The sequence below is a fragment of the Tamandua tetradactyla genome, chromosome 2, assembly GCF_023851605.1.
Source record: "Tamandua tetradactyla isolate mTamTet1 chromosome 2, mTamTet1.pri, whole genome shotgun sequence".
NCBI classification, from domain to species: Eukaryota; Metazoa; Chordata; class Mammalia; order Pilosa; family Myrmecophagidae; genus Tamandua; species Tamandua tetradactyla.
In genome coordinates, this window is record NC_135328.1 from 214,353,239 (window position 1) to 214,470,809 (window position 117,571).

Consider the following 117,571-nt stretch of genomic DNA (forward strand, 5'->3'; position numbering starts at 1 on the left):
ATTTGCCCTTTTGAGTCATGATCTGTTGACTTTCCACTAGGGAAAGATGAAGAATTAGCTCGTTCCTTTTCTGCTCACAGCACACTCTAAACAATTGAATTACAATCTTGATTAGCTCAGTAGTCAGCGTTAACTTTATTACAACTACACAGATGCACCCATAGCTGAGACCTGAGGTAAAAGGTAACTTTTTATCTCCTGCACAACTTCTTGTTTTCCCTGGAGTTTTTTTGTTGTTGTCTTCTTGGTTTTCAATAAATTTCTCATCAATTCAGCCCCCGGTTTTTTTTACTAGTATAAAGCTCTTCCAAAGATCTTTGGACTCGACAGATGTCCCATCATTTTCATCTCTCTGAATCAGAGTCCTCCCAGAGCTACCTGGCCACCCCAGATGGACTGGGTCCCCTCCAGGGCTCGGATCCCTTCACCTTCACCCCACGGTTGGCTTTGCGTCTCCTACTGGAACACTTGTCTCCCATGTCTTCCTATTTCTTGGCTTCCTCCTCCCTGGTTTGGGTGGACACATCCTACAGTAGCTTTGATACTGGACAAAAGCCAGGAATGCACTTACCAGCCCATCCACGACAGCAGGGTCTCAAAGACAGAAAGAGTTTAGCACTAGATGCGAAGCACAAGATCAGATGGCCTATTGGCCCAAAAGTCTGTCTCCCTGACTCTTAAGGAGTGCAGGGTTTTTATGGATTCAAGGAAGGGAAGATGGGGTCATTACCACTAGAACAGAAAATACAAACAGGAAATAAACCAGCCTAGAATGACCATTACACAACAGTATAAGCAAGGGATAGGCTCCTTGAGTTTCAGTAATTTCAGGTATTTGCTTCTGCCTATTCACCAACAGAATAAGAAAAACATCTATATAATATTTCAGTAATCATTGTTTAATTGTTAATTTCTCAGTTACAGCTTTCTGAGAAAGGGGACATAGGAGGTACTTTTTTTTCTTTTAATCTTACATGTAAGAAAACATCTTTATTCCACTTTCTTGCTTGATTGATCGTTTGGGTTAGTATAGAATATATGTTGGCTATAATTTCCCTTCAGCTTGTTGACATTTGTTCTAGTCCATTTTTACTAATTACCTAAGGATGCATGAAAATTTAACCCAGAACTTAGCCAATTGAAACAGCACAATAAGCATTTATTATTTGAGGATTGTGGGGGCAGCTTAGCTGGTGGCTCAGGTTGGAACTGTTTGCAAGTTGTGGAAAAGCTGTTGGGTGGGGGGATCTGCTTTCAGAGTGGCTCATTCACACAGCTAGCAAATTACACGGGTGCTTGTTAGGAGATCTCAGTTTTTCCCCCAGGCAGAGCCTCCACAGGGACAGCTGAGCTTCCCCCCAACATGACGTTCAGCTTCCCTCAGAGCAAGTTAACCAAGAGTCAGCTGAAAGCCGCGAAGCCACAAGAGCCACATAGTGTCACTTCAGCAAAATCCTACTTGTAAGCTCGATTCATCTACGCAAAGGCCTGAATGCCCCCCAGTGGGACTCAGAGGCCCTCTTCGAGCCTGACTATCATACCCTTCTGGTTTCCAATATGTCTGATGAATGGCCCTGGCTTCCCTCTGCCACCCCCACACTCAGATGCTCCTGGTCCCTCCATTTTACTCCACAAATCAGTCTCAAGTATCTGCTCGGGCTGGGACTAGAGGACAGGAAATAGGAGTTGTCTGGCTTCTACACACTTCCAGCAGAACTTGGTGCCAACAATTCCAGAGCCTTTGGGCAAGTCATGTTGTTTCCTGGTTTTACTCACTGCCAAGTTTAGGATTGCTTTCTGGAGAGTTATTTCCACCTGTCCATCTGTTTTTCCAGCTTCCAAAATGTTGATGCTGCTGCCTCCTCTCCCATATCCTCCATCCTCATGGGCTCAGTGGGGTTTCAGGAGGGAGCAAAAGTAGATGCATGCATTCAAGCCACCAATTCTACTGAGAAGCAATCTTGTGGATCTTCAGGGGGGCCCTCAGAGACCCCAGCCTCCTTGGGATCACACACCGAGGAGCAAACACAGAGGCTAAGGGTGAGAGCAGAGCAGGACGTGTTCCCAGGCCCGTCTGGTGGCTTGTCCAGCTCCCGGAACTCTAGGTAGGCAGGAGTCACGGGGTCGATTCCCGGAATCCCAGGGTCAGGGAGGTGGGGGGGGCGGGGCGCAGGACCAGGCGGTTGGGCAAACAGATCAAAGGTGAGCGCAGTGTGAGCTCCAGACCAGGCCCGGCCAGCTGGACCCAGGCGCCATGAGGTGGGTGGGAGCCTCCCAAGCCTCCCTGGTGGGGGGCGAGGGGTGAGAACAGCCCCCCCAGGCCCTCACCCACCGCCTGTCCTGCCCTCAGGCTGCTGATTGTCCTAGGCCTGCTGGGGGCCGTGGCCACAGTGACCCCCTGGGGGCTTGAGCCCATGTTCGGGCGCCTGGTATCCCCTGGCTTCCCTGGGGTGTACCCCAACGACCAGGAGCGGCGCTGGACCCTGACGGCGCCCCCCGGCTACCGCCTGCGCCTCTACTTCACCCACTTCGACCTGGAGCTCTCCCACCTCTGCGAATACGACTATGTCAAGGTGCTCGGTTGTGGGGGGCGGGGGCGGGGGACCCCAGGGGCCGTCCCCAGTTAACGGGGCGGGGGGAAGGGCTGGCCTTGGGTCTGGCCACCCCTCCCTCCCCGTGACCCCCACCCCACAGCTGAGCTCGGGGCCCAAGGTGCTGGCCACGCTGTGCGGCCGGGAGAGCACGGACACCGAGCGGGCTCCCAGCAACGACACCTTCCGCTCACCGGGCCCCAGCCTGGACATCACCTTCCGTTCCGACTACTCCAACGAGGAGCCCTTCACGGGCTTCGAGGCCTTCTACGCGGCGGAGGGTGAGCTGGGCTGGCCACGGGACCCCACGAGGCCGACCACAGAGGTGGGGGGGACCTCTGGCATCGACCAGGAGGGGCCGTGGGCGCCCAACCCCCACCCTCCTGACCATACCCCCCTCCCCCTGCCCCAGACATCGACGAGTGCCAGGTGCCCCCTGGGGATGAGCCCACCTGTGACCACCACTGTCACAACCACCTGGGCGGCTTCTACTGCTCCTGCCGCCACGGCTACGTCCTTCACCGGGACAAGCGCACCTGCTCAGGTGAGCCCCCAGTCTGGGGCAGCTTCCTGTGCCCCTGGCCCACCCCCACCCCGCCCCGGCGGCTGTCACTGGGACTCCTGGGGTCTGGGGACCTAGGCCTGGCCCCGTGACCCTCCTCAGTGCACCAGGGATCCCCCCTGCCCAGAACTTCAAGGCGGGCTCAAAGCTACCCACTGCCCAGACCCCAATAGGCCAAGCCCTGTGGTCTCCACAGCCTGGACCCCCGACCCCCTCCTCATGCTGCCAGGCCCCTGGACATGGGGAGTGGGCGGCCCTGACCCCAGGGTGCTGACCCCCTCCTCCCGGTGTCTCTCCCTCCACCTCTGATCTCTTCTAGAGCAGAGCCTCTAGCCCCCTTGAGCTCTGGCCTGCCCAGTGGGTCAGAAGCCGGAGCGAGCCCCCGCCTGTGGCCCCGTCCACCCCCACCCACGGAACTCTCAATAAACCTGGCTCCATCTCCAGCTGCTGCTGCATGTCTCTGGGGTCGACGGGTGCGGGGCAGGCTGCACGGAAGGGGGCACAGACACAGGCGCAGGGCCCCCTCCGGACCGCAGCCTCTCCCTTCCCTTCAGCATGGCCTAGATGCCCCCCAGTCTGGTGGGAGCCCCCTCCAGGGATCCACTCTTGCTAGAGGAGTCTCCAGTTTGCAGATGGGGCCTGCAGCCCACAGAGGGCCAGGGCTTGCCTGAGTTCACCCACCGAGTGGGGTGGGGGGCAGGGGGAGCCGCTCTACTCCCCTGCGCTGGAGCATCCTCGGGCCACCAGCTATTCAGAGGGCAACCCGGGGCCTGTGTGTGCTGGGCTGGAGTGGGGAGGGGCACCCAGGGAGAGATGCACCGAGGGGCCAACCCAGGCCCAAACCCACAGGCATCTCCTGCCCATAAGGAGCGGCCACTTGAAGAAGGAAATCAGGGTTGGGAAACCCCCTCCAGCAGCCTCCGCCGTCCGGCCGGGGCAGGGTAGGAGGTAGACGCCTCCCGGGGGTGATGGGACCCCAAGGCTCCTTGAACAAGACAATCCGCTGTTCCTGTAAGGAAAAGGACACCTTCTATGGTCACGGTCGGCTTGGGCGTCCCTACACGGCCGCCCAGGGAGAGCCTGCCTGGGGGAAGGGGGGTAGAGGGCCTCCAGCCCAGGGGAGGCCCAACAGCCACTAGCTACCTGGTGGGTGAGCTTGGGAATGGCTGGGTCAGGGTGGGGTGGGGAAGGAGCCCCCTGCTCCAGGGGACTCACCTCCTTCCTGTCCCTGGGAGTCGTGGGGACAAGGAGAGGCCCCCGCCTTGCCTCCTTCCCCTCAGCAGAGCTGACCTCCCTCACTCTCTTCATCCCAAGACACCCCACCCCCACCCCACCGCTCCCTGGGGGCGTGAGTGTGGGACCCCGGCCAACTCCCACCCTGAGCCCCACGGGTTTCAGCTAAAGCCTCCCCAGTTTGTCCCTGCAGTGGGGGGTTGGGTTTCTGAGCTGCCTCTGAGTCTGGCCACGGGAAGGGCCCGGGACCAGGTCTAGGGACCCAGATGGCCCAGCCCCATCCCTGCCCTCGGGCCCGGCTGGGTGCAAAAGGACTGAAGCCGTGCCATCTGCCGCCTGCTCACCCGCCTCTGTCCTCTTGCCTCTTCCCAGCTCTGTGCTCGGGCCACGTCTTCACCGAGCGGTCTGGGGAGCTCAGCAGCCCCGAATACCCGCTGCCGTACCCCAAGCTCTCCAGCTGCACCTACAGCATCCGCCTGGAGAAGGGGTTCAGTGTCATCCTGGACTTTGTGGAGTCCTTCGACGTGGAGTATCACCTTGAAACTCAGTGCCCCTATGACTCCCTCAAGGTCCACTTCCGGGGACCCCACCTCACCTCAGATCCTCCCCCTTGGCCCAGCTGCCCCCGTTTCCTGTCCCGCTCTGCCCTCCACACAGCATGAAGCGTAGGTTTTGGAAGTGGTTGCTGCCCCCGGCCAGCAGCAGGTGTGGCCCCCTCTGGCCGAGCCCCCTGGAGGAGAGGGGTCCTCCCCCACCCCAGATGCCGCAGGGGCCCTAGCCAGCCTCTGCCCTTCAAAGGGAGGGAGGGAAAGCGGTGGAGGGAGACCCCAGGCCCCAGGCCCACCTCGCCAGCCTCCCTGGCGCCGTCGGGGCGTCCTTTTGACTCCCCTCTAACCCAGGCAGGACGTGGGCAGCAGGTGCTGAGGTTCCCTGCCCTCTCCTCTCTCAGATCCAAACAGACAAAGAGAAATATGGACCGTTTTGTGGGGGGACGTTGCCCCCCAGAATTGAAACGAAAAGCAACACTGTGACTGTCACCTTTATCACCGATCAGTCCGGGGACCATACAGGCTGGAAGATCCGATACACGAGCACCGGTGAGAGAGGGGGGCTCAGGGAACCGGGGGGCCGCAGGGCGGGTGGGCAAGAGGGAGGCTGGCGGGAATAGTGAACTTTCCGAGCCAGGCCTGGGGAGGCAGGTGAGGTTTGAGTGAGGTGAACTATGTGTCGGAGGTCCTTTAAGAGCCCATCGTTCCATCCACCCACTCAGCCAGCCCTCCCTCCTTCGCTCCTTTCTTCCATCCCTCCCTGCATCCATTCATGCTACGGATGTGCAGCAGGCCTCGTGGGGGGGTACACAGTGCAGGAGTCAGCCCCCACAGCCTCTGCCTTGGGTCCACTGGGGCAGGACACGAGGCAGGGGACAGGGCCCTGTGGTGAGCTAAGCACCAGGCATGGGGAGATGAGAATCCAGAGGAGGAACCTGGTCCAGGCTGAGGCTGGGTACTAGGGACAGTTTTCTGGAACAGGAAACACCCGAGATAGACTTAAAAGAATAAGTAGGTGTTGGGGGCAGCCGGAAGCTGTCTCCAGTGGAGGAAAGGATATGCCCCCAAGCCCAGAGGCTCCCTGTTCAAGCCATGGAGAGGAGGGAGGGTGTGAGCTGGGGACGGGAGCACGAGCGAGCGTGAGGCTGGGCAGATGGGGGCTGCCAGCAGAGGGGGAGTGGCTTGGAAGTCCTGCGGGGGGGGGGGGGGGGTGCAGCCCGGGTCTACAAACTCTGCCTCTCCAGCGGCCCCACCCCACTCCAACCCTGGTCCTGCCCTGCACCTGCCACTACCTCTTCCTCATGGCAGACCTTCGAGCACCTGAAGGTAGTTCTCTCTCACACAGTCCCATCCGCATTCCCTCCTTCGTCCCACTTCCGAGCACCTCATCTTCCCGTCACTGGCCTCTGGACATAGTGGTCTTCTCCTGCCTCGGCCAGCAGGTCTTTTACGGTGTCACTGAAAGAAAAGAGCCGGGGAGGCAGGAACTGGTCTTAGTTCCAAAGCACACACACACAAAGCTCCATGCCATGCCCAGAGCTGTTTGGGCAGACTGCCTCCTGGCCATGTGACATTGAACCTACCATGCAACCTTTCTGAGTCCTGGTTTTATATTACCAGGTGAAGGATAACAACCTCTCCTTCTAAGGTGGTAATCAGTGAGCAAACGCAGGGAGGGCACTGGGAGCAGTGTGTGGTTGAAGGAAGTGATCATTATATTACAGGAGTGAATTTTTTAAATGAGAAAATCTGATCAGAAAAGCCCATCCCTTGGGTCACCTCTGATGGAAGGACGAGGAAGGGCTGAGACTGGTCAGGGCAGGAGGGGGACCAGCACTTTGAAAACATTGCATCTATCCTATGTTCATTTTTTAGTCTTTTGTAATAAAAGTCTAGGTTTGAGTAATAAACTCATAGAACTCTTAAAACATAAGTGCTGGTTTCAGAGGCAGCCAGGCCGGGAGAAATCAGGCTTTGCCAGGTTCCAAGCGAAATGGTGGGTAAGAGGCCCAGTCAGAAAGGGCATGGGGGGAAGGAAAGGTGCAGGGGGTGACCTGGGCTTCCCACAGGCCAACAAGCCTGCCCCTGGAGATTGGTTCCCTGAGGGGCGGTTTTGGGGTTGATAGGGGGTCACCCTGGGTGCAGGCCAGGTGAGATGAACCCAGCCACTCCAGGAACTTAGCAGACTCCTCAGACCACTGAGAACCAGCAGCTGCAGGGAGAGGGGACTCAGCATGTAGCCAGCACGTTTAGGGGTAGCCAGGAGATGGGTTTGAGCTTTGGGGTAGAGTGGGCCTGGGTTTGGGGCGCCAAAGTGGAAGATGGTGTCCCTGGTGTCCCAAGCATTGTGGGTGAGTCCTCACGAGGGCTGCCGAGTCAGTGGGGACTCAATTTCCCACCCATGCAGCTTGGGGGCTCTGAACCCGTTTTCTCCTCCGACAGGATGGCTCTCCTGTACGGCTGTCATGAGGCTTCAGGGTAACTAACACTTACCGAGGTCTTCGCCAGCACTGGCAAATGAGGACCTATCATCTCCTGTATCTCACAGATGAGGGAACTGAGGTCCAAAGAGGCTAAAAATAACCACTGGGAAATGGAGAGCTGGGATTAAACCCATACAAACTCAATCTTTTCCTCGAAATTACACTATCTCTTGATTTTAGCGTGTGTCTGTAAGGTTCCTGGAAGGGCACAGACACTCTATCCACAGCGACTGCTCTCCTACTTCCCACTCTTTCCTACTTACCTTTGGCTGAATCCCAGGCAAGGCAACAAATTCTAACTCATACACTAAGCAACTTAATCTTAAACCATTAAGAACTCTATACCCTTTGTGGCAAGCTCCTTTTATATGTTAAGTGTTTCATTTGTAAACCAAGGACTTTAAATTGCTATATTCAGACTTGGCTGGTGCAGACCTCATCAAACCAACTGCCTTTCCTTGCGCAGCTCAACCTTGCCCCTACCCAATGGCGCCACCTAATGGCCATATTTCACCTATGCAAGAGGAATACGTCCTGAAAGACCAGGTCTCTGTCTTTTGCAAGACTGGCTATGAGCTTCTGCAAGTAAGTTATTACAAAACTGCAAGTGCACCATTCACGATAGTTTTAAATGTGCACATATCTATATGGGCAAATATGTGAAAGGAAAATGAAAAACTTTGGTCAGCGAAATGACTTCTTTTGTCTAAAATAAAAGAAATAAAAATACTAAGAAGGAGAATTTTTTTATTCTTAGGAAGTCTGCCTTTTTAAAGCTACTTTGGTAGGCTGGTGATTAAAATGGGCAGCTTTTCTCTCTTCTCTTTTTTTTTTCCCTGCATGATTACTGCAGCTTTTCATAAAGTGACTGCACAACAGAAAGTTGAATTTGCTTTCCTTGTTTTATTCTGTGACAACACTTTGTATTAATTTCTCCACCGGTCAGATGACCTTTCCATGAAACAACTAGGCCTACAAAAAAACTAGATGGCCTTTGGAAATAGTACATTCTGCAAAGTTATAAATAGTGATCACTGTTAAGGGAGATGAAGTATAATTTTAAAAAATGCTTAGATGTTGCTTTAGGGGCACAGGTAAGAGATTAACATGTCCTCTTTATGTTCTTCAAAACTGTCACCAAATCCCAATGGTAAAAAGTAATAACATTGAAATGATAGCTAACTATGCAATCCACAGACCTGTGGCGCGCCCAAAAAAGAAAAAGAAAAAAGTGAGACACACTTTCTGACCTTGCAAAACTTTTTGGGCAGGTTTCTTTCCCCCTAGCTCCAGACTGTAAGGGTCTATTTAAAACAAAAAATCCTGATACCCTTTGAAGCATAAAGCTTTTTTCCCAAAGCCATCTTCCTTCATTTTAACATTTTAGAAAAACATTTCAAATGTCAAGTGTTTCTCTTTAGATACTTGCAAAGAAAGCTGATTGAGAACACACATGCAAAGCTTATGGAATATTTTTAATAGCCTTTCTCCAGGTTATCGGCCATGGGCTAGAAAAATACCTAGACACCTACATGCATGACCAGGCTGGCTTCTTCCAAGCTTTTAGACCACAAACACTTAGGCACTTTCAATCCCTTATATTCCAGCGGTAATTATATTGATTTTATATTGATCGAACAATAGAACTCATGAGATCTGATGTTGGAATAAAGTGAAAGCCAAAAACTATCAATTGCTGCCAAGGTGAGCATTTGATTCATAAAATGCCAATGCATGTTGAAAGATGCGATCCATAGCATAAGGGGCATAAACCAGCACAGGGATTGGTAACACATATGCACACACCCACGCAGTTTGGCCGCGCCCAGTGCCAGGCAACCCACACGTCATTACGTACTAAAACCAGCCATGTGAGACTGTCATTTCCTTTGAAGTATTTCCCAAAGTTACTAACTAGTAGGAACTATCCTATCAGCTTTGGTGAGTGACTTTATGATGTAAATAAGGAAATGGACGTTTTCTGAATTCCTCTTTAGGGATCTTTACCCTTGAAATCATATGCTGCAGTCTGCCAGAAAGATGGAGCCTGGGACCGGCCGATGCCAGAATGCAGCAGTAAGCTCATGTGGTGACTACAGCCCCCAGAACTGCTGCAGCTGCTAACTGCTTCTACTGCCTGATGATTCTATCAGAGCTTGAATTCCAAATATGCTTATCACCCCTACTCTCCCAGTGCACTCTTATAGGTTAAAACTAGGAAAAGGATTTTCTCTAGAAAACGTGCTCTTTATATTTCTCTAAGAATAAAAATATTTATCGTAGAAAATGAGGAAATGCGGACAACTACAAACATCTTAATACTCCTAAACCCATCATGGGATTTCTAACTCACTGTTACTGCTTCGGTGTGTAGCTCTCCATTCCACACAGCAGCGCTCCCGGTGGTGGGCTAACTGTGTGCTCTTGTATATGCGCATGTACAGCAACTGGGGTACACGTGTTATGACCATCAGCATCTTGTCGACTAAGATCTGGTTTTAAAATATACTTTAACTTTTTATTAAAACATTTAGAAAAATGAAATCTTTGAACATTTTTGGAAAAAAAACTTATAAAAACTCACCCAAATTACTAAGAATTAATAGCCTTTCTCCAGGTTATCGGCCATGGACTAAAAAAATACCTAGACACTTACATGCATTTACTAAGAATTTGGGTCCATTCTCTCATTCTTTATCTTCCATGCTATATATACTTCATCTTTATGGATTTTTACCAAAATAGGTTTATATAGACTGCAATTTCCTTTCTCCCCCCTAATACTGGTATCTTTTCACATCAAATATTGTTAAAGCCACTCATTCTTTTAATGGCTGCATAGTATCCACTGCCAGATAAATCCTGATTTTAGCCTGATTTCTCTTGTTTGGTATTTTACCATCACACACTCAGCTGGAATTCACCAGGTGTGTTTTTGCACATTTTGTGAGATTTTCTACAAACTAAATCCCTAGGAGAATAAACTTTCACTTTATAAATTTACATCCCCACCCATGACACCAATTCTTTGAATTCAAAAAGCAAGCAAAAGGAGCTGGCACAAAGGGCAGTTGTGGGTGCCAGAGGTCTGGTTTTGAACCATGACTTTCTTTTTCTGAGTAACTGTGGCACACCTCTCCACCTGTCTCCTCAGCAGAAGGCATTTGGCAGAGAGCCAGGTACACAGTAGACACATCTATTAAATCACTTTAAACGATGAGTGTAACCTTTCAATATGCACAATAGAAATACACCAAATTTTTGGTGGTCTATCATGTAGAGGACTTTTTCAATAAATTAACTTCGTCTTATGAATTTGTTAGTTCATATTAGTAATGTCCTAATGACTGAATTCTAATCCAAATTCAAGGTATTAAGAATCAGCCAGCATCCCCAAATTTTTATCACTTCTAGGTCTTCTAAAAAGTTCAATTATGAAAAGAACCATCTAATAGCTTTAATAAGAACAAACCAAGTCCTTTCAGTCTTCTTTGTACCATTCTTTTTCTACCTTTTAAGACTATCCATTAATTTAACATGAGCACATTTCCATGAACCAGAGCATAGGCTGTGCCGTTTTCTTTCTCAGTGCTATGTGAAGTGAGAACACTAAGGAACTCTGGGTAAGTTCTAATTCCCTTCCTTTAGGAGAGGTGCCATACCACTTCTTACCCAGGGACAACCAACTCCACCTCAGTCTAGCCATTCACTTAAGAACAGGGAAGGGTGATGCTTTAAAAATCACATTAAAGAGATTAGATTCCTCTCTATTTTCAGAGATGAAATTAAAGATGCCACCCTACAGAGAAAATGAGTATGGCTTCATGCTCTATGGCAGCACACAGCACTATACCTGTCTAGAGTAGACCCTTTTCATGTCAGTATTTAAAGTATAAACTGACCCCCCCCCCATTTTCTTTATTAGTTGTTGACTGTGGCCCTCCTGATGATGTACCCAATGGCCAAGTGGAATATATTACAGGTCCTGAAGTGACCACTTACAAAGCTGTGATTCAGTACAGCTGCAAGACCTTCTACACAATGAAAACAAATTATGATGGTAAGCAAAATTTTCAAAGGCTATTTGGAACTTAAGCCCTCATGGTCTGAAAATTAACTATAACTAACATTTTTGGCTAAGGCTAGACAAAAGATTAAAAGGCACTTCTCCCACTACTAAGTGAAATATTATAGCTGAAGTGACTTCAATGTCAATTTGCAAGAATCTGAAAACAGATCTTATCTAGTAAATGACTACTACAAACACACAATATATTCCAAATGGTTTAATTTAACAAGTCAAAAACCTTATCATTAAGCACTTGAGATCTTGATACATATTCACGTTACACATCTAAAAGGTTTCCACTTTGCAAGCAAACATGGTAATGCAGAGACCGCCTATTTATGAAATCATGTAAAATGGTTATTCAGACACCTCTATTTCCCACTGATGCTCAAGAATCAACATTTTTCAAGGGGGTATTCAAGCAAATGACAACCACCTTATACATGCAGTTAAACATTTTTGCTTTTCCAATGATTTGCAGGTAAATATGTGTGTGAGGCTGATGCATTCTGGACGAGCTCCAAAGGAGAAAAATCACTCCCAGTCTGTGAGCCTGGTAATGGATACATTTATACAAGAGATTCATAATTGATGGAAGGTAGAACTGGGCAGTAGACAGTAAGGAGAGCTTTAGCTGTGGTAGGCAGAAATGGAACTTCAGCATTTGGCTCTTAGACCAAGTTATTATTCCCAAATAATATGTTCTCATTATCCCCTTTCCGTATGGGGAGGTTGTTAGATGCTGACTACATCAGTCATTTGATTAGTTTTGACCTTATAACTAGGCAAGCATAAAAAATTAAATGAATTTTTAAATTATCTTAACCCGTTTGTACATTTATAAACATGAGTTCTTCTGTTGAGTTACTTTTCTTCTCTGTAAAAATGCTATTAAAACCCAAAGCTAATAACTTGATTATTTCCCTAAGCAATTGTTTTCAATGACATCTAGTTTTTAAACATTAATGCAATTTGCCTTTTAATAGTACTTTAAAATTTTTACCAGAATTGGCTCTGATGATTTGAGTAGAGTGATTTAAAAAGGAAAAAAACCAACAAACAAAAAACTACCAACCACCAGAAAGGTAATATACATATTCATTACCCCTGTGTTCTTTGGTTTAAATTAGTTCTTTCTTTAAACTCTGTATCTTAGCTCACACAACATTTTAAAGTTTTAATACAAGTATTCTGGCACAACAGGAAACATATATGCTCTATTAAATAAACACATTTAGTTAACAATAAAGATACAGGAAAATTCAGTGCTGGAAAGAATGAACCAGACCAAAAAGAATTTCAGAACCTAAAGGGCCCTGGCTGCAAATGCAACATCCTCATTTTTAAAAATATTAAAATGTTCAAAGGTGACAGGAACTAGGCAAATCCTATGACCCTAGTGCCTGCTTTACCAGAATTACATGGTAAACACTCCATCTTACAAATAGGAAAACAGAAGCAACAAAAGACAATTTCCATTTACTTTCTATGCATACCACACAGTGTAATCGGCTCAGACAATTCCTGTTTGCCCTACTAGTTTTCACGATCTGGCAGATCAAATTATTTTAGCAAAACAAAACCGCTTCTAAAAGTTGTCACTCATCTCATTTTCTGAGGAGCTACAAAATGAAAGGTTTTATCATTTCTCTGAAACTGTGCTATTTTAAAACAGCACCATTTGCCTGTATATGTGGACACCCAGTAATTCACATTATCTAACTTTTCACCAACATTATATACTATTTTAAAGTGAGTTGAGACAAACACCACTGGATTCTATAAAAGCTAAGTATCTGCTTCTTTCTTCACAGTTTGTGGCATATCAAACCGTACTACAACAGGTCGAATATATGGAGGGCAAAATGCAAAGCCTGGTGATTTTCCTTGGCAAGTTATGTTATTAGGTGGAACTACAGCAGCAGGTGCACTTATATATGACAACTGGATTCTAACAGCTGCTCACGCTGTATATGGCCAAAAAGACGATGCATCCTCCTTGGATATTAGAATGGGTGCCCTGAAGAGACTATCACCTCATTCTACTCGAGCCTGGGCAGAGGCTGTTTTTATACACGAAGGGTACACTCACGAGGCTGATTTTAACAACGACATAGCACTGATTAAATTGAAGAACAGAGTTGAAATCAATAGCAACATCAGGCCTATTTGTTTGCCAAGAAGAGAAGCTGACTCCTTCATGAGGACAAATGACATTGGAACTGTATCTGGATGGGGATTAACCGAAAGGGGTTTTCTTGCCAGAAATCTAATGTTTGTCGATCTACCAATTGTTGACCACCAAAAATGTACTGCAGTTTATGAAAAGCAGCCATACTCGGGGGCAACAGTAACCGAAAACATGCTATGTGCTGGTTTAGAAACTGGGGGCAAGGACAGCTGTAAAGGTGACAGTGGAGGGGCATTCGTGTTTCTACACAATGAAACACAGAGGTGGTTCGTGGGAGGCATAGTATCCTGGGGGTCCATTAATTGTGGGGAAGCCCATCAGTAATGGAGTCTACACAAAAGTCATTAACTACATTTCCTGGATCAAGAACATAATAAATAATTTTTAATCTAATATCTTCAACTGGTAAGTGGTTCCCTATTTAAAAAAATACCTGAAAAAGATTTTAGCAGCAGCAGCTGTCACTCCACCCACAAAAAATAAACAAAACTACAGGTGAGGTTGCTATTACACACACTTCTCAGCTCGCCAGTTTAACTCCACCTTTCCTTTGGTTAAAGGGAAATATAAGCCATTATGGTGATATCCATTTTTGCCACCCCAAAATAAACACATTGCTTGAATTTCCATTTAAATTACTCACAAAGTTGAGTATCTCTTCATATTGGCTGTTTGGATTTCTATGGATTGCCTATTCATATTTTTTCTGCATTTCTCTTTCGGGTGCATGGGCCAGGAATCGAACCTGGATCTCCTGTGTGGTAGGTGAGCACTCTACCAGTGAACCACCTGTGCACACTTCTACTATTGTTTTTGGACTACTTTTTGATCTATGAGAGCACTTTATATGCTACAGCATATATAACCTTGAATCACTTTAAAGAAATAAACTGGAAATATTAATACCTTAGCCCAGGTATTTACTGATTTCCATGTTAAAAACCAGTACCACACACACAAAATAATTTTTCAGTTATCAAATTGGCAGGAAAAAAAAGAACATGGAATACTATTTTACATTGTCAGAAACGATATGTATTTTCCAAAGGGCAATGTAGCAATACATTTCAAAAGCCTTAAGAACAAGAGTTTTTGATCTAGCAATTCCAATGTTATGAATTTAACTTAGCTCAAAGGCTCTTCAGAACAATTGGAAATAACCTGAATGATGTTCAAATTCAGAAAACTGGTTGAATCAATGTGGCATAGCCTTAAGATGACATGCAGCATTAGAAGTAAATGGTGGTATAACAGATAAACCCATACTTTGCCTTTTTCCCCTTTTCAGTGAGCAAAAACTATCTGGGTACACTCAAGCCAACCAAATCATACAACAGTAGAGTAAAGAACTCTAACAAGTAAGAGCTACTCTCTTGGTAATCAACAAAATAAAATTATTCCAATTATTACAGCTTCTAAATTAAAATTAATGAGTTGGTAACTTCCTATTTTTTCCTACTAGGGACAATACATAAGCTGGCTTAGCCTTAATAATCTACTTTCATTTTAGTCATCCATTCCTCCCTAAAAAGTTTTAATAGTTAACATTTAATGACATTTTTCAGTCTTGCTAAATAGTTAGCCCGATAATGGCCTAATTTCTCCTGTACCTATTTAAGTGCAACTTTTTGAGAGTCACTTTTTAAAGGTAACTTTCCAGCATTCTTATAACATACAAAAAAGAAATTGTGTTTTTCCAGTAAGACTCCAGACACTAAACTGTGGTGGCAACAAAAATTTTTATTCAACTGGTTCAAAAAAAATTTTAGAATGAATGCATTTAGATGACCAAATAAGACTTAAAACAATTCTGTGCCAAATAGTTTAAGTACTTCTAAACTTCAATCTTTTTAAGGGCAGAATACCCACAGCCATTTAGTACCATAAACATGTTAATAAAAGGCTACTCAACATTGGGAGCCACCTATGACTGGAAATCAGGTTTACATAAATGTAAATAAGGGATTAAAACCATGCTATTGACAAGTTAACTTACCCCTGGGTTCCTTGAAGGCTTGTCAGTTTAGTCTTTGGAGGTCCCCGAATACCATTATAAGTGTTACCATGTTACTGCTGCTGAGTAATAGTGCAAGTGCTAAAATGCAAAATTCAGATGGTACAGGGTTTGGATATCATGCAGATTTAAAATGCAGAAAAAAAAATTAAAACAACTCAAGATCCTTTTACAGAGGAAACTGAATAATGAAACAATGTGGCGATCACAAGTCTAAGGATGACTTCATTTATAATAAATGTTCAAAACATGTAATTTGCAAAACGGCAACTCTATTTATCATAATCTAATAAGAATGTTAGGTAAACTACCAACACAAAAATCGTAACATTCTTCCAATGAATAAGAAAACGAATTCTTTGACTCTCACAGAATTAGTAGTTACATAAAAAGTACATTAGAGAATTGATATATTATTGCTTTTACATATTTAACAATGCATGGTGAGAGTCTAGTCCAAGTTTTGTAAACGGCTTTATTCAACAGTACTATATTCCCCCACCTTTGGAGGACAAAGCCCATTTCACTTAACATTTCCACCAACAGACAACCCACCATACTAGTTCTTAAAGCTGTTAGGCATCTTAATGGATTTCAGGCACAAGTTAATTTGTGGTTTCTTCTACTTTACCCCTATTGCAATTAATTCCACTTTTTGAATCCCAAACTAGAAAGGTGCTGACATACCCTTTTGCTTTGCTATAAAGCATTTAAAAATAAATGACACTATTTTTGCCGAATTCCCCAAATATTTTTTAAAGGCATGATTTCCCAGAGTGAGGTTTACTCAGGCCATGTAAAATAGAACATCACCCAAATGCAGAGGCACTAAGGAAAAACTGGAGGGTACTGCTTACCATTTTAGGTGTGGTCACCCAGACTTATTAAAAACTAGATTTAAAAAGGAAAAACAAAAACAAAAACAACTTTCACTTTGGGCAATGCAAGAACAAATAGCAATTAAGTCTGGGTATCAGGTGTCAATGCATGACAGGTGATGAATCCATTTGACTTGAGACAACTTTTCAAATAAGTTTATTTGAAGCAAAATAAACTATTGCCAAGGAATTTTATGAAAGTTCCATCTCAAAAGGGTCAAAAAAAGGGGAATTAACTGCTATGAATTCTTTGCATTCAGGGCTGCAAAACAAAGACACATATTATTTAAATCAGTTTTATTTAAGAATTTCCAACATTGACAACTCTTATAAAAAGCATCCAAGCACAGGACACAGAACTGCAGCAAACAGCATTCTTATGGGTATCTAACAGACATTAGAACTTCCACCCTTCTTTGAGACACCCTGAGCTCACTGGTGAACTCTGCTTCCAAGTACTCCTGCAAAGCACACCACAGGCTCAGTCCATGTTCTCAACCCATCAGCTTCAGTTCACATTGCCACACTTACATGTCAGTAACAGAAGAGAGCACACACCATACAGCATTCACGGCAGTTGACGAAGGGATAGGGGAAATACAAATATCGTTTCACTTAACACATTCAACTAACGGGGGTTACCTAAGAACAAAACTCACTTAAAGTTTTCCAACAGATGTGGCTGTCCTTTGAATGCAAAAAACATTCGTACATTATTTGCTATCATTGCTCTCTGCACACTCTCTCACCAAAGCCACAGGATTGAGAGACACATCTCGCCAAGTTAAAAAATATCCATTATCCACCACCAAGTCTCTGCACGCGCTCTCTCCTTTTTCTCGCTCATACTAGCCTTTCAACCCTCGGCAACACCATCAATCCCACACAAGGTTTCAAAAGTTCAAACAGCCTTCTGGTTCCATATCACAGCCTTGCGTTCATAGCGTTGATACGACTCCATGAAATAAAGAGTAGCGGATAAAAATGGAACACCCACCGTCAAAGACGCAGCCTGTGCAGCGTGATGACAGATTCTTGAATGAGAAAGCATGTAGACAGAAGTATTCCTATGGCAGAATATTTACAGCACTACTTTCAGTGAAGTGCTTCTTCCATAAACATTTGAAATGAGATGAACTGCAGAGATTAAATGAAGGCTTCATATCGTACTTTTGTATATGAGGGGAGACAAGTGTTAAAAACAAAAACAAAAGGACTAAACATTTCAACACCATGATCTCCAAAACGGAGATTTTCCTAAGGAAAAATCCATATGGTGGGGTTCAAATTAAAACAAGGAGAAAATAATGTAGTTCTAATCAATGGTTTCCATTTGGAACATGCAAAGAATTCACTTGAAAAGTCCAGAGATAAAATATTACAGAAGAAACCTTTTGATATCAATTGTAGTGTTGGTTTATCAAACAGGCAAACAGCAGTTCACTTTCAACCACTCAATATTTCAACCCTTCATGTAACAAAACATAAAATTCCTTTAGCTCTTCCTTTTTCTAAAGAAAAATGTCAAAAATACTGCTGAATATACTTCACACTGAACAAACCAATTTTGAAAAATTTTAGTACCTATGTATTTTACAATATACTTACCATGAGTTTAGAAAAAATTTAATTCCCACCAGTCTATACCAATCAATCACAACCCATGCCTACATTCCCCAGCCAGAAGATTTGGAATCCATGCTCGAGCCAAAGCCTCCATTAAAACCACTGCCTGACCCAGCATTTGATGCTGACCCCCAACCAATTGCTGCACCAGAATTAGAGCCACTATAAGAGTTATTTCCAGAACCAAAGGCTTGATTTGGCTCCCTCTGCATGTTGCCTTGGCTTTGGTTATTACCTGATGGGCCTGACTGGTTCTGCTGACTGGCTAACATCCCCATCATACCCCAGCTGCTCTGCAGTGCTGCCTGGGCTGCAGCCATCATTGCTGGATTAATGCTGAAAGCACCAAAGTTCATCCCTCCACCCATATTACTACCTTGATTGTTCCCCAACCCAGCTCCTCCCCCTCTGTTGTTACCAAATCCACCCTGATTTCCAAAGCCACCTGGATTACCACCAAATCTTCCACTTCTTTCTAACTGTCTATTGCTATTGTGCTTAGGTTCAGCATTGGATATATGTACGCTGATTCCTTTAATGATCAAGTCCTCTCCACAAAGAGACTGGGCAACCTATAAGAAATAGGGGTGTAAATAAAGGCAATTAAACTATTGACTCACACACAGAAGTACCAATAAAATCTAGATTCAAGCCATTATCTAAGCTGGGGAAAAATTAGCAATTATTGCTGAATTTATATAACCCCCCAAATGGCCTTTAGCCTTAGTTAATGGCAGCAGGGATTTTTTTCCAGTTTACTTTCAAATGGTATATAACCCCCCACAGAAATGCCATATACTTAAAGATATCAAGGGCCATATACCTCACACTGTACAAGGTCAGAATGCTTAGATGAGCTTGGCAATTAGCTGGATGGAAAAATTCAAGAGAATACCTAATTAGCTGGGAAAAAAAATTATTAAAGAGAAAAATACCTGATCATCTGCAAATGTAACAAAGGCAAAAGCCCTGAATGGTTTGGGGATGAAGACATCTACCACTTCTCCATACTGGCAAAAGAACTGCTGCAACTCATCAGCAGTCATGTCCTCTGTACAACGCCCAACGAATACCTTCCTGCTCCTCAAAGGCTCATCTGGGCTTTGCTGGTGCAATCAAAAGGGTGGAAAAACATCAGAAACATTTCATGAGCAATGAAAAGAGCATTACAGCAAAGGATGTTAAAGAATCTATCTGCTATGTTTATTAGATGATGTTCCAAATGAGCAAGTCTAAAGTGGAGTTAAGCATTTGTAACAAGATTAATGTATTCTGATTGTTTTTGTTTCAACATATAACTATATAAGCAATCGTTAACTCAACAGAAATAAGCATTTGTAACAAGATTAATGTATTCTGATTGTTTTTGTTTCAACATATAACTATATAAGCAATCGTTAACAGAAATAACAAGAGGAAAAATAAAACTAACATTTTAGTTTGAAGGGATAATACACTAAATATTTCAAACAAACATATCAGATATATTATGGTTCTAAGGCTTCAAGAAGCAAAAATTTATTTCAAGAACATATTCCCCCATCACTACTCTTCCAAGTGAATTTAATGTTGCCTTCTAAGGCAGTTTTGTCAGAGAAAATAACCTAAGTACAGAGGAAGAAAGAGCAAAGTACCTTAGAATTAGGAAGTTTACAGTCACACAACCGTCCATCTATCATATGTCGCTGGGACATTACTTTCACCTGGGTTTCATATTCCGTAAAACGAACAAAGCCAAACCCTTTTGAATGACCAGTTTTAATATCCTTCTTGACCTAGAAAAGATTAGATTCTACAAAAACTGCACACAAATCATATGTGAAAGCAAATCACAGATTTCCCTGATGAATGATTTCCAATTGAATGGCATCAACTGGATGGATGCAGCTTAATTAAAACTTACATCAGGTTATTCATGAGGTAAAAAGCAACAGGAGGGTTAATGTTCAATCAGGATCATGTAAACAGTACAGTTAAACTCATTTACATATCACAATTTTAACAGAAATGTTTCAGAATAAACGCAAAGCTACACTACATTTGTCTACAAATTCCTACTAATTAAATGGGGAAAAGCAGAAAACAATGCTTTTTAATCTCTAATCAATAGAATTTATAAAAAAAAAAATGAATGTAACCTACTTTCCTTTATCTTTATGCAATAGAATTTTACAAAACCAAAGGCAAAAATACACGGTATATGCATAAAGGAAAACAGCGCATGCCACATCCTTTTTAGCAGGCCCTTATGCATATATACAAGAAATACTATTATCTGCTGAAAATGAAACAGTGCCACTAAAATAAGAGAAATGCTCACTCATCAATAAAGAAGATGATAAATCAAATCGAAGTTTACCTGCACCATTAGAACTTCTCCAAAGGTACTAAAATATTCTTTTAGATCTTGTTCAGTTGTTTTCCATGGAAGGCCCAATACTATTAAATCAGATGTTTTCTGGACTGCTCTTTTCACTTTCACTGCTGATGAAGCATCAGTTTCATCCATCTTTCTTTTGTTATCTGAATAAAACAGAAATCTCTCAGAAAACTTCATTTAACATGTCTTAAAACATACCACCTCTATGTCTAGAAATGAAATGCAAAAGGAAAAATCCAAGAAGAGTAAGACATTGAAAAATTTTGTCAAGAAATGATGTTAGCTCTCAAGGACAAAATAAGACCTAGAATAAGTGCCTGAGATACTTTCCTGGTGTAAATTCAGGGATTCCCAACTCACAAGACTATAACTGCATATTCTCCTACTGGAAAAGTGTATCAAAACAAAATTACCTCACTTTGACTTAAAAATAACATTAAACTCAGGAAAAAGAAAAGGTTAAAAACCAGTATACTATCTTTGTGCTTACACAGTAAACATATTTGCCAAATTATCTAAATATCTTTTATAACCTAAAGAACATATACCAAAAAAATAGGAACTCTTATCTCCAAGTCGTGGATTTAAGGATAATTTTAAGTTTTTTGTCTTTCCTAATCTTTCCACAATGCAAACATATTAATTCTGTAATTAAAAAAATCTCATTTTTTTTTTAAAAAAAGTAATCTTTAGGATATGAGTAACATCTTAAATTTGGACAAATATTAATCTATAGCCAATGGTTTAAAAATCGTACCTAAGAAAACCTGAACTGCACTTCTAAAAATTTTCTAGATGTCCTCCATCTTGAAGAAGTCTGATGGGCTAATCTTGTTGCAATATCAAGTTATAAATAAAAGTTACCATGTAGATATGTGCATTCCTGCTGCTAAAATGCACCTATAGCTTTCTTAATGTTCATTTTTACTTTTCTTAAATTTAGAACATCACTGAGAAGAGGCAGCAAGAAGAAATAAGACCAGGACCAACACTGATTGAGTCAAGATTTGAGGTACTGCAATTGATGCTCACTTAACGGAAAATAAAAGATGTCAGATTAGGCGAATGAAGGATGTGACTGTATGAGCAATGACCAACCAAATCCAAATCTGGGGGCACTTTGGAAGACTGTATTGTTTTTAATAGTTTCTTAAATTTGTCACCAGTCTGGTTTACACTTGTTCTGATTAAAAAAATACAGTATTTTTTCTCTAGAAATGCCCCACAATTCTCAATTTTTACTAATCTAGGCTAGTTGTCACTCAAAGCAGTCTAATAAAGTTTGAGGAACAACTAACATTATAGGAGATGTTTCACCATAAACGGAGGCCATGATGGATGACTCAGAATGAGAAACAACCTCACCATACTTCAGCATAATTGTAAAACCAAGTGGTAACAAACCTTTGGGATAGTTGACAACGTAGACAAGATTTCCCCAGCCTGCATCAGGTGCATGCAGAACTCCTTCTACTAGCCGGACACCTCTCATACATTGAGACACTGGATTCCTGTAGCGCAGACCACATGCTCCTGGAAACTGGGCCGTAACTGTGGACAGCAGCACTGTCCCATCATCTTCTGATGGTATTTCAATAGGCTCGTCATTCTCATCTTCGGTTACCCGAATATATTCAGACATCTTTTCTTATTTTTCTTAAAGTGAAAAGAGAGATGAATGACCAACACTCACATGAAGAACACTTTTCTTACAATCAGGTGAAAACTCCTATCACCAGGTTATGGTTCTACAACTTCCACAAAAATTCTTGCTGCTCTGATTCTTACACCTATCGGTTATCACTAAGAGATGAGGCAAGCACAAGGAAAGCAATTTCCTATTAAAATACGATACCGTCCTAGGTTCACTCATTCAGTAAGTAACTACTTTGCATCAGGTGCTGCAACTTTAGGACTATGAAAGCAGTCGATCCCAAGTGGCATGCTTGGTTACAAAGGGGTAGGAATAATCAGCAGAAATACAGTTAACATGTAATTTTGTTGCAATCGAGACATACATATGCTACCGGGAAAAAAAAGTAAATAACTCTGAGAAAGCCGGGGAGAATCAAAGCTGGTTGAGGCGTGTGCATATGTATGCCAAAGAGCACGCATGCCACAATAGGTTTCCTTAAGAAAGTGATGTATAATGCTCAAACTTGAAGACTGAACGAAAAGAAATGAGCTAGGTGAAGAGAGAAAAGTTCCCTTCCCTTCGGTCCCTCGTTTTAGGGCTTCCGTGGACTCTCCAAACTTGTGCCTTAGGAACAGCTACGACCAGTCCTTCGGATCCGCGCTGCCACCTCCCAGAAGCCAGCGCGTGACCGCCGAGGGAGGAGTTTTTAAGCGCGTCCCGGGGTGGAGCCGCAGGGGTACTAGGCCTGGGCTGACAGTGTCCCCCCGAGTGCCAAGTGCCTAAGGGATAAAGCACTGGCCGGGCCAGGAGAAAGGCCAACTCACGGTCCCTACACCCACTCCGCCTCATACTGGATGGCCCCGTGGGCCCAGCATCCCAACACTGGCGCCTGCTGCCGGCCCGCGGCTCCCCCCAACGCCGCTCCCGCGCGAGCCTACTCGGGCAGGACGAGGGAGGCCTGGCCTCATGGCTCCCTTCCCCAGGCGGACTCTGACGCCTCTGCATCTGCCTAGGCCACCCCAATAGGAAAGCAGCGCCATCCAGGGCGTCCTCAGTGGGAAGCGTCCGCAACTCACCCTCCAGGAAGCTGCTAGGAAGCCCGACAGGTAAACCAAAACACCGACGGGCCCGAGAGCAGGCCAGCCACCGCTTCGCTCTCACAAAATGGCGCTAGGGCCGCCTCCTTCCCCCGCCCGTCGCCATCCTCTCCCACCGGATCCCCGCCAACAGGGGGGAGGACCCCGCACAGAAACACAATAACCTCTCTCCGGCTAGTCAGCTTCCCTCTTTGGAGTCTGCGCGTGCTAATAGTACTTTTCGTCTAAAATAACATCACCAGTTGGACTTGAAAAGCTAAAAACTGAAAAAACGTGGGCGCGTAGGCTTTTACCTTCCTCCCACGTAGCGTAGAGGATGGTTTCGCCCAACTAACCGCCAACCCTGGGTCTCGGCTGGAGCTCGCGCAATTTGAAAGAGCGCGAGACTAGCTTAGGGGCAGGGCCAGGAAGAGCGGGGCGGGGCCGGCCCCCGTAGGGCGGGGCCGAGTGGGGGCGGAGGCTGGGGTCGCAGGTTCTCCTTACCTGGGCGACTTGGGAGGTGGGAGAGGACAGGGCCTCCTTTGTTTAAAAAGCCAACTCGGTGCTTACTGTCCTCCCTACTCTAGCCAAACTTCGAACCTGGAAAGAAGAACTTTGTTTCTAAGTAATAAGCCAGATAGTGTCTACTTAGGCCGGGCACTTTCTAAGTACTTACATATTTAACTCACCGAACATTCTTGGCGAATGAGGAAACTGGGGCACAGAGAGGTTAGGTAGTTTGCATAAAGTTACCCGGGTGCCTAAGGCATAGAATGCTGACACTAGCTCTAGCCCACTAATCACAGCTATACTATGTTCCATCTATTTTGGAACACATTTGTTTCACATTTCTGAAATCAGTATAAATTTTAGATGCAGTTACAATTAATAACACGTCATAATGTTTGTGATAGCTCTATTGCTATTATTTAGAAACAAAAGTTCTTTCTAGGTTTGGAGGTTGGCTGAGGGAGGAAGGGGAGGTTAAGCTCAACTGACAACACTTAATTTCTTAGTGTTACATAAAATAAGATCATGTATCAGATTCAGTGCAATGCAGTAATAGCAAAGGTTTACACAGACCATGGTTTAAATGCTTTATGTATTAATTTGTATAATCCTCTCAACAGCCCTTATAAGGAAGGTGCTAATATTATCATTCCTGCTTTGCAGATGAGGAAACCTAGGTACAGAGATTCAATAATTCTGCCCACGTTCATGCTGGTGGGAAATGTTGGGGCCCAGATTTGAACCCAGATAGCAAAGCTCTGAAGTGGGTGCACTCTGCAGCTTCTTGCATCTTACAGTTTCCTAGGGGACAAACAGTAAATCTTACAATTCCATCTCTGATGCCTGCTTTTCATATCAACCAGAGTATTCCTGAACCAATTTGGAAAGACCAGGGAGGGAAAAGAAACAGGAATGGGGTGTAATGAATGACCTTCACTCACCTCCAAGGGACAGAAGTCCCTTTGTAACTGGTACCTGGTTCGCAATGGTGCCACCTGAGCCCCCTTCCAGGTCCCACAGCTAAAAGAATTTAGAGAAGGCAGTAAGAATAAATAGTAAATTTATTAAACAGAAGGAGAGAGTACATATTAGAGAGGTTAATGCAGCCATGCCCAGGGGAGGGGCACTGAGTGGGTGGGGTTTAGCTTGCTTTATAGGATGTCTTGTTGGTAGCAGGTTTCCGTAGTAACCTGTGAGCACCAGGTGTCTTCTTTGTGCAGATTCCCACGGTGGCCTTTGGGCAGGAGGCCTCTTCTCTGTTCTAGGAGGAGAATTCATGGTTTGTTGTCACATACCTAAAATTTATCTTTGAGCATATGGTTAACAATCTTTATGGCCCTGTGCTTCCTATCATTAACTAAGAATTTGCTTTGGGTCCAGGATTTTACAAGCTTTTATGGTTTGGGGAGGTTTCAATGGTTTGAGGAGGTTTCAGGGCTTTAGGGGAATTTCTTGTCCTAGGAAGTTTGCAGCTCTGTATTAACTCTTTTGAAGCTGAATAGAAGACCAGGGACCACAGCCTTGATGGCCTATTCCATCCTGCCTTACCCTGATGGTCACTCACATGTGAAGCCTCCTTAGGAGGTAGCACTACATCCTCACTTAGTCCATCCTGCCACTTGGGGTGAAATTGCTGTCCCAGGATTGTCACACTAAAGCCTGCTCTGTCCACCTCCCCGGGGTACTTTCAGTGACGAGATCGAGACTTAGTGTAAGTAGTGCCTCTTGGGGGCTGCTGCCAGTTGGCAGAACTTGGTGTTCGGGGGCTGGGGAAAGGTCACACAGTGGCAAAACTGATGAAGGCCACCCTTTCCCTACAGAAGTTTTCAAGGGACTTGAGAGGATCAGCACATGTAAAGACCCCCTTCAGGAAGGCCAGGAGAGAGCTGGGCCACAGCATGGTCCCACCCCTGAGTACAACATGGGTTTCAGCTTTACAGCACCCATGTCAAAAGTTCTACTCATTCAAAATGGAGCATTTTGTGAATTCTCTTGGTTTGTTGGCTTGTGTGTTCATACCTCTTCTAAAATTAATACGCATTAAGCCTGTTGATAGTTAGAGGACTTATCAGTCGGGGTTCTCTTGGGAAACAGAACGAACAGGAGATATCTGTGAATATTGTGAGATTTTATAACAGTGTCTCATGCAACTGTAGGGATGCACAGGTGCAAATTCTGTAGGGCAGGCAGCAAGCTGGCCACTCCAGTGAGGGTATTTGATGAACTCCCCTCAGGAAAAGCTGGTTGGCTGAAGTGGAGATGAAAGTTCTTTTTTCTGACTACTGAAGTCATCACTTCTCCTTTTAAAGCCTTCGACTGATTGTATGAAACATCTCTCATTGCCAAAGACACTCTCCTTAGTTGATTGTAGTTGTAATCAGCCATGCAAGCACAATCAACTTACTGATGATTTAAGTCCACAAAATGTCACAGTTAGGCCAGTGCTTGCTTGACCAGATAAGTGGACAACATCTCCCGGTCAAGTTGACACATGAACCTGACCATCACAAGGACCAAAAAAAAATTGTTCATACCCATCTCCTATCCTCTGAGCTTTCATTAAAAGCTTTCTGAAATAGTGGATCAGGAAAGACTTACAGAGCTCCTTCTGTATACCTAACACTGGGCTACACCACTGTGCTGGTTTGACAAGATTTATGTACCTAAAAAAGCTATGTTTTAATCCTAATCCAATTTTGTGGGAACAACCATTTCTCTTGGACCCTATTCAGCACTGTATGCTGGAAACTTGATTAGATTATCTCTGCCCAATAGCTGTGGCTCGCCCAATTGTGGGTGTTAACTTTTGAACAGAGGGGGATGACTCTACCCATTCCAGGTGGGTCTGGATAAGTTTACCGGAATCCTTTAAAAGAAGAAGCATTTTGGAGACAGTCCCTTTTTTGATTCCAAGAGAGCAGTGAAGTGCAGAGTCCACCAGCCAGCTACCTTTGGAGATGAAGAAGGAGAACACCCCTAGGGGACTTGCATGAAGCGAGAAGCCTGGAGAGGAAGCTAGCAGACGCCTCTGTGTTCACCATGTGCCTTTCCAGTTGAGAGAGAGACCCTGAACTTCATCAGCTTTTTTTGAGTGAAGGTAACATCTTGTTGGTGCCCTAGTTTGGACATTTTAATAAACTTGCTTTAACTGGGACATTTTCTTGGTCTTAGCACTGTAGACTAACAATTTATTAAATTCCCCTTTTTAAAAGCCATTCTAATTCTGGCACATTGCATTCCAGCAGCTAGCAAACTAGAACAACCACCCTGGAAAGATACACAGGGAAGATGAAAATCGGCCACCCCTGGAGTGATGTCTGATGCAGGTAGGGGTGGGGACAGGTAGGAAGCCCAATAGAAGAACAGCTGGAAAACAGTCCCAGGAGGCAAAAAGCACGAGGAGGCCAGAGCTAGACAGACGCTCCAAGTCCAAGGAGCTCCTGACAGCTACCTGGGGAGCCGGCTTCCAGCACAGGACCAGGAAAGAGGTTCACTTGGGAAGAAAGCACACTGGACAGCAAGTCAGAGTCCGGGAACGTCATTCAGCCACACCTCCTTGTCTTCCATTGCCTCCCTCAGGTCTAGAAGGCGAGCAGGAGGGGAGCTGTGCAAGCATTTTTGAAAATGAAATGAAATATCAAGGCAAAATAACATTATTTCCCCAAGATTTAATTTCCTCTTAACTCCCATACCTTCAAATCCTACTCAGATTAGGAGCTGTGTCCCCGACTGGTCTAAGTCTAACTTAGATTTTTCTAAAAATGTTTCACTCTGGAATAATTTGAAACTTAAGAGTAAAGTTCCAAGAAAATGCAAAGAACTCCTTTGTGCCCTTCATCCAGATTCACCAGCTGTTCGTGTTTTGTCACATTTGCTTTATCACTCTTTCTCTCTGTAGGCACGCACTCACACATATGCAGACATACACATTTGAACTCATCAATTTAAAGGTAGTCACAGATATCAATTAAATACTTTAGCTTGTATTTCCTAAGGACAAAGAGATTCTCTTACACAACCACAATACATTGATCAAATTCAGGAGTTTTGGGGGGCAGTGGTGGCTCAGGGGCAGAATTCTTGCCTGCCATGCAGGACACCCAGGTTCGATTCCCAGAGCCCTCCCATGCCCAAAAAAAAGAAGAAAAAACTCAGATTTGCTAACAATGATACAATTTTATTTTTTAATGTATAGACTGTGGTGATTTGGAGTTGTGTACCCCAGAAATACATGCACTTAATCTTAATCCATAATTGTGGGTGTAAACCCACTGCAAATAGGATCTGTTGATGAGGTTATCTCAGCTGGTGCGGCCCCGCTGAATCAGGACGGGTGTTAATCTGATTACTGGCGTCCTTATAGAGGAGGATACGGAGAGAAGTCACAGGGAGCAGCCAGGAGCTGGAAGTCAATGGGACCCAGAAAAGAAAGAAGACACCACCATATGCACTGTCATAGGATGGAAAAGCCAAGGAAGCCTGAAGTCTGCGGGACGGCCAAAGATACCGATTCTGCGAGGTATTTCTCATAGCAGCCCTGGAAAACTAAGACAGTTGGTGTTTGCCAGCTTTCTCCACAGAACAAGCGTGACCTTTTGCAAATTGCAAAGAATCTCTTGATGATACTGTGGCTCAAGGTCAACGATCTTGTTTCCTACAGCCTTTCCCTAAGGATTTTAGCATCCACTGATGTTCCTTGTCTGATTCATGATTTCACTGAGAGCGGTAAAATGGTGATTTTTGTTTTAATACTATCATTTTACATGCTTAAACTGGCATTCTTTGGTTAAAGAAAAACTTTCCTCCATCAACTGGGGATGAACTACAACTCCTCCTAAAAACACAGATTGAATGTTTATCTCTCTCTCTCTCTCTTTTTTTTTTTAGCATTTCAAACTAAATTTATTTTAACATTTGTTCCCCCTATTATTTATTTTTATTCCATATGTTCTACTCGTTTGTTGACAAGGTAGATAAAAGGAGCATCAGACACAAGGTTTTCACAATCACACAGTCACATTGTGAAAGCTATGTCATTATTCAGTCATCATTAAGAAACATGGCTACTGGAACACAGCTCTACCTTTTCAGGCAGTTCCCTCCAGCCTCTCCATTACATCTTGAATAACAAGGTGATATCTATTTGATGTGTAAGAATAACCTCCAGAATAACTCTCGACTCTGTTTGGAATCTCTCAGCCATTGACGCTTTGTCTCATTTCACTCTTCCCCCTTTTGGTCGAGAAGATTTTCTCAATCCCTTGATGCTGAGTTTCAGCTCATTCTAGGGTTTTTCTCAATCCCTTGATGCTGAATCTCAGCTCATTCTAGGATTTCTGTCCCACGTTGCCAGGAAGGTCCACACCCCTGGGAGTCATGTCCCACGTAGACAGGGGGAGGGTGGTGAGGTTGCTTGTTGTGTTGGCTGGAAAGAAAATGTTTATGTCTTTATTTATAAATTTTTAGAATAGGTTGGTGTGCTGGTTTGAAAGGATGTGTGTACCCTAGAAAAGCCATGTTTTAGTCCTAATCCCATTTTGTAATGGCAGCCATTTCTTCTAATCCCTATTCAATACTGTATGTTTGAAACTTTAACTAGATTATCTCCCTGGAGGTGTGACTCAAGTTGTTAAACTGGATTAGGTGGAGATGTGACTCCACTCATTCCAGGTGGGTCTTGGTTACTTTGCTGGAATCCTATAAAAGAGGAAACATTTTGGAGAAAGCTTGAGTACTGGACAGAGCAGAAAATGCCACAGCACCACGAAGCAGAGAGTCCACCAGCCAGTGACTTTTGGAGATGAAGGAAAGTGCCTCCTGGGGAGCTGAGAGGAAGCTAGTAAATGAAGCTGTGTTCACCATGTGCCCTTCCAGCTGAGATAGAAACCCTGACCATGTTCACCCTGTGCCTTCTCACTTGAGAGAGAAACCCTGAACTTCATCAGCCTTCTTGAAACCGAGGTATCTTTCCCTGGATGCCTTAGATTGGACATTTCTGTAGACTTGCTTTAATTGGGACATTTCCATGGCCTAAAACCTGTTAACTTGCAACTTGTTAAATTCTCCTTTTAAAAGCCATTCGTTTCTGGTATATTTGCATTCTGCAACTAGCAAACCAAAACAGTTGGCATAGTAGTCACCTCCAATGGTGACAAATTCATTTTTAGTACAATCTTTTCTTTAAAATTTTTATTAATAAAACCAAGCAACATACAATATGAACAATATTTTTTATCACATAGTTGTATATTCATTATCATGATCATTTCTTGGAACATTTGCATTAATTCAGAAAAAGAAATAAAAAGAAAACAGAAAAAAATTCATACATACCATACCCCTTACCTCTCCCTTTCATTGATCACTAGCATTTCAATCTACTGAATTTATTTTAACATTTTCCCCCATTTTTTATTTGTTTTTAATCCATATGTTTTACTCATTTGTCCATAAGGTAGATAAAAGAAGCATCAGACAAAAGATTTTCACAATCACACAGTCACATTGTGAAAGTATATCATTATACAATCATCTTCAAGAAACATGGCTACTGGAACACAGCTCTACATTTTCAGGCAGTTCCCTCCAGCCTCTCTGTTATGCCTTAACTAAAAAGGTGATATCTATCTAATGGATAAGAATAACCTCCAGGATAACCTCTCAACTCTGTTTGGAATCTCTCAGCCATTGACACTTTATTTTGTCTCATTTCACTCTTCCCCCTTTTGGTTGAGAAGGTTATCTCAATCCCCTGATGCTGAGTCTCAGCTCATTCTAGGATTTCTGTCCCACGTTGTCAGGAAGGTCCAAACCTTCTTAAAATGTTAATGTAAGTTAAAACAACAGTGAAATCACTTTGGTCTTTGGCAAAGATCAAAAAGCTTGATAAGGCATTGTGTTGAAGAAGGCACAGGAAAATCAGTATTCTTATTCCCTGCTGATAGAAATATAGTGTTACACAGATAACTTACCAATAATTATTAAAAATTTCAAAACGTACATACCCCTTAAACCAGCACTTCCATCTCTAAGTACTGTACAGATAGAATCCTATATAGTGAAATGGTGTTCTATAGAAAGGCATCTGTTGCAATATTTATATCTGTCAAAATTGGAGGGGGGGAATCCCATAGATAACAGATTAAATTAATTACAGTACATCCTTGTAATGGAATATGATACAGCTGTTAAAAAGAATAAGCCAGCCAGGTCAAGATGGCAGCTTAACAATGTGCTCATTTTAGTTAGTCCCCCAGAATAACTACTAAATAACCAGAAACAGTACAGAACAGCTCCCAGAGCCATACCAGTGACTGGACACACAGTGCACCCCAGTCTGGACCAGCTGGGCTGGCTGCAAGCCCCCACAGAACCATGACTTCCCAAAGCTGCAGTGGCCGGTGCCCCTCCCCCACAGGCTGCTTCTCAGAGGGGAAAGGAAAGAGACTTGACCAGCAGCAGGGACTGAGCATAATCAAATGCCAATTGTGGAATTAATTAACAAATTCTGACTACTAAAAATAGGCCCCCAGCTTAGGTGAACCTGATCAAAGTGGAGGTTGCTCATTTTTGCCCCGGCACCAAGGGGCAGGGCTGATGGAAAAAAGGGGGGGAAAAAAGGAGGAAACAGAGGTTTTTGTGGCTGTGTTTCTACAAAGGCTTGACTGCCTTTGGATATAGTGACAGGACTTCTCAGGCTGCAACTGCCCCAGGCATAGGCAGAAGTGAGCGCTTTTGGGGGCTTGTCTGGAGCCTGTGCCTTCCCCAGGGGAGGGGTGAAGCCCAACTCAGGTGGAATCCCTCCCTCAAGGAAGTCAGACACCAGGCCTTGGTAATTTGAAGCCATTAAAACCAGCCTACAACCTCTCCTCTGTCTCCACCACGCCCCCAGCAGGGAGAGTCTGCCAAAGTTAAAGGTGCCGCATCATCTTATGCTGGTGGGACCCACAGGCAGACAAGCACCACATACTGGGCAGGATAAGAAAAACAGAGTCCAGAGACGTCACAGGAAGGTCTTTCAAGCTGCTGGGTCTCACCCTCAGGGAAAACAGACACAGGTGACTCTTTCCTCCTGATTGGAGGCCAGTTTGGTCTGGGAAAATCCGGCTGGGGTCTATAATACCTAAGTAGACCCTCCTAAGTGTGTGTGTGTGTGTGGGGGGAAGGCACCATACAAGCAGGGCAAGAAACAAGAACTGAAAAATTCTCCTCTGTTAAATAAAACTTAAGCTAGAGGTCCAGATAAAGCTGAACTGAATGTCAAAGAACAGGTACACAACAAATTCATCCAGCAAGAAAACTAGGCGGAATGTCAAAGAACAGATAGACAACAAATACATCCAGCAAGAAAACCCTAGATAAAAGAAGTGAAAGCAATCTCCAGAATAAACTAATTAAGGTAATTAAATGCCTAGATGCCAACAAATCACACTAGGAAAATTGAAGATATGGCCCAGTCAAAGGAACAAACCAACAATCCAAATGACATACAGGAGCTGAAACAATTAATTCAGAATATACAAACAGACATGGAAAACCTCATCAAAAACCAAATCAATGAATTGAGGGAGGATATAAAGAAGGCAAGGAATGAACAAAAAGAAGAAACTGAAAGTCTGAAAAAACAAATCACAGAACATATGGGAATGAAAGGCAAGGTAGAAGAGATGAAAAAAAATGGAAACCTACAATGGTAGATTTTGAAAGACAGAACGTAGGATTAGTGAATTGGAGGATGGAACATCTGAAATCCGGCAAGGAAAAGAAAATATAGGGAAAAAAATAGAAAAATATGAGCAGGGGCTCAGGGAATTGAAAGATAATATGAAGTGCACGAATATACATGTTGTAGGTGTCCCAGAAGGAGAAGAGAAGAGAAGAGGAGGAGAAAAACTAACGGAGGAAATTATCACTGAAAATTTCCCAACTCTTATGAAAGACTTAACATTACAGATCCAAGAAGTGCAGCGTACCCCAAAGAGAATAGATCCAAATAGACATACTCCAAGACATTTACTAATCAGAATATCAGAGATCAAAGAGAAAGAGAGAATCTTAAAAGCAGCAAGAGAAAAGCAGTCCATCACATACAGATACGAAGACAGAAGAGAGAGGTGTGGAGAAGAGTGTAGAAAGGAAGACTATGAGTAAAGATAAAAAGAAGGAAAATTAGATATGACATCTAAAATCCAGAAGGCAAAATAGTAGAAGAAAGTACTACCCATGCAGTAATAACACTGAATGTTAATGGATTAAACTCTCCAATCAAAAGACATAGTCTGGCAGAATGGATTAAAAAACAGGACCCACCTATATGCTGTCTCTACTCAAAGGACATGAGGGCAAGGACACAAATGGACATTTACACACCAATGTTTATAGCAGCATTATTTACAATTACCAAGGGAAGGAAACAGTCAAAATGTCCATCAATAGATGGGTGGCTAAACAAACTGTGGTATTTACATAAGATGGAATATTATGCAGCTGTAAGACAGAATAAAGTTATGAAGTATGTAACAACATGAATGGACCTTAAGGACATTATGCTGAGTGTGATTAGCCAGAAACAAAAGGACAAATATTGTATGGTCTCACTGATACGAACTGACATTAGTGAATAAACTTGGAATATTTCGTTGGTAACAGAGACCATCAGGAGGTAGAAATAGGGTAAGATATTGGGTAATTGGAGCTGAAGGGATACAGATTGTGCAACAGGACTGAATATAAAAACTCAGAAATGGACAGCACAATATTACCTAACTGTAATACAATTATGTTAAAATATTGAATGAAGCTGCATATGAGAATGATAGAGGGAGGAGGGCTGGGGCATAAATGAAATCACAAAGAAAGATAGAGGATAAAAATTGAGATGGTATAATCTAGGAAGGCCTAGAGTGTATAATGATAGTGACTAAATGTACAAATTAAAAAAATATTTTTGCATGAGGAAGAGCAAAAGAATGTCATTACTGCAGTGTGCTGAAAATAGATGGTAATTAATATTTTACAATTTCAACTTATGTGTGAGACTAAAGTAAAAAATGTTTATTTGGTACAAATTTATACTTTGACCAGTGCATCTCCTAATATAACTTATGTAGATAGTTGATTGAACACCTTAAGTACATGGAACTTTGTATAGGACATGAGATTTTGTTGGTTTGTTCAGGTGATGCCCCGATGAATCCCAGAGTGATTTGATCAGTGAGTGGAAAAGTATTTGCAAAGTCCCCTTCAGGGAATGGTGAGAATGGGGGAAAACTCAACTTCCCCAAGTTGAATTCTTGATATTCTCACAAGCAGTGAGCCCCCAGTCTTGGGGTTTGTTCATATGAAACTTAACCCCACGAAGGATATGTCAAGCCTACTTAAAATTAGGCCTAAGAGTCACCCCCAAGAGAACCTCTTTTGTTGCTCAGATGTGGTCTCTCTCTCCAGCCAACACAACAGGCAAACTCACCACCCTCCCCCTGTCTACGTGGGACATGACTCCCAGGGGTGTGGATCTTCCTGGCAGCGTGGAACAGAAATCCCAGAATGAGCTGAGACTCAGCATCAAGGGATTGAGAAAACCTTGTCGACCAAAAGGGGGAAGTGACATGAGACAAAGTGTCAATGACTGAGAGATTCCAAACAGAGTCCAGAGGTTATCCTGGAGGTTATTCTTACACATCAAATAGATGTCACCTTGTTATCCGAGATGTAATGGAGAGGCTGGAGGGAACTGCCTGAAAATGTAGAGCTGTGTTCCAGTAGCCATGTTTCTTGATGATGATTGTATAATGATATAGCTTTCACAGTGTGACTGTGTGATTGTGAAAACCTTGTGTCTGATGCTCCTTTTGTCTACCTTGTCAACAGACGAGTAGAACATATGGAATAAAAATCAATAATAGGGGGAACAAATGTTAAAATAAATTTAGTTTGAAATGCTAGTGATCAATGAAAGAAAGGGGTAAGGGATATGGTATGTAAAATTTTTTTTCTGTTTTCATTTTATTTTTCTGTTGTCTTTTTATTTCTTTTTCTGAATTGATGCAAGTGTTCTGGGAAATGATCATGATGATGAATATGCAACTATGTGATGATATTGTGAATTGCTGAGTGTATGTGTTGGGAATGTTTGTGTTTCTTTCTTGTAATTTTTTTTTAATTAATAAAAAATTTTTTTTAAAAATCATAAAATTCTGAGAATGCAGCAGAGAAAAAAAAAATCATTGTGACCTGGGGTTAGACAAAGACTTCTTAGATCTGATACTAAAACACAACCCATAAAAGAAAAACATTGATAAATTGGACTTCATCAAAATTAAAAACTTTCCTGTTCAAGCCCCCAGTCTTATGGTTTGTTCATAAGAAACTTAACCGCACAAAGAATAGGTCAAGCCTACTTAAAATTAGGCCTAAGAGTCACCCCCAAGAGAACCTCTTTTGTTGCCCAATGTGGCCTCTCTCTCCAGCCAACACAACAAGCAAACTCATCACCCTCCCCCTGTCTACGTGGGACATGACTCAAGGGGTGTGGGTCTTCCTGGCAATGTGGGACAGAAATCCCAGAATGAGCTGAGATTCAGCATCAAGGGATTGAGGAAAACCCTAGAATGAACTGAGACCCAGTATCAAGGGATTGAGAAAACTTTGTCGACCAAAAGGGGGAAGAGTGAAATGAGACAGAGTATTAGTGGCTGAGAGATTCCAAACAGAATCGAGAGGTTATCCTGGAGGTTATTCTTACTCATTAAGTAGATATCACCTTGTTATCCAAGATGTAATGGAGAAGCTGGAGGGAACTGCCTGAAAATGTAGAGCTGTGTTCCAGTAGCCATGTTTCTTGATGATGATTGTATAATGATATAGCTTTCACAATGTGACTGTGTGATTGCGAAAACCTTGTATCTGACGCTCCTTTTAGCTACATTTTCAACAGATGAGTAGAACATATGGAATAAAAATAAATAATAGGGGAAACAAATGTTAAAATAAATTTAGTTTGAAATGCTAGTGATCAGTAAGGGGTACGGTATGTAAAATTTTTTTTTTCTGTTTTCGTTTTTTTTTCTGTTTTCTGTTGTCTTTTTATTTCTTTTTCTGAACGGATGCAAATGTTCTGGGAAATGATCATGATGATGAATATGCAACTATGTGATGATATTGTGAATTACTGATTATATATGTAGAACGGAATGAGCATATATTAAGAATGTTTGTGTTTCTTTCTTGTAATTTTTTTGAAATTAACAAAAAAAAATTTTAAAAAAAGAATAAGCCATGGTGATAGAAGCACAATATTGTGAATGTAATTAATACTACTAAAATGTACATGTGAAAGTGGCTAAAGTGGGAAATTTTGAGCTGTATACATGATAATACACTAAAAAGTTTTTTTAATTAAAGAAACTAAAAAATATATATTATGTTAACTACAATCCATAGATTGCAATAGGTACATTTCCCCCATCTACCTTTCTATTATTAAGTTCTTGTAATAGTGTCATACGTTTGCTCTAATTCATGAAATAACTTTTTAATATTTGTACACTTTATCATGGACATTGTCTACCACAAGGTTCTGTGTTATGCAGCCTATGTTTTAACCTCTAACTATCCTTCTGGTGACATACATGGCTCTAAACTTCCCCATTGCACCACACACACCCCATTCAGCACTATATAACAGTAATATGTATTTTTTAGTTTCTTTAATTAAAAAAACTTTTTAGTGTATTATCATGTATACAGCTCAAAATTTCCCACTTTAGCCACTCTCACATGTACATTTTAGTTAATTATTCTCACAATAACATGTCACTGTCACCTCTGTCCACTTCCAAATGCTTAAGGTAAATATTCTGCACACAACAAGCAGCTGCTCCCCATTCTTCAGCCTCATTCTATATTCTATATTCTACGTTTATGAGTTTATATATTATAATTAGTTCATATCAGTGAGATCATACATTTGTCCTTTTGTGTCTGACTTATTTCACTTAACATAATGTCCTCGAGATTCATCCATGTTGTCACATGCTTCAGGATTTCATTCCTTCTTACTGCTGAATAATATTTCCTCTTATGTATATGTCACAGTTTGTTTATCCATTCATTTGTTGATTAGTGCTTGAGTTCTTTCCATCTTTGGGCAATTGTGAATCATGCCGCTATGAACATTGGTGTGCAAATGTCTGTTTGTGTCCCTGCTTTCATTTAGATCTTCTGGGTATATCCCAAGTGGCCTGATTGCTGGGTCATAAGGCAACTCTGTACGTAGCTTCCTGAGGAACTGCCGAACTATGTTCCACAGCTGCTGGACCATTTTATATTCCCACCAGCAGTGAATAAGTGTTCCAATTTATCCACATCCTCTCCAACACTTGTAGTTTCCTGTTTGCTTCATAGTAGGAATTCTAGTAGATATGAGATATCTCATTGTGTTTTTTGGGAGGTGGGGTGGGGGAGTACATTGTCCAGGAATCGAACCTGTGTCTCCCGCGTGTCAGGTGAGAATTCTACCACTGAATTACCCTTGCGCTGCCCCTTATTGTGGTTTTGATTTGCATTCCCTAATAGCTAGTGAAGCTGAGCATCTTTTCATGTGCCTTTTAGCCATCTGCATCTTCTCTGTGGAAAAATGCCTATTCATGCCTTTTGCCCATTTTTTAATTGAGTTGTTTGTCTTTTTACTGTTGAGTTGTAGGATTTCTTTAAATGTACTGGATATCAAACCCTTATCAGATATGTGGCTGTTTGAAGAGGTTAATGCACCCTAGAAAAGCCAAGTTTTAATCCTAATCAACCTTGTGGGAGCAGTGATTTCTTCTAATCCCTATTCAGTACTGTATGTTGGAAACTTTAATTAGCTTATCTCCATGGAGATGTGACTCAATCAAGTGTGGGGTATTAAACATGATTAGGTGGAGACGTGTCTCCACCCATTCCAGGTGGGTCTTGATTGTTTTTAATGGAATCCTCTAAAAGAAGAAGCACTTTGGAGAAAGCTAGAGAACAACAAGAGAGAAAGCCATGAGATGCTGAGAGAGCAGAGAACGCTACAGAACCACAAAGCAGAGAGTCCACCAGTTGCAACCTTTTGAGAACGAGGAGAGACCTGCAGAACTACGACAGGATAAGAGAAAACAGAGTCCTCCAACCAGCGACTTTGAGAGCTGAAAAAGGAAAACACCTCCAGGGGAGCTGGAGAGGAAGCTAGCACACGACACCGTGTTTGCCATGTGCAGTTCTACTTGAGAGAGAAACCCTGAACTTCATTAGTCCCCTTGAATCAAGGTATCTTTCCCTGGATGCCTTAAATTGAACATTTCTATAGACTTGCTTTAATTGGGACATTTTCATGGCCTTAGAACTGTAAACTTGTAACTTATTAAATTCCCCTTTTTAAAAAGCCGTTCCATTTCTGGTATATTGCATTCCGGCAGCTAGCGAACTAGAATATGTGGTTTCCAAATATTTTTTCCCATTGAGCTAGTTGCCTCTTCACCATTTTGACAAAGTGCTTTGAAGCACTGAAATATTTGATTTTGAGGAGTTACCATCTATTTATTTTTCTTCATTGCTTGTGCTTTGGGTGTAAAGTCTAAGAAACTACAGCCTATTTCTAAATCTTGAAGATGTTTCCCTATATTTTCTTTTAGGAGTTTTATGGTATTGGTTCCTATATTTAGATCTTCGATCCACTTTGAGTTAATTTTTGAATAGGGTGTGAAATAGGAGTCCTCTTTCATTCTTTTGGTTATGGATACCCAGTTGTCCCAACACCAACTATTGAAGTGACTTTTCTGTCCAAGTTGAATGGGCTTGGGAGCCTTATCAAAAATCAATGGACTATAGATCTGAGGGTCTATTTCTAAGCTCTCAATTTCATTCCATTGATCTTTATGTTTATCTTTATGGTAATACCATGCTGTTTTGACTACTGTGGCTTTATAATATACTTTAAAGTCAGGAACAACAATACCTCTCACTTCGTTCTTCTTTTTCAAGATATTTTGGCTATTCAAGGCCCCTTTTCCTTCCAAGTGAAATTGATAGACTAGTCTGTTGGAACTTTGACTGGTATTGCATTGAATCTGTAGATCAATTTGGATAGAATTGACATCTCAATGACATTTAGTTTTCTAACCCATGAACACAGAATGTCTTTTCATTTGTTCAGGTCTTTAATTTCTTTTAACAGTGTTTTGTACAAGTCCTTTACATCCTTGGTTAGGTTTATTTCTAGATGTTTAATTATTTAGATATTATTTTAAATGGAATTTTTTTCTTGATTGCCTCCTCGGATAGCTCATTGGTGTATAGAAACATCATTTATTTTTGCATGTTGATCTTGTATCCTGCCACTTTGCAGAACTCACTTATTAGCTTAAGTAGCTTTACTGTCATTGTTTCTGGATTTTCAAAAGGATCATGTCATCTGAAAATAGTGACAGTTTTACTTCTTCCTTTCCAATTTGGATGGCTTTTATTTCTTTTTCTTGCTTAATTGCTCTACTTAGAACTTTTTAAAAAAAACTTTATTTTTAACTTGTTATTTGTATAATACAGCATATGTACAAAACAAAGAAAGAAAAAGCAATAATTTTCAAAGCACTCTTCAACAAGTAGTTACAGGAAAGATCCCAGAGTTCGTCATAGGTTACCATACCATCATCTCAGATTTTTTCCTTTTAGCTGTTACAGGAAATTGGAGGCTAGAAGAAATATATATTTTTTCATCATCACAATTGACTTTTTTTTCTTTTTGTGAAAAATAACATAAATACAAAAAACCAATAAATTTCAAAGCACAATGCAACTATTAGTTGTAGAACAGATCTCAGAGTTTGATATGGATTACAGTTCCACAATTTCTACTTAGAACTTTTAGCACAATGTTGAATAGGCATAGTGACATTGAGCATCCTTATCTTGTTCCCAACCATAGAGGGGACACTTTCAGCCTCTCACCATTGAGTATGATGTTAGCTGTGGATTTTTCATATATGCACATTATCATGTTGAGAAGACTTACTTTGATTCATACCTTTCAAAGTGTTTTTATCACAAAAAAGATGCTGAATTTTGCCTTTTGTTTTAAATTTGTTTGTTCCACTTTGAGTTAATTTTTGTATAAGGTATAAGATAAGGGTCATCTTTCATTCTTTTGGCTATTGATATCCAGATCTCCCATGCCCATTTATTGAAAAAACTATTTTGTCCCAGTTCGTTGGATTTGGAGAACTTGCTAAAAATCAGTTGATCATGGATTTTGAGAAGATATTTTATATATTGATAAACTGGTATTTTAGAGATAAGAATGAAGCTGATCAGGTTGGGATTAAGGTAATTCAGAGCACAGGGGTAAGGAAGACCTTGTCTGTATTTTAGAACTGCACCTACTCTTTGAGACCAAAGGAAGAAAGGTTTATTTTGTCCGGAACCTAAATTTTCTGTAGCGCGTGATCTAACTCAACCTGTCTGGATAGCTCATTTGAACAATCGAAACACAGGGAGCCCAGAATAAGAATGAGAGGCTTTCATCCTGTACAGTTTAGTGTCGTGCCCAGATACATCCTAGAATATCTTAAGCAGATAATCAAAAAGTATTGGCAAGGACCCTTGAGGAATGAGAGAAAAAATATCAAACTATTAAACTTTACCATTAGGAAATCCCCCAATACTGTGTCAAACATTAGGGACACCCAAATCAATATGCCATGCCCTTGATCCTGAGACTTATTCTTGTGAAGCTTTTGTAGGTAGCAGAGAAGCTTAGCCTACCTGTAGGTGTGCCTAAAATTTACTTCAGGAGGACCTTTTTTATTGCTCAGATGTGGCCTCATACTCTCTTTGCCCAACTCTGTAAGTGAAATCATTGCCCTCCCTCCTATGTGGGACATGACATACAAAGGTGAAAGACTCCCTGGTGGCGTGGGAGAGGACTCCCGGGGATGAATCCAGCTCTGGCATCATGGGATCAACAATTCCATCCTGACCAAAAGGGGGAAATGAAATGTAACTAATAAAGCATCAGTGGCAGAGAGAGTTCAAATAGAGTTGAGAGGCTAATCTGGAGGTTGCTCTTAAAGCTTCAGTTAGACCTTGCTACGTATCATAATTGCCAAACCCCATTCCAGCCAATCCTAAAGAACACCTAGGGCAATATATAAGATTCTACAAAGTTTCCATGCACAAGGGTAACTTTCCAGAAACCTATAACCTCCAGATTGGTCCCTGTACCAGATAAATCCTGAAAACATAGAGGGCCCAGTCTCTCCAGAACATCAACTAGTTTCATCCCCTTACCCCATATTATTGACAGCCCCTTCCAACATGAAAAAGTCAGAATGGCCCTAATGCAAATACCCCTAAAGAGCGGGAGAAAGAACAAAGGTGATGGTGGAGTTATATAGTTATATAATACTAAGTGAAGATATTTTTATTATCTTTTTTTTTGTATGGGCAGGTACCAGGGATTGGACCCAGGTTTCCAGTATGGCCAGCGAGAACTCTGCCTGTTGAGCTACCGTGGCCTGACTTAAGTCAAGATATTTTAATATTACCATAATTTATTTTTCTTTTAATTTAGGTATCTTAGAACCCACTGAAATGAAAATTTGGCTCCACTGTTTGGCCTATGTGTCAGAATTTTTAAAATATTTTTATAAAACGTCAACTAATGCCAAATATTAAAAAAAATCTAGTAGTGAAAAAAAACACCACTCACACGAAAAACTGCATTCCCTTGTTTTCTCCAACCTCTTTTAGAGGTAGCCATTCTTTAGCTGTTTCTTATGGCTTCATCTACCTGTTTTTGAAGAATAATCTATTATTCTGTAATCTTTTGATTCATCCATTTTAGAGATTGTGTATTGATTTCTTATAGTGATAAATGAAGATGTTTAGCTTATACTCCTTTATCTTTTCCTTCATCCTCTGAATATACTTATAATTTTTTATTAAATCTACATTTAGTGTTTCCATTATTATGACTATGTAAATATTGTTCATTGCCGAATCAAGAAGTGTCTTTTCTCGCACGACTTTTTAGTTTTCATGGAGTTAATAATTGCCTTGTTTTTTCATTTGCTTTGTCTTCTTTGAATATTTAAGTCTCCTTACACCCTCTAAGAACTATGCAAACCTCTCAAGTATGGTTTTCCTCTTGGTCAAATTTGTCTGATAATTTATCAGTCCCATTTAAAAATTTCTTGGGTGTTTGCTTCGGCAGCACATATAAAGGATGACACACAAATACGTGAAGCATCCCATATTAAAAAAAAAAAATTTCTTGGAACCTTAAATTCCAGGAATTAAGGATTCTTTATTCTTAAGAATAAAGACCTCCTTTTCTAGGTTGCTTTCTGGGACTTGTATCAGTTGTCATTTTGGGACTTTCTTGCAAGTCTGGAAATGACTTTATTTCACTCTCACACTTGATTGATTGTCTGGCTGTGGATAGAATTTTAGGGTGAAAATCAGTTTTTCTCAGCCGTCTGAAGATATTTCTCTGCTGTCCTCTAGCTCTCACTACTGCTGTTGAGAAGTCCCATTGTATTCTTGGACATTCATAAGATCTGCGTTTTCTCTCTGCAAACTTCTGTGATTTTCTCTCTTATGCTCAGAAATTGATGATGATGATTTTGTCTTCCTGGAGATCTTTTTACATTTGTTGTTCTGGACTTAGGGTGATCTTTTCATTCTGGCCCTTTAGCTCTGGGAAAGTTTGTTGTATTGTTTCTTTAGTAATTTCCTCCTGTATCAGTCAGGGTCTTTAAAGAAACAGAAACAACAGGCGAGATCTGTAAATATGAGATTTATAAAAGTGTCCCACGCAACCGTGGGAACACAAGAGTCCAAAATCTGTAGGGTGGGCTATGAGGCTGGCAACTCTGCTGAAGGGTCTCCACGAACCCCGCAGGAGAGGGTGGCTGGCTGGAGAAGGAGTGAAAATTCTCTCTTCTCCCTTAGAAGTCTTCAACTGATTGGATCAACTCCCAACTGATTGGATTGTGAAAGACACAGCCTTAATTGATCCCAGATGTAATCGTCGCAGATGCAATCAACTGACTGATGATTTCATACACCAGCCTTCTGCTTTATCAAGCAGCCATGAAGTACCCTTGCAGTAATGGTTAGGCCAGTGCTTGCCTGGCCAGACAACTGGGCACCATCACTTGGCCAAGTCGACTCCTGAATCTAACCCTTACACCTTCCCACTGTTTTCTTGGACCCCTCTTTCAGGAATTCCTAATAGTTAGCTATTGAATCTCCTTCAGTGACTCATTAAAAATCCTTTTTCTTCTGTTGTCCAACTTTTTCTTTTTGTTCTATTTTCTTTGAAATTTCCCTAACTTTACCTTTAATCCTTCTATTTTTCTAAATTTTTGCAACCATGTTTTTAATTTTCAAACGCTATTTCTCATTCTCTGATTTTTCCTTGATTATACAAACTGTCATTTCATGGAAGTAATGTTTCTGTGGACTCTCTGAGGATATTAATGATAGTTTCCTTGATGTTTTCTAGTATACCACATTTTGTATGCATTATCAGAATAATTATTTTCTGTTTGTTTGTCTTGGTCTTGTCTTTCATGTTAAAGGTTCACCTTCAAACGCCCACTGATCCCTGGAACTCCATGAATATCTAAAAGTGAGAGACCAAAAAGTTGCTGGAAAACTCTGTGGGCCTTATAGATTAGTGGGCTTCTTCAGGAGCACAAGGAGAATAGGCAATGATGTTTCCGTGAGGGTTTGATTAGTGAAGCAGAGCCATTATGAGTGAAATGGAAAAAGGGATTTATCACAGGGATTAGATTTGTCACAATTGTGAGCCTTGCTTGATGAGTCGGAGTAAGGCTGCTGCTTCTCATCTTATATTGGGCCCAAAGTCATTATGGCCAACCGTCAAGAAAGAAAAATGGACAAATGGAAGCATCTGTGGAGGAAAGACCTTCAGGTGACCTCCAGCGATCTTTACCTCCTGGGGTTCATGCCTTTGTGTGATTGCTTCCCCTTGAGTGTGGGCCAGACCTATGACTTACTTCTAATCAATAGAACATGTAAAGGTGATAGGATGTCACCCTTGCAATTACATTGTGTTCTATAACAAAGGTCACCCCTGGGATCACATCTCTTATATATAAGATTCTTACTCTATCTGCAAACTGACATGATAGAACTTCTCCTTCATACGGCCTCGAAGACATAAGCTGCAGTGAAGTAAGTGGCCATGTTGGAGAAGTAAGTGGCAGCAATTGCAGGTGGCCTTTAACTTTAGAAGCTGCAGCTTCCAGTGAGAAACCAAGACCTCAGTTCTGCAACGGCATGAAAACAAATTCTGCCAAAAACCTGAGGGAGCTTGGAAGTCGATCTTTCCCCTGTCTAGTCTCTGACGAGACCACAGGCCTGGCTGACACCTGGACTGCATCCTGGCAAGACTCTGGAGTAGAGAACCCCAGTTTAGCTGTGCCCAGATTTCTGACCTACAGAAACTGTCAGATAATAAATGTGTATTGTTTTAAGCTGCTACATTTGTGGTGATTTGCTATGCAGTTTAGAAAACTAATACAACTTCTCTCATTGCCTCCAATCTTTATAATGCAGGGGACTAAGGATAAGCTGGAGTCCTTCACGGCGGAATAAAACATGCACTTGCCCTGACATTTGAAGAAGCTGAAGGAGGAGCAGTACCATGCAGAGTCTACTTGGAGCTTGAGCCAAAGCAAAAATGTGCATTCCTCTGTACGATTATCTAAATATCCTCCCTTATTTTGCATCAAGTAGAAACAGTTACTGAAAACCCTACTACCAAAAACACAGGGTAGAATGCTTGTCTGTCATGTAGGAGACCCAGATTTGATTCCCAGCCCATGCCCTGCTGCCTTAAACAAACAAAAAAGCCCATATGACTATATATAAAGCCTGTATTGCCCAATCTCTTCATGCCGTGGCAACCCTCACAGACCCACTCAACTGGGGACGCGGTGACGCTGCAGGAATGGGAACCACAGACCAGTGGGAAACCACTGTTCCTGATGGGTAATAATAATAATAATAATAATAATAATGTAGGGTCATAAGACAAACAAACATTAATAGCCTGACTTTATTTGAAATGTGTCTATTGTTGATCATGGATTTCTTTGCCTTCATACTGATTTTTTTTTTTTAGGTGTTGCATTAAAATGTTATTTCTCTTGGGAGACCCAGGTTTGATTCCTGAACAATGCACCTCCCCACCACCACCAATAAACTATTTTTCTTGATAACTGAGCTGTTTTGGTGCTCCCTTGTATTTTGCTCCAGGGGCAAGTGGCTCCCTTGCTTTGCCCTGGTCCCGACCCCCGAGGAGGACGCCTGCCGGGCGCTGAAGTTGTTGCAGCCCTAGAAGTTGCCCCTTGTCTGCAAAGGGAGCCAGTGGGTCAGCTGAACTTGAAAAATGGCTCCTGCTGCCTTCTGATTTCTGATGCAAAGTTCTCTGTGGTCAAGCCTAATCTGGCACCGAACTGGGCAGGGAATGCGGGGGAACATAACTGACATTGAACAAAGCCACCTCAGGGGACCAGCCTGAGGTGGTTCAATGTCTTCAGAGAACCGTCTTCCAGGCTCCCCGCCTTGCCACTGAGTCTGGAATTGGGCAGAGAGCTCCTGTGCGTGTTGCCCGTAGTCCTTCCGAATTTCCTCCTTCCTCCCTGCGGCACCTTGCCGTGCCTCCAGGCCCCGTTCTGGCCCCGTTTCTTGAGAGAATCAGCTCCACTCCCCTGCTGGTGTTGGGAAGTAGCGCCCCAGGATCCAACTGCCCCTTGGACAGACTTTCAGGTGAGCCCCAAGGTTTGCATATGTGTGTGTTAAAATATAGAGGACATAAAATTAGCCTTTTTTCTTTTATTATAGAAGTTGTAGGTTTACAGAAAAATCATGCATAAAATACAGAGTTCCCATATACTACCTGTTATTAACATTTTGCATTGTTCTGCTACATTCATTACAATTCATGAAAGAATATTTTTTAATTGTGCTGTTAATTATAGTCCAACATTTACAATAGGGTTCAATGTTTTTGTTGTATTATCCTATAATTTAAAAATTTTTATTCTAATAATATATATAACTTAAAATGTCCCCTTTTAACCACATTCAAATTTATAATTCAGTGCTGTCAATTATGTCCACAATATTGGGCTACCCTCACCACCATCTATGACCAAAATGTTTCCATCAATCCAAATAGAAACGCTGTGTCGTTTAAGCTTTAACCGCCCCCCATTCCCTGCCTCCCATCTTGACCTGTAGTAATCAATATCCTGGTTTCTCACTTTATAGATTTGCTTTCCTAGTTGTATCAGTGAGATCCTACATTATTTGTCCCTTTGTGCATGACTTATTTCACTCAACATGATTTATCCATGTTTATGGTTCATTCGTGTCCTAGCATGTTCCAGAACCCCAGTCCCTTTTAATGGCTGTATAATTTTCCATTGTACGTATGTGCCACATTTTGTTTGATTGAGGGACACTTGGGTTGCTTCCATGTTTGAATTTGTTAAGCTGCTCAAAGCAGATACCATAAAATGAGTTGGCTTTAAACAATGGGAATATATTAGTTTACAAGCTTGCAGTTTTGAGGCTGGGGAAAATGTCCAAATTAAGGCATCCTCAAGACTACGCTTTCTTCCTGAAGAGCAGCTGCTGGAGACCCTCGACTCCTCTGCCACATGGCAAGGCACAGGGCGGCATCCGCTGGTCTCCCTCAGCTTCCGGGTTTCTTTGCTTCTCTTGCTTCCCTGGTTTTCTCTCTCTTTGTCTGAATTTCATTCTTTTATAAAGGACTCCAGAAAAAGGACTAAGATCCACCCCGAAGGTAGGTCACCCCTTAACTTAAATAGCCTCACTGAAAGGTCCTCTTACAATCCACCCCCAGAAATGGATTAGAGTCAAGAACACCCTCTTGGAGGGCATACAGCTTCCAGCCACCACATTCCATCTTTTGGTAACTGTGAACAGTGCTGCTGTGAACATTTCCGTACAAATATCTGTTTGAATCCCTGTTATTAATTATTTTGGAAAGCCCCACAATTTAGGCCCTGACTTCAGGGCTCCTTCCTCAGCACCTAGTTCTTTCCATTCCTGAGCCTTTCTGTGGGTCTGCTGGGAGATCAGCTTGTTTCATATGGGTATCCCTTTCTTTTTTTTTTTTAATATTTGTTGCCCCATTTATTTATTTTTAATCCATCTGTTTTACTCATCTGTCGATAAGGTAGATAAAAAAGAGCATGAGACACAAAGTTTTCACGATCACACAGTCACATTGCTAAAGCTGTATCATTGTACAATGTTCTTCAAGAAACATGGCTGCTGGAACACAGCTCTACATTTTCAGGCAGTTCCCTCCAGCCTCTCTGTTGCATCTTAACTAAAAAAGTGATATCTATTTAATGCGTAAGAATAACCTCCGGGATAACCTCCCCACTCGGTTTGGAATCTCTCAGCCATTGACACTATTTTGACTCATTTCTCTCTTCCCCTTTTCAGTCGAGAAGCTTTTCTCAGTTCCCTGATGCTGAATCCCAGCTCATTCTAGGATTTCTGTCCCACGTTGCCAGGAAGGTCCACACCTCTGGGGGTCATGAACTTTCTTGGTCTTTTAAGTGTGACTCCCTCCTTCCTGCCAAGTCAGTTACCATTCTCTCAGTTTTCCCTCTTCTTAAATTGTGACTCAGGGTTATCACTGTCTCCTGGTTTTCCTGAAGATGGAGCTGGCATCCCTTGTTTCTGGTTCCTCTTGCCCTTTGGGGGTAGTTTTTGAGAGAAGAAGAAGATGGAATGTTTTTGATCCGCCATCTTGAAACCAGAGCCCTGCCTAGAGACGAGACAAGTCAAAGGGCATCACCACCCCCTTATCCCCTTCCAAACCTGATGCCGGGCAGTGTTGGAACTGTGAGGTCTTTCTTAGAAACGCCCAACCCTTTTGCAAATGTGGGTTGTTCTTAAATGTTTGACTGTGCCAGTCCCTGGATGTGAGGTAGCTGGTTTGGTCCTTGGAGCAGTCACAGACTGTTTGCCCAAAATCCAAGTCCAACTTCTCAGACCTGTTGGAGTACCTCACAGGGGATTGGGTTCAGAACTCACTGTACTTCTCCTGGACAGAAACTGTAGGTCTGGGATGATAACAGTAACTTAGCTGAGCATTTGTGTGCTAGGCTCTGTTCTAAATAATTTAATTTGTATCTCAACCCTGCAAGGCAAGTATTATTATTATTATTACCATTTTCCTGCCGAGGAAACTGAGACACAGAGAGGCCAAGTAACTCAGCCAAGGCCACACAGCTAGTATGCAGTAAAGCTGGGATTCTTGGCTCCGGAGCCTGTGCTCTTAACCACCTCCAATCAATCACCTTATTTAGAACCCTTGGGGACCAGTTGCTCTCAATTCTCTGTAGAAAAAACCCACCACATTATAACATTTATTGACCATTTACTAAAACTGCCAGACACTTCTCAGCACTTTACCTGAATGGATTCATTTTATCCTCACGACAGCCCTATGAGGTAGGTACTATTATTAGTCCCATTTATAAGGAAACTGTTGCTTCCAGAGGTTCAACTTGCCAAAATCACCAGATAGTGAGGGCAGCAGGAGAATTTCAAATCCAGGCTGTCTGGCTTCTGAACACTCACTCACTTTTTCTTTTTGGCCCTAGGAGCAGAATTTTATCACCCTCCTGGGTTCAGAGTCCGCCATCTTCTCAGCCAGCAAGGTCACTCTTATTTTATTTCATTATTTTCCCCCCTTGCTCCCAATACCTACCCCTTTCCCCTCCCCTGTCCTTAAATCTGCACTGTATTCAGCAGAACCGGACATTTACTTATCTGCTATGGTGCCAGAGGCTATTCCAGACCAGAGGTCAACAGACTGTGGCCCGTGGGCCAAATCCGGCCTGTTGGCAGTTTTGGTATGACCTGCAAGCTAAGAATGCTTTTTACATTTTTTAATGGTTGGAGAAAAATTTGGGAAAAGCCATACTTTTGTGGCACATGGAAATTATATGAAATTTAAATTTCAGTGTCTGTAAATCAAGTTTTACGGAAGCCCAGCCGCGCTCCTTCATTTACGTGCTGCCTCTGGTTGCTTTCCCGCTGCATTGGCCGAGCTGGCGGCAGAGACTGTGTGGTACAATCCTGAAAGAGTTACTCTCTGGCCCTTTACAAAAAGAATATTCCTGACCCTATTAGAGATATCGAGGAGTTAAACTAGGGGATTTAAAGAAAAAAAATATTGTGGTAACGTGTACTTATGTAGATCTATATATAAAACACCAAATTTCCCATTTTAACCATTTTTTAGATGTACACATCACATGTCGTACTTGCATTGCCGCCATTCACTATCAAAATTTTTTATCACCCCACACAGAAATTCTGTATCCATTAAGTAATAACTTCTCACTCCCCCCTCCCCCAGCCCCTTACGACCTTTAATCTACTTCCCATCTCTATGAATTTGTTTGGTCTAGATATTTCGTATAAGTGGAATCACACACTATCTGTCCTTTTGTAATCTGGTCTATTTCATGTAACATGATGTCTTCAGGGTTCATCCGTGTTGTCCCATGTATCAGAACCTCATTTCTTTTTATAGCTGAATTATATTCCATGTATGTATATATACCGCATGTTGTTTTTCCATTCACCTCTTGATGGGCATTTGGCTTGCATCCACCTTTTGGCTATTGTGTACAAATTACTGTTTGAGTCCCTGTTTTCAGTTCTTTGGGGTATATGTCTAGAAGTGGAATTGTTGGATCATATGATAACTCTATGCTTAACTTTTTTTATTAATTAAAAAATTTTTTTGAAATACCAAAAAAAACACCAAACACAAACATTCGTAATTTTTTATCATTCTGTTCTACATATATAATCAGTAATTCACAATATCATCACATAGTTGCATATTCATCATCATGATCATTTCTTGGAACATTTGCATCTATTCAGAAAAAGAAATAAAAAGACAGAAAAAAATTCATACATACCATACCCCCCACCCCTCTTCCTCACCAATCACCAGCATTTCACTCTAAATTTATTTTAACATTTGTTCCCCCTATTATTCATCTTTATTCCATATGTTTTACTCGTCTGTTGATAAGGGAGATAAAAGGAGCATCAGACACAAGGTTTTCACAATCACACAGTCATATTGTGAACGCTATATCATTATACAATCATCTTTAAGAAACATGGCTACTGGAACACAGCTCCAAATTTTCAGGCAGTTCCCTCCAGCCTCTCCACTACATCTTGACTAACAAGGTGATATCTATTTAATGTGTAAGAATAAGTTCCAGGATAGCCTCTCGACTCTGTTTGGAATCTCTCAGTCATTAACACTTATTTTGTCTCATTTTGCTCTTCCCCCTTTTGGTCGACAAGGTTTTCTCAATCCCTTGATGCTGAGTCTCAGCTCATTCCAGGATTTCTGTCCCACATTGCCAGGAAGGTCCACATCCCTGGGAGTTATATCCCATGTAGACAGGGGAGGGTGATGAGTTTGCTTGTTCTGTTGGCTGGAGAGAGAGGCCACATCTGAGCAACAAAAGAGGTTCTCTTGGGAGTGACTCTTAGGCCTAATTTTAAATAGGCTTGACCTATCCTTTGCCTATGCTTCACTTTTTGAAGAACCACCAAACTGCCAAGCTATTTTCCACAGTGGCTGCACCATTTTACATTCCCATCAACAATGTAAGAAGGTTCCAGTTTCTCTGCATCTGCGCCAACACTTGCTATTTTCCATTTTTTTTAGCACGAGTAACTCTTCAAATTGAATATAGTTAGATTGAATATAGTTACCTTTTTTAGCCTCATCTCTTACCACTTCTTTTTTTGTTTTTAACTTTTTATTTTGAAATAATTTTACTGCATAAATAAGACAGAGAACTCTAATGTAACCCCATCCAGATACCCCAGTTTATCAACTTTTAACGTTTTGACACATTTGTTTTATCATTCTAGCTATCAAGTTATCTATAATCATCTATCTGCCTATCTTCTAAACATTTGTGAGTAGATTGCATACGTCATGTTCCTTTACTACTGTTTTCAGTTTCCTTGCTGCTAAAACAAATATCGCACAGTGGGGTGGCTTAAACAACAGGAATTTGTTGGCTCATGGTTTTGAGGCTAGAAGTTAAAAATCGAGGTGTGAGCAAGGCGATGCTTTCTTCCTGAAGACTGTGGGTTTCTGGGGCTGGCTGCCAGTGTTTTGGGGAACCCTTGGCTCTTCCTTCCTGCAGCAGTGTGCGTGGTGGCTTCTTCTCCCTACTCTTCTGCATTCCAGAATGCTTCTGACCTCAAGCCTCCAGAAAGGGTATCTCTCTCTGCGACCTTCTCTATAGGGCCATGATTCATTATTCATTCTGGCCACACCTGGGCTGAGGTAATCTCATCAAAAGGTCCTATTTGCAGGAATGAATTAAGATTAAGAACACTTTTTTTTTTTGCTACATAACTCCAAACCACCACACCACTTACCACTTCCATTTGTATCTTCTAAGAACAGTGATATTCACTTATGTAACCACATTAAATGTGATTATCGAGTTCAAGAAATTTAATGTTGATGTAAAGTTTACAGTCCATATTCCTCTTTTTTTTTTTCCAGTTGTCCTAACAATGTCCTTTTAGGCATTTTCTCCTCCATTATTAGATCCAGTCTAGGATCATATGTTGCATTTAGTTGTTATGGTCTCTTATCTCTCTCTCTCTCTCTTTTTAAATTGTGGTGACGTACACAACACAAAATTTTCCATCTCGACTACTCCCAACTGTGCAATTAAGTGGCATTAATCACATTTGCAATGTTGTGTTCCCATCACTACCATCCATTCCCAGAACCTTTGCACCCCTCCAAACAGAGACTTTGCACCCACTATGCGTTCGTGCCCCATTCCCCTTTCCTGTGCTCCTGATATTCTCATTCTGTTTTCTGTCTCTATGAATTTGCATATTCTAGTTATTTCATATAAGTGAACTCATACAATCTCTTCTTTTGTATCTGAATTATTTCACTTATCACGATACCTTCAAGGTTCATCCATGTTGTAGCATGTTTTAGAACTTCATTCTTTTTTATGGCTGAGTAATATTCCAATATATTTATAGACTACATTTTGTTTATCCATTCATTTGCTGATGAACATTTGGCTTGCTTTCATTTTTCGGCTATCGTGAATAATGCTGTTATGAACACTGGTGTGCAAATACCTGTTCTAGTCTCTGCTTGCAATTCTTTTGAATATATAACCTAGGAGTAGGATTGCCAGGTCATATGGTACTTCTACGTATAATTTTTTGAGAAGCCGCCAAACTGTTTTCCACAGTGGCTGCACCATTTTACATCCCCACCAACAGCCCATGAGGGTTTTTATTTCTCCTCCACCAGCGCTTGTTATTTTCCATTTTTTAAAGCCATTCTAGTGGGTATGAGGTAGCATCTCTTGGTTTTGTTCTGCATTTCCCCAATGGCTAATAATTTTGAGCAGTTTTTCATGTGCCCATTGGCCACTTGTGTATCTTCTTTGGAGAAATTTCTATTCAACTCTTTGACCCATTTATTAATTGGATTATTTGTCTTTTTTGTTATTGAGCCATAGGAGCTCTTTATTGTTTTGCATGGGTAGGCACCGGGAATCGAACCCAGGTCTCTGGCATGGCAGGCGAGAACTCTGCCTGCTAAGCCACCATGGCCCACCTGTAGGAGCTCTTTTTATATTCTGGATATTAAATCCTTATCAGATATATAGTTTGCAACTATTTTCTCCCATTCATTGGTTGTTGTGTTAGTTAGATTCAGTTGTCAACTTGGCCAGGTGAGCATACCTAGTCTTGTTGCTGCGGACATAAGCCAACGGTATGTGAACCTCATCTGTTGCCAATTACATCTGCAGTCAGCTAGGAGGCGTGTCTGCTGTAATGAGTGACGTTTGACTTAATTGACTGGTGCTTAAATGAGAGATTGCAATGTAGCACTGCTAAGCAGCTCAGCATTCCTCATCTCAGCACTTGCAGCTCAGCCCAGGCCTTTGGAGATGCAGAAAGAAGTCACCCCGGGGAAAGTTGTTGGAACCCAGGGGCCTGGAGAGAAGACCAGCAGAGACCATCCTGTGCCTTCCACATAAGAAAGAACCTCAGTGGAAAGTTAGCTGCCTTTCCTCTGAAGAACCAACAAACTAAATCCCCCTTTTATTAAAAGCCAATCCGTCTCTGGTGTGTTGCATTCCGGCAGCTAGCAAACTAGAACACTTGTCTTTTTACTTAAAAAAAAATTTTTTGTTGAAATATTTTCACGCACATACATTCCATCTGAAGTATGTAGTCAGTGGCTCACAATGTCATCACATAGTTGTGTATTCATCACCATGATCATTTTTAGAACATTACATCACTCCAGAAAAAGAAATAAAGAGAATAAAGAAAAACCCATGCACCCCATACCCCTTACCCCTTCCTCTCATTAAGCACTAGTATTGCAATCTATCCAATATTTTTTACCCCTTACTTGCCCCTATTATTTATTTATTTATCTTTGGTCTTTATTTTTTTACTCATCTGTCCATACCCTGAATAAAGGGAATGTTAGCTACAAGGTTTTCACAATCACAAGGTCACACTGTAAAAATTATATAGTTATATAATCATCTTGAAAAATCAAAGCTACTTGACTATAGTTCAACAGTTTCAGGTGTTCCCTTCTAGCTATTCTAACACACTAAAAACTGAAAAGGGATATCATGTAATGCATAAGAATAACCTCCAGGATAACCTCTCAACTCTTTTTGAAATCTCTCAGCCACTGAAGAATACGCTTCAACAAGTAGCTACAGAACATAACTCAGAGTTTGTCATAGGCTACCATATCATCATCTCAGATTTTTCCTTCTAGCTGCTCCAGAACACTGGAAGCTAGAAGAAATAAATATTTTTTTTTATCATCACAATCGACTTTTTTTTCTTTTTAGAAAAAAATAAAAAATATACAAAAAAGCAGTACGTCTCAAAGCACAGCACAACAATTAGTTATGGAAAAGATTTCAGAGTTTGGTATGGGTTACAATTCCACAATTTTAGGTTTTACTTCTAGCTGCTCTAAGATACTGGAGACTAAAAGAAATATCAATATAATGATTCAGCAATACTACTCATTTGTTAAACCCTACTTTCTCTGTATAACTCCACCATTATGGAATATGTTTTTCAATTATATAAATAGTATAAACAATTTAACCGGGAAGGGGGTATATAATACATCTTCCAATCTGGAACTTTTAAAAATGAAAGAGGCTGTTAATGGATATGCTGGGACAACTTGGGCTATACCAATCTGTCCCTAAACCTGGGATGTATGGTCATCTAGCTTTAACTCTCCTCATGCCTGAGATCACTGGTCTCATTCACAGTGTTTATAGGGTTTGTCCATGTCATAGATGTATGTCTCGAACAGGGTTCGACAAATTGAGGCTCATGAGCAAAATCTTGGCTGCAGTCAGTTTTTGAATGTTTTGCAGGCTAAGAATGATTTTCATATTTTTAAATGGTTGGAAATAAGTGAAAAGAATATTTTGTGATACATGAAAATTCCATGGAATTCAAATTTCAGTGTCCATAAATCAAGTTTTATTGGTTCACGGTCATGCTCATTTGTTTAAGTATCATCTATGGCTGCTTAGAGAGGAATAATTGCAATAGAGACGGCAAGTCTGGTGAATCCTAAAATTTTACCATTTGGCTCTTACAGAAAAAGTTTGCCACCCCTGGTCTAGATGATTGCTTCTAACTGCTGCAGAATTTTCTATAGTGTGACTCTACCACATTCACTTCCCTGATGGGGGACTCCTGGTTTGTCCCCAGCTTACCCCTTGTAAACCAGAGGGAGAATTTCTCTGGGATATATGATGTGCAAGACAGCTAGCTGGCTCAGGGGTGGATACACACAGCAGACTCAATTTCCCTACCCTCTGTCCAGATGTTCTCCAAACGATCTGTACTATATGATGCTTCATCAAGCAGTGCTGAGGTATCCCCTTCTCTCCATACCATTCATTCATGCATTCATTTTATTCAACAAGTATTAATTGAGCACTGTGATGAGTGGGTTCAAGGGTCAACTTGGCCAAGTGATGGAGCCCAGTTGTCTCATCAGGCAAGCACTGGCCTAACCATTACTGCAAGAATAGTTCATAACTGGTTGATAAGCCAGAGGACTGGTTTACTAAATCTTCAGTCAGTTGACTGCTTCTGTGGCTGGTTACATCTAAGAGCAACTAAGGGTCTGTCTTCCACACTGAGAGAATCCAATCAGCTGGAGTTGATCCAACCAGATGAAGACTTTTTTTTTTCAAGTGTGCTAAAATTTTAATACCAAACAAGCTCTGAAAGACAAACCGATGAGTTTTAGGGATGTTTTATTTAGAAAAACATAGGTACCACTAAAACCACAAGAAATCCTTGGTGTTTACTTTTTCTTTCTTTTAAATGCCACATCAATTAGCTATAAGACAGTTCTAGATAATGAAAGTATTTACACATTGAATACAAAATAAATATAAAATAACTGAAAAACAAATCATTTATCCATTGATTCATTTTGCATTCCACTTGTTCATTTTCTGGTTCAACTTTCTTTGTCTTTTGTATATCCTTTTTTTTCCTTGCTTTCAAATTGACTTTGGGCTCTGGCTTCACCCACTGTATTTCTATGGGTTTTTCCTCAGCTGGTATAGCAAAAACATCTTCAGTGGGGTCATGTGGAAGAATAGTCTTTGGTTCTTTCTTTCTCGGTTTCTGCACATCTTTCCCTTGTTTCTCTTGATATTTTGCAGCTGTGATGGATCTCACTCCACGCCGATGCGTGTTTAGTGACTGGTAATGAGGATTTTCATATAAAGTTGGTCCTCCAAAACTTCCCTGGAATATCTTTATGAGATTTAAGACAATGAGGTCCTATTTCTATCAGAGCAGCATCTTCTATAATCTGAAAGTTCCGAAACCATATTCTATTATCCAAAATGGTGAAAGTAAACACGTGGTCCACAAATGGTTGGGTTTTGGGATGATACCGTGGTGTACAAAAAATCTGAATTAAGGGTTCTTTTAACAAAGAATAATGTGGTAATTCATCAAAAACAGGGTCAAAAGACAAAAGAGGCCGAGAGCCTTTCAAACAGTTTCCAGTCAGCTTTAGTTCAGCTAAGGTATGAATATTTTGAACAAGAAATTTAGCAGATGGCCCATGAGGTGAGTTTGAAAGCCACATATAGAGATCTTGCTTTCTCTGGGCTTCAAAATAAATACATTTATTACAGTTTTTCATTTCACAGACCTCATTAATAACAAATAATTTATCTTTACGATCCATTTTAGTATCTGGTTTAGAATGAGGCATCAGCATTCTTAAGTCTTGCATTCAATGTCTTGTTCTGAAATTTATTCCTCTGAAAGAAAAGATGAGAATCCGTTCCTTATTTTTCCACTTGCTCTTGCAAACAGGACCTAGGATACGGTCTCTCTCTTCATCCTCCACCTCCTCTGCCACATCTGGTAGCTTGGGATCAGCCACCCCACCACGCCATTTTCTCTTGACCACACCATCTTGCCTCCAGATGAAGACTTTTAAGGAAGAGGGGAAAATTTTCACTTCTACAGCCAGCCAGCCTCCCTTGTGGAGTTCATTGACGGCTGTCATTGGACTTGCCAGCCTTGCCGCCTACCTAATGGATTTTGTACTCTCCACAGTAGCGTGAGACATTTTTATAAATCTCATATTTACAGATCTCTCCTGTTGGTTCTGTTTCTCTAAAGAACCCTGACTAACACAACGACTTACTGGTGATACAGCAAAGAAGCAAAGAAAATTTCTTGCCCTCTCAGAGCCTTCGATTGCCAGCACTGTTTGTATTCATGTGGCCTTACGAGACTCAGAGACCGTTCCCCGCACTTTATGGAAATAGCTGTTTGAACCCTCACAATCTTATGACATTGATAATAGTGTCACCATTTTCCAAATGAGCAAACCGGCCCAGAAATGCCAGGGTGGGTTTGAACTCAAGTTCAGACCGATTACCACATCTGGGCTCTTAAACTTGTTGCCTTTCTGCCTCTCAGCACAGCTTTGCCAACACTCCGCCTTTCTCATTTTCACCTTCCTAATGTTTTGCCATTCTGATGAGTGTAAAATCTCATGCTGCCGCTTTAATTTGAATTTCTCTGATCTCTATCGAGTTTGAATATTCCTAGTCTGGGCTCTTCACTCTTTACCTTAAGTTGCTTCTTGAAATCAAGTCGGTATATTTTCTAAACAAGGTGGGAAAAAAAATTTTAGCAAAGACATTTGCAGACGTTAGAAGCCCTCCTCCTTTATTGCAAAGGGAGGCTCATCTTCTAGGAGGGGGACACAGATCTTGCCGTGATGTGCTTAACCCAGACCAACCAGGGTCAAAGTTCGAGCCACTCACCTGCCACATAACCTTGGCACATCACTAACTGCTCTGGGCCTCTATTCCCTCCTCTGGGTAATGGAATGATAATGGTACCTGCCTCCTAGACTTGTGGGAGAGGCAAAGCGCTTGGCACACAGGAGGTTCTCAGGCAACTTCAGCTACCATGATGAGCCACATCAGCACCCAGGAGAAAGTGCTGTCATCTCACAGGGCTCCTTCCCCTTTTGTGTAGGACGCACACCCTTTTGGCAGTCCGGTGAAGCGATGCACTCCTAATCGCAACTATATATATATATATATTTAAATACCAAAAAACACCGAACAAGTGCAAGCATTCCTATTTTGATCATTCCATTCTACATATATAATCAGTAATTCACAATATCATCACATAGTTGCATATTCATCATCATAATCGTTTCTTGGAACATTTGCATCTATTCAGAAAAAGAGATAAAACGAAAACAGAAAAAAAAAATTTATACATACCATACCCCTAACCCCTCCCTTTCATCGATCACTAGCATTTCAAACTAAATTTATTTTAACATTTGTTCCCCCTATTATTTATTTTTATTCCATATGTTCTACTCGTCTGTTGACAAGGTAGATAAAAGGAGCATCAGACACAAGGTTTTCACAGTCACACAGTCGCACTGTGAAAGCTTTATCATTACACAATCATCTTCAAGAAACATGGCTACTTGAACACAGCTCCACATTTTCAGGCAGTTCCCTCCAGCCTCTCCACTACATCTTGACTAACAAGGTATCTACTTGATATGTAAGAATAACCTCCAGGATAACCTCTCGACTCTGTTTGGAATCTCTCAGCCATTGACACTTTGTCTCATGTCACTCTTCCCCCTTTTGGTCGAGAAGTTTTTCTCAATCCCTTGATGCTGAGTCTCAGCTCATTCTGGGATTTCTGTTCCACGTTGCCAAGAAGATCCACACCCCTGGGAGTCATGTCCCACGTAGACAGGGGGAGGGTGGTGAGTTTGCTTGTTGTGTTGGCTGGAGAGAGAGGCCACATCTGAGCAACAAAAGAGGTTCTCTTGGGAGTGACTCTTCTGCCTAATTTTAAGTAGGCTTGACCTATCCTTTGTGGGGTTAAGTTTCATATGAACAAACCCGAGGACTGGGGGCTCAGCCCATAGCTTTGGTTGTCTGCACTGCTTGTAAGAATATCAAGAATTCAACTTGGGGAAGTTGAATTTTCCCCTGTTCTCACCACTCCCCGAAGGGGACTTTGCAAATACTTTTTTATTCACTAGAACAATATTTTAAATGCATATGATTAAATACGTGGGAATACAAAGGAAACTAATTATATCAAAGCATCAAACCACTTTGTGATATAGTAACTCAGGTGTTCTTTACTGGGAATTAAATACCATCAGGGAGATTCACTACCTTAATTTAAAAACAGTGATTAATGTAAAGGATATTTGGAGATCTTTGTCAAATCCATCATGCGATGTGAAAATACCTGTATCTCCTTCTTGGGGCAAAGTCACAATGAAGCTTGTTGCCTACCTTCGTAAGGAAGCAGATGCTAAATTTCAGTTAGAAAGGAGTGAAAAGAAAGATGTAATTTTTCCCCCATCCAAGTTCAAGGAACCCCTGGATTCTATACATGAAAGGGACGGTAGGCCCCAGATGAGAAGCCTGAATCAGAGGCACTCAGTCCTTGATCGTTCTTATTAGTAGAAAAACGGGTTCCCTCCTCATAGCCCTAGGATGGTTCTTGATTTGTTCCAGGAGAAGGAACTTCCTTCCCAGAATGGATTAAATTGCTTCCTCCAATAGAGCAAAGAAGATATTTATCACCACTCACTGACCTCTCATTTCCTGCTCCCCAGACAAAGAAGTGTCTGGTTGCTTTGTGTGTTATGAAACTGACTTAATCAAGTGGACATTCAGCAAGCACGGTGATCCTCCAGCAAAGTGGTGCCCACGTGTCACAGAGATGGACATATTTAAAATGCCTCGGAAGGGTGGGCAATGGTGGCGCAGCGGCAGAGTTCTCACCTTCCGTGCCGGAGACCCGGGCTTGAGTCCCAGGGCCTGCCCATGTGAAATAAATAAATAAAAGGCCTTGGAAGCTTGGCAATGGGCATATATGTGGAAAACCAGAAAGCAGGTCAGTAATATCTGCTTTTGAAAAACCGGCTTGGTGGGTCCAAGAGTCCCCAGTTTAAAGAGGGGCTTTTGCAGTTTCTCATTTGCAAGACAAGAGGGTGTTAATAAAATCAAAGGGTGCAGGGTCCAACCTCCAGGGCTTCCAACCTGTTGAATCAAAGCAACTTTGAAAATGTTATTTTCCTAACAGGAGGGATGAAATTTGAGCACAACTGGAAAGAGCCCAAATGACGCAGGTTTTTGTGAGAGCGCCTACTGCGTATGTTGGGGAATGTGTATTTAGGGGTGGGTGTGATTAAGGGTGGGTGTGTGGGTGTGTGGGTGTGTGTCTGTGTGTGTGTATGGGAAAAATGGGTTTAGACTGTCAAAATACAGTAGGAAACCTTGATGTCAATTCCTGTTGTCTTCTCTTCTTTTTTATTATTTTTATTGACAAGTCAAAACAACATACAAACATTCCATATATGGTGTTCAATCAGTGGCTCACAATATCATCACATAGTAGTGTATTCATCACCATGATCATTTTTTAGAGCATTTGCATCACTCCAGAAAAAACTCATACATACCATACCCTCTCATTGACCACTAGTATTTCCATCTACCCAATGTATTTTAACCTTTGTTCCCCCTATTTTTTTTCTATACCCCTTATCACTCCCTTTCATTGATCTCTAGAAACTTTAAGCAAGAGCTCAGGGATGGTCCTTGCAGGTGGAGTGAGTCACATACCAAGGATGTTTGCACAAGCCTTGGCACTCTTGTGTGAGGCCTCCTGAGGAGAGCCAGGGCTTCCAGGCCCCCTTTCAGCCCTCCTGGAGAGTCCCAGGAAGGTTTAACCAGCTGTGTGTTCTGCTTTTGTTTGCTTCTGCCCCATAAGCTGAGGGTCTCCTCTCCATACACACAACCACACTCCACACTGGGTCCCAGAGTCTACTTCACGTCTTCTCAGGTGATTTGTGATAGACCCAGAGAAAAGTGGGATTAAGGTAAAAGTTGATCAACAGAGGGATAAATGAAAAAGAGAAATAATCTAAAACTAGTGTAGCATTAGAGTAACAATCTAGATAGAATCTGGGGCTGGGTATATGAGTGTTTACTGTAATCTAACTTTACTGAAGGAAAATTTTTAGAATAAACTTTGGGGAAGTGGGGGAAGAGATCCAATCAATAAAGGACGTTGTCCCAAGAGTCTCCAATTTTGATGTAGCTGGGATCATTTTCTTCTAGTTCAATAATAAAAAATAAGTGATTCAAGAATGGTTAGCACAATTAATTGGATTCTAAGAATGGAGTGAAGAAGTGTATTCCTGACCTTTTAATCCTGCCACCATGTTGCTTGCTCTTTGTGGGTGAAGCAAAATGGTGCCCCAGGGGGAACAAGAAATGGACTTGTTCCCCCTGGGGCAGCTCCTGGCACATAGTAGGTGTTCAGTAAGTGTCAGGGCCAAATGACCAGCAATATTGCATACTTTACTGATTTTTGCACTACATGTTTGCTCCTTCCCCTCCTCCCACACTGGAATGTCACCTCCATGAGGACAGGGCCAGGGCTTGTTCACTGCAGTGTCCTTAGCACTACCACAGGGCCTGGCACATAGTAGGTGCTTGATGAACATCTGAGGAGTGAATGAACGCATGTCTACTGTCCTGCACAGAATTAAGTATACTCCCTGCTGCTTCTAGAGACCCCTCGCCCTGTTGCTCCTTTATTTCAACAAACATTATTGAGAGCTACTGTTTGCCAACACTCTGCTGGGAATTTGAAGTTCCTTGACTTTCAATGATGGCAACTCTTTGGAGGGAAAGAGGCTCCCCTCCATAAAAGATGAAACAGAATCGAGATGTGTGTGTTTTTCACTTGGAAGGAGCACTAGCAGCCCATCTGGTCCTAAGTCCTCGCTGTGCCGGTGTGGAAATGAAAGCCCACCCTTCCCAGTGAGTGGCAGGACTGGCCCAGATGAGTCTCCTGACTTCTGATCTGGCTCCCGTTCCACTCTTTTTTTTTTTTTTTTTCTTTTTTTGGCTTTTAAAAAGGGAAATTTAATAAGGTGCTAGTTTCCAGGTCTAAGGCTGTGAAATTGTCTAAATTAAAACAAGTCTATAGAAATGTCCAGTCTAAGGCATCCAGGGAAAGATGGTTCAAGAAGGGTGATGAAGTTCAGGGTCTCTCTCTCAACTGGAAAGGCACGTGGCGAACACAGCTGCGACTCCTAACTTCCTCTGCAGGCCGCTTGCTTCATGAAGCGCCCCCAGAGGCGTTTTCCTTCTTCATCTCCAATGGTCGCTGGCTGGGGGACTCCCTGCTTCTAGTGGCTACATCGTTCTTGTCATTCTCTGCTCTTGAAATCCCTTGCGTTGTGGCACTTGACCATACAATACCTGGAGAGTATCTAAAGAGGAGATACAGGAGCACAGTGATTGCCCTGGGGAGCTTGGAGAAAAGTCACTCAAGCCGAGCCTCGCAGGGAGGGTAAGAATTAGGTAGGGGGAGCGCATGCGCACTCGTGGAAAGGTAGGCTGGGGGAGGGGCGGGAAGAGCCCGGGGACCCGTGGGAATTAGGTGGGGGGGAGCGCATGCGCACGCGTGGAAAGGTAGGCTGGGGGAGGGGCAGGAAGGGCCGGGGCACCCGTGGGGCGATATACCCCGTCCCTAGATGGTATAAATAGACTCTTCCCTGCTTCTGCTCTCACCCCCTCAGGCCCTTTCCGCACAGCAGCCGGGGAGGGGGCTGGGGGTGGGCCCTAAAAAGTCACTGTTGGGGAGGGGAGCCTAAAAAGTCGCTGTTTCCCTCTGTTGGTGATGTTTCCCCTCGGCTGGTTCACTGAGAAATTCTCTGTGGGTTCCCTGGCAGGTTCACCCACCCACGCGCTGTCCCGGCTGCTCTCACTTCCTTTGGACTCTGCCTGGAGAAGGGGGGCACAGTAGGTTTCTGGGAACTCCAGCCAAGAGAGCATGAGTGCTCCTGAGTGAAAGTGGGTTTCCCAGCGTCTGTCCTTTCTTCAGCCCCACACGGCCTCTCCAGTGCTGAGCTTTGCGGCCCCAGAACCCAGCCTGACCCTTGTTTGGCCAATGGGGGGCAATTCACCAAGGGAGGGTGCCACGGGGGTGGGGGGTGGGGAATGGAGAAGAGCTGACACCTACTTGTGCTTTCTGGCACCAGGGTGACTCGGGAGACTGCACTGGAGGGGAAGGTAGGAGGCTGACCTTTCATTTATGCTGTTGGATCTGCTTTGGGATAAATTCTTCCCAGGAGCAGAGAATGCTGCGGAGCCCAAGGCCATGGGGATTCTGGGCAGTGATCTGGTAAGTGGTCTGGTCCACCGAAAAGAGAGAGGAGAGTGGACTGCCAGGGCCCCCCATGCCCCATGGAGCAGAAGCCAAATACTTTCCATGAGAATCCGGAAACCTCAAATCTAGGAGGGAAGAGGGGCTAAATGAGTGAGACTGATGGGTCTGGCTCTTGGAAGACTTACAGAGCCCAAGGACCAAAAGGAGCATTTCTTGTTTCTTTTCTAGGAGTCCTTTAAACAAATCAGGGTTCAAGTTGACCAGGAGATGTTTGATTTCAGGGAGTTTTCAGATGCCAGAGGCCCTGGTCACAAGCTCTTGAACTTGCTAAGGAGAAAAACCTCATTTTCCTTAGCAACAGAAGTGCTGCCTCCCGCCTCCAACCAAGACTCACTTTTAAAGAAATAGTTTGAAAAAGGTCCTGGAAAGGGAAGCCTCCAAGGGCCAACTTGAATGTCAACAATAGCTGGTTGTCTGCTGCCTTCCCTGGGAGGCTTGACTGGGTTCACTGCAGGGCTTTTGTCTGGGGAAAGGGGAAGACAACGGGGCTATGGAGAAGCCAAGTGGGGGCGGGCTGGGGAGCCGCAGGCCTGGGCCCCTTCCCGCTGCTGTGCCGTCCTAGCCCTTCTCCTGGCTGCTCACCGAGGCGTCTCAGCACTGGAGGATGCAGTGTCACATCTGCCCCAAGCCCGGGATGGACGTATTCAGGGTCCGCCACATCTGGGCCACAGAAGTGGGCAGCAAAACCCACACTTGCCTCTTTCTCCTAATTGTCAATTTTCACGGGTGGCCAAAGCTCACCGAGGAGTCTTAGGGCAGGTACTAAAGGAGAGTGTGATCGCGTATCCACCCTCATGCCCCTGGCCTCCTGCAAGGTGGATTTTGTGTGGCTTTACTTAATATAATAGCAGAAGCATGAATTCCCTGGCGGGGATGGAGCTAAACGTGGGACACAACCACTCCTCCTTTCCCCGTTTATTCTTCTGCTTTACTTTTAGTGTCTGATTTACTCACATTCAGAGGACTTGACTGCAAACCCAATGGCTCCAGCCAGGTCTCCGTTTTGCAAATTAATCAAATAATAATAGGGAGACCCCCTGCTGGGACCCGAAGGAAGCCAGCAGCAGGTTTTGCATCTAGAGTTGGAGGACTAGGGCCCAGGCTGGGCCCAGGCTGCCTCCTAGGAGGGGGTCCCCACACTTGTTATGGTTTTTTTGCATGGGCAGGCTCTGGGAATCGAACCTGGGTCTCCGGCATGGCTGGTAAGGACTCTGCCACTGAGCCACCGTTGCACCGCTCCCCATACTTGCTTTTGAATCCAATGAAGGCAGTTAGGCAGCGGGCAACAGCCTCTTTTTGCAGGCTCTGAGGCTGCAGGCTCAGTCCAGGTCCCAGGCAGGGGGAATGGCCTGTCATTTTTTTTTTTGCATGGGCAGGCACCGGGAATCGAACCCGGGTCTCTGGCATGGTAGGAGAGAATTCTGCCATTGAGCCACTGTTGCACCACCCCCGCCTGTCATTTTTTGCCATCCTCCTTGCCGTCCGCCTGCTGGGAAACCATGGGTGTTGACAGCTGACCTGCCTGGGCTCTGCCTCAGGCCCTGGCCCACCCCGGATTTGAAGGGCTTCATGACGATCTGGTCTGTCGATTGCAGCCTTAGATGGAAGCACAGCGTCCTTCTCTACCTCTTTAAATACAGAAAAGCATAGATCTTGATAAAGGTTAATTTTAAAATGAGGGTAGAATCATGACTTTCATATAAATATGAAATGAACATGTGTCAAAGATTTTATTTCACTCTTTAATTAATGAAGGAGCCAGTAATATGTTACAATCAGTTCAAAACAGAATCCAGAGAGCAGACACCTATACAAGTAGTCAGGAATGTGGGAATGAATTTGCTTAATAGATGCAAAATTGGCCAACATCCATAGGTCAAAAACCAGCTGGAACTCCACCAGGCACAATTTGCATTTCTCCAGGCAAGCGTCATTTGCATGGTTACCAGTATACTATAATTGATAGAATTGTAAAATAGCTCCGAGAGAATGAAAGGTGCCGAGAACCCATAGAATCGGGTAACTTGGAAGAAGACAACACCCAGTTTTCCACTGAAGAACCTAGAAAACGTTTTGGTTTCACAATTTTCCCCTTCTAACTCAGACGTACAGTCCAATGAGTTGTTCCCAAGCAGACACACACCGATAACTACCACCAGGAAAAGAAATAGAACCTCATTAGCACCTTAGCAAACCTTCCTGGCCTTTCTCAGTCATTCATTACTCTTGCCTCCCTCCTCCAAGGTCCAAACTGGGGCTAGTTTTGTCTATTTTTTGTCATTCTAATTTTAATGATGGTGAAGCTGAGCTCTGGGAGGAATTCTAGCAAGATGTTCACAAGGTCATATGCTTTTTTTTTTAATTTTTATTATTAAAACCAATCAACATACAACATGAATATTCTTAACATATGAACATTCCATATTTGGTGTGCAATCAGTGGCTCACAATATCATCACATAGTTGTATATTCATCACCATGATCATTTCTCAGAACATTTACATCACTCCAGAAAAAGAAATAAAAATAAAAAAGAAAAAACTCATACGTACCATACCCCTTACCCCTCCCTCTGATTAACCACTAGTATTTCCCTCTACCCAATTTATTTTAACATTTGTTCCCCCTGTTATTTATTTATTTTTAACCCATATGTTTTACTCATCTGTCCATACTGTAGATAAAAGGAGCGTTAGAACAAGATTTTCACAATCACACAGTCACTTTGCAAAAGCTGTATCATTATACAATCATCTTAAAGAAACATGGCTACTGGAACACAGCTCTACAGTTTCAGATGCTTCCCTCTAGCCTCTCTAATATGCCTTAATCTAAAAAGGGGATATCTATATAATACGTAAGAATAACCTCTAGGATTATCTCTCGTGGACTCTTTATTTGAAATCTCTCAGCCCCTGACATTCTATTTTGTCTCATTTCTCTCTTCCCCCTTTCAGTTGAGAAGGTTTTCTCAATCCCCTGATGCTGAGCCCCAGCTTATTCCAAGATTTCTGTCCCACAGGAAGGTCCACATCCCTGGGAGTCATGTCCCATGTAGAGAGGGGGAGGGCAGTGAGTTTGCTTGCCATGTTGGCTGAGAGAGAGAGGCCACATATGAGCAACAAAAGAGGTTCTCTGGGGGTGACTCTTAGGCCTAATTTTAAGTAGGCTTAGCATATCCTTTACAGGGATAAGTTTCATATGAACAAACCCCAAAATTGTAGGTTCAGCCTACTGATTTTGTTGTCCTCACTGCTTTCAAGAATATCAGGCCTTCTCCAAATAGGGAAATTGAGTTTTTCTTGTCTATTCTTTCATTTCCTATGAATGCAATCAAAGAGTATATACCTTTTATGCCTGGCTTCTGTCACTCAGCAAGATGTTTTTGGCTTTTATCCATATTGTTGCAGGTATCAGTAGTTTGTTCCTTTTCTTTGCAGTATAATATTCCATTGAATGAACAGACCACAATGTATCCATTCTACTTTCATGGTCCTTTGGGTAATAGATAGAAATTTTTATTTTTAGGAAGTAAAACACAAATGCCTCTATGAACCATCTTACACATGCTTTTGGTGCACCCAAGCTCGCTTTTCTGGTGGAGTGGAATTCCCGGGTCATAGGGTGGGGTAAGTTCAGTTTTAGTAAGTTCTGCCAAATCATTTTCCCAAAGCTATTGAGCCAGTTAGCACTCCCTCCTGCCCATATCCTGCCATCACTCCCTGTTACTGTCAGTCCTTCTTCCCAGCTGCTGACTCCAGAATTGTTACCTGAGCTCTCCCTTCTTCTCCGGGCCCTTTAGGCTCTTGTCTCTAGTAATTTTTAAATCTACTACTTATATAGTAGTAGATAGTAAATAGTCTACTTATAGCTATAGCCAGGGGGATTCTTTTAAAACAGAGGTGATGTCCTGTCCCTTCCCCGCTCTGAGCGCCCAGTGCTTCCCGTCATTCTTAGAGTAAAATTCCAGTCTGCATTGTGACTCCACGGGTCCCACTTGCCGAGGTCCTACCTGCTGCCCCTGTCCCCTCATTCCCATCGTTTGCCTCCTCCTCACTGTGTTCCAGCCGCACTGGCCTTCTTTTACTTCTTTAAATGCATGAAACTCATTCCCAATTTTAGGACCTTTCATTTGCTGTTCCCTCTGCTGGGAATGCCACTCCCCAGATCTTTGCATGGGACGCCTTGCCATAGCGCCTCAGCCCAACATAAGGAAATTGGATTAAACAGAAATGATTCTTAATGTCTCCAATGAAAAACTTTGCCTCGTTTAGCCTTTGGGCTACCTTATAGTGCTGCAAGTTGCGGAGAACTGATGGCAATGCAAATGATTCTTGTCTATGGACATGCAAATAAATTTTGTTGGGGGAAGTTCAATTGACTTGCCGCCTCCAAGTGTGAATGGAGCCAATTCCGTGTCCATTTGCAAATTCATTTCAACATTCCTGATCTATAAATGTGACTGTTCTTTGATTTCTCCTTTGAACTGGCTGTAACATCTGCCTGGTTCCCTCATTAATAATGACAAATAATATCTTTAACACGGGTTTCTTTGTCTGTCTGTATGAAAGCCATGATGTTAACCTTTTCAGACATTCATCTTCTTATACTGGCCTCCCCATCTGAAATGGGCCCCCTCGACCTCCCCAACCCAGGCGTTCGTGTCACACTGCTTTAGCTTATTTCCTTCCGAGCTTGAGCACCATCTGCAATGAACTTTGTACATGTATTTTTTGCTTACATGGTGGGTCATTGCCTGGCATGGTCACTGCTGATGGACTGAGTGAGTGGAAGTGCCCCGTAGCGGCTGGCCCCACACCTTCCTCTCCCCTCCTGCAGGGCCGTCTGTCTCACCAGCGTCCAACCCTGGGTCCTCTCCTGGACCTGTCCCTTCAAGTCGAATAGGGACAGGCCAAGCCCAGCGCTTGAAGTTTCAACAGGTAAATAAATCATGTTTTTATGGCTTACATCGGGTTTCGGGCATTTCCCTATCGAGCAGGTAGAAAACCTACCTGGCATGTGATGTTTGGGTAACTTTAGAAGTGAGGAAGATTTCAATGAAACCTGGATTTCGGTCTCTCATTCTCCCAGCAAGGAAAGGGGGTTCTGGGGAGGCTGAGTGCTGGAGGCTGCACGGCCGGCTAGTGGGAGGATCAGGGGTAGGCCTGGGTCCTCTGACTCGGAGTTTAGTGCTTGTTTGAATAATAATGAGCAGGACTTCAGGGCTTTGTGTCTATAAACTCATCCTTATAGTAGCATGACTTTTAGAGGGGAAACTGAGGCTCAGAAGCGTGATGACTTGTCTAGGATACCACAGCAATAAGTGGGACTTCATCTCAGCAGTCGTGCTCCAAGTCTCCACGTGTAGCAACCACACAAAATAGAAGACACCGTGGTGTAGTATGTATTTATTGAAGGATTATTCCGGCCCAGGCCCCATGTTAAGGGCTGTATATGCCTCCTCTCATTTCATCTTCTTGATACCCAGTGAGGGAGGTACTATTCTTATACCGAAAGCTTGAGAGTCCCCAAGCCCACCCTTACTTCTGACACCAGTAGCAAGTTTGGAGGTCCCCATGTCCATTCTAAGGTCTGCCAACTCACCAGAAGGACTCACAGAACTCCCCCAAACCATTATACTCAAAGTCATGGTATCGTACAGTGAAAGGATATAAATTAAAATCAGTCAAGGGGAGAGGCACAAAGGACAGAGTCTAAGACAGTAGGGCTCTCCCATAACTATGTGTAACAATACACATGGCATTGCCAACCAGGCAGGCTCACCCAAGCCTTCGTGTTCAGAGATTTTATTGGGGCTCAGTCACATTGGTGTGGTTGACCTCCGGGTAGTTGACCTTAGTCTCCAGCCCCTCCAGAGGTCAAGCTGACACCGCATGGCCCTGCAGCTCCCCACTACACATTTGACACAGACTATCAGGCATGGGGTCCAAAACCCCCATGTAAATACATACACTCTCATCAGGCAAGACGTTCCTGGGCAAAGAGGTATTACCCAGGAGCCAAGGGCAAAGGGCCACCTATTTCTTTGGGCAAGGTCAGTCCTTTACAATACAAGTGCCCATTTCACAGAAGAGGAAATTGAACTTTGGAGAGATGAAATGACAGGCCCCAGGTCCCAGAGCAAGTGTCAGATCCAGGATTTGAACCATGACAGTCCAATTCCAGGGCTCCACGTGCTTTGTGTTCTTCATGGCAGCTGAAATGTCTTGTTGAAAGAGAAATTAACCCACGAGATAAGATTTTCCCATCTTCCCATTTCTCTAGTTGTCTGATAAGTCACATCTAGAGTAAATTTAATTTAAGCTTCTTATCAAAGCTATTCTATGAGAGCAGTCTGGCCAGGGCTCTCTTTGGAGAGATATGCCACATCCAACAAAGATTCCACTTAATTTGGCCAAATAATCTCAGTTGATATTGCTCTGTGTGATTACCTGATATTGTTCCCATGAACTTGGAATGAAAATATGAATTTAACCCATGTTTATCAGGTGTCTGTAGATGCCAGGTGTCAGGCAAGGTTCTGGAGATACTATGGTGAACAAGTTAGGTATAATATATGGCTTTGCTTGGGTCTTAGCATGTATGTGTTAGGGGAAAGAAGAAACAAAGTACCAGGTCAGTACTTCCATCATTGTCCCTTCTCCTGGGCATGCTAGGCCCCAAGCATCGCCATTTATTGGACAAATATTTACTGAGAGGCCTCATGTGCTGGGCACTTTTGTCCATCAAAGGGCTTTGGGGGTAGAGGAGTGAACGTGACAGATGCAGCCCCTGCCTTCCCTGAGCTCATCTTCACTTGAGAGGAGATAAACTTATTACTGCTAACCTTTTATTTGAGTGCGAGAAGTATACTGAAATCTTGTGAACAACTGGATAACATAGTATCCAACAGTGATTCGAGACATGAAGAAACGAACACCAGGCCAGGATAGAGAATGGGTGAAAGTGGTTGAGGTGACATTTAAGCTGAGACCTGTGGAATGAAGAGGCTGCTGCCATGGGAGGAGTGGGAACAGTGTTTCAGGCAGAGGGAACAGCATATACAGAGACCTGAGAAAAGGCCATTTTGTGATGATGGAAGAAGGTAGAAAGGTGAACAGGGCTGCATAGGCTGTGGAAGTGTTTGGATTTTACTCCACAGAGAGTGGGGAGCCATTGAAAAGATCAAAGAAAACTGACATGATCTCATTCACATTTAAATGTCCTTCTTGGCTGCTGCTTAGAGAATAGATTGGGGTGGGGTGGAGAAGGCAGAGGAAGGGGTCATCTCTGGGTGACAATAATTATGATCAGGACAGGCACCCTGTAAAGACCTTCCTGTACATTTACTCAGTTAAGCCTGACATCCATCCTATGAAGCAGGTCTCATTATCACCATCATCACCACCATCACTATCCCCACCACCAGCATCCCCACCACCACGACCACCACCACTGCCACCACCACCAGCATCACCATTACTGCCACCACCACCACCGCCGCCGCCACCATCACCATCACTGCCATCACCACTACCACCACCATTACACTCACCACCAACACACTCACTACCACCACCACACCACCCATTACCACCAACACACAGACTGCCACTACCACCACCACCACAACCATCACCACCACTACTCTCACTCTTATCATCACCACTATCAACTTCGTCACCACCACCCTCACCACCACCTTCACCACCATCACCACCATCACCACCACCATCACCACCATCACCATCACCACTATCACCACCATCACCACCACCATCACCACCATCATCACCATCACCACTATCACCACCATCACTACCATCACCACCATCACCACCATCACCACCACCATCACCACCATCATCACCATCACCACTATCACCACCATCACTACCATCATCACCATCACCACCACCATCACCACCATCACCATCACCACTATCACCACCATCATCACCATCATCACCACCACCACTATCACCACCATCACTACCATCACCACCATCACCACCACCATCACCACCATCACCATCACCACTATCACCACCATCATCACCATCATCACCACCACCACCACCACCACCATCACCACCACCATCACCACCATCACCACCACAACTATCACCACCATCACTACCATCATCACCATCACCACCATCACCACCATCACCACCACCATCACCACCATCATCACCATCACCACTATCACCACCATCACTACCATCACCACCATCACCACCACCATCACCACCATCACCATCACCACCATCATCACCATCATCACCACCACCACCACCACCACCACCACCATCACCACCACAACTATCACCACCACCATCCTCACTCTTACCATCACCATCACCATTATCAACATCGTCACCACCACCCTCACCGCCACCTTCACTGCCGCCATCACCGTCACCTTCACTGCCACCACCACGCTCACCACAATCTTCACCACTACCTTCACCACCATCATCACAATCAATTCACAGGAAGAGACTGAGTACAAGCAGCAAGTCCACATGTACAGAACAGAGGTAGAATTTGAACCTGGGTGCTCTGACCCGGTCAGTACTCATGCTCTCACCATGAAGTCACACTGCTCCCCATCTCCTGTGTAAAATGCAGTGGTTACATTTTTTTTGAGTGATGGTCTGGGAATTGAACCTGGGTCTCCCACATGAAAGGCGAGCATTCTACCACTGACCCACCCGAGCACCCATAATGGTTATATTTAAAGATCTCTAGGACTTCGCTGCACTAAGTTCAGTCCCTGGACAGGCAGCATTGGCATTATCTGGTAGCTCAGTAGAAATGTTGACTCTCAGGCCCCACTTGGGCCACTGAATCAGAAGCTGTGTTTTAACCATATGATATGTAGGCACACTGAAGTTTGAGAAGCCTTGCTTCTCTTCCTCCGACATTGTGAACTGTGAACTCTGTACCATGAAAAGGACACTGTCAGTATAACAACAGGACTCTTACATGCTCTTTCATGATCATTCCATGGAAGCTGGGCTGGGCTCCCTCCTTCCCTCCTTCTCAGGAATATCTTCTTCTCCAACAGAGAAGGTGGAGTGCTTCTCAGACTACATGGCCATTTGCATCCCGAGGAGGCACGTGGAGGGTTTGAGGAAGTGGCTGGGCAGGACTCTACACTTCCCAGGTAAGGGACAGTCATTGGCTGGGCAGGGCCTTTGCCTCTGTATGTAGACCTCACCCCAGGGCCTTTGCACGGCCCTTCCTCTGCCTCAAATTCTCCCCCAACCCATGTCTCATGACCGGGTCCTTCCTGCCATTCAAACTCAGCCCAAACGTCACTTCCACCCAGAAGCCTCCTGACCTCTCCCTCTAAAGTAGCCCACCCCACCCCTGTCACTCTCCAACCCACTTTTTTCTCAGCACCCATCACACTTAGAATGATCTGTAGTTGCTTGCTTATGTTATTGTTCCCAAGTGCCCTCTGTGGAAGGCAGCTCCCAGGGGGCTGGCCCACTGATTTCTCCAGAACCACGAGCAAAGTCTGGTACGTAGACACTCAATAGATATTCACCGAATGAACACACAGCCTGATACCCTCGAAGAAGTGCCCATCCGGTGCTGATATACTTGGAAGCCTGAATCACCTGGGAAAAGAAACGGACGTGGGGAAAAGGGGGCGATTCTCACACACTTAAAATGGGAAACCTTTCCCTGTGTGGCCGGGGAATGTGCGCCTAAAACAGCACAAGCCAGGGCACAGTGTGACAGGGGCCTTGCAGCCGTGGACACATGCCAACAGAAAACGTGGGAGGGGGTAGGCGCCCGACACCCTTGTGGGGTGGCCGTGGCGCTCAGAGCAGAGGGAACGAAAGCAGAGAGACGTACGGAGTGCCCCTTCCCTCTGTCCTTTCCATCGCGAGGGATGGGGCAGCAGCAGAAGCCCACAGAATTTCTCTTCGCTTTCCCACAGGAAGAGAGCAATTGAGGGGAGGGGCTTTCCCATCTCTTCCAGATTCTAGGGAAACCGCCCAGGGACCCCATTTGTTCTGGAAGTTCTTTAGGCGCCTTATGGGAGTGGGGCGGCAGCCGTGTGGTCAGGTGGCCGGCGAGGCCCAGGGAACAGCGTTTGTGTATGAAAAGGCCACTTTTCCAGGAGAAATGCTGTGGATACATTAAGCTGTCGCCCGTTCTTCGGAGAGCCATTATTAATGGAAAACAATAGATTAATAGTTTTAAAACGCTTGTTCAATAAGTAATTTTTATGGCTCTGGATAGAGCCCATTAAACATTTCTGTGTGTTATTATAAAGAAGTTTTAAGCGTAAAATCATAAAGTCAATAATCAGAGAATTAGTCACCGCGGCCAGCCACAGGCCATTAGTTTTAGGCCCTGTCAGAGACACCTGTGGCTCTCGCCAGAGCGTTTGCAGCTCATGCCGCAGTGGCAGGTGGGGCGGGAGCAATGACGGTGCCTGCTGCCTTCCATAAACTTGAGGGGACAGCAAGCAGATGTGAGCAGCGGGATGCCAGGCAAATATTTACAAAGTGCAAACGTGAATGCAAAACTAAAATGATCCAGGTCAATTTGCACATCCAGACTTAGACACTTTATTTCCCCAGTGAGAGCCTGCCTTTCAGAGCCTCCCTCCGCCCGAGGCAAGACCCTGATCTCCTGCTAAAGAGAGAGGTGGAATCTGCATGCTTTTAAAAGGAAGGCACCTCGCTAGAGTATCCCCCACATAAAGGCTTCCCGAGCCGCTTTCTGAAGCAGCACATTCCTTGCCTATCAAATACACGCTTGAGAGTCAAGTATTTGAAAATGAAAACTGTGCACCTTTAAAAATGACTTTTTAAAGTCATTTAAAAATCATGACAAAAGCAGTACAAGGTAAATATGGAAACTAGAAAAAATCCAAAGAAGATCAGCAACTCCTTATAAGCCTTGGACCCAGAGCTATCACTCCTTATGGTTGACTCATTCAACTAATATTTATTGAGTCCCCTGTATGCCAGACACTCTGCTAGGCATGAAGCCATGACGCTCGTGGCGGGAGATAAATAATAACTATGATAAATACATGAATCAGATAGTAGGTTTGAAAGAGAGAAATGAGAGGGAAAAGAAAGCAGGAGAAGGTCGATTTAACAGGGCCATCAGGGTGGGCCTTGCTGAGAAGGAGACAACTGAGCAAAGCCTTGAGGGAGGTGGGGGAGTGAACCACCAGGTACTTAGGAGAGGATTGCTCCAGAGTGAGGGCACAGCCAGTGCAAAGGCCCTGAGGCAGCAGTGTTGTGCCTGGCATACTTGAAAGAGCAGAGAGGCCGGTGTGGTTGGAGCAGAGTGTGTGGATGCAGGAGAGGGGGTTGGTGAGAGGAGGGATGAATCATGCGGGCCTTTCAGGACTTTGGGTTTTACTCGGAGAGAGAGATAGGAAGGTGTGAGAGGGGAGCGACATGATCTGGCTGGAGAGCAGACAGAAGGGACAAGGAAGGAGGCTGGAGACAGAAGAGGCAGCTCAATTGAAGACATCCAGGTTAGGGAACAGAGTGGGGAGGAGGGGTTGGATTTCTGACATCCTTTGAAGGTAGAACCAACAGGATTTCCGGGTGGGGGGTCTGCCTTTCCAGGCTTCTTCCCATGACTGCTACTTTCACCCACCACAGGTGAGGAGCTTCCGGGCATAGGAGCCATCGGCAGTCTTTGTCTGGGTGTCTTGAGATTTCTGACCTTGCTGGGGACGGTACGCCCAGCGGGCATTTCTGTTCCTCTCCATCATAGGGACCTGGAGGGCCCCCCACCGCCTGGATTCTTTTCTTGCCCAGTGTGGCTTCCTTCTGCATCCTGCTCCCAACGGTGACTTCATTTTTCGAGCTCGGTACTCGGCCTGCTTGGTGAAGAAGGAGGTGGGTTTGGGAATTAGTTTTTGTAGGGAGACGGTGCTGTCTCTTGGGAAGCTTCCATTCTAGGACACAAAAGGAGCTAAGCCTGGCCACGGACACTACATAAGGAGGCACTACTCAGCTATTCCGGGTGAAAACCCAGCCTGCACCTGGCACTGCGGGAGGGAGGGGAGGGGGAGCCACAGCCCTGTCCTCGCCCAGCTGCGGCCACGGACATCGGAAGCCCCGGCATAGACACAGCAGCCACGGCTGCTGGACAAGTACTACACGGGGGGTTGGTTTAAGCTCACAAATTTACCATCTCATGGTTTTGGAGGCTTGAAGTCCAACAGTGGAGCATTGGCAGGGATGCTCTCTACCAGAATCCGTGCTGGGCCCAGAAGCCTCCATCACATGGCGCTCGCTCTTGCTCTTTCTGTCTCTCTCTCTCTCTTCCTCTCCCCAACCCCCTCCACCCCTTTTGTCTGTTTCTGCTTCTCTAATTTCCACCAACTTCTGGCTTCTTCTGACTGACTGTGTCTGGATTTCCTTCGCCTATAACGAGCCCAGTCATATGGCTTAAAGCCCACCCTGATTCAATTTGGCCTCGTCTAAACTCATCTGAACTGGATTTTGGAAGATGCTATTCACAAATGGGCTCACACCATAACCAATAATGTCTTCAAAAGTCCTACTTACAAAAAGTCCCCAGGAATGTGGATTGAGACTTGAACATGACTTCTGTGGCCACGGGATTCAGTCCCCAGCACTGGGTTAACTCAGCTCGGATGCCACCTCCTCCAGGCAGTCTTCCTGATAGTTAATTGCTGTGCTGTGCAATGTACCTACTTCTGTCATTGCACCTGCTGCCCTGGTTAATAACATCTCTCACCCTAGGCCTGCTTGCCTCAGGGCTTGAAGCACAGTAGGTGCTCAGTGAATGCTTAGTGAAGTGGATAAATGGTGCTGTGTTTTTCTGCAGCGGCTGATGGAGCATAAGCTTCAGGGTCCCTCATTGCACAGCCCCCTTACGTGTTCACAAGACCAAATGACTCAGTAAAATTTGCAAAAGTAAGGTATTTTTGCATTATCTTTCTTAAAGAGCCCCACTGCCCCAAACTGCATAAGCTTCAGAACCCACCCAGCCTGCCTGGCCCAGGATGGCTCAGTGGAGGGGGCTTCTAAGCTGGGGCTTGAGGGGTGGGCTACACCAGTCAGAGGGAGGCAGGGGGAGCTGAAGTTCCTTTGAGGGGCAGAAGGGGAAACAGAGGCTGTGATTTAAGCAGCGGCTGATGGCATGGGGGCCAGGAGGTTGCAGCTGGGCACACTTGTAGCTTTAATTCCACTTCCTGGCTCCCAAGAGCCTGCAAACTGCCCCACAGAGCCCTCTGATTTTCTTTTTTCCCCTCCTCTCTTTTCCTTCTCATCTCCATTTCCTCTTTTTGCTTCATTTCTTCTTTTTCCCCTCCCTTGTCCAAACCCAGAGTTTCTCCCAAGTGGGGTTGTGGTCAATCGTGAGGAAGAAATTACAGGAAATATTCTCTTCTCTTTCTCTCTTCTCTGCAATCCCCCCTCCTCTTGGACACCCCGTCACCAGCCCTCACGTCCGCCTCCACTATTCCCGGGCCCCACCACAAAGCGTAAACGCCTGACCTTCCTTCGTGGCTGGAGGAGGTCAGCCCCCACTTCCCTTGTGGGAGTCACCGGTTTCACATCCTGAAGCCCCACACTGCACTCAGGGACACGAGGCAGTCGAGTTCCAGAATGATCCAGGCCTGGTCCTGCGGCCAGTCCCAGGAATGGCCAGCCACATGCCTTACCTCCTCTGAGCCTCAATTGCCCCATCTCTAAAATGGGAAAAAGGAAGCCTTCCTTGCCAGACAGTTGTCAGGGTCCAGGGAGAGAAGGCATGAGCAAGTGCTTGTCAACTGTCAAGTGACATCTAGGTGCAAATTTCCCTTCTGTCTGTCCAGGCATGACCTTCCCGAAATCTACAAATGTCCCCCAAGCCTGAGGGCTCCCCTGGTGGGGGCTGAAAGCTCGGAGTCCAGAAGCAGGTGCTTAGTTCCGAGTCCTTGTCTTCCTCTGTCTTGCTCCTTAGCCCCCTCCCGTGAGAGCTGCCTGGCTTCCAGAGGGCTGATGTTGACTTTGTCTGCTAAAACTAGTCGCTGACCTATAATTGGCGCTTATTAACCGTATTTTGCTCTTTCATTTGCACACATGAATTTTGCCCGACTTCCAGGAAGCAAATTATAGGTTGGAAATCAGAATATTTCAAAAAGGGGTGAGAAGGTTGGAGCAGGGCCATCGCTACATAATGAAGTGTCCGGTGGAAACGTGGAGGCTGAGCCAGGAGTCCGTCCACTGCGGGCCCACATTCATGCAGGTAACGGGCTGGGGTCGGGGGGGTGCGCGGGAGGGGGCATCCCGGGCTGCGCCTCTGTCCTAGGCCAGAGCAGGCGGTGAGGCTGTGAGCCACACAGGACTGGCAGTGCAGTATGGCATCACACCTCTGCAGAAACTCGTGGGTGCTTGTTGGGTGCCCAGCGACTGGGCTCTCACCTTGTGATTTCCTTTCTCTCCAGGTCCAGAATAGATTGTGGAAGTTGGGGGAATGGTGGGGGTGGCAGCGTGTTACAAGTTCAAATGCCTCCAGGAGCCGAGCCCACAAGAGAAATGAGTATCAGACTGAGGAGGCAACAGAGAATTTTATTCGTGTCTTCATTTATTTAGAAAACACTTACATTCCACTCACTCTTCCAGGGACTATTGTAACTGCCTCCCAATTATCAATTTATTTTCCCTTGCCTGAGGTCCCTCAGCTGGGGCGGGGGGCGGGGGTGCTGAGTTTTGATCCAGCAGAGTGGAGGGGGCTGTGGCAAGCTGGGGCACACACCCCAAACCCTAACCCCTCCAGGGGTATAGCCACCCCTCAACTCTGGCCCCATGTTGCCAGGTTTTCCAACTTTTCAAGAGAAAGTGGAAATCCATAATTATATGTGGAATGTCCTAATTAAAAAAAATATGTTGACTTTAATTTTTTAAACACTGGCTCAAACAAAACACTTTGGGGGTTCAGTTTGGCCTGATGGGCACTGGTGGTTGATCTTTGGCTGAGTATGAGGGAAATGGGGTTGAGGGAGGAGATCGGAGAAGGAAGGGGAAGGGAGAGAAAAGGAAAGGAGATTAAAAAAAAAAGGAAAAGACTGGAGGAAAAAGGCTGCTAATGAGCCATGCATTTGACAAGCTTTTATTAGGCACCTACTATATGCCAGGCACTGTGCTGGGGCTAAGGGGACACATTTGAATAAGACCTGGTCCCTTGCCCCAGGAGGAGGTTACAGTTTTACTCTCATTCTCATATGGTCTGAATTTAAAAATGAGTGTGGCGAGGGGGAAAGAGCCCAAACCCTGGCTCTCCAAACCCGAGCTGGTCTCAGCTCCGCCTGACTCAGGGCAGTCTTGGACAGATGGGTGGACTTCTCTGAAGTTCTTTTGCTCTCCAACCTGAAGGAGCAGGGGCCGAGCAGTCGGGATTTCTCAGCCCACTGGTCTTGTGAGTTGCATGCTGGTCTTGGATCTCCTGAAAATCTGGGGACCGCACCCCAGATTCCCACCCCAGGAGACCCATTTGACCTTCCAGGGCTGGCCCTTTCTCCCTCGGCCCTGGGCCTGTCATTCTGGGAGCGGCCACCAGGGGGACGATGCTGTGGGGACAGGACACGGGACAACTGCTGAGAAAAGCAGGACGCGCTCCCAGCCCGGGCCCGCCGCTTTGTCTCCATCCCCCCGCCCCTCACCGCCTTTGAAGCCAAATATCCTCACCCCCAGCCTCCTGCCCCGACTGAGGTGTGGGGAGCGTGGGGTGTCCCCACTCCCCAGAACAGAGACGCAGAGAGAGCAGGTCACCAGCAAGCCGCGACGGAAGCCAGGTCTGCGGCGCCCCAGCCCCCCGCCCCTCCCCGGCGCCCTCTCCCCACCCGAGAACCTCATCGAATTGACTGATTCATTCCTGGTGACTTCTGCAGCCGCCGCTTCCGTGGCTGCACCTTGAACTTGCATTAAGTTTTAATTAAAGCCGTTTCCCCGGCCTTGCCCTTGGCTAAATGCAGCTGTGGGCACAGGGCACATAGATATTTAATACTCTGCCTCTCCCCGCTGACGGCGCGGGGTGCCCAAGGGTGTACACGAGCCGTGCCCGCTCGCAGCCATCCGCGCGCTTGCTTAAGTGTGCCCACAGGCCCCGAGCGGGAGGCCGCGCAATAACTATTCATTGCCCTGGGTTAAGTGTGCCCAGGGGCACCCGTAAACTCGATGCAGTGATTAGCGATCGCTCCCGGTGCCGGCTGCCAGAGGTCCTGCCTGTCCCGGGCCCTAAATATAGCAGCGCGCGGGGCTGCCCCGTGGCGCCGCCTTAAAGGGCACCGGGCGTTTTTTTTGTTTTTTACCCGTGCAACTGGTCAAATCTGTCCTTCTTTCTTAAAACTCAGCCTCCCGGGGCTCCCTCCAGGTCGCAGCAGACCGGGCCGGGGTCTGGAAGCAGTGGGACAAGGTTTTCCTGTGCAAAAGGGGCAAAAGCTGACTGCTCTGTTCCCTGCCGGAGGCAGGACATCTTCTCGGTTGCTTCCTCTTCGCCAAGTGAGAGCAGCAAGCCCAAGGATAAGGAAGCAGCTGGGACTCCCCCAGGCGTCCCTGGTGTGCTGTCCTGAGCCTCAGCTGGCCACTCAGCTTTCTGCTAGTGAAGAGCTCCTGGGAGCCAGCCTCTCTCTGCCTGGCTTGGGGGGGCCGCGAGGTGGGTGGGAAGGGGAGGGAGTGTCAAGGTGAGCCAGTCCCCGCCGGCTGCAGCGTCCCCTCCTTGCACGGTGGGGAGGGCAGGCAGATGATCTCAGAGGGACACTCTGCTAGTCTGCGACTCTCTCCTTGTGCCACGACCTCCCTGTCCAGGTGAAGACAAAGGCAAAGGGAGGCTTGGAAGAAGTAGAAAGAACTGAGCGAGCAGCTGGGCCGAGGGCGTCCCTGGCTGCTGCAGGAACTCCGGGGAAAGGCCTGGACCACACCATCCCCACAGGTCCCTCACCTGTGAAAAGGGGACAATGGTGCCTCCTTCCACAGGTCCCAGAAAGTCCTGCATCCAGGACCCCCCTCGGTCCCTTCGTGCGCATGAGGCCATAGACAAACTCTCTCCAGGGCTGGTCGGACCCTGAACGGAAAGAAGAGGGGAGAGGAGAAAATGGGTGAACTTGGGAGAAAAGCAAGATGGAAGGACTTGGCGGTGGCAAACGGACCCTGCGTGGCATCACATACTCAGCCCCTCTCGGCCTCGCCAGCTGTGCCTGGGCCCCCAGCTGCCCCCTTGGCCGGGCCCCGGGCGGCAGCTGAGGCTGTGACATTTCCCTGGGTCTGTTGACACTTGAGTCCCAGAACATAAATGATTTTCTTGTCTTAATGAGCAAACAACCCGGCTGGCACCACTCTCTCTCTGTGGCCTCCCGCTGGGGTAATTGCCAGCTCTTAGATGCTTCGGCAGAAATGTTTACTCACTCACCTTTGCTTACCGCATGCCAGGCAGACTTAGCTGCTTCTTTGTTTTGCAGGTTTCACGACCCCTGCCCCCGAGAAGCACCCATGGACAGGTAGGTGGGGCAACAGCGACTTTCTAGAAGGTGGCTGCTGGTTCTGCCAGGCCTGGTGCTAGGGGACTCCTGTGGCCCGAGGTTTTGCGATCCCCTGCCCCCCTCACCCGAAGGGTGTCAGTGGACAGTGCCAACTCTTCTAGGCCCAAGTCTTGGCACAGAAGCTTAAAGCTTCCCCTGCTGCCCACTCGAAGCCATTGGAAAGGAACCTTGAGGAGGGGACCCTGGGTTTGGGTGAGAGGCGGGGCTGGAGGCCTCTGAGATTGTTCCCACACTTAAATCTTCTGTGCAGGGTCTCCGGTGACAGGGAGCTCACCCCTTTGCAAGGCTCCCCGTTCCCATATTGAAGAGCCCTTCCCCCAACTTTCTTCCTGCTGGTCCTGGGTCTGCCCTCTGCAGTCTCCCCCCCAAGGAGCCACCCCCTCCTCTGTTTCCCACCCCTTTGGACACCTAAAGTCAGTGACCACGCCCTCCCTCGAGTCTTCTCCTCCTAGCATGGGGGCTGGGGACCCCTCCCTGCCCCTCTCCCAGCGTCCAGGCCGCTGTCTTTTTCAAGGTCCCCTTGCAAATGTCCTTCTGGAGCAGGGCCAGTGGAGCCGAGGGCAGGACCCTGGCCGTGCTGGGTGCAGTGCCGGATGACTGGCAGGTGTCCCTATGGAGGCTGGCTGCAAACCTTAGCGTGCACCTGCTGTGCCCCAAGCACGCCTGCGAGGGGTCTGCTTCCCCAAAGTAGAGGGAGCGGGGGTGTCCAGCGGGCCTGCCTCTCTGAGTGACCCTCCCACCCTGCCCTCCCTCCCCGAGTCCCATCACCTTCCTGAGTGTGCTCTCGAGTGTCCCTTCTCCTCCATCACCAGTGCCTGTCTCCCTGGCCAGATACATGGTTTGTGAGTAGGTCCTGTTTCTCCAGACCCCGTGGCTGCTGTCCCTTCGAGGGGAGCTGGTGGCTTCCCTGGAAGATGCCAGCCTGATGGGACTGTATGTGGACATCAATGCCACCACTGTCACCGTCCAAAGCCCTAGACCAGGCCTTCTGCAGAGGAGGGAGGTGAGCGGTGGGCAGCAGGCCTGACCGGGCTGGGGGCCCCAGGGGTCCAGTACCCCCCCGCGGAGCTGTTGGCAGCAGCCACCTCTGGTGCTGATTCAGATGTCCACCTGCGAGACCGGACAAATTTAGGCAGGCGGCTTCGAAAATTGGGCCCCATTAGTGCAAAGTGCTCCGCTCGACAGGTGAGGGGCTCCTGCAATCATGTATTCAGCTTGTACTGATCATGGTGGCAGGAGCGTAATTACCATCTCTTTAAATAGCCCAAAGTTGCCATGTAAGAGAAGACGGCTCACATGACATTTGCTCCCAGCTCGCTTCCTGCTAAAAATATCCTGGCTAAATAATATTTCCTGGTTGCATCGGGGCAATGGTCCCTGGCCTGGGCTCCGTAACTCTCAGGATTTAGTCCAGAGACCAGTCCAAAGGTTGGGGGTGGGGGGGTTGGGAGGGGGAAGCCTGGGGAGGGAGCTTGTTTCCGGAACGGCCGTTGCAGAGGTGACAAGGGACCTCCCTGCCTCAGCAGGTGCTGAATAGCTCCGTGGAGCTCCTGCCACTCTGGCTGGTCAGTGGCTACTATGCAATTTCTTTAGAAGCCGCTTGTCCGCAGGGTAAGACCCAGGAGCACCCGTCACGCCCACCCTTTCCAGCTCTAACGCTCTCTCAGCCCCTCTTCCTTTTTCTTTCTCTGGGCACTTGATTCTCCTCGGTCCCAACCCACTTCTCCTCTCTTGACCAGGACCTTGGCCAGGCTGTGCGTTTCTGAAATGCTTGGGACAAAGAGACATTTGCACTTGCTGGAGGAGAGTGGGGGCACGGTGGAGGGGTGGGGTGTGGAATGGAGCCAAAAGAGCAGAATCATCATCTGTGGGGGGAGCTCTCCCAATCTGGTGTCTCCAAACTCCTTGGAGGTCCTGAAATGGGCCGCAGGGGTGTCTGGGAGGGCAAGGCTGGGAGAGAGCCTGCAGCTTCCATCTCTCTCCAGGGCTCTTTGATCTGGGCAAATACCTTCCTGTGGGCTTCCATTACATACAGAAGCCAGATCTGGGAGACTCTTCCTACCTCCGGGGGCTTTAAGTTCTAAAGAACTCTGTATGTAAAGTTAGGTGGATCAAAGTCTCTGTCTTGTGTCTTGCGTGGGTAGGTCATAGATGACTAAGACTTTTCAATTGTATAGAATTTTATTATGACCCAGGTTCCATTGTGGTGGCTCTGATGAGTTCAGGGGCTTGGGGACAGCCTTGCCGAGCCCCAGCCATCTCGCCTCCTGTTCCTGATGCTTGAAATCCCTTTATTTGGAGACAGATGCTTTCATTTAGCAACTGCAGAGCTGGCTTAAAGTGCCCTCTTGAGAGAGCTGACACAACGAAATTCTTGCTAAAGTGTAAACAACTGATACGAGCTGTATTTCTTAAAAGCAGCTTTGGTAATGGAAGGGGCACCAGGCTAGGCCACCTAAGCTGAAAAGAGGCTTGGCCGAGACATATTTGCAGCTTCCCCGGGCAGCTTTCCTCCCACATCCACTTCCTTATTGGCCTTGGCAAATGGCAGGATGACTTGAGCCCTTGGGGATGGCTTTTTTCTTCTTTTCTTCCTTAATGCAGCCAACTTAGTGCAGCCAGGCAGCCATACCAGGACACCACGGAGTGTCATCATGTCATCCACTGGGGAGGTGTGCCGTGCTGTCCTCATCCCTGCCAAGGTGTACTTTTTCCCATGCCATGTGTCCTTCCCCCTCCAGCATCATCGCAGCCAGAGTCGGAGGTCTCAGTTCACATCCCCAAGCAGAGACTGGGTCTGGTCAAAAGAGGCTCCTACATCGAGGAAAGCCTGAGCCTAACAGTTCTCCAAGTCCACCCTTCCGGCCCCTTCACAGTCACCGAAAGCAAGGACTTTGTGATGGTCAGCGTCCCCGCAGCCGGGGTACTCCAGGTCCAGGTTAGTGTCCTGGTGGCATCTGCAATTCTATCCCTTAAGAGGCACTGTCTCCTTTGGGCCATCGACATCGTGTGTTGTCAGAAACATGGAGAGCAGGTCTGTGGGGCTGGCTGAAAGTGGCCTTTCGCCCCCTTGGCCGCTGGGGTCTGACACTCTCACCAAGGTGGACCCATCGGGGGACAGCCACAGAGCACAGCGCACACCTTGCCTCATGCATCAAATTCCTCATTGCCCTGCAGCAATGCCAGGAGGCCCAAGGAATGCCGGGAACACAGGCTTTCTATAACGTAGACCTGACCCTGGGATCCGCCGAGACGGCCTCCCCCATGCTCTGGACGGTAGAGAACGTCTTCCCGTGCGTGGGTAAGTGAGGCACGGTGAGGGCGTGCCTGCTTGTAACACGACCACGTCACACGAACCCTCTTTCCTGGCCCTATGGTCAGCTTTCTCCTCACATAAGGCTTCCCTTCTGGCCCTAATAGTTCCCACACCCAGCCGGCCAAGTCACAGAGTCAGGTGCACTGGTTGGAACTGGCAGGGGGACAGGAATGGCAGGACAACCAGGGGGTGTCAAGGTCACCTGCTCTAGTGCTAGACTGCCGCACGCGCGCGTCTTCCGAGGCAGCTGCAGGACCTCCGCGGGACACTTATGCTTGTTGAGACTTGCTTTTCTCATCTGCAAAATGGGGATCCCAGAGCCAGACTGATAGGCAGGACTGTGACAAGGTCTGGCTGAGATAAGGGGCAGAAGGGGCTTAGAGGAGCGCCTGCCACGGGATGAGCTGTTTCCATTCCGATCTGCTCGGAGCTCTGGGTGGTCTCCAGTTCTCTGGGTCACTAAACAGATGGGTCAGGCTCCCTGGCAAAGAGCAGCATTAGGTGACGCAGGTTGTTTCTTAACCCGAGAGAAGCGCATGTCCTCCATGCCGGGACGCCAGAACTCGGGTCTGCAAAGGGGCTTAGGAGGCTGCGTCCTCCGCGAATGCACAGCTCCCAAACAACCTGGTATTCACACATGCGAAACCACCAGGAGCAAAACCCATTGAAATACAGCGTAAGGAAATACACATAATTCACAAATGATGTCAATCACTTTCATCTTATAATTCTTAACTGTCCTCAATAGAAGACAGACGCGAAGGAGATTTAACTCAGATGTTAATAGGGCAAAAGTGCCCCGTTACCAGGATATGATGTTTCGGTGCTGCATAAAAATGTAATTATATTCAGAACTATATTTAAAGATTAAAAGGGGGACTGCCTACCACATCTAGCCCCAAATTCAGAATTAGAAACAAAGAAAAGGCGGGATGGGGTGGAGGGGGGAAGAGTTCTGTCTGCTAAAAATGGAAATGTTTCTTGAAAAATTTTACACATTTCGGCTGTTTCTATTTTAACGGTTCCTGCAGCAATGACATTGACTTTGGGGGGGGGGCTTGAATTTTATCTGACAAATATTCACTAAGCGCTTACCAGGCTTGAGGCCCCATGCAAGGTTCAGCGGGGAACAGAGGCCACCAGGCTCTGTCCTTGCTCTCCAGCAGTGTCCAGTCTGGAAGGGGAGATAACAAATGTCCAGAGGATTATAATAGAAGGCGGGCAGGCTTGGGGGGACATGCCAGAGAGTGGGTGGTCTCTGTCCTGGCCTCTCTTCAGAGGGCAGGTTCTTGATAGGGAGATGGTGAATAAAATACAAAAATAGCACAGCAAGAGTAATAAAAATATTTTAGGAAGGTTTTTTTTTTTGTAGCCTCTCTGGAAAAATTTACACAGGGAGAGAATGTTCTCTTCCTTGTTTTATTAATTTAATATCAGCAGCCAGGATGAATTTCTCCCCTCCCTGGTTCCCTGCAGCTTCTAGGTCTTTCTATTCTTATTATAATTATTGGCACACGGTCGGTCTCTCCTTCCACTCTGAATTCCTTGAGGTCAGAGACTGGGTCTTGTTCAGCTTTTTCTTCTTCACAGGCCTTATCGTACTGCCTAGCCCGTGGTGAGCACTTGATAAATGCTTGTTGGATTGAATAGTCACTAGGAATTTTTTAAAAAATGCTTTTGACAAAGTGCATTCCTCTGTGTAAAATGCTTTAGACAAAGTACATTTCTCTATGTAAATACGTGACTAATAAATTGGGTTATGAATACACTGGGATTGGCTAAGCTGTCTGTGTTTACAGATTTTTTTAATCCCCCCCCCAAAAAAAAGTGGTGAGGACCTATAGGACAAATCCTAATTATTTAAGATGGTACATGTTGCGAACAGGGAGGACATGGACTGTCCAGGCTGAAGAAGAGAAACCAAGGGGAGGGTTTAGCTGTAGCTGTTTTCAAATTTTGAAGCGGGAGCCACAGACCCAAATGCCTTAAGGTGGGAAGCAAATGAGCAAGGCAGCCTGAGGAGGAGAAAAAAACCTCTACCCCAGCGTAGGAAGACCTGGCAGCCGCCAGCCCTGGCAGGTTTGTAAAGAGTTGCCTTTCTTAGCTGGAGCCGATTCCTGCCTTGCAGAATTTGGCCCAGTGTGGCCAGATCTTCTGATTGTCCACAATAAGCTGGAAACCTGGATTGCCATAGAAAAGCTCCCCCTTTAAAACATTTATAAGTTAATTTTTTAAATATTTAAAATTCTCTGAAGCCCAAACCAAACAAGATTAAGGGCTATGTTTGATCCATGGGCCAGAACTTGCGAGCTCTAATCTCAGTCCTTCCACTCATTAGCTGTGTGACCTGGGGCAAGTCACTAACCTCTCTGTGCCTCGGTTTTCTGATTAATCAAATGGGGACGATTTTGTGCTCCCAGGAGACATTTGGCAGTGTCAAGAGTCTTTTTCGGTTGTGGTTGGGGGATGTTTTTAGTGGGCAGCGGCCAGGATGCTGCTAAACATCCCACAAGGGCCCCCCACCCCCCCAATAAAGAATGATCTGGGTCAGAGGGTCAGCAATGCCAAGACTGAGTCTAACCTGAAGGGGCCAAGTGGGGAGAACTGCCTCGGTCTTGTGGTTCCCAGGGCTGGGCCCACCAACTGGCCTCAAAATAAAGAATGGCTTAAAGATGAAAGTGGCTGGGGCAAGGAGCCCAGGCCAGATACTCTGCAGAAAAGTTGACATTCTGTGCATCAATTAAAAAAATATATCTTGGCACCCACCTAGTCTCAAAAGGACTCCAAGTCAAAGTTTGTGGAATTCATCCAGTGAAGTCAGTTCCTAGCCCAGTGCTTGAACTTGACCTCTGGAAGCCTCTGTCTCCCTGTCTCTATAAATGGGGACATGCATGGCACCTACAGAAGGGTGTAAGGGGGGGGGGCGGATTTTGCTTCCTTAGGAAGAGACCTAACCTCTGCTTCCTTTCCGGCAGCTTCAGGGATGGAGTTGCCTCCTGCAGCTGCCACGCCAAAGCCAGCTTCGTCCTTGCTGCCCCCAGGACCAGGGACCCCTCCAGCAGGAATGCTGTCCGCCGCCGCTTCCCTGCTCCAAACTGCAGGTTCAGCTGCCTTGGGAGGCTGGGAAGAGCTGTCTCGGGGCCTGATACAGTGGCCTACTGACGAAAGGGCCAACCCAAGTCCATGACCATGTCCCTCACCCATGCTTCCCTCCACAGGGCCTGGCCCCCAGTGGGCATCTGTGGACACCTCCGGGCCTGAAGCCTGTCTCTTTGGCCACTGTTCTTCCAAAGAGAGCCCCAGCCCCACTCCCACCCCTGGCCTTGCCACCTCCTCCTCAAAGTCAGAACCTTCCCCGGAGAAAACTGGAGACTCTGAGCGCTCTCAGCCGACGGCGGCGCCCCTCCTGGCTGGTGGGCCCAGTTTGCAGCACCCCCGCGTGCTGAGAGGCAATGCAAGGAGGTGGGAGGGAGGGTCAGCAGCTACTGCGCACACAGACGAAGGGCTGGAAACCTGGGCGCTCGCCAAAGGACTCGCGCCTTCAGCCCCAGAGCCAGGCCTGGAGAAGCAGCCCAAGGCCACAGCTTGTCCCGCCCCTGCTCTGGACCATGTTCTTCAGAGCCCCCGAAGCCCACCCAAAGCTCCCATTTCTGCTGCTGCTTCTCTCTCCACTGCTCTCTCACTGAAGAAGGAGTTTGAACCTTTCCTGCACCCGGCCAAGCTGGCGGGAAGAAGCTGGACGTCCAGTGTCCCCATTTCCCCCAGAGCAGGGCAGGGTCTGCCTGGCCCCCGGGCTCCCCTGGAGGAAGTGGGGTTACCTGGGCACTCCTCGTCCCCAGTCACACTTTACTCGGGGTCCTCAGGGATTGGCCCCGGATCCCTACCTCCAGTCTCCCCTGACCCCACAGCCCTGGCCGAGCATTTGTCCTCAGGAGTCACCCCCCCTCAACCACTTCTCTGGAGGCTTGAGCAGTCCAGAGCGTCCCTGGTCTCAGGACAGTCCTCTACCCTAGCTGAGAGTCTCAGAACTCAAAGACTTGTGCAGGAGCCCACCCAGTCATCGGGAAGACCCCTCCTGCTGGGAGGGTTGTCAAGGGGGCTTGTGGCTGTGAAGGAGCCCATCCGGGGGCAGCCTGACGGGGGGCAGTTCCAGCCCGTGGTGAGGTCCTCAGTGACCAGTCCCGCCCAAGAGGCAACGGGATCCTGCTGTTCCCCTGGGTGGGGAGCAGCCCAGGGAACACCCTCCATCACGGAGCCCATGGAGCCACCCAGCAGGGCCTGGCTTCCCCCACAAGGGAGCCCAAGGGCACCTGGACATGTCTTCCCCGACCCCCGTCAGGACCTGGAGGCGCCGGGACCCACCCTCCTCTGGGGGAGGGCGGGCACGTTCACCAGCCCAGGGTGAGTACCTCCGGACCCCCTGCCTGCCCGGGGGGCCCCAGGACCCAAGTCCCCTAGGAGCACAGGGTGGGTCGAGCAGCCTCTGCCAGTTTCCTTCCTTCCAGGCCAGCAGAAGGCAGCAGGCTGGCAGCTCTTCCCGAGAGCGCTCTGGCTCCTACCTCCAAACAACCCTCAGCCTCGTCCCGGGAGGGTCAGGGATACCGGGAACGGGCAGAGTCGGGGGTCTAGAGGTGGCCCCGGCTGCTGGGTGGGGTGAGGGGGGGGGCTCATACATCAGCCCTCCCTTTCACAGCGCTGAGCCCGCGGGCTCCCATGGGCCCTTCCTCCCCTAGCGCGCGGAGCTCGGAGGCTGGGGGGCCTGGCCTCCCCGGGAGCCGACAGAGTCCACCGTGGCCACCAGTCCTGAGCGTCAGGGGCCCCCAGGGCATCCGAACACCAGGGAGGAGGGACTCCTGGGGTGAGTTCTGGTCCCTCTGGGGGGTGCTCCCCAAGAGGGTGCTTGGGTGGCCTCGGTCTGGACAGCCCAGACTCCTTTTCTTGCTGTCTTGTTGTCTCGCTGTTGGATGCGGTGAGGGATCGAGGTGCAGGCTGCAGGCTCTGCCACCAGGCTACTGGGCTTCGAGTCCCAGTCCCTCTGCTCATTCGCTGTGTGACTGTGGGCAAGCCACCCGACCTCTCTATGCCTCAGTTTCCTGATCAGTCAAATGAGGATGATAATAGCTTCTTCCTGGATTTCCCTGCTGTCCAAACCGTCGGGCTCCCAGGTCCAGGCAGAGGAGGGGGAGTGGGGCTGATGCTCACCCCAGGACCGGGGAAGACCTCCGCCCTAGTTCAAACATCTCTGGATGGGAAGGTGATAAGACCCCACAGTGTGTGGCCCCACCAGGCCCCAGGAGGCATGACCCCGGGTCTCTAATGTACCTAGGATGGGGGGGATGTGGGTAGTGGAGGGTGCTGCTCGTTTGTATCTCTTACTCACCACACCCTTCCTCTGGTTTCCATGGCAGCAGCTGGCACTCGGCTCACCCGGACTGCCCCAGGGGACCCCCAGTGACGGTGCACCCCAGCCCAGAAGCCGATCTCGGGGGTGTGTAGCCCGCAGCTGGGGTGCAGTGGCCTGAGCCAGAGCTCACCACTTGCAACTGCTCTGGAAGGGAGCACCCCTCCTCCCACCCCCCACCCACCCCCACCCCCACCCCCATCCCCCATCCCCCACCGACCCATCACTGGAAGTGGGATTTGAAACGCAGCCAAGGAGAGGAGGCGGTCGGCAACGCCCGGAACGCGAACTAACTAAATAAATAAATAATCAGGGTTGTCCTGGCTGATAAACGGTCTCTCCCTCCAAGACAGCTTCTCCCCCCGCCGCCCCCCCCCCCGGCCCACCCCCTCCTTCTTCCTTCTCTGGGCAGATCCATCCCAGGCAAAAGCTTAATAGCCCCATTTAAGGCTTTTCCTTTTCACCACGGAATTGAGCTGCTCCTGCCATTACGAGGTTTTCAGCTTCTCTCTGAAATCAAATTACTGACTCCATTTAATTTTTTAAAAGCTCGGATGATTTCCCTTCTTGAATCGAAGCCGCGACTCCAGGGCCGCCCCCCCTCCCCCCACCGGGCGTTCCCCCCTGTGGGCAGCCCCCCCCCCAGGGCCAGCCTGACACCTAGAGGGGGACCCGTGGGAGGGGCCCCTGCTCGGGGGCCCGGGCCGGGCGGGAAGGAGGCCTCGGCCTCTCCCGAGCCTGGACTGGCTCAGTGAACCCGCCGCCCTGGGCGCGATGCCACTTCGAGGCTGGTATTGTCAGCGGGTAGAGGCCAGCGCCGAGTTGTGGGCTCATGGCCGAGGGGTCGCCAGACCCCAGGCTATTCTCCACTGCGTGTGCCCCAGACATTATAACTCAACCAGGGCCGCGGAGTGCCTGCTCTGTTCCAGGCACTGTTCCAACTTGGGGGTGGGGAGAGCGGCAGGGAATTGGGCAGAGAGACTCCCTCATCCAGGAGCGAAAGTTTTAGTGTGTGCAAGTGTGTGCTTGTGTGTGCAAGTGTGAAGGGAGTGTGGAGCGGACAAGAAACGTGCACAAATAATACTTTCTAATAATGCTGAGCGCCCTGAAGAGAACAAAATCCCTGGGGGGAGGGTGGATTGTGGGCTGCCTTGGTGAGATGGTCTGGGGAGGCCCCTTTAAGGATGTAGGGTGGTGGAAGGGGGCAAGCCTGGAAAGACCTTGGGGAAGGGGCAGCACGTGCAAAGGTCCTGGGGAGGGTTTACTGGGACAGAAAAGGCCATGATGCTGGAGGAGTGAGCAGGAGGAAACGGAGGGTTGAGGTGTAGGCTAGCAGGGCCTGAAGGAGAACAAATTTTATTCTGGCCGGAGGCCTTTGGGCAGAGCAGTGGGCTTCGACTGAGGCTTTAGCAAGCTGCCTAGCGGGTGGACTTCAGAGCAGCAGCAAAGGGCCTGGGGGCCTGGAAAGAAGGTGGGAACAATGCAGGGCCGACCCACCCACTGTAAGGAAAGGCCACTCAGAGTCCCCTTGGGTGAGCAGCAGGGCCACCCCTGGCTCCAGATGACACAGTGGAGATGGCTGCTACATGATTTTGAGACATGACGCATCTTCCATCCCATAAAACTGTGAAAGACTGACTGGTCATTTTTCTCCCAGGAATCAACTTCTCTTCTCTCCTTCCCCACCCGCCCCCCCATCCCACACTTCTCCCTTCTCTTCATCTCTGCAAAGCCACCCGGTTTGGGGGCACTGTAGACCAGAGATGAGAGAGAGAGAGAGAGGGAGAGAGAGGGAGAGAGGGAGAAAGAGAGAGAGAGAGAGGGAGGGAGGGAGGGAGAGAGAGAGAGAGAGAGAGAAGGAGGGAGGGAGGGAGGGAGGGAGGGAGAGAGAGACAGAGAGAGACAGACAGACAGAGAGAGAGAGAGAGAGAGAGAGAGAAAGATCCTCTAAATCAGAACTGACCCTTTACCAAGTTCTCCTTGTGTTTAACCAACCTGTGCCCTTGGAGACAAGACAAAGGGAATGAGTTAATGAAATCACCAGCCTTCACCTGGCATAAATGGCTCTTCGCCACCCCACCCCCGCCCCCCAGGCGAGCGGCGATTTGCAAGGCTGAGAGGGTTTGGGCATTAACTGTTCTGGGCACTCTTCCCAGCTCGGCGCTGGGCAGCCGGAACAAACCACTTCGTTTCTCTTCCTTCCCCTTGCTGCGCTCCGCACCGACTCCCAGCCTGACCGGCTGCGTTTCATTAGAAAGTGCGCGGGTTCTGGGGAGCGGCTCCGCGCTCCCTCAAGATGTGACAGCCCCGGATTTTTGACCGGGGCTGCGGGTCGCCGGAGCCTGGAGGGGCACCTGTGACCCAACCCCGGGGCCGTGTGAGCACGTGGGTAGGTGCTCCCTGGTCGTCCCGTGGAGACGGAGCAGCCGTGTGTTTACAGCATGTGCCTGTGACAGGAGGGGAGGCGGCCCCCCGCAGGCAGCGGCGCTTCCCCTCGGGTGGGCCCTGGCGGGGGTATCCTCTGCGGGGGTGGGTGAAATTAGGCGGGCCCCAGTCCCCAGCAGGTCGGCAGTGACTCTGGGCACCAAGTCCAGCGAGATGCGTTTGGGGCGCCTCTCCAGCAGAGGAACTGGTCCCGTTTCCCTTTTGGTTCCTCCCTCTTCAAGCACCGACAGATGGCTTCACCGTTTTTCTTCTCTTTGAAGGTCCCGAATTTCCAGATTTTAGATGCTTCCTGCTGTGTGGGCTTCTTGCACCACAATCTCTGAGCTGCAAGTCTCTGGTGGGTATTCAAGTATCACTTAAACTGGAATTGGAGTCATCAATTTAGTAATCCTCCCTGTCATGGTGTAACCAGAGAGCTGGGTGTCGGACAACCCGCTCTGCCTGCCTGAGCTGTGTGACCTTGAGCAAGTCAGCTCACTTCTCTGAGCCTCCACTTCAGCGTCGGGCTGTTTGAAAACAGGGGCGGATAACCTGGCAATCTCCCGTCCAGGGTAACTTGTGGGCAAGGCCTTGAAGTTGGAGATGACGACTTTTGAGCATCCACCGCGACTCTGCTGGAACCAGTCCCTGGGTCTGTCCCACCCCTGCCTCACCTTCTGACGCCTCCACAGTTTGCAGGTCTGGACTCTGGGGGGTGGAGGCTTCCAGCGACATCAGGCCAAGCCAGGTGTCAGGACAAGATGACCTATGACAGACAGATGCTTCTCCCTGAAGCCTTCCAGAACCCACCCTTTGTCTTATTTGACAGGTGCTCCGCAGGTACAGATCTCCCATCCGCCTTCCAGACCCCAGAGCAGTGGTTCTCAAAGCGGGGTCCCGGGACCAGCAGCATCAGCACCACCTGAGAACTTGCTTAGAAATGCAAATTCTCCACCTCACCCTCGCCCATCCCCAGACCTACAGAACCGGAAACTCAGGGAATGAACCCAGAAATCTGTGTTTTAACTAGCCCTGCTAGGGACTGTGATGCACACTTAGGATGAGAATCACTGGCTGGGAGAATCTGTGCCAGGGGCTCCCCCACATCACAGAACGCCCCTGGCCCCATAATAATCCACCCCTGCCGCCGCCTCTATGCAGCTCATGTGTACTTTGCACCTCCACGTGCCCAACAAGTCTCATTGCTTTGAGGAAGGCGTTGTCCTTCCCATTTTACAGATGAGGAAACTGAGGCTCTGTGCCTGGCCCCAGCTCCCCCAGCAGGTCGGTGTCAGCACTAGGGCTCAAACCCTGGCTCCTCATTCCAAGGCAAGGGCTCACCCCCCAACACCTTGGGTTTCTGGGGCTCCTTGGACTAAAGAAATACGCGTGTATCCATCAAGGAGGAAGGAACCCTCCCTTCCTCCTTCCAGCCCTCTTTCCCCGATTTCCAGTCGCAACCCCAGGAGACAGCATCCAGGAAACATAAATTTTGCCTGGCAGCTGAGTAAGAGCTCTGAAAGGAGTTACACGTCAGGGCGATGGGACTTTATTTCTCAATGAAATAGCCTTTTTATGGTCGGAATAAAAGTGCCGGGGGTGGGGGGGGGGGAGCTAATGCCCTGAAGTAATAGGGAGCACGTCTGATAAACTCCTTCAGCCAGGGGAGGGGCTCCCCGGGAGAGGGCAGGGGCAGAGCCAGCCCCGCGTTTCCAGATGCGTGTTTCTCCGCACGTTAGCGCCGGGGAGGCCCTTCGTGTGGGCCCCCGCGGCTGGAGAAGCGCGGGCCCCGGGCGGGCGCGTGCTCGCGGGCCTCGGAGCGGGGCTGCAGTGCGGAGTGCGGGCAGCAGGGGGCAGCATAACCCACCGTTCCAGCCCCGCCGAGAGGGCGCCGCCGGGGGCTGCGGGAGGTGGGCCCCGCGGCTCAGGCCTCCCGGGCGGGCAGCAGCGTCTCCTCCCGGGCCCGCTTCCTCCCCGCTTCGCCCCTGCCCACCCCCGGCCCCTGCAGAACCAGGACAGTGTAACACTGTGGCTGCGGCCCCCCTGTCCCAGGTTCAAATCACAACCAGGGTGGGGATAGGTGGGGGGCGGGAGCGTCCCCTCTCCTTGTCTTCCCTCTGGCAGGTTTCTCGAAGCTTTTCCAGACTTTGCCTTTGGCCCGATTAAACCCTCTGCTTCCTTCTGAGAGGCCTCCTGAGGGATGTGCGCTCGCGTGCGTGGCTTTTGTGGAGTTGGGGGGCTACAGCCTCCATGGTCACGGGGGTGGGGGGTGGGGCGGGCAGGAGAAACCTTGAAGGACGAAGAGAAAGCTCGGAAACCTGCTCATTTGAGACCGTGTGATTGGCAGGTTTACGGCCCCGGGAAGGTGCGTGGTATTCCGCACAATCAAGTCATTTTTAAAAATAATCTCCCTGCTTAAGTCGTACACGCTGCTAATTGCATTTTAATAAGTCTCTTAAAATCTTGCCATATTTTTTAATATCCTAATATTAGGTAAGTGATTGCGGGGGACACTGGAGGGCATGGGGAGTTTATATAACGGAGGGAGGGCTGGAAGGAAGCTTTGTTGGGGGCGGCGGTGGCCAGCAAGGGGCCTGCGCAGTATGTGTCCGTATGACATGTCCGTGACTCTGTGAGTGTGTCCATGTGTCCATAGCCCTGGACGACCCGCCTCAAGATGGAGAAACCCACATGCGTCCCTTCTCCAGCTTTGGTATGGGGAACTACCCATCGCCTCTGCTGTCCCCAGGCCAGCAAGTCCTCTGGCCATGGGGGAGACACAGGCTGCTCCCCTGCTTTTCATTCCCAGACCCCAAACCGGAACATCGGAGCCAGGTGGGGCCTCTGACCCAGCTTGTTGTATCGTTTTGTCCCAAAGATGAAGGTCCTGAGCCAGAGAGGGATGTGACTTGCCCAAGGTCCTAGAGAAGGGTGGGTGGTGGGGAGGGGATAGGGGCACGGGACTCACACCCTAAACTTGAGAGTGCAGAGAAAGAAGTGCCTTTGGCCACTCTCCTTCCTCTCCTGGAGTCCTTGCCCACGGGCTGCTTGTGTTGACCTCCCGTGTTCAGTGACATTTATCGAGTCCTTGCTCCGTGCCTTGCATTTTGCTGAGCGCTTCCCCGAAAGAGCTTTAGGTTCCTCCGCTGGTCCCAGAGCTGGCTTGTGAGCCCGACAGTGCAGCACCCAGGCTTAGACCCAGGACGCCGCAACTTCCTGGCGTCCAGGGAGTGTGAGGACACGCAGGGGAGACTGGCACGGCGCCCGGGAGCAGCACGTTGGGTGGCTCTCAATCCTTTTCTTGCTACGGTGTCAAGGCCAACATCGGCCTTGCCAGCAGAGCTCAGAGACGTGGAGGAGCCTGGCCCCAAGGTTAGCAGGTCCGGGGCCTTGGCTGCACCGTGGACGTCTCCGGGTCCCCTAAGACGTCCCCAGCCCTGTCCCAGCCCCAGCCTCCCTCCGCTGTCGTCCTCCTTGCTGCGCGCCACCTCCCGGGTGGGAGGCACATGTTGAGCGAACTTCTGAGCAGGAAGTCAGCGTCCAGGTCGTCCGAGTCCCTTTTCATGTGGTTTCTTTAATCCCCCGGGCTGGGTTTCAGAAGCGTTTTACAGTTTCAGTTTTACAAAGCTACGTTCTCCTTTAATGTTGGCGTTTTTTGGGAGGCGGGGGGAGCGGTTTCAGTCAAAACATGTGTGTTTTACATCAGCCAGCTGCGGCCGGCGCGGCGCGGGGAGGGGGGCGGCCATGTGGTCTCCAGGCTCGGTGCAGGGTCCCTGGGTGGGTGGGTGGGTGGAGGGTGGGAGCCCAGAGCCCCACGTACCTGCAGCCCTCACCTCTCCCCGATTCTTGCCTCCTGTCTCTCCTGCCCTGGCCTCCATGGAGCGGAGCCCCCTCCCTGCACCCCCTGGCATGCCCTGCAGGAGATGCTCGACTTTGTACCAGTCCCTGCTTCCCAGACACGACCTAAGCAAAAACTATCCATGAAATAGTGTGTTGCATCTATCTGGTTTAATACACGATAAAACAAATCTGTATTATTAAACAGTTTTCAAAGTCTCTGTACCCACCTAAAACCATCCCATGAACCATGCACGCTTCAGGAAATCCCACATTACATGACCCCCTTCCCTGGGAGAGGAGATGGAAGGTTACAAGGTGAGCTGACCTGTCCAAGGTGGCGGGGTTGGTGAGCTCCTGCCTAGTGGGTCTGTCTCCAAGGCCTGTGTTGTTCTGCATCATGTCGTCTTTAGTCCTTGGAGTTTTAGAACTTGAAGGACTCATTCAGTGCTGCTCTGAGGTCACTGAGGAGAGGGGCCAAGCGTCTTGACAGTACAGTTGAGTAGAAAGAACACAACTTTGGAATCAGTGAACCTTGGGATTAAACTCGGACTGCGCTACTTCCTAAGCATGTCACTGTTTATGGACAGGGCATCTTTGCCACTTGGAGCTTCTGTCTCTTCATCTATAGCAGCAACGATGCAGTGATCAGAAACGCATCTGAAAGGGTCTCCATTGGCGAGGCCTGCTGTCATGTATGAGTGCCCAGGGCTGGGTTCTTGCCCTCTCAGCTCCTGAGCCTCCCCATCTCTCCTTCCTTACCCATGGAAGCAGCAAGATTCAACGATAAGAGGACCAGGAGTAAAGGACACACCCTTGAGGGGCTCCTGGACGCCCCCTTGCCCATGTCACAGAGCAGTGCGAGGTTAGACATGCAGGGTGTGTGCAAGAATGCTGTGACCAGGAAGGGGCAGTGCCCTGGGCCAGGAGAAGGTGCACAGAGGTACCTCTTCCCCTGTGCTCCAAGACACAGTGCCTGGGAGACCTCCTGAGGCCGTTTGGGCAGGAAGGGATTAGGGCCTAGGACAGTTCCTGGGGTGATCTGGGGTCAGGGATTGCAGAAACCATGCCCCTGGAAAAGCTCCTGCTGGCCCCCAAGCTTTGCTGTTGCTCCATGCCCTCAGCTGCTTGAGATGGGTTTCCAGGCCTGGGCCAGAGGGGGCTGCCAGGAGTACCAGGTGTGACTTTGCCCCCATTGCGGACAGTGGGTTCCCAGAGTCTGGGGCCTCTGGTCTGGGCCTGTCCCTGGGCTGCCTGAGCAAGCCACAGGGCTCAGCAGTCCTTCCCCCTGCCCCATGCTGGAGGCTGGGACCCCCAGCCCCGCCCCCAGACCCCGTGTCCTAGGAGAGAAGAGAAAGAAAACTTCAAGCCAGAGCAGAGGGGGACTAGGATTTGGTGTGGGTCTCCAGTCTGCTCTGAGACACGTGCTAGGGCAGTGTTGGCACATGGCAGGTCCTCAGTAACCACCTGCTGAGTTGTAGATACAGAGAAAGGTTAAGCGTTTTAGCCACCACCACCAGGCTCTGTTGTACTTATTGCAAAGGGCTGACAACTGAAGGTGGAAGCTCAGGCCAGGGCAGAAGAGAGGGTTAGGGCACCAGGCTCTCCCCAGTCCTGCCCATCACACCTACCCCCTTTGCATGAGGGGGGCCATCGTGGTCCCCTTTGGGTGGGTCCCTCGGAGGGCAGATTCCCTAGAGATTGAGAGTGCTTCCTCTGCTCCCCGCCCCCACCCCCACCCCAGGGGAGAGACACCCTGGGCTTGGGGCCTCTTCTGCAGCCCCTGGGGCTGCGCACTGGGGAGCAGGGCTGGGCCCCGGGGCCGGCTGCAGCTGCGCGGGGCCCAGGGAGAAGCGGAATCAAAGGCAGCCCATGTGGGTCTGCTTTCATCTCCCGCTTCAAAGAGGTGCAAACAAATCCTGTCCCCGTGCCAGGCGGCAGCCAGCTCCCTCCGCACAGCCCCAGCCTGCACTTCCCCTCCTCCCTCCTCCTGCTTCCCGGAAAGCCAGCAGCGCCTTGGTCCAGGGGGGCACCCTAGAGGGGCCCCGATTCCTGGCCCAGGCAAGTGACACATGGAAAAAAGAGGCTCCACCAGGCCAGGGCAGGCAGGGCCCAGCACCCCGTACCTGGCGTGCTCCCGCCGTGGCCCAGGCAGGCACTGCAGGTCTCCATCCTTCTCACCATCAGCTCTCCAGGGAACCTTCCAGTCCGGGGCTGTGTCCAGAAGGAGGCTGGCCGTGGGCACTGAGCCCCTGATACGGGGCTAGTCCTTGTATCTAATCCCCACTAGAAATACACTCGGATTTCTCAGACTCAGTATGAACAAAAGAACGTGAAGTAGTGCATTCATACATTTTATACTGACTACATGTCAAAATAATAAAATTTTGGAGCTGGTTGAAAAGGCATGTTATTAAAATTAATTTCACCTGTTCTTTTTTTTTTTTTTTAATGTGACTGCTAGGAAATTTAAAACTGTGTATATGGTTCAACTTGTTTCTTTGGGACCGTCCTGCTCCAGACAATGTTCCTGCATTGCTGATGGGGGCAGAGGCTCCCGGGGGTGCCAGGAAAATCCCGTGGAATGAATGAATGACTCAGTGAAGGTCTAGTGCTGGCTGCTGGGGAGACACAGATGAGCCCTGTCGCTGTTCCTGCCCTCAAGGAGTTCCCAGTCCACAGTCTGGTCCACTGGAGGCAGGAGGGCCGGAATCAGAGATCTCAAGCTCCCTGGGGTGTCCTGGGCCTCTGACAGTGTGTGGGGTTCAGAGGCTCCGGGCTTTGCTGCTCACCAGTTGATGCATCACCTTGACCCAGTTACTTGACCTCTTTGTGCCTCAGTTTTCTCATCTGTAAAATGGGGAAGATAATCATCATCATAATAATAGCAGCTAGTTTGTGGGGTTCCTGGGGATAGCATAGGAGTTAACACATGTTACACACATAGAATGGGGTAGGGCTTGTGGTGAGTGCAAGTGGGAGTGATTAGCTACAATGTGGGGCAAATGGTATAAAGCAGGCAGCACCTGGTTTTGGCCGCGTGTCCCGGTCGTGGCCGCATGTCCTGGTTGTGGCTGCTCTGGCAAGACAGCCTCCCTCCCAGGTGCTCCGGTCCCCGTGGCCCTGAGGTGGGTGCAGAGGGAGCTCTCTTTACTTTTCCTCCAAGTCACTCTCTGTCCACCTGGGCAAGTGTCCAGAGTCCTTAATCTTCCTCCTTCTGCTGTCTCCTTGCCCTCTTGATCCCTGACACATCCGACCCCACCCTGTCCCTGCTCTGTCCCTGAGGTCCTTTGGCTCAGGGAAGCAGCTTTTGGATTTCCGTCTTTGGAGACACCCTGCAGGGCAAACACCTTCTCTTGCTCCTACATCTCTCTGAGCAAAGCCTCCTTGGCTCGCTCTTACCAAGGACCTCCCAGGGAGAGGGTGGGGGGAGGGATGAGCCAGCAGGGAGCCTGGCACTCAGTAGTTTTCCCTGAGAAGGGAGGGGCCCAGAGGACGTGCCGGGAGGTTTGACTGGACCTTGGAGGACTGGATAGGCTGGGGAAGCTGGGGCAGTCCAGGCAGGGGAACAGCCAGAGCAAGCAAAGGTCCCAAGACACCTTAGGGGGACAGCGAGTGGCCCATCATATTTGTGATGGGGCCCAAGCGGGGAGCCCCTCCGTGGGGGGTCTGGAAGGCCACAGTGAGGATTTGACCAATAGATGGTGGACATGGGGACTGGCTGTAGTGGTTGGGGGCGTGTGGGGAGGTGGAGCACCCACAGCTGGGATGGGGGGCGGTGCGGGGCACCCAGAGACGGTAGCAGGAAGCGGGACGATTGGAACCAAACAGGGTCGATGCGAAGCAGATGTGGTTGGGGTTGGGGGCTGTTGCGGGAGAAAGATGTTTTCCTTTCTCCATGGAAGCTGTAGCTGGGCGAAAAGGCAGTTCTGTTCCTACCCCACCTCCCGGCTGGCCCTGGCCGGAGTCAGCAGCAGCGAGGGAATCACAGCCACACCCGGGAGGTGATTTGCATAACTGCTCCCTGTGGCCCTGCAGCCAACCACCAGGGAGGCAGGCTGGGCAGGAAGGCGGTGTGAGTGCATGTGTGAGTGCATGTGCGTGTGTGGGGGTGCATGTGCATGTGTGTGCGTGTGTTGGAGGCGGCAGCGCTCAGCCCAGCTCTTACTCAGCCTGCAGCCCCTGGGATGAGCGCGTAGAGCCCAATAGGTCCCGTGACTGCTCAGCTGATTACTCACATATCATGCTCTGCTCCAGCCACTTCTCCAGGAAGCCCTCCAGAATGCACAGGCTGGAGCAGGCCCCTGGGTTCCCAGAGCTCCCCGTGTTCATTGCAGTGGATTATAACTGCTTGCACTCAGCACTGGGCTTAATGGGGCCCTCCCCCAGGCCTTCCCCAGACCCCTTCCCCTCCCTCATACCCACCCTCTAACCCTCTCTACCCAGCCCCCCCACATTAAACTTATTTTTTTAATAATAAACTTTAATATATTTTAGAGCTGTTTTAGTTTACAGAAAAATCACCCATAAAGTACAGTTCCCATATTCCCTCTCCACACACAGTTCACCTTATTATTATTTCTTTGAAAAGGAGAGCCACTTTATTGTGAGTAATATAACCGGAACTTCATTTAGACCATAATAAACATAGCTTCAATCAATTTCTTTTGTTAATCCAAAGAATGACACTTCGAACTTCATTGTAATTTACATTTTGCTGGAAATAGTCCCAAACACATCCATGTAAAGTTGGGATTTTAATTTTGCCTGGTATCATGGTATTTCTCTGGAGAGTAAAACTTCTTAATTTTTGTTTTTCAAGCATTTTTCCTGATCTCACTGTCTGAGTCCACACATTCTGGAATGTTCAATGGATTTGCAATAAACTTCCAAGAAGAAGGGAAGTTTCTTGCTCATTGTTTGCCTGGAATCTTGGTTTGTGTCCATTTTATGGAACAAAAAATGTAGGGAGCTCCAAAATTGCCCATAACTTCGGCCACAACAATTCCTTTCAAATCTTTGTTGCCAGTGATTCCCTGAAGTGGGAACTGGGGTGCCCCCCTGTTATTGGCATCTCGTATGGGGGTGGTCCATTTGGTATGGGTACATTATTTGTGACTGAGGTCCTTAGTTTGCACCAGGGTTCACCCGTCGTGTTTGTACAGTTCTGTGGGTGTTGACAAACGTGTCATGTCACGTATCCACCACTGTAGTATCCTACAGAAGAGTTTCCCTGCCCTAAAAGTGCCCTCTGCTCCACCAATTTTAAAATTGCCATTTAAAAATCACGTGAGTCCTTTGAGAATAAGTGCTTACTGAAAAAATTGCCAAGACTGAGATGTGGAAGCCTCCTTTGACCTGCACAGGTCCCCATTCAATCCCCAGGGCAACCGCTGTTGAGTTTGGTGCAGGTTTTTCCCCAGATCTTCTAGAAGCCATTCACACACACCCTTAAACACACACAAACAGGGTAGTTTTATCCAAGACCGAAAGCAAACCACGCATTGGCTGCATGAATGACTTGAATTTAACTCCCTCCTGCGAATGCCTGGAGATCTCTCCCAATCACGACGCAGAGACAGAGCTTGTTCTTGTGAAGGGCTGCAGAGCTTCCCACACTTAGGCTGCTTTCCGTTTCTCTGCTGAGAAGCAATGCTGCAGCAAGCGTCACCGGTTAGTGCTCCTCAGTGAGTGCTTTTCTAGGCTCTATTCCTAGAAGTGGAGTTGCCGGGTCAAATGTTACGTGCATTTTAATTATTCATAGATGGTATCTATCGATCATCTGAAATTGCCACTCCACACATGGCTTTTGTGCTCGAGAAGCTGCCGGGTGAAGTCCAGATGCTTCGGTTTGGTTTTCCAGGCCCTCCCCAACCCTGCCCCTTCTTCTGCCTCCAGTTCCGTGGCCCCCGTGCTTTTCAAACTGCAGGGCGTGAGCTATTGATGGGTCGTGAAGTCAATTTAAAGAGTGATGACCAGCATTTTAAAAAATAATGAAATAGGGGCCACTGATTGGGGGGGTGGGGGAGGGACAAGTGATAAGGGGTGGTTTTGTTTTCTTAGTTGGTGACTTTATCTTTGCCGTTTTTTTGCCATTATGGACCAATGAAAATTGTCTAAAATTGACGGTGCTGCTGATTGCGCAACCAAATGAGGATACTGTAAGACATGATTTGTCTATTTTGGACATTAGGTATGATACCCAATAGATGGAGGTAGCCGAAGGGTGCAATGACTGAGAAGCTGAATGGTGAATGGTGATACATTTACATGATGGGATATAGTGCAACTTCTTTTGAAGCTGGAAGGATGTTGAAAGGCACGCAACAAACTGAATAAGCCCTGGGGACAACGCATTGTGCAAAATAAGCCAGAAACAAAAGGACAAATATACTAAGGTCTCGCTCAGAAAGCACTTATAAGAAAAGGGAAGCCTGGATTGTAAGCCCTAGTAGCAGCCACATTTGGTCTGAAGCTGTAAACGTATTTCTGGGTTCTGAGACCCTGTGTGTATCTGCTGGTATTTCCCTGGAACTTTGAGTGACTCTGTGACACCTAAGACCCAGAAACGGAGTGCTGCAGCCCTGAAAGTTAGCATAGCTATTTATAATAACAGTTAAAAGTAAATGCAAAAGAGATCAGGCCTCTGGCATGGCAGGTGAGAACTCTACCTGCTGAGCCACCATGGCCTGCCTTCAATGTGAGTTTTAAACGAAGCCAATTTAGCTGAGTCTAAGGTAAATCAGAATACAGGGTAAAATATATATATATGGAACTATTAAACTCTCCTATCTGGGAAACCCCGGGTACCCTCTCAACCACTGGGGACTCCCAAGAAAATAGGCCAAACCCTGGATTTTGAGGCTTGCCCTTATGAAACTTATTTCTGTAGGGGATAAGCTAACACTACTTACAATGAGGCTTAAGAGTTGCTTCCAGGAAACTTCTTTGTTGCTGAGATGTGGCCTCTCTCTCTAAGCCCAATTCTGCAAGGAAAATCATTGCCCTCCCCACTATATGGGACATGACATTCAGGGGTGAAAATATCTCTGACAACCTGGGGCTTGATTCCAGGGGGGGTGACTCTGGTCCTGGCATCCTGGGATCAGCAATGCCTTCCTGACCAAAAGAGGAGAAAGAAGTGTAAGAAAATAAAGCATCAGTGGCCAAGAGAGATCAAAGAGTCAAGAGGTTATTCTGGAGGCTACTCTTATTCAAGCTTCAGTTAAATAATGTTGATTGCCATGGTTTGCTAAACCCCAACCGACGTCACTCCTGTTAGCTCTTAAGAACACCTAGGGCTCAAACTGAGACTCTATAAAGGTTTCATGCCACTACGTTTGCCTTCCTGGAACCTAGAATTCCTGGGGGGTTCCTAGATCAGATAAATCCTGGAATGCAGAGGGACCAGCCTCTCCAAGATTATCAATTAATTTCATCCCCCTATGTTTTATTGTGGAATAAATAAACCCCTTCTCAACATGAAAAAGTCAGAACAGGCATTGCCCAAAGATCCCTATAGATTGGGAGAAGGATAAAAGGAGAAGGAGTTATAATAGAGAAAATGGGATTTAACAAATGAGTATGACTGCTGAGTCATATATTAATATTCCATCTAGCCCACCCGTGTTTGGGAGCAGCTAGAAGGAAATATCTGAGATGGTGGAGTGGTAGTCCATGACAAACTCTGGGATCTGTTCTGTAACTACTTTTTGAAGTGTGCTTTGAAAATTATTGCTTTTTTTTTGCTTTGCTTCGAATGTATGCCATATTTTACAATAAAAACCATTTAAAAAATAATGAAATAGGATAAACTAGAATAGAGAAATGTCAGCATGCTTTGCATGTTGTAAGGGCAGGTACAGCTTTGTGAAACATTTCTCGTGTGTGCCTGTGTGTGTGAGGGGGTGCTGCAGATGTGCCTTACTCTGAAGTCACGGTCAAGAGGTATAAGAAACACTGGCTTCATTTCCCCACTCCCAGCCTGCCAAGCCCATCCCTGCCCCCACGTCTTGGCCCACCTAGGTCCTCCTGTTGAGGTGTCCTCTGCCTTCTGCTGCCCTTCTCTAGGTCTCTCCAGTCCTTCAAAGCTCAGCTCAAACTCCCCCATCTCTAAGAACCTCATCTTTCCTCTCCAGTCCACAGGGGCCTCTCCTACAGCTCCTTCGGGCTCACCCTTCCTAGGACAGCTCAGTGCACACTGCACTGCAGGGCAGGTGGCCAGGCCTCCCACCCAGCTCCTCTAGGAATGGGCCTGTTCCACACCTGCCCACACACCAGTGTCTGCGCACGGAAGGCCCTGGTCCAGGCTTGCTAGTAACGATGAGCAGAAGCCTGCTGCTGCCGGACTTAGTGGGGACATACGGGGCTGGTGGCAGTACCCGGCGGACATGGTAGGGGATGGTTTCCATGCTCCTGTGACCACCTTGAAACTCTGGATTTGACGTATCTCCCACAGTATGAGTCCTGCCCTCCCAATTAGAAATGCACTCTTCTAGCCCCCCTGACATCTAGAAGGCAGGCATGGGACCTATCTCCCATCAGTCGGCTGCAGCCACAGGACCCGATTTGGAACAGAGGCACTGGCTGCTCTCTGAGCTGTTGACAGGAGCAGAAGACTCTCTGCTGCAGCAGCCCCCGAGCCTGACTCCATGGTAGCTAATACCCTCTTTTAGCAGTCTTATTAAAGTATAATTTGCATATGGTAACGTTCACCCCCCCCCTTTTTTTTTTGCATGGGCAGGCACCGGGAATCGAACCCAGGTCTCCGGCATGGCAGGCAAGAACTGTGCCTGCTGAGCCACTGTGGCCCGCCCTCATTCACCCTTTTGATATGTCTAATTCTATGTATCTTGAGAAACTTACACTCAAGTAGCACCACCATGATCAAGACACAGAACATTTCCATTGCCCCAAAAGTTCCTTCGTGCCCCTTTGCAGCAATCCCTGTGGTTGCTAGAGCTAGCTAGTACCAGTTCATGGGCGCCAATTGTTAAATTCTCAGGAACTTTACAATCTGGTTGTTAGACAGAGCCATCATTAAATATCATGTTACATAAACTTAGAAATAAATGATATTTATTATATTATATCCCAATACTGAGTTCAGTGACCTCATGTTGGCAGGATTGGCCATGGTGGGAATGTTTACACCAGAGAAATCGGCAAATGCTGCAAACCAGGATTTTCTTGATCATTTACACATAAGAAACCGAGGGAGAAAAATACTAATACCACAGATTAAATTTAAAAGTGTATCTTGTCCATAGCCATTACATTGTGATTAGCACAAAAATTAGAGGAAATCTTCTTCCAGTATTTAAAAGTTATTATCCAATCCAGCAAATGAGTCACTCACATTGTTGATGAACGAATGAAATTCTGACATACGTCTTAGTTATTCTTAGTTTTATTTTTGTCTTACTCTTGTCAAAGGGTGGCTCCCCAAACATTTCTGACACAACCTGTGGACAAGACAAAGCTGACTTGGTAGTTTACTGAGATAAGAGAGAACCCCTCTTCGACAGAGTTTTGTCAGTGTCTCAATTCAAGTTGCAAGTTTGGTTTAAGGTAGTACTTTCAATGCAGGGGCTGGTTGGTGACTGGGTTTAGAGTGATGACAAAACAGTCCCGGCGTGGTGGGGACAGCACAGGTGCGGTCTTTTGAGGAAAGGAATTCAAAGCATCTTAAGGTGCAAAGAACTTAGGGTGCTTGCCAAGGAAAAGTTGAGTGGAAGTTCCTACAATGAACAATCAAGCCATTAGTCTGGCCAAGAGTGCCTTGGGATAGCATGAAGACAATGGAATAGTAAAGTCTTGGTGATGTAAACTGTATATTGAAGGAGTGGGAGGTAGTTTCATTTGTCAGGGGCCAAGCTGTGTGTGAGGGCAGGTGGTTTCACTCTTTTAATGTTAAAGAAATATCAGCCAACATTCATGGCGGAACTGCACTTTTTGTCAATTGCAACCGCAGTTTGGCTACAGATGCGTGAGTTTGGCAAAAATTGACTAGAGCATTCTTTGTTCACTTAGCACGATGCTTTTGGGAGTCATCTGTGTTGTCGTATAGCTCAGTCGTTTGTTCCTTTTTCTTGCTGGAGAGTAGTCCATTGAATGGTTGTCCATAACTCGTTTACCTGTTCACCTGTTGGTGGACATTTGGGTTGTTCCTGATTATTGGTGATAAAGAATGAAGCTGCGAAACACAGTCATGGACAGGTTTTTGTGAGGACATACGTCTTCATTTCCCTTCGGTAAATACCTAAGGGTGGAGTCGGTGGGTTGTATTTTAAGTATATATTTAGCTTTATAAGAAACTGCTAAAGAGTTTTCCAAAGTGTCTGTATCATTTAGCCTTCCCGCCAGCAATGTATGAAAGTTCCAGCTGCTTTGCACTCTCACCAGCGTTTGGTGCTGTCAGTTTTTTTGCTCAGGCCATTCTAATAGGTGTGTAGTGATATTTCACTGTGGCTTTAATTTGCCTTTTCCTAATGACTAATGTGGCTGCCCACAACTTCTTGTGTTTGTTTGTCATCCATAGATCTTCAGTGAACAGTCTCTTCAAATCTTTTGCCCATATTTTTATTGTATTGTTTCTTTCCTTAAAATTGTTGAGTTTGAGCGTTCTGTTATATATTCTGGTTACCAGTCCTTTATCAGATATGCATTTTGCAAATATCTTCTCCCAGCCTGTGGCTTGTCTTTTCATTTTCTTAATGTCTTCAAAGAGCAGAAGTTTCAAAGATTGGTGAAATGTAATTTACCCATGTTTTTCTTTCATCGTCTTTGCTTTTGTGTCTTAAGAAATCATGGTATAACCCAAGGTCATAAAGAATTTCTCTGATGTCTTTTCTAGCTTTCTCATTTTTGCTATTTACGTTTAAAGCCAATGCCTAATGCCCTTTTGCAAAGTTATGCTCTGTGCAACTGAGACCACTGACAGATACGCAGATGACGGAGTTTGGTGATGATGATGGCATGGCATTGGGGTGGGGCTGGTGGGGGCGACGGTGCTTGTAGTCACATTTGATGATGGTCCTTGCACTGGTCGTGATAATGGAACGTGGGAGGTGTTCGTCAGCAGTCTCTAACCAAAATCCTTCTCGCTGTGGTGCAAAATCCATACCAGCCCTGTCTGCTCTGGACAGAGTAATAGTTTGTCACCAACTTGTCCATCTCATTAAAGATCTCCCATGCACATTGCAGCCACCAGCTTGTCAACTTCTCATAAAATGAGAGAGCTGGAAAATGGGGGTGAGCCCCAACAGCACCCAGGACGGTCCTATGGGTATACTTGCAGATACAAGATTGCAACGTAAGATGCATCATTGTCTATTACAGGAAAAGAATGAAAGCAACCTAAACGCCAATCAATAGGGGAATGGCTAAATAAAGGATGGTATACCCAAACCGTGGGCTATTATTTAGCCTTCTAATAAAATGAGATGGATCTTCATGGACTGCCAGGGAAGAATACCCATGACATATTGCTAAGTGTGAAAAACAAATTGCACCAATATATATGATCCCATTTTTGGAAAAGGATATACCAGATATGTTTATACATGCAAAAAAAACGTCTGGAACCATAGGCAAGAAACTATTAAAAGTGCTTACCTCCTAGAGTGGGGCCAGGATGGGGAGAAACTTCATGTAACATGCTTCTGATCTGTTTGAAATCTTTGCCTCGAGCAGTTACTACTTTAATATAAAAGTAAAACACACAATCATGCATACAAGGTGGGCAGGGTGAGATTAGTCTCTTTATTCTAGAAATAAGGGAATGGAGGCACGCGGGGGAGCTGTTGCCCTGACTTGCCCAAGTGGGTGGTCCAGGGAGCTAGGAGGCAGGACTGGCTAGAAGTTCTCTGTCTGGTTTTTCAGTCGCTGCTCCAAGCCCTGCTCTCCTGGGAAGCCAGGTGTCCTGCCTCCCTGCCTGTCCCAGGGCAAAGCTGACCTCTTTGCACGGGTCAACCACCGAGAGGGTGACAGGAGGTCATGGCCTGGCCCCACCCCTCATCCCTCTGGCTTTTTGGACTCCCTCTGTGGTCCTAAGAGCCTAAGAGCCCTAGGGAACCAAACCCCACAGTCTGGACCAATAGTCTCCTCCTGGTTGGGGGGGTGGGGCTGATGCAGGTATAGAGGGTTTAGCTGAGGATGAGGAAGACAGAGGAGCATTTCTTGACATTGCCCTGAGGTCTACCTGCCTCAGTATCCCTTCAGAAGTGTATGAGGAATGCTGATTCCTGCAGCCCACCCCAAACTCCCTGTGCCTGACCTCTGTAGAAGGATATTGAGGCTTGGAGTTTTATAGGCTCTAACCACAGTAAGTGCTATGTGAGAGACCGTTCAAACCTGTGGCTTTCAACCCTGAAGCATTAGAACTGCCTGCACTACTTTTAGAACTACTGGTTTAATTGGCATGGGGTGCGACCTGGGCATAGGTATGTTTCAGAGCATCCCAGGTGATTCAAATGTGCAAGGGGTGGGGAAGATGCAGGGAACCACCTGCCTTCCACGCCAATTAAACCAGGGTCTTTGGGCTGGGACCCAGGCATAGGTATTTTTTAAGCTCCCCAGATGTTTCCAACATGCAGGCAAATTTGAGAACCATTGATCTCCTCTTGCTTCTCAAAATGAGGTCCTTGGACTGCATGTATCAGCAACACCAGGGAACTTGTTAGAAATGCAGAATCTCAGGCTCTAATCAACTGAAGACTACTATGTTGGAAACTGCATTTTAACAAAATCCCAGGTAATTCATATGCACATTGAAGTTTGAGAATCTCTGCTCAAAATTCAAAGTTTACTTTAGCGACTCCCAGAAAAATAGGCCAAGCCCTGGATTTTGAGGCTTGCCCTTACAAAACTTACTTCTGTAGGGAAAAACCTAAGACCCATAAGTAAGCCTAAGAGTTGCTTCCAGGAAGGCTCTTTGTTGCTCAGATGTGGCCTCTCTCTCTCTAAGCCCAACTCTGCAAGGAAAATCATTGCCTTCCCCCCATGTGAGACATGACATTCAGGGGTGAAAGTCTCCCTGACAATGTGGGGCATGACTCCAGGGATGAGTCTGGCCCTGGCACCCAGGGATCAGCAACACCTTCTTGACCAAAAGCGGGGAAAGAAGTGTAATAAAATAAGGCATCAGTTGCCAAGGGAGATCAAACCGAGTCAAGAGACTATTTTAGAGGCTGCTGTTAGGCAAGCTTCAGTTAGATCATGCTAATTGCCATGGTTTGCTAAACCCCAACCAACATCACTCCTGTTGACTCTTAAGAACACCTAGGGCTCGAACTGAGACTCTATAAAGGTTTCCTGCACTAGGTTTGCCTTCCTGGAACGTATAATTTCCAAAAGATAGCTAGGTCAGATAAATCCTGGAACTCAGAGGGACCAGCCTCTCCAACATTATCTGTTAATTTCATCCCCCTATCCTTTATTGTAGACACCCCTTCTCAACACGAAAAAGTCAGAATGGGCATTGCCCAAAGATCCCTATAGATTGGGAGAAGGATTAAAAGAGAAGAAGGAGATATAACAGAGAAAATGGGATTTAACAAACGAGTATGACTGCTGAATCACTATATTCATATTCCCTCTAGCCTCCGATGTTCGGGAACAGCTAGAAGTAAAAATCTGAGATGGTGGAATGGTAACCCATGGCAAACTCTGGGATCTAGTCTATAGCTACTTTTTGAAGTGTGCTTTGAAAATTATTGCCTTTTTCTTTCTTTGCTTTGCATATATGTTATATTTTACAATAAAAAAGTTTAAAAAAACCTTCAAAAAAGAGGTTTAACTGGAGCCAGGGTGAAGGTAGTAGGAGCTTTAAAAAACTCCTGATGCCCAGGCAGTGCATAAGTGTGTGTCTGTGATGGCATATGCGTAACATACAATTTCCGGTTTTCACCACGTTCAAATACACAATTGAGTGGTGTTAATTACATTCATAATATTATGCTACCATTGCCACCACCCCTTACCAAGACTTTCCATCATCACCCCAAATGAATCTCCGTACCCACGAAGCATCAACTCAGCCCTGCTGCTGGTAACTTGTCTAATTTCTCACTGTAAATTTGCCAATCTAATGATTTCCTATGAGTGGAACCATACAATAGCCGTCCTTTTGTGTCTGGTTTATTTCCCTCAATAGGCCATCTGCAAGGTTCGTCCATGCTGTAGCATATAGCAGAACTTCATTCCCTTTTACAGCTGAATAATACTCCATTGTTTGGAAAGACTGCATTTGTTTCTTCATTCCCTTTTTTTTTGGTGCATGGTCCAGAAATTGAACCCGAGTCTCCTGCGTGGAAGGTGAGCATTCTACCGCTGAACCACCCATGCACCCTTCATTCCTCTTTTGATGGATGCTTGAGTTCCTTCCCCCTTCCGGCTTTCATGAATAATGCTGCTATGAACATCGGTGTGCAAATATCCATTTGAGCCCCAGCTTTCGATTCTTTGGGGTATATACCCAGGAGTGGGATTGCTGGTCATATGGCAATCAGTGGTTTTTTTGGGGTACCCCGATGATGCCGGCTTGCAGTTAGGACCAAGAACAACTGTGTGGAGGGTTTGGCTGCGGCAGGGGTGAAGGGTAAGGATGGATGGTGCTTGGCTGAGTCTTAAGCGAAGGTGGTCTCTTCGCGGCAAAGGGCATGGCTCCTGTGGGGTCAGCCTGGCTCTCGCTCTACCTCCCACATCCTGTGACCTGGGGTGTGCCTTTTCACCCCTCGGTGCCACAGCTTCCTCGGCTGTACAATGGGGCTAACAGCAGGGCCCATCTTATGGGGTTGTTAAGAAGAGGAAATGAGATAAACCATGCGAAGGGCTCAGCAGGGCTTCTGGCCCTCGGAAAGTGCTTAATGCGAGCTACTGTTTTTGTTACTGTTCAGCAGAATCTTCAAGTGTGTTTAGTGGGGTCCAGAGGTTAAGAGTGTGGACGCTGAAGCCAAACCAACCCGGCTGGAGTGTGACTTGTGGGCACATTTGTTACTTAACCTCTCTGAACCCTGCTTCCACTTGAACAAAATGTAAGTAAGACTCGTGTCCACCCCGTGGGTGTGGCTGCCTCCACGGGCGCCCTCAGCTGGCCCCCGTGCCCACCGGGAGGCCACACGTCCCACATGGACCCGACCCCATAAGTGAACCCAAGCAGAGGAGAACATTTTTAACAAATATTTTTACTGAGATATTTTCATGCACCATACAGTCCACCCAAACTATACAATCCATGGCTCACAATGTCATCACATAGCTGTGTATTCATCACCATGATCATTTTTAGAACGTTTGCATCACTCCAGAAAAAGAAATAAAAAATTAAAAAAAGCCCATACATCCCATACCCCTAACCCCTCCTGCTCATTGACCACTTATATTGTGATCTATTGATTTTTTTTACCCCTTACTGCCCCCTCCATTATTATTATTTTTTTGTCCTTATTTTTTCACTCATCCATCTATACCCTGAATAAAGGGAGCATCAGCCAAAAGGTTTTCACAATCACACGGTCACATTGTAATGATACAATCATCTTCAAGAAACAAGGCTACTGGAACACAGCTCAAGAGTTTCAGGAACTTCCCTTCAGCCACTCCAATACACCATAAACAAAAAAGGGATATCTATATAATGTATAAGAACGACCTCCAGGATGAGCACTCGACTCTGAAATCTCTCAGCCACTGACACTTTATTCTGTCTCATTTCTCTCTTCTCCCTTTTTGTCAAGACGGCTCTCTTAAGCCTATAATGCCAGGTCTGGGCTCATCCCGGGATTCACGCCCCACATTGCCAGGGAGATTTATTCCCCTGGGAGTCATGTCCCATGCAGAGGCGAGGGCAGTGAGTTCACCTGCGGAGTTGGCTTAGAGAGAGAGGCCACATCTGAGCAACAAAAGAGGTTCTCTGGGAGTGACTTTTAGGCATAATTATAAGTAGGCTTAGCTTCTCCTTTGCAGGAATAAGTTTCATAGGGGCAAACCCCAAGATCGAGGGCTCAGCCTATTGAATTGGTTGTCTCCACTGTTTGCGAGAGTATCAGCAATTCCCCAAATGGGGAAGTTTAATATTCCCTCCTTTCTCCCCAGTCCGCCAGGGGCAATTTGAAAATACTTTTTTATTCTCTGCCCAGATTACTCTGGGATATATTGCGTCACACTAACCTGTGCAAACCAACAAGATCTCACGCCCTAATCAACATTCCATGTAATTATGGTGTTCAACTAAACTGACCATACAAGTTAAATTAGATAATGTGTTGCCAAAAATATAAATTTTGTGCCAAATAAGCATTTCTTCCTTTGGTCTCACACAGAAGTTGAAGTTTTAAAATATAAATCATATTATCCTTTACCCCGTATTCTGATTTACCTTAGTCCTATCCAGATCAGCTTCATTCATATCTCTAGTTGAAGTCTGGTCACTTTTTCAACTTTTTTAACAATTCCTATATGGGGTAGACTGACTTTTGTAGCGTCAGAGCTCTACTTCCGAGTCTCAGGTGTCACACAAATACTCGAAATTCCAGGGAACGGCCAGGCTACACACAAATAGCTTAGCATCTCAGAATTTAGAAATAACAGCTACAACTCCAGAATAGCTGTGACTGCAGTAAGAGTTATAATCTAGGAACCTTTAAATGAGGCCCCAACCTGCTAACCCACGCTCTCCACTTCAGTTCTCTGAGTTTGCCTATTATAGTCAGCCAGATGAGCGAGGCGTGATCATTTTTGTCTTTCTGTTTCATTCAACATACTACAGAGGAGGACATGTTACTGAAGATTTCTTAAGGAATCAAGAAAGTGACCCCAGTGGCAGGTGACTTTCCCACCTAGCCCCCTGGACACTCCCATCTCTCCATGCCAGGCTCCCCTGCCCTGCCAGCTGCCCCCTCCTCATCCCTCTTACAGCTTCTGGAAGCCCCACCTAAGGAGCAAGTCCGCAGAGCCACACCTCATCCACGCCCCCTTAGCAAAACAAGAGCTCACAGTTCTTGGGCAGAGAGGTGCGCGGACATCATTCAGATGGTGTCGTTCAGAACTCACAGCGGTCCCGGGAGGTGGGGCTGTCATTGTGCCCATTTTACAGATGAGGAGAGCAAGGTGGATTTTTGGTGACTATCCCAAGGTCATAGAGCTTGTATGGGTGGGATCGCGTTTCTGTCATGCAAAGTGTGCCTGACCCCTTAACCTCTGACATCCACCTGCATTTGGCAGGAGGCTGGGGTGCGGGTGGGGTTGTGGAGGGGCAGGGGTCTCACCCCATCTACACAGTGTTCAGCTGAGGAGTAGTTAGCACTTGTTTCTCACATACATGAGTTGAACACATATTTATGGAGCACCTACTATGTGCCAGATGCCACGGACACAGGGGCGAGCCAACAAGACACGTTCGTGTCCTCACTGGAACTGTCAGTTAAGTTGTTGAAAAGAAAAGAATGGAGAAGAAAAGAAAAGCAAAAAAACCCCACAAAAACAACCCATCTATACCAAAAGGGGTGCCATGCATGGTTTCGGGGCCCTCCAAACCTTGCTGGGACGGCCTGACCTTTAGCCAAACCTGGCTACCTTCCTGCAATTTGCCCACAGAGTCAGGGGGCCTGCTTCCACCTTCCAGGGACACTGCACTCCTTGGGACTGGCACCTGGTGGCAGCGAGAGTGGCGTCGCCTGGCAGTGGGACTTTGGCTCCAGCTCAACCTTCGACAATTTCTCAGCCGGGATCCGGGTGCCCCACTTCTTCCCTGGTGCCCCCCCACTCCACCACCCCAGCCCCCTGCCAAATGCAGGTAATTGGTAGACAAAGGCGTTTCAGACAGTCAGGGACCTGCGTCCTTCGAGTCCCTGAAAACATGCTATTATTAATTAACGACTCTGGCTTCGGTGGGGCCCGGGCCTGCCTTTTTCTGGCTGGGCCTCAGACTTGTGTCTCTCCAGTCATTGCTTCTTGCTAAATTTTTCAGTGTTTTTAACATCAGACTGATGTTACGTGTAATTACCAACTTTGCACCCAAATTATATTTGACATGGCTTGTGTGGGAAATTAGACCATTTCAGCGCCTACAAATTCACCTGGGAAGCCAAGGCAGGCAGGCAGTTGTGCCGAGTGGAAGTAATTTAAATATTATATGTGCCCTCGTGAAAATGCCAAAACTCCTTAAACTGCCAGGAAGAATTTTGTCTCCCCCTCCACTGGCAACCCCAGCTTACTGAGGGTCGGGAAGCAGGGTCCCGTGGCAGGGGCAGGGAGGGTCCTTTCCAGGGGTATTTGTCTCTCCCTCTCTGCCTTTCCCGGCTCTTCCTCCTGCTTCTGACCCACATGTTCCAGGGCTACGGGCGGGGAGGCTCTGTCCTCTCTGGGACATGGTAGAGGACAGGGTTTGGGGGGTGGATTTCTACGCAAATATTGAGTTGTGAGGTTTATCAGGCTGGAAGTTCAAGCCCCCTGCCTCAGTTTCCCCTTGCTAGTGGAGGCTGCAAAGTGGAGCCTCTGGAGGGAGGTACACGTTGTCTGCTGAGCCTCATCATTGGGACCCATGAGTCCGAGAGAAAAGGCAAGGACTCTGCAGCTGATGGGCCGCCCTGTCGCAGCCTGGGGTCCACCGTGGAGGGAAGATCTGAGACCCGGCTGGCAGGGTCTGGGAGAGAAGCCTCCTGCTTCTTCCCTCCCCGCACATGTATACCTTGCGTTATCCTACAGAGGGGGCATTTGATCCTTTTTGGAGGCTTAACACTTAGGTGGGGGGCAGCCTGGCCTATGTCAGGGGCAAGGAGACAGAGCCGGGATGGGGGGAACTGAGGCACACCCCACCTGCTGCTACCCCTCCTACCTGCAGCTGGAGGTGGGGGTGGGTCCGGCACCTGAGTGGAAGCATCCCAGGATAAAAGGGCTCCAGGGATGTGGGCTCCAAGGTTGCACCCCACACAGCAGGCCTCAGAGCCTCCGAGAGCTGGGGAGGGTCCCTGGAGCCCCAGCCTTGGGTGGGTGGGAGGAGAGCGGGAGGAGGGCAGCATTCTTTGAGGGCCACCCTGGGAGTGCGCACCCCGGACATCAGCTTCTGCTCCTTGGACAGTGACCATGACATGCCGGTCCTCTGGTCTCCACCCCCACCCTCTTTGCTCCCTGGCATTCTTTTATTCCCTCACAGCCTGGGCAAGTCCAGCTCAGGAGCCCAGCACCCAAGCTCCAGCATGATCTCTGTAACTTTGTTAAAGTGGGGAGGGAACTGGGGGTGTGGGAAGCAAGTCCCCTCCGGTGGTCCTGCTCAACACCCGGGGCTGGGTCTCTGGGGACAGGAGCGGCCCAGGGCAGGGCACGACGGCAGAGGTGCCTGCGCGCCCACTGGGGTTTGCCTGCCCACGTGCAATTCTGCTTCTCCTACTCGCTCCACTTTAGCAGGCTCGGGGTCCTCATCTGAAAAATGGGGGTAGCGGGAAAGCAGCAGGCATGTAGGATTGTGGGGAGGGTTCAAAGAGTGAGCTGGGGCATACAGAGACTGGCACGGAGGATTTGCTCCCTCAGTTTAGCTATTCAGATTGTCTAAGCCCCCAGAATGAGCACCTGCCAAGTGCATCTTGTCTGCTGGTGAGGCCTGTCCCTTCACAAACCCACAGGGGCGGACATCTTTATAGCTGTTTTACAGGGTTGGAAGCGAGGCCTGGAGAGGCCAAGTGACTTGTCCAAGGCTGCACAGTGGTGCAGAGGTGGGGCTGAAAATCTGAATCCAGGCGTCCTGAGCCGGGGGTGCTGGTGCCTCCCCTCCCTGGGTCCCTCCTGGCAGGATTGGGACCAGAACTTTGATGGCCTGGCCCCCTGCCCAAAGAGCCACCCTCCCACTGCCATAATGGCCACGGCAGGAGAGGGCTGCAGCCTCCCCACCTCGGCGCCCCGCTTCCCAAGCCGGAGCCAAACTCCCGCAGTGCGAGGGGTCCCAAAGTGGGACAGCCCCCATCCCCTCCCCTTTCTTCCCCTCCCCTCCCCTGCAGCTCTGATAGGCAGAGGTAGCCGGGTAGCCCCTCCCCCACCCCAAGGTGGGGACTCACCAAGAGGAGGACGTCCCCCCATTGGCTTCCCAGTGCCATGGGAGGTAAGTACAGTTTCCGTCAGGGCCCTGCCCTCCCACAGGTGGCACAGGGCGCAGCCTACTCGTGGGGCCCCCACCACCCCAACCTCTTGGTGCAGGGCACATGAGCTCAGGGGCAGACCCTGGCCCAGGAGACACACAGGTGTACTGATGGTGAGACAATGCACAGCCGGCTCCCTGAACCGGCAGCCACAGGCACACTCACCTGTTGAGGCTCAGCCCTAACTCCTGAGACCACCTGGGCACCTCGGCACAGGTGCACTGCAGGTGCATTGATCCTGAGTGGCCCCTCTGCTATGTGTGTGTGTGTGTGCGCGTGCGTGTGCATGTGTACATATGCACGCCTTCTAGGTGGTGAAAGGCTGGGTAGGGTCTCGAGATACAGCCCTGGCCTTCACCCAACCCAGCAGAGGGTCCTGGAGCCCGCGGAGCCTCTGTGGATGCTGATCTCATTCAGTCCTGGGGAGAAGTTCACTAGAGAGCTGGTCTCATTACTCATTTCACCAACGATGCACTGGAGGCAGAAAGGTTAAATATCACCCCGCTCCCCCCACCCCCCCACCCCCCCCAAACCACACAGTGAGGTTAGAGGCAGGCAGCTCGGGAGCCCTTGCCACGTGCCCCCCTTCTCTACCCCCCTACCGCCGCTTCTGTGTCCCCCAGCACTTTAACCATCTGTGCTGGTTTACATGGGGTGTGAATCTTAGGTGTTTGTTTTTCTGTTCCCCCTGCCCTTCCCCTCCCCCCCCACCGCCCTCTGCAGTATAAGCCCCGCAGAAGTAGGAATTTGTCTCGTTTCCCCTATGCTCCCCCTGCCCCCATCCCCAATTTCCTGGAACACGGAAGGGGCTCAACAAGTATGTGTTGAATGGAGTGATTTAGTGAATGAATGACAGACGCTGTGCAGCTGCACACAGGGCCTCCTGCCAGTCCCGAGCGGGGCGGGGGCTATGGGCAGGAGGCTGGGGCCACCTGGGGTCTCCCTGGCTGGGCAGAATGAAGGGACCTGAGTTGCGGCTGGTGGGACTAGCGGGGAGAGACCCCCTGAACTGTCCACGGGGCTCTCAGATGTGACCCCCCCCCATGATCATGTTTTCCCCGGACGGTCGCCAGGGGCGGCCTGGGGGGCGGGAGGAGACCTTCTGGTCAGAGCCCAGAGAGCAGGAGGACACCTGCTCTTGCCCGCGTTCCTCCTCCACTCTCCACCCTGCTCCAGGGCCCCCAGCCTGCCCTCCCCCCACCCCAGGCCATCTGCACCCCCGCTTACCACTAGGTGGCGCCAAGTGCCCTGTGGCGGTGGGACATTTGCCCCAGGAGGGCTGGGGTAGAGGTAGGGGGCTGGTCTCAACATCCTCCAGATTCCCGTCCCTCCCTGGAATGGCCACGTCACCCCTAAGTGCTGCGCTCCATTGCTAAAGGGTTTTCATACATTATCTTACATCACTTCTGGCTAGGTGAGGCAGACACCATTATTGTCCCCATTTTACAGATGAGGAAACTGAGGCACAGAGAGGTTAAAGCGGAATATCCAAAGTCACACAACTCCCCAGAAGCAGAGTTGGAGCTCAAATCCAAATCTGCCTGACTCCCTTTTAACCACTGCTTCCCGCAATCCCTGCCAGGATGGTCAGCGGCGCCCTGAGTGAGCTGTGGGACCCCAGAGCTGGCCTGAGGCTGGATAGAGAGTTGGGGTGGGCAGGGAGGAAGAGGGGAGGACAGAGGCTGGAGGAGACCCAGCTCCCACCTGATCCCGACAGCAACTCTGGAGTGAGGATCAGGGTAGGGGCGGAACCCAGGGTGGGGGAGGAGAGCTGGGGGTGGGAGCGCACGGGATGGGGACGAGCCGTCCCAGCTGTTGCAGGGAGTGCTGAGCCCAGATGCCGCGGAAATCACGAGGCCTCCTGTCCTCTAGCATGGGGGCTCTGATGGGTCAGGCCGGGCGGGGGCCTCCGATTTCAGCAGTGGGGGCAGAGGCCAGAAACAGGGGGAGCAGTGGAGCTGAATGCACAAGGGACTCCGATGTGCCCCAGCCTCTGCCCACAGGGACAGCAAGCAGCTGTGCTCTCCACCTATCCTTTCCTCCAACAAATAGTGATTGTGCATGTGTGGGGGTGCCAGGCCCCCTGAGTGGACAAGGCCAGGTAGGGGCCTGCCTTCTTGGGGCTTA

The 117,571-nt window shown here is 46.9% G+C and overlaps 3 protein-coding genes and 1 pseudogene across 15 annotated transcripts; 2 read left to right on the forward strand and 2 right to left on the reverse strand.

Annotated features, from left to right (window-relative positions):
* The first annotated feature begins 2,183 nt into the window (after positions 1-2,183).
* On the forward strand, positions 2,184-14,210 carry MASP2 (MBL associated serine protease 2). Of its 5 annotated transcripts, none has more exons than XM_077151333.1 (11): positions 2,184-2,259; positions 2,351-2,573; positions 2,713-2,872; positions 3,004-3,135; positions 4,759-4,955; positions 5,336-5,483; positions 7,884-8,002; positions 9,415-9,493; positions 11,343-11,477; positions 11,968-12,042; positions 13,301-14,210. In XM_077151333.1, the coding sequence occupies exons 1-11, from the start codon at positions 2,255-2,257 to the stop codon at positions 13,999-14,001; spliced, it is 1,974 nt and encodes a 657-aa protein (XP_077007448.1). In that variant the 5' UTR covers positions 2,184-2,254; the 3' UTR covers positions 14,002-14,210. The 5 variants fall into 5 exon arrangements, with proteins under 5 accessions (XP_077007448.1, XP_077007447.1, XP_077007449.1 ...); XM_077151332.1 differs by having other exon boundaries at positions 2,695-2,872; positions 13,301-14,205; XM_077151334.1 differs by lacking the exon at positions 13,301-14,210 and having other exon boundaries at positions 2,695-2,872; positions 11,968-12,288.
* Positions 2,668-23,679, reverse strand: TARDBP (TAR DNA binding protein). 5 transcript variants are annotated; one of them, XR_013171287.1, is made up of 10 exons: positions 23,288-23,576; positions 21,980-22,231; positions 20,555-20,718; positions 19,830-19,970; positions 19,131-19,301; positions 17,567-18,767; positions 15,674-15,772; positions 6,227-12,120; positions 4,731-4,862; positions 2,670-4,162 (listed from the first exon to the last, which is right to left on the reverse strand). XR_013171287.1 is itself a non-coding variant. In XM_077151338.1 (6 exons), the coding sequence occupies exons 2-6, from the start codon at positions 22,215-22,217 to the stop codon at positions 18,237-18,239; spliced, it is 1,245 nt and encodes a 414-aa protein (XP_077007453.1). In that variant the 5' UTR covers positions 22,218-22,231; positions 23,602-23,679; the 3' UTR covers positions 16,852-18,236. The 5 variants fall into 5 exon arrangements, 2 of the variants coding, with proteins under 2 accessions (XP_077007453.1, XP_077007452.1); XR_013171286.1 differs by having other exon boundaries at positions 2,668-4,162; positions 6,227-15,772; XR_013171285.1 differs by lacking the exons at positions 2,670-4,162; positions 4,731-4,862; positions 6,227-12,120; positions 15,674-15,772 and adding an exon at positions 16,711-16,831.
* On the forward strand, positions 22,919-89,233 carry CIROZ (ciliated left-right organizer protein containing ZP-N domains). Of its 5 annotated transcripts, none has more exons than XM_077151328.1 (15): positions 22,919-23,317; positions 67,635-67,735; positions 71,869-71,967; positions 74,562-74,686; positions 76,905-77,048; positions 80,257-80,295; positions 81,203-81,340; positions 81,864-81,948; positions 83,079-83,275; positions 83,515-83,638; positions 86,629-86,754; positions 86,872-88,054; positions 88,387-88,511; positions 88,819-88,907; positions 89,062-89,233. In XM_077151328.1, exons 3-15 carry the CDS (start codon positions 71,895-71,897, stop codon positions 89,173-89,175), a joined length of 2,562 nt encoding a protein of 853 aa, XP_077007443.1. In that variant the 5' UTR covers positions 22,919-23,317; positions 67,635-67,735; positions 71,869-71,894; the 3' UTR covers positions 89,176-89,233. The 5 variants fall into 5 exon arrangements, 3 of the variants coding, with proteins under 3 accessions (XP_077007443.1, XP_077007445.1, XP_077007446.1); XM_077151330.1 differs by having other exon boundaries at positions 89,065-89,233; XR_013171283.1 differs by having other exon boundaries at positions 88,387-88,907; positions 89,062-89,090.
* LOC143658663 (ribosome biogenesis protein BRX1 homolog pseudogene) lies at positions 55,441-56,543 on the reverse strand (annotated as a pseudogene).
* Positions 89,234-117,571: the final 28,338 nt, after the last annotated feature.

Bases quoted from the DNA above. Each gene is read 5' to 3' on its own strand.
- MASP2 (XM_077151332.1), top strand. The intron at 3,136-4,758 runs GTGAGCCCCCAG...GCCTCTTCCCAG, and splicing joins GGACAAGCGCACCTGCTCAG to CTCTGTGCTCGGGCCACGTC. The intron at 11,478-11,967 runs GTAAGCAAAATT...AATGATTTGCAG, and splicing joins AATGAAAACAAATTATGATG to GTAAATATGTGTGTGAGGCT.
- TARDBP (XM_077151338.1), bottom strand. From the start codon at position 22,217: ATGTCTGAATATATTCGGGTAACCGAAGATGAGAATGACGAGCCTATT. The intron at 19,971-20,554 runs GTAAACTTCGAT...AATCTTTTCTAG, and splicing joins GAGAAGTTCTAATGGTGCAG to GTCAAGAAGGATATTAAAAC. The intron at 18,768-19,130 runs GTATTTTTCTCT...TATTTCTTATAG, and splicing joins TTACATTTGCAGATGATCAG to GTTGCCCAGTCTCTTTGTGG.
- CIROZ (XM_077151328.1), top strand. From the start codon at position 71,895: ATGGCCATTTGCATCCCGAGGAGGCACGTGGAGGGTTTGAGGAAGTGG. The intron at 71,968-74,561 runs GTAAGGGACAGT...TCTCCATCATAG, and splicing joins CAGGACTCTACACTTCCCAG to GGACCTGGAGGGCCCCCCAC. The intron at 88,512-88,818 runs GTGAGTTCTGGT...TCGGGCTCCCAG, and splicing joins AGGGAGGAGGGACTCCTGGG to GTCCAGGCAGAGGAGGGGGA.